This window comes from Amblyomma mixtum, chromosome 2 (genome assembly GCF_055824585.1).
Source record: "Amblyomma mixtum isolate Tamu chromosome 2, ASM5582458v1, whole genome shotgun sequence".
NCBI classification, from domain to species: domain Eukaryota; kingdom Metazoa; phylum Arthropoda; class Arachnida; order Ixodida; family Ixodidae; genus Amblyomma; species Amblyomma mixtum.
Genome location: NC_143013.1, coordinates 306866390 through 306976104, shown reverse-complemented (window position 1 = coordinate 306976104; position 109715 = coordinate 306866390). Strand labels below are relative to the sequence as shown.

The window sequence follows — 109715 nt, the reverse complement described above, 5'->3', positions numbered from 1 at the left end:
CTCGGTGGCTCAGTGGTTATGGCGCTCGGCTGTTGACCCGAAAGACGCGGGCTCGATCCCAGCCGCGGCGGTCAAATTTCGATGGAGGCGAAATTCTAGAGGCCCGTGCACTGTGCGATGCCAGTGCACGTTAAAGAACCCCAGATGATCGAAATTTCCTGAGCCGTTCACTACGGCATCCCCCATAGTCCGAGTCGCTTTGCGACGTTAACCACTGTAAGCAAAACTAAACTATAGAATAAAATAGTGCAAGTTCAAAATATTCCTAACGAATCAAATCGGTTCTCAAGTTTTTCATTCGTTTTCGAGTAATTGGCAGTCAGTTCGAATAAGTCCCATCGTAGTTTCTTCTCACGATCGTTTCGAAAACAGGGCCCACTCCGACTGCGGTCTGCGCGAGAAGGATGGCTCGGCGCCGCGACGCGGTTTAGGTGTCCACCAAGAAGAGATAGTTGGCTTGCCCTTACTTTTCTGATAATTCATAACCGAAGATGCAGGCTCGACAGAATTAGACCCACTTATTTTGCTGAAAGGCAAATTCACCTTCAATACGGGCATCTAAAACACCTCTGAAATGTGGGCTCTTTTTAAAGTCAAAAAGCATTCGTGCGGAGGTATACACAATTGATGCGTCGCCTTTGCAGCAAATGACAATAGGGACAAAATCCATAGTAGTGGAGCCCTTCGGAGCCCAAAGAAGCCTAAGGGGCCACATCTAAAAAGTTACGGTCACAGAGCCATCCTTCGCAAAAAACTGATGGCAAGTACTCATTAAAAACGTCTCCAAAGCTACAGGGAATCTTGTAGCAATTGCAACAAAGCGGTGGATACTCTCAAGGAACATTTTATGAATTTCAGTTTTTTCCCTCCTCATGTCTCTTGCTTCTTGTTGTCAATCGTGCAAGGTTAAAAATGAAAAAGCAAGCGCCCGTTGGAGCCAGGAGTATATACAAAATCTGCCGCTGCTCACCACCGATACTGTTAGAAGTTCTCTTATAAAAGACAGAAAGGAGAGAATATCTGGACTGATCGAATACATAAAATACTCTTCTCGAATTTAGAAACCCGCCTCCGCAAGCTTACGTACAGCGATTGGCGCGACTTGTCTACATTTCGGTCGATTCGCGTAATTATACCGCAACTGCTGTCAGCTTTTCCTTCCTTGGTGAAATCAGGCACCATTCGAACGCCTTTAAATAATGGCGTGCGACATTAGTGTGCACATTACTACGACAAACGCGATTATATATGCAAGGGGAATGCTTTCTCAGCGCGGTACACTCTATCTGGTGGAAGAAGATATCAAGTTGCAATGTTTCCATGCTCGCTTGCTGGCGATGCTTACAGAGTGCAAATCCTGGTGGGACTTCTTTTTTGCGCACGAGCACTCCAGAGCGTGGAGAAGAAGGGATGGAAATCGTTCTAATGAAAGCTTTCGGCGTGCCAGTCAAAGCAGTCATTCAAAAATGATGGCCCGTGGCGGCTGGAACATGGTCTGGAATATACGAAAGAAGCGTATGAAAAATGGCGGGGAGTTTGCGATTGCATGAGCATTTACTCCTGATTCGAGAGGTGGCGCTAGACGTTCAACGCAAAGCATCGACGTTTTTGAGTTTAATTCATCCCGAAGCACGACAGGAGGCGCTGGCTACCCGTGAACCAATAGTCGGTCAGCGTCAGGTGTTGGTGCAAAGGTTTGAATAGAGGAAGGTACGTCCGATGCGCTCGCTCAAACCTGCAAAAATTCGGTGCTTGCTTGACAGACGAAGGTATGTCGAGAAAGTCGTTCAGTGAAAGAGCGCGCCGATATGAGAGGAAACCGAAGTGTTCGTGAGATTTATACCACTCCGTATTTTAAATGGACTATTAGAGGATCATTTAAGGTCCCTCCCCACAAAAATTGAAATAGCAACCGATGCCTCTCAGTGCAACGAAAAGGCAGGGGTGGGAATTTACTGTTCGAGTTTAGACTGGTCCTTTTCGCTGCGCCTTCCGGATTTCACCCCTATTTTTTCAAGCTGAGTTTCTGGCAGTAGTTCTTGCTCTGCGCAAGCTTGATCCTTCGATTTCTTCAGTAGCAGTTATTACCGATTCTTTATCTTTGTGTTCATCCCTCGCGTCGCATGTTGACTGTCCCACTTTAAGCACTTTTTTATCGCTTCTTCCTTCGCATTTGAGCCTTGTTCACTTGATATGGGTACCCGGCCACAGCAGCGTGACTGTCAATGAGATCGCGGATAACCTTGCAAAGGCTTCCATAGGCGGCCCTGTGTTGCCCATCATCCCGGCTACAGCGTATATCACAGCATCTAGGTTCCGGCGACGAGCGTTATTAAGCGTGCAAGACACAACACTTTTAACATCGGTGGAATATCAGCATCTGAAATATTCCTGGAGCAGGAAAATTTGTCCATCTCGGCAGCTAGAAGTATCTCTGACGAGGTTGCGCTGCCGCATCCCCCCTCTAAATTTCTATCTGCACAGATCTGGTTTGGCGTTATCTCCCCTCTGTGCATTTTGCCGTGAGCCTGAATCTATCGATCATTTTTGGCTCCATTGTCGTCGTTTCACCTCTTTGAGAAGAAGACTGCTGGAGTTGCCCTTACAGCAACTTGGCCTTAGTTTGAGCAGCCCACACTTGCTATCATTTGGTGCCACCACACTTGGGTTCAGCCACAGGTCTGTTTGTGACGCTGTTCAAAATTTCTTGCTGGAATCTCATCGAATACCTTGCTAAAGCTTTCAGTATTTTCTTTTTATGCTTAATTATTTTTCGAATTATTCTCTTTTCTCTCTTTCACTCTCTCTCCAATCCAAACTCCTTTATATATATATATATATATATATATATATATATATATATATATATATATATATATATATATATATATATATATATATATATATATATATTATTAATAATTATAATAATAATAATTATTATTATTTGTTTTTTGTTTTGTTTCTTTTTTTTTCATCCTCTCCGTGCCCTTCTTGTGGTAGACTGCCCCGGTGTTGCTCTCCCGTGTGCTTTCCTTTTGCCTTTACTACGTACAGGTGAATGCCAACCTTTACCACCCGATTCTTGGCCGATCCCCCAGTGTGGGTGTGTGCCATTCTGTCGTAGGCTACAACAACAACAGCATTTATGCTCAAAGAACGCAGTAAGACGCCGAGAGGAAACAAAATGTCACAACGGGGTGTTGGTAGTCTGCAGTCGTCCACACAGTTGTCTAGTGGGCTTGAACGGCGCACCGGGCAGTGCGCTTCTGTCATTTACGAGTGATTTAGGACTCGAAGCAAGACCTTATAGAGCATGCACATTCCCGTGGATCGGTTTTAATTCCTCATGTCTTTAAAAGCTGCGTCGGACTCATCAGGCAGCGATGATTCAAATAAATGCATAAAACAGCGCGTCGTTCGAGCACTCTAAGCAGGTCTGTGGACTACTGGGCGTGTTTCTTGCGATGTAGTAATTAATTACTCAGATGGCAGTGAACATTAGAATAATGCTAAAAAATGGTGGTGTAGCGAGGAATAACGTTACATTGGGGCGCTACGCTAATGTTAGAAATCAAGAAATAACATTATATCTTGTATCCTAAAATGTTTGTATACTGTTCAAACCAAATAGACACTAATGCTGCGTTATAAACGATATTTTAGTGTTCACGTCAGAACTATAAATAAGCATTCAAATTCTAAATATCTTAATATTCACGTCATATATATACTTAAAACATTGCCAATATATCTCAAGTACCGTGTCTCAAATTTTTTCCATAGTTCGTACCGTAATGATGTGTTTCAGCTAGCAAAAATCTTCAGTTAACTATCAGATATTGTTCATATCTTAGATTGAATGAACAGCCCCAAAATTTAATTGCAAAATTTTGCATATTGCCCAATTACCTCTGTCACTTCCCAGGTGGCACCAAAACTTTAGAAATATGTTGCTTTTTGTCAAGCTACATCGTTATTTTCCTCTGGTAAAGCGGTAAAGGAACACAGCGAGACACCCGCGAATTGAGATCCGCCACAACTTAATTCAGCACTTTCAAGTAACAAGCTGCCACACAAGGATAACACACACTACAATACAGCACCGCCAATACATGCAACTAATATATTCACCTTCTCACACTCCCCATCACGACTTTAATTGCCAGCAGTTAAGGGTGCCAGAAGTGGTAATCGTAGATCGGCAACATGCAAAATTTTCTAATCAAATTTCGAGGTTTTGCATGCGATTTATGGCAGGCACTGCCTGCACCACTGAGTTACTTAACTGTGAATTTCTGCGAGGTGAAAAATATCATCACTCGAAAAACAATTGGTAAAATTCTGACACACATTGCTCGCAAATATTGATAATGTTATTTGGTGGGTATGACTTCAAGATTACGATTACACTTTAATTTATAAGGTTCAGCTATAGTTCTGATTTTAACATTAATATACCATTTGAACATGGCATTAGAAAAAATGCTTAGATTGAAGGTTAAAATAATGTTTACCTCGCAACCTAAACCATAGTTTCTTAATTTTAGCATCAACATAACGTTCCAATGTACAGTGCAACGTTACTTCAACTCACGTAGCAATATTGTTACAGTATCCTAATGTTCTGTGCTGCCTGTGCTCCTGTGCTGGGGCTAAACGTACAAGCTTGAGCCATAGTATTTATTTGTGAGAAGGCGAGTGCATTAGTGGCATTCATTTCTTTTGCTGTGTTGTATTACTCAAGTGCCGCTCTCGCGGCTCCTAGCAGAGTGTTTATTGAAGTTGTGTACGGTCACAATAGGCAGACATCAGGATAGCTTTACTGTTTTAGCGCAAGTTATGCACAAGGTGTTTCACCTAAGATTTTACACATTTTTTTAAATAGGCTTTTTGAGCTAGAAGAGCGCTTTTTTAGACACAGCTTTGTCAGCGACGCAGCGCATCAGATTACAGCTAATACGTGCTGACTAGCAGGCTGGTTAACTAATATAGGTAATATAGGCCGGTTAACTTTAACGTGCGCTGAGATCGCACAGTACACGGGCCTCTAGAATTTCGCCTCCATCGAAATTCGACCGCCGCAGCCGGGATCGAACCCGCGTCTTTCTGGTCAGCAGCAAAGCGCCATAACCACTGAGCGCCGAAGCGTCTCGAAGCATTAACAGAGAAAATGAAAAGTGGCATGGGTTTGAGTATTGCACTTTTATTTTTCGTGACTAAAATGCTGGAGCGAAGACTGAAATTATACAACTGCCGTCAGAAAATCGCTATCGGAATTCTGTAGCCTGTTTACGCGTTGTTGCTAGTCGTTGGTGGCTTATACATTCGTCACATCGAGCGCTGGGCTACAGTGATCGCCGAAGTCATGTAGTCGTTAGAAACCGTTTTAATGCCCAGCTTTCAGAATTCGGCGGCATTTTTGCTAACCGCATACCCGTTGCTCGCGCGACGAAGCTACAATACGGCGGGAAAGAATACAGTGAAAGTACAGAACGGATTCCTTCCGTGCAAAGAGATCTTCTTGAATGAACTTGACGGAATTAACAAGTTCAGCGCATGCGATCAATCGAGGCGCTGCCCAATTAGCGGCTGCAAACCGTTTTCGTCCGCATCTGTTGCTACGCTCCTAAATCTCGTTATGCGGCGGATCAGGCCTCGAACGGACAATGGCCGGCGCCACGATCTTTATGGCGCAGTAGCAGCGGTGAATATATCTGATGAAAGCTAGAACGTATTACCGATTGTTACTGCGACGGAAAGCAGACGAGCCACTCGCCAGCCCACTGCTGCTTAGGTCGTTCTGCGAGATAGCGTCGCCGCTGCGCCGCGATTTCAAGTTCCTGCTACGTGCCACTACAGTCGAAAAAAGTACCTCCGTCGACATTTTACGTTGCCGTCATGCCACGAAAGCAGTGCGGCTCTCTGAAACGCAAGCAGAAGAAAATCAACATGAAGAAGAACTCGGAGCAATTACCTTTGTCGCCTGCGCAGGAGAAGGAGATCAGTGCTTCCGAGGCATGGGATGAGATTCTGGATGGTTCAACGACTTCGCTTTCAGAAGCATCGGCGCCAGATTCGTCAGCTTGCTCACAGCCGGTCGGCGAAACGAGCCTACTACCAAAGCAGCAGCTAAGTACGTCAGTGGCCATTCAAGCTTCACCTCACGACGGTTTTAACTCGGCTCTAGAAAACATGGACGACGCATACAGCACCGCCGACGAAGACGACGGCTTCCAAGTGTACTACTCGAAGAAGCGGCGAGCTTACTTCTATAACGGTGGCCATAGTAAGATGGGTCCCGTCGGTAAAGTGGCCATCATCTCACCCAGAGACGGTGTGACGCAGGTCAAGCTGTTGGACGCGCTCAAGGTGTCCAAAGAGCTGCAGACGCTCGTCCCCGAAGGCATCAGGAAGGTTCGCCTCAACCTGCGCCTCAACCTACTCGCCGTAGACACGAACACCATCGAGGCCACGGGCAGGCTGCTCACCCTCAAGAGACTCTGTGGCGTACCCGTGCAGGTGCGCGAGCCTCACGGCTCCTACGGCACCGTGGGGGTCATCCACGGCATTCCGCCCGGCGCCACCGAGAGCCAAATCGAAGCTTCCATCCGTTCCAAGGCACCCGTGCTAGCGGTGCGCATTCCTCGGCCTCCGAGTCCGGCAGTCGTAACGTTTGCGTCGCCCCAGCTTCCCGACCACGTGCTCATAGGCCTCATACAGCACAAGGTCCACCCGTACATCGATCGGCCGCCCCGGTGCCACCGCTGCGGTCGCATCGGCCACATCGACGTGGTCTGTTCCAGCCCCCCGTCCTGCAGGCGTTGCGGGGGCGCGCATACCGTGGCCGCCTGCTTGTCGCCCCGGCAGACCTGCGTCAACTGCGGCCAGGGGCACGACTCGTGCTCCAACGCATGTCCCAAGTGGAAGGAGGCCCTCCGGATATGCAGGTACAAATATGCGCACAAGGTGGACTACTCCACAGCGAAGGCCGCGGTGGCGGGCGGGAGGAAGGCGAACATGGGCGGAGGCGGTGGAGGGAGGATGCTAGGCAAGAGGAAGGACCCCGATCACGGACGATCGCAGCTGCCTCTTGCAAGAAACGCTGATCGCGCGCTAAAGCACACCGATATCGACATTTTCCCACGACTCGTGGCGTTTACACGCGCTCACGTCGGGCGCGACCAGCACTGCCAGTCGCCATTGCCAACGGTAATCCACGAAAATTACAGCGACGTCTACATCCCCGAGGAAGGCACAGCCGTTCCAGAACTGGCGGCGGAACCAGCGTGTGAGCTGAGTAAGGAGAGTGAACCAAAACTACCGGTGTCGCCTTTCAGCCGCATCATCGGGAAGGCCATTCAAGGACTGCTGTTTTTGTGCCAGAAATTGTTTTGAAAGTTCGCATGGGCTTTCCTTAGCAAGGCAAAGCCCAAGGGTTCATTTCCTCAAAGGCAAGAAAGCCATTCAGATTTAAATAAAATCTTAATTGGGAAAGCGTGAGGGCGAGTATCATTGAAAAAAAAAAGTGTTCTCATTATGCCTCCTTATTTCTCATGCTGGTCTCCACCTGAGAACATTGTTAGAATGAGACACTGAAGCCTCAGCAAGTTTACAGTTTTACCGATATTATACAGAGTATTTTACGAATAATGACTATAGCGTGCCTCACCAGGTTTGAGAGTTGAGTTTTGAAAATTAAAATGCGAATCGTGTAAATCGAACAGTTATGGTCCTCTAACTTTGCCGAAGATGTGAGTAAAGTACGCGTTATTGACTGTAAAAATTCCAGTCCTAGCCTGCTCCTGCTCCTCTCAGCGTAGTCAATGCCCTTGTAACCTTCATCTTGTATATTTTTTTTTTTTTGCCGTGGATGAAACACTAACATCGCAGCGTGAACGAGGTTCATGTGTTTTAGCCCATGTTATTCTCTTTCAGTGGTTACGTCATACATATCCGGCATCGACACGTTGAGATGCCTTTTTTAACAGTGTCTCGTATTCGTGCAGAGCCAACCGCTTCATCTTCCTGTGTTTTTCAATCTCTGCGTATCCCGTGTTTTAAAGCATCGTTTCATTGCGCTTTTTTTTCTGTTTCCATTACAGATTTGTTGCGCGCTTTCTGCCGCACTATCAGTGCAGTCGGATGAAACATAGGAACCCACTGCACTCCCTTGCTAAGTAATAATCTGTAGTTGTGTCGTCGCTTTAGTTGTGTTTCAGCTTAGCACGATTCACGATGCGCTTTCGTTACCGTTTTTTGCCGTCGATGCCACCAACACGCCTCACCACACTCTAGCGTTGTGCATTGGGGAGCGTCGTCTTCATCAACTTACGTATGATGATGATGATGACGTCCTCGGGCTTAATGGCACATACATCTGCTCCGTCCTGTGGCACTGCCTGCTCACCGTCGTCTTCTACGTAGCACAAATACGTGCTTTCGCTCCGATTCGACTGTAGTAAACATTATCTGTAGTTTTTTTTTTTTTTTGAACTACTAGTTCATACAGCTTCCACAGACAGGAAGTAAGGGAGGAAGTGAGTGTTAGAGAAATGTAAATAAAAATAAATGCGAAGCACAGTGGCACCTGCTACTTCCCCTTTTCAAAGAGGGCGCGCTAATAACATTCACCGTCCCACAACTTACATTGACACATAGAATCAATATACTGCACTGACACAATTGAAGCGCGAACTGTTGGTGGCAAATGTTACTAGACTGGAAATAAAATTTTCGTTAGTAAAAAAACTCTTATCTTTTTCTAGGCATTTCTGTGAAAACCGTATCGTGTTGTTCTCTGCACTCCTTTCGAACGATTGAATTTTTACTTTTCCTGTTACTTTTGGATGACAATATGTTGGGAGAGTTGGTTTTTGACTTCCATAAATACAGCGCATTTGACAGAACAGAGAAGAAGACACACAACAGAGCACTGGAATACCTTGTATAGCGTTTGTATCCGCTATGCACCGTGGCCAATCCTCTACCGTGGGTATGTGCCATTAAGCCTGAGGACATCATAATTACCTCGTATATATGTTGTGTGTTGTGCCTATCATTTAAGAGTTGTGAGTCGCGCACTTGTTTGTCGTCTTTCTATACACCCTATCCTCATGCGCTAAATTTGTGAACATAGCAGTAAATTAACATCTATATTGGCTGCTAACGCTTCTGACGGAACAGGCGATGTGTGCAGGGGCGTGCGAATCTCCTGTGTTGTGTCTGCCTTTCGATATCTATTATTTCCGGACTGTTTACGCTCTCTGCGGCGCCAGAAGTTTATTTGCTGGCGGGCGAACACCGGAGAAAACGACGGGTATGTACACAGCGAGTGGCAGAGAGAATATCCAGATCCCACATGGACCCTGAGCCGAAAGGTTAAAGCTTTTCCTGGGGAAAGTCGCGGAAATAGCGGAAGGCTAAATACGGCCACGATTCATCCTTTATCGGTGCTTAAGCGGTATTTTGTAGAACGAAAACACAATTTTAGTTGAGGAAAAAAATTAAAATAATATTATTTGTGACTGGTCACTACTGCAAAGCGAAAGCTCTGTGAAGAAAAAGGCCTCAGAAATACAGCGAGCGTGTCCATTTGAAACATTTACAGCGCACAAATTTTCTGCTGTACTCTATGCAAGGTAGTTCAATGGCGTTCCTTTTGCTACATCAGTACTGAGAAACCGCCGCCCTTGTCACCGCCTCCCGGGCAGGTTTAACAAATTCGCGGGTTAATGGTATGGCATGTTTGGTATTATGGTAAGTAGTTTTTAACGCCCAAATGCTCCTCATGGGCTATAAGTGACGCCATATACGAGCGTCCGCATTAAGTTCGTCCACATGGAGTTTAATAACACGCAGTGGTGATGATAATGGGACGACACGGAGAAAGAAAAAGTCATGGTGCCAATCTTTTATGGGAAAATGTCAACAATGTCGAAAGGTGTCGTAAGTAACTGTTTTGCCTTCATATATCCGATTCAGCCCGTCAGTATGCGCGCAAATTGGCTTTAAGAGCCACAGGGGCCAACTCCATCAAATTCTTGTTCCTATCAAAAATTTATTTGATGGCTTTCTCTGGCTGTGTTTATTTATGTCCAGCAGCAAGAGACGAATTTATTAGTGAGAAAATTTAGCTAAATAAATTTTCCCGCCTCACGTTTCGAACTCGTGACGTCTACACAGAAAATGACTCAGTGATCACCGCACTGAAGTGAACGGCTTTATACCCTAGCCTCTGAGATGAGCGTAAGAAGAAAGGAGTCGACGCACCACAGATTACTTGCGAAATGGACTGGCGATGGAGACCCCCACAATTCGTGTTATGGGCCTTGTCTAGCTTATAAGGTCTCCATGCTCAGTGAAAGTAGACTCTTCGTCGTTAGAATGCAGCAGTCTGTCGAATCAGAACAATTTTTCTTTGCCTTCACGTAAATAAATTGGTAAATTGGTTTTTGAGGAAAGGAAATGGCCAGTATCTGTCTCGTATATCTTAGTGGAGACCTGAACCGCGCCATAAGGGAAGGGGGAAGGTGGGAGTGAATGAAGAAAGAGAGAAAGAGTTGCCGTAGTGGAGGCCTCCGGAGTAGTAGTAGAAAACTTTTATTGAGATCTTTTAAGAGATTCGCAGATTCGAAGCCTCCGTCGTCTTTCGTGGCGCCGGCGACTTGAGGCTTCTCTTCAGCAAGGTTGGGCCCCTAGTCCAGGGCTCCACTGAGTCGCGCTGCATCAGTAGCGTGCCGCACTAAGGCCCTTTGGGCCGCGAGCTCGCTGCTGGTGAGCCGGCTCTCCCATTGCTCCGCACTCGGGAATTCGTGTTGGTGGAATGCTTTATTTCGTTCGCACTCCCATGTGATGTGGTATAGTGTGGGTGTGTCGCCGCACCAGGGGCAGTTTGCTCTGTATTGTGTTGGTGACATCTTGTTATAGATGTACAAGTTGGGGAAGGAGTTTGTTTGTAGCCTACGCCAGCCGACTGCTTCCTCCCTCGTGAGGGCTTTGTGTGGTGGTGGGTACTTGAATCTAGTCCCCCTGTATAGTTGTAATGTCTCTGTGTATCCCCCCTCGCATGCTAGTAGCTGAAGCTCCAGAACATCTGACATGCCTGCTCGGTATGTAAGCCCTCGAGCTAGGCTGTCTGCTCTTTCGTTCCCCGCTACGCCTGGGACCCAGATTATGTGTTGTATGGGTGTCTTCTCAGCAGAGGCTGCTGCCCCACTGATTATCCTGAGGGCCATGCCGCTAATTCTGCCCTTCGTATAGTTTTTACACGTGTCTTTCGAGTCTGTTAAGATGTTTAGGGATCGGCCTTTCCTATAGCCTTCTGCTACCGCCAGCGCGACGGCAATTTCCTCGGCCTCCGTTATGCCCACGACCTCCGCTGAGGCGCATGTGGCCATGTCTCCTGTGCTATTAACTACCACCGTAGCGGCTAAGCGCTTCCCTGCATGTACGTACATGGAGGCGTCCGTATAGACTGTGTTCTCTGATCGGCCTAGCCTCCTTTCTATCTGCTCGGCCCTTGCTTTCCGTCTGTCCTCGTGTAGGTTAGGATCCATGTTTTTAGGCAGGGGTCCTACATTAAAGGTCTTTCTAAGGTCGTCCGGTACGTCCGCGTATCTGTCTACCAGTCCCCACCTGTTCCGACCCAACCTTCTCAGTAGCGCCCTTCCCGTAGAGGAGCCTCTGAGTCTGATGAGTTGTGCCCCCAATTGAGCCTCGGCAAGCTCATCGAAGGTATTGCTGATTCCGAGTTGGAGTAGCTTCTCGTTTGATGTGTTTCTGGGCAGGTGTAGAGCAATCTTGTATGCCTTCCTGAGAATACAGTCGGCTTGCTCTCGCTCCGCCTTTGTTGTTGCGTGGTAGGGCAAGGAGTACATAACTCTGCTAACGATTAGGCTGTTGACGAGTTTGAGGGTATCTTCTTCTTTCATCCCGTACCTTCTCTGAGAGACTCTACTGATCATTCTGCCAACCTGCTCCGCGACTCTTCTCAGCAGGCTGATGGTATGGCTGCATTTTCGGCTGCTCTGCAGCCACATGCCTAGGATTCGTACCATGTTCTGTTCTTGGATCAGTTGCCCCTCTAGAACTATTTCCAGCGAGGCTTTGGTAGGATTTCTTCCGATCCTGATGATTTCCGACTTCTCCGTCGAACATCTCAGGCCTCTCTCCCTGACGTAGGTCTCTACGCAGGTCGCAGCTTCTTGTAGTCTGTCTTGCTTCTCCCCTAACGATCCTTGGGTGACCCACACCGTGATGTCGTCGGCATATATCGCGTGTTGGATGCCCGGGATTTCCTTGAGTCGTCTTGCTAGCCCGATCATCGCCATATTGAACAGGACGGGCGATATCACGGAGCCTTGGGGTGTTCCTTTGCAAGGCGTGGTGAAGACGTCGCTTCTCAGCTCGCCTAGTCCCACGGTCGCTGTTCTGTCGCTCAGGAAGGCCCTGATGTAGTCGTGGGTTCTTCCCCCGCAGTTGGTGTTGTTGATGCCTTCCATGATGGCGGCGTGGCTCACGTTGTCGGAATAATTTCGACAACCTGGGGATCTTTAACGTGCACTGACATCGCACAGCACACGGGCGCCAGTTGCGTTTCGCCTCCATAGAAACGCGGCCGCCGCGGTCAGGTTCGAACCCGGGTACTTCTGCTCAGTAGACGAGCGCCTTAACCACTGAGCCACCGCGGCGGGTAACATGTCCTTTTAAAAATTTGGGGGGACGCTTAATCTCCGTCTTAATGGTACGACGCGATGCGTTAATGGGTCCCTTCAGCGGCCTGGGTCCTCTTTCCGTATGACTTCGCAGATACGGACGCTGTTCTTTCTTCTGTCGCCCATGTCCTGCCTACGTGCCCGCATATATGTAGAATTGGCCATTCTCTGCTTTACATCCATAGATCCCTGGAAGTCCCCACACCATTCCTGACGCAATAGTGCAGCGCTTAAGCAATGTTCCACTGTCCCAGCAAGTTTTCATTCTTTTAGGTCGCCCCAACCTACTGAATGTCCCAGCTGGTTGCGAGCTGGACAATTTAGGTTTATGGGGTTTAACGTCCCAAAGCAACTCAGGCTATGAGGGACGCCTGCTGAAAAATTTAATTTTTGTTTCTTTTTTTTTTCATGCCATTTCTTCTCTTTGTCCCCAGAGGTGGCTGTTTGAAACACAGCCATCAGTGTAATTTATGAGATTCAGGTTGCGCCTCCTGAGCAACCTCTAGCGACAAATCCCTAATGTAACTGCCATCTGGCACTTTAGGCAGTTTCCTGAAAATCCGGTGGGCAGGTTGTGATTACATCACATGGTCACGTGACCTAGGGGCAGGTGGGCCAGCTGCATTTCCGCTAACAACGCCGCCGACGTCGCCGGATTTTCTTCAGAACTGGAGCCTTAACGCTTTCGCGTTAACACAGGGCGCGAAAATACCAAGATCCAGGGAGAGAACTCTCCTTTCGGCATGGCGCCAACGTAAGGAGCAGCAGGCCTACGTACGAGTGATTCATTCGGGGCCAGCCGACGGCCCGTAAATCAGCTGGCGGCGCAGCGCTCGTCCATAGCAGCCGTACCTTCGATGAGAGCGATGCGTCAGAGTTCCGCAGACGAGGATGCCGAGGGGTGAAAACGGCATCCCGAGGGCAAATGTACGAACCTGGCCGACGCTCGCCAGCTACACTGAGAGGAAAGGAAAAAAAATAAAAGACAATAGTCTCGATGAGGCAGCACAGAAGAATGCACACCTCCATGTCAGGGCGGGGCGATAGAAGAAGCTGCGGAGGGGCGACGCTGCGGCCTTGGCAACGAAGAGGCACGAGCAGACGCTGCGTAGCTGCGAGTATGGTCTCCGGGCCCAGCATCATCTCGTAGTCCACAGTGAAGCACCAAGTGCAGAACAGGCTGACAGAGTGCAGAAAATTGATGCCTACACAATTTTTATTTAAACATCTAGCAATATAAAAGTAAACAATTATTTCAGCATAGCCGTAGAACGAGACTGCAGGAGTACCAATAGAGGGCGTGAACTTTATGGAAGGAATCCGGTAAATGTAAATGAAAATAAAACTGCGACCGGGCATGATGCACACACACAAAAAAATTCAGTGTACTTGAGTCCCTTTGCTAATAGCACACCGTGTTTATTTCTTCGTCATGTGGCATGGTTATAATGTTAGAGCCGTGCTCACCGCTCATCGTCCACCAATATTGTGTGCTTGTATAATAGATAAAAAGTTGTTCGAGCTCAATTCATAAATGCTTTCATTGTGTTTCACGTCATTCCTTAGACCAGTTCACATTTTCATTATCTCTGAACGTCCGCCGCGGTGGCTCAGTGGTTATAGTGCTCGTCTGCTGACCTGAAAGACACGGGTTCGATCGCCGCGGCAGTCGAATTTCGATGGAGGCGAAATTCTAGAGGCCCGTGTACTGTGCGATGTCAGTGCACGTTAAAGAGCCCCAGGTGGTCGGAATTTCCGGAGCCCTTCACTGCGGCGTCTCTCATAGCCTGAGTCGCTTTGGGACGTTAAACCCCCTAAACCAACCAAACCAACCATTATCTCTGAACGGCATGTTTTAAGCACTTCAGAGTTGTCACCAGATTGGCGCCTGTCCACGCCGTAACGCTTCTTCCTATTCATCTCTTAATCTTGTCGGACTCGCTCAGCGCCCTTTGGCCTTCCAAAGCGGAAAGGCAGACATTGTATTTGATTAACGATTTTTTTTTTTCGAACGAAATCAACCCTACGGGCTATGTGGCATCCAATATGGAAGCCTCCTGATTAATTTCTAGCGCCCGACGTACTTCAATGCGCAAGGAAGTAACAGCACACACGCTTTTGCATTTCGCCTCCATCGAAACACTGGTGGCGGGGTCGGGATTAATCTCGTGACCTCGAGCACAGCAGCCGAGCTTTCCACATTTACGTCAAGAACTTCTGCGCGTGTCTATTTTTTTTTCTCTCAACCTTTTTGCGTTCGGTAATTTTTTAAATAATAAAACTGTACCAGTGTTGTGTTGGTTATGCGCGATACATTGTACGCAAATTACGATACGTACTATGGGCAGCAAAAGTTTACGAGATGCGGCTGTGCAGAACTGAACTTACTTTGGCGCAGTCATGCAAGCCAGTCGGTTGAAATGTCTAAAAGTATATGAAGCGATCTGCACGCTCCATCACCTAGCAACAATGCTAGGCGACTGGGTCGTGGGCCAGTGATGTAATCATTATTTTCAGTGAACACGCAACCCGCAAAGTTATGCTTCCGTTAGTATGCGCTGCATCAACACCATAGCCACAGAGCCAGCTCCAAGGGTAAGTGGTGGGGTCATAACACTGCATGCAAAAAGAAAAAATCACGGCGTCACATTGCAAAACTCAGGACTTACAAGGAATTAGCGTACTCGTGACTAGGAGTAGTTTCCTTTATAATATCTTGGGCCTACAGTGCGCATTTTAATGCAAGTACCCGTGCACAAAATTCCAAAACAGCACAGCACAAGCAGAGCAATACAAAGACGACTTTTCAACAGGTGCACAACCCCATTTCTTCAACCTTTGCGCCGAAAAAAAAAAAAAGGCTGCTAATGCCATTTTTTTATTAGACAATGTCTCGCTTGTGAGGAGGAGCGAGGGTACGGAGACTTTCAGATCTGTCTCTTAAAAATGCTTCGCTCATCTGGATATCAATGCCGCTTTTGTTGCCTACCTTCTACACCAACCAGCGCGTCCCTTATCCATACTGGAAGGAGCATGCAACTTCAGTATGAATCATATGGCTGCGGCGAAAGCAGGGAAAGAAGTTAGGGAAAGTTTCTTGCAGTCATGCTGTTGCAACGGGTGGAGAGTAACTATACACTCCAAACAAAAAGGAGTAAAAAGGGTGTAAAGCTGTCTTCCAGTGCACTCCCTTTTATGAAAGGAAGTGCGCTTAGGACATTATACTCCCTTTTTACTCCCATATGGGCGTATTCGTACTTACAGTGTAGGTTCTAGGAGCACACGCTGGGGCTAGAGACACGTCGGGGCGAATCTGGCACTAAAAGGCAGTAATTTACAGGTCTACCGAGAATATGGGGGACGCTCCCTTGAACAGATACGTTTTTAGGGGGTGAATTAAGTCTCATGATTCCGGTACAAACGCCTCATTTTTCGATCCTGGAGCTGGGTGCTCAATGACGACATGCTGAAAGCAAGTCTTGATATGCTGACAATATTTGCTGTTGGTGTACGCATGCAGGACGGGAGATTTGTGGATCAAAAGAATGCACTGTAAAGCCAATCAGCTATTTTAGATTCAAAACTTGAGGCAGGCCTGGCGAAGCAACAAACAGTGCCACGAAATACAACGAACTGTATTGCTTAGGGCCATTAGCACGAGCAAATCCTAAGAAACCGTGAAGAATGAAGACCTCCAAGCGAAAGAGATAGAATTAGCGGTGAAATTGGCAGACAATGTCGTTTACCGTCTTTTCTCTTGCTACAGTTAATGTGATACAGTTTTCAGACAATACATTCTGATTAGTAACAATTCTGGAAGTAACAACCGCGTGGTACTTCCCGCAATTCCTGTCCATCCTGTAATTACCAGGATGCATCAGTGAACCACGCAACCCTTCCGATCAGACGAGTACTGCATTCCCAGAAAAGCTCGACTGCGCAAAGTTCTCGAATCGCTTATCTTGGTTTCGTGACCTACATATATGTTTTCTTTCACACAGCGCCTTTAGCGCGGCCCGATCGCGATGCTTCCGCCCTTATGCCGGCGGGTCATCCAAATGAGGAGGCATACAAGCGCGGGGTTTTCCTCGTTGCCGCCCGGTAGTGAGATAGGCGAGCCGGCGCAGACGGAAGCCCTTGATACTAGCCCCAAAGCAGGAAGCAATTATGCGTAGGCGCAGCACAGTTTTGTTTTGTTTTATAGCGAGCATGAATTCCTCTCAACTAGCGTTGACTTTCGACTTTGACTTGAGAAAAAACTTCGTCACTGTGCGGTGATGCACCTCCTCAGAGATTGTCCGGACAAGTAGAGTGCATTCTTTCACGAAAGAAGGGCGCGGAACTATGATAAAGCAAACAACTCTGGCGTAAGTTGTAAATGATATTCTGGAAAAAAAAAATATAGCCAATCTTTCACCTGGGATACGGACATTCTGTGAACAGACTCTTACTATAGCAGCAGTGAGCAACGCTAGGTGATTAGTGCACTGTTTGGGTGTATGTCATTAAAACCTTGCAGTTCTTTACCATGGGACGCAAATGGAGCGAAAGAAAGACCAAGCATGCCACCGCGGTAGCTCAGTGGTTATGGCGCTCGGCTGCTCTACCCGAAATACGCGGGTTCGATCCCGACCGCGGTGGTTTCATTTCGATGGAGGCGAAATGCTAGAGGACCGTGTACTGTGCGATGTCAGTGCATGTTAAACAAGTCCAGGCGGTCGAACTTTCCAGAGCCCTTCACTGCGGCGTCCCTGACTCGCTTTGGGACGTTAAACCCGCATGAACCAAACAAAATACCACGCAAGTGGCTATGTTCTTTCCTGCGTGCAGGACGACATGCTGTGTCGTACCCTCTATATGAAAGTGAGGGTCAAGGATTAGCTGCTATTCGCGTACAGCAATCCGAAAATTCTTACAGTATTTACAGCCACTGTGAAGGAGTGAGTACATACCTCCGCCCAATCTCCCTGACATCATGTGTTGGTAAGACCCTTGAGCGAATGGCCCTGACTCGCCTCTCTAATTTTCTCGAGACGAGGGAGTTCTTCCCTCATTCCCTCATCGGCTTCCGACGCCACGTCTGTGCACAGGACATGTTTCTGGTTCTCCAGCACACGTTTCTGTCACCTACCCCCACTCAAATTCACGCACTTGTGACCGTCGATGTTCGCAAGGCCTTCGACGGTGTTTGCCACGACCACATCCTTTCCCAACTCGCCTCCCTAGACTGTGGCTCCCGCGTGTACTGTTATATCCGCTCATTCCTCTCTAAACGTGTCGCTCGCTTTCGAGTCGACACCTATCTGTCCGACCCCCACAACCTCACCCGAGGCACTCCTCAAGGTGCTGTTCTCTCTCCTACCCTTTTCAATCTTGCTATGGCCCCTCTCGCCTCCCAGCTAGCTGAAATTCCCGACCTGCATCATATATTTTACGCCGATGACATCACTCTCTGGTGTTCATCTGGCTCTCCCGGTCACGTACAGGACACCCTGCAACGTGGCCTAGATCTCATCGACTCCTTTCTCACCACCGCTGGCCTCTCTCCTGCTCCTGAGAAATCCGAGCTTCTCCTTCTCAACCATTCCTCCTACCAGCGCTCACACAACCACTTCGTCTCTCTCCACCTTTCTGGCTCTCCCATTCCTGTCGTCACACAGTGCAAAGTTCTTGGCTTCCCTTTGCATGCGGCTAAGAATGTGCAATCCCTTCACCGCGCTGTCACCACCTGCCACTCTGTAACTCACCTCCTGCGGCCGCGTGGTCACTCGACGCTCAGGTCTCCACGAGGCTCACGCGTGCCGAGTTGCCCACGCGCTGGCCCTCAACAAGGTCTTGTACTTTGCACCCTACGCTTCCTTCACTCAGACTCAACTTAACGCTCTCGAGACTGCCCTTGTGGGCCTCTACAAGGCAGCTCTCAACCTCCCTATCACTACCTCTACCACTAAGCTCTTTGCCACAGGCCTCTTCCATCCTCTTCGTTCTCTTCTCAGTCTCCATCGTGACTCGCAGCTTGCCCGGCTTTCCCTTACCCGTCAGGGTCAGTGGTTATTGACTCAAGCGGGTATCTCGCCCATTCCAATCTCCCCGTTTACCTCTCCTATTCCCACCCCCGCCCCCAATCTTCGTATCCTTCCCCTCCCGACCAACATGTCCCCCGTCCTGCACGCCGGACGTCGTCATGCGGCCGCACAGCACCATTCCCCTCTCTTTGATACCCAGGGTGTAGCTTACACGGATGCCTCCTTCGTGGCTCCTCGAGGTTCCTGCGGCTACGCCCTGTACCATCCACACCTCCCTGCTCCTGAAACCCACACCAGCGGGCCGTATCTACACCCTCCAGACGCATTGTCCCTCGAGGTCCTCGCCATTGCGCATGCCCTCCAGTCATTTTCCCTCCTTCCCTCTCTCCAAGAGTACACAGTCTATTCGGACTCACAAGCCGCTATACACCACATACAGAAACGCACCCTGACCCCTTCTCTCCAACAGGAGGTCGAACGAGCGGTCTCCGCACTGCAGCCTTCCATCGTTTTCCTCCGCTGGGTCCCTGGGCATTCAGGGATTGACGGCAATGAGCTGGCCCATCAGCTCGCCCGCGACACACTTTTCCGGGCACCGTTGATCCCCTGGCCCAAGCCCTCGGAGGACGGTGGGAGACTCACCCTTCGGCGCACCATAAAAGAGGTCTACCTTGAGCTCCGCCTCGACAAACGCCTTTACCCTCCCCCTCATCCATCACTCACGGTGCCGGAGTCTCGCCTTCTTCGGCACATTCAGATGAATGCAGTTATCACCCCGTCCCGCCTCTTCCTCTATCGCTATCGATCGGACCCTTCCTGTCCCAACTGCCCCTGTATCTATGCGGACCTGGCCCATTGCCTATTCTATTGCCCGGCTGCTCAGCAGTCGGGTTCCTTCCCCCCACCCTCTCTATCCATCACCACCTGGCTCGACTGGCTTGGCGCTGAAGGGGAAGAAGAACAGCGGCTTCTGGTCGCCCAGGCGGTCGAAATGCTCGGCCTGTAAATTATGGTCGATTAAAAGTCTTTTACTACTACTACTACGGTATTTGCGGGATTCTAATGCGTCCCCAGTTATAACGCGCAGCCATATTTTGCGCCTGAAAATCGTAAATATACCTTGGTGCCTATTCTACACCGCACATGGAATAATGAGTAGTGAGCAGATGCCTAAATCGCGAATAATTTTATGAAATGCTCATCTGCGCGCACACATCCACTATTCGCCGTCAGAGTCAGCTCTTCCTTGCTGTCCACTGACCACAGCAAATCGTCCTCAGCATAGTGCACACACCAAGGATGGCTCTAGGCCTCTTCTTACACCAAGTAGTTCGAGTTTATCCCGATATCAGCCTCCATTCTCCCCTTTGGGCGTACGCGGACGAAAGCATTGTCGGGGAACTTTAGCATGTCCGCTGGCACTACTTTCCCTTAAAATCAAACACGGACTCAAATTGTAGCCGTCTACTTGAGAGCAGAGCATGGCAGGCACCCCCCCCCCCCCCTTTTTTTTTCATCTTCTGACGTGGGTGTCACACCTGCTTGGTGCCTGTCGACATCATCGTATGGTTCGACAGCATGTCGAAAAAATATTGGTCTTCGATCGGCGTTCACGGTGTTACTCAGCGTGCAGTCACGCAAATGACGAAGCTGGGTCACGAACCACTGAAACGCGATCAATTTCTCTCCATAGGCTTCCCGAAGTTTTTGGCGAAATGCTCGTTCTTCGTCTGAGTCGCTCCTTTCCTTTTCCTAAACATGGTGATCCAGTCCTGCTGGCCTTGAGGCTCGGTTCCATGCTTTCTGTGCCACAAGCATCACACTGCGAAGCCTTTAATGGTATCGTCATTTCCGCACAATCTTAACCCTGTAGATGAGTCCAGATTACCTAGAGGGAAAGGGGGTGGCACTTTCTATGAGAGTTTCATACGGATCACTTCATCCACCACGGGAATTCCGGGAAGACGAGGTTCTGTATTTGGCTCAGCTAGTTTTGGTCCGAAAACGAGGATTCTGTCTCAGAACGGTAGCTGCCCCGCCATGCTGTCCTCTGTTGCGCAGATTGAATTATTTCAGTAGCGCGTCATTCACTTCTAAAAAAGTATAACGCAAGTATTAGGCCGGTATGGAAACTTTCACAGAATTTTGTCGAGGTTTACCGCGTGAAGTGTACTGCTACGGCCGAACCCACGTTTTATGCCGTACAACAGTAAAGCCAAATAGGAACCATTCATCTATGATGGATAAAATACAACGCCGTCAGGTGGCTGAAATTAATGGTTGATCCCGAGAGGTTGCTCGGGAAGAGCAACCTGGGTCTCCCAAGCCCCACCGGTGACTGTGTTTGAACCAGCCGTGGAGCATCGCTTAACTGTTGGAACACTGCGCCAACTAGTAGTGCTATCAGGACATCCATCGATCTATGAATGTAGAGAGTGACCAATTTTGCATATATGGGCATTGACCCATTAACGCGATAGCGTCACGCCCTTAAAGCGGAGCTTAAGTGTCCGCTCAAATTTAACTGCAATCAACTTTTAGCGAAGTTTCGTTCAGTTCTTTAATCCGATTCTAACACGCATGCCCATTTGAACGCCCATTGAACTGAGAAATGGCGTGCGGGTTAAAATCGCGCAAATACGGTACATATAGCCAACTGTGCATGCGGTATTTTACGTGCTGTGATCATCCGCTAGTGCTGGTGGTCTATGGTTTCTGGACTTCCGATACTGCTTGTAATCGACGTCACACGTGTTGGTGTCGAAGGTTATGCAAATTTGCTTTGTTCCCCGATTTCTTCCGTCGATCTATGGATCACTACCTTATAATTTCATATTCGTACCGACACGCTACCTTTCCCAGGACCCTGCGCGTGCTAGTCGTCCGCCACCCCCTATGTACATTGATTTTTGTTTTCGTCTAAGGCATTCCCGAGGTCTTCACCTTGCAAGCCTCGTTACAGGGTAAGCGCAATATTTATTTTCATTTTTTTCATGGACTCAAAAAAGCCTTTGATGCTCGCTATGTGTATATACAGTCTTAAAAAAAAACACGACAAAATTAATCTCGTCGGCTCTACAAAGACAGTACATTTAAATCACCCGCAAGATGCAAAAACCGAGCGCACATGTAGTGGAGGAGCACATGCGATGTTTCTAGCCGTTTGGTGTTCTTTCCTACTGGCGAACTTTTCATGCGTTGTGAGAGCACAGATTCAGTTTTCTAGCTATATTTTACGTATACACGCATTGCAACTGGCACCGCCAGGTAACATTCGCAGTGTTTATTTATAAATGCGTTACGAGCGAACGTTTTGGTTTTACACTTTTGTCTTGCTTAGCCGTTTCAAGTCCAGCTTTCTCGGAGAAAAATTTTGAATATTGAAGCATTATAAGGTATGGTTATAGAAATATTGAAGGTAGTGTTCCAATCATCTGATATCTAGTGAAATCGTTATTTTAAAGTGTTTCCAACGATAGCATCACACAGTTAATACATCCACAGAAAATCAACGGGGAACGCTTTTCACAATAGCAAATCCGTTAATGAAAAAAAAAATACAGGACTGCCGTTGAGTGATCTGCAGATGTATTGATTGTTAAAGTGAAATCATACATTATATGAAAGAATTGCGTTCATAAACGGTTTCTCGTTAGAAAATGCTTTTGCCCAGAATTGCTGGGCATGTATCAGCTATACTCACTGAAATTCCAGCCGACACTTGTCTCTCAACATCCCCAAGTATTTTATAAATGATAATGAAATTTAAGCGCACACGAAAAACGCACACAAGAGGAGGATACACACAGGACAGGCGCCTGTCCTGTGTGTATCCTCCTCTTGTGTGCGTTCTTCGTGTGCGCTTAAATTGCATTTCATTTATAAGCTATGCACTATCTAGCCCAAAAAGAAGTTTTGTTAAATTATCTACCCAAGTATTTAATACAAAAATCTGTCCTTATAAATGCTTATCCGTCACAGAAAATTCTTAGGTCACTCAGACATTCAAATTGCAGCGGGAACATTCTTACAGTATTTACAATGTTTTGCAAGACGTCCTCGTTAGCTAACTGCGTACCGTTCAACTTCCTCTTCGTGCCCAAGCGGCCTCTGCGCTTCCGATATAGCACACGTATCCGGCATCGTCTGCTGCTGGTACGCTGCGCAAGTTTGCGTCGCCCGTTCACGCTCCTTCTTTAAAACTATGGTCGTCATTTTCCTGGCTTCCACTCTGCCTCGGCTTGGAGGGCCGTAAATTTTTCCGCAGTCACATACGTGACGGCGCGGAAAGTGGTTTAAAATTTAAGCTACCCCGCACACACGTGTGTGTGTGCAAGTGATGCGTCGCGAGGAGCGCACCGCGGCCCGGCTGCTTCTGAGTTCGTGAATTTAGAGCCGCAAAGTCTTAAAGCGCGTCACAACTCGACTGTCGGGCGAGACGCCAGCAGCCGTGGGCCACTTCTTTGTCGCGCCCGGTTAATTTGCGAGGCGAGGAGACACGCGCGAGTTATTTAAGACGACAAAAACCAAAAGCGAGTTTTGCGATCGTAGTTGAAGCAGCTGCGACTCTTTGCCGAAAGTTTGTTCTTCTCTCTCTCCTTTTTTTTTAACTGCGTTCAAAGCTTGCCATGCTTCGGCTGCAGCGCGCTGGTGTTGGCGGCGCGGCGGACATTGGTCGCCGACCACTCTGAGCTGGGACGGAGACAAAAAGAACACCTTTGTTGTCGCAAAGTCGCATTCGGAGTTAGCGAAATCAACCAGTCTCTCTCGCTCTCAAAAAAAAAAAATCTGCTGGCTTTGTGTATATGCAAATAAATAGATGCGTATATATGTACAATCGGGAAAAAAGTAGCTGCCCCTCTCCCCACCTCTCCCTCCTCCAAGTTTTGAGCCGAAGTGCATCGTCAGGTGGCAACCGCATGAAGTGCAGGATGGTTCGGACCTAGGAGAGGGGGGGGGTCAGTAACTTTTGTCACCTATAGTACATGGTTTAATAATATTCAGTGTGTCCAAACTAAAGGGAGTTTTGACTGCTTGAGAAAGTAGTAAAACTAAAAGGTCCCGCTCGCTATTAGAAAGTTACTACGTCGGGGGCTCTCGAACAAAGATCACCACGTTCGCGGTGCTAAGCTTCAAAACATATAAAGAAAAAAATGCCACGAGACCGTCAACAGTGCTGCTAATTTTCACGCTGCAGCTGGGCACCATGATGTTACTGTTGATCGCGGTGACTAAGCCTACAGCTATCATTAAACTGCGCACCATCTCTGAGAGTGTCGCGAAATCAGACGTCTGACATACCGGACAGGGATAGAGCAACAAAGAAAGGATACCTATAGCTGAATAAGGACAGAGGGGTAAGTGAAAAGAGGGATGCATGCGATGCGGTTTCACTCGTACCCCAACCGTGGGAGCTATTAGCAGTCTGCACGACTTTCCTGCCCACAGGACTACGAAGAGCCATCGTCTGGAAAACTTTCCTTCTTCCACTTTCTCTTCTTCCCGGAAGCGAGCTCTCGGCTCAGCGTACAGAAGCATTGTTTTTAGTGTGCGCTGTCTTCTGAATGAAGGGACACGACCGGCTCTGGCACGTCAGCCGGCGAGAGCAGCGGGTCCGGAGAAGAGCAGCACTTCGACACAATAAACGCCCTTTCCCACAGCTTCAAGAGTGTAGCAATTCGCTCGCTGTCCCCCGAAGAACGGAGCTGCAGCAGCAAAAATAGACGGACGAGTTGGTAAGCGACGGATCTATGGGTGACTCCTGGAGGAAACGGCTGGGCCATGGAAGGGGGGTGGGGGGGGGGGGGGGGGGGGGGGTAATATTTGAGCAATGAATTCCTGGGACTTTCAGCGTCGAAAAAATTAGGCCCCGCACTGCTTTCGCATCGAAAATTTCTTTGTTGGAGCGGCAGCGTGCGTTGTTCTCCCTTTTCCTTTCTTCACTCTGTGTCAGCATCCCGGAAGAAGAGCGCGCTGGTGTTCGAGGAACCCAAACTCCAGGGCCTCTTCGTAGACACGCGAGGTGCCTCCCGTGACATGGACTGAGGGACTGATATTGGTTTTGAATGGTTTGTTTCTTCCTGACACAATGAAGTCTCAGAGAGGAGAAGCAATGAGAAAATTTGTTAGTAAAAGCTTCATACATTGTGCCTATTCCCGCTATACCTTCCTTTTCCTCTAGGGTGTCATTTCGCGACTTTCCTTTTTGTTGAAATGAAACTCAAGCAGCTTTGCTGACGGTCGCCTAGCGCAACTAGAAGTATAGGGTACGTGGTTAACAACATCATTTAGTGGTTATTATCTCGACATCCCGTTTCAACCTGTGGACATATGAATAAAGATTCAAATACAAATACGCGCTAATACAGCAAGGCTTTCTAGAAACAAATAAGTCGAAAATTTGACGCAGACCACTACCAGCACGCGCTGTGCGGCTGCATTTATTTATTTTATTTACTTATTTAGAAACACTGCCAATCCCAATCGGGCAAAGAAATTACATAATATAAAATGCATGCAAATAAAATATTCTAATGACCTTGAAAGCTCTGTCATTTCGAATTTTTTGTCATACCCTTCAATTTTCAGTTTGCTTTCACAAATGTCCAGAAGTTGGAAATGTAATCAGTTTTAACTACCAATTATATAATTAAAAATCTACCAAGAAAGTCAACCTGGTTCCGCTATCTAATCACTAAGAAACTGTGCTTTGCTACCAAGCAAGTGCTGTATTGCACTTTACCATGGTTGATGCATGCACCAAACTCAACCCTGTAATATGTGACAAACATTGCTATCAGTTTTGTCGTCCTTTCCCCCCCCCCCCCCCCCCTTTTTTTAGCCAGTTCCCGCGCGGCTGCAAGACTGCACACTGCGGCTGCACACTGGCTGTGAATTGTGTCAGAGAACATTGTGTATGTTTTATTTATTGTTTAAAGCGAGGCCTGAGGGATAATTTGTGTTGTATGTGATAGCATAAATCTGCGATCGAAATGTGTTTCATACTAACCATATAGATAACACCACAACGTGATCTAAAAAACAGGCGCCAGCAATCCAAGACCCATTTGCTTTTTTCTGCCACCCCGCGTATTTAATGGCGCAACCGAAAATTGGACTGTAAAAATTCTCCTTTATATCGTAATGTTGCGATTGCGGTTGCACTTCACACAATTCCGCACGGCAAAGTTCTTGCTTTTTAAGTGTATACCTTGTCTTTGCATGGCAACCGTAAAAAGCAAGCACTTCACGTTATGGTCACAGTAAACTACACCTACGCGAAACTCAAGGCAAGCGCTTTTATTCGTTTTTTTTTTTTTTTTCAGAAAAGAACCCCGAAAAAATATTTTTACGCTCTGTATTTAGCCATATACATGTATATCTCACAAGCTTGCTTTTTAAGCTGCGGACTGTGCTCTGTACGATTTCCGTACAGCTGCCGTCTTTTGAAATTTTGTCGCTATTAACTCAATTTACTGTGGCAGATGCAGTGCCACATCAAAACACTGCAGTGCCACATCAAATCCTTTCCAAGCGCCAGAAACCTGCAATCCTCGCAGGGTTTCCAAAACTTAGAACAAATCAAAGACAAACCAACAAATAAACTAAGCCAAACCGTGCTTTCGAACGTGAAATACGGTTCAGCCATAGTTCAAACCCTGCTTCTTTTTCTTTTTCTTGGGACTGGAAAGGTATGTTTGCTTCTTCGGACGTTCATTTATTAGTGCATCATGAAAAAGTAAAAATATCCGACTTTCTGGCGCACGTCTTCACTCCTCTGGGCACTCGTTGCGGCCGCACACGCCGCGGAGGCCGATCCCCGGCTGTCCCGCTGCTTCAAAAAGAGATCGCCTGGCGCCACCACCGTCGCTAGGAAGTGTAACTTCATGATCGACACCGTGTTTATTATAATGCATAGCAATCTCCTCTAACCTTTCTAAAGAACAGGCCCCTGCTTTGTAGCTTCAGTGCTGTCGAAAATTACTGAGTACTAACTGTGCTCCCGAGCAGCCTTCCATCATGGTCGCAATGCGTAAATAAGCCTTCTGCGATTGGTGGTCAAATAAATGCCGACTCTCTGACGCTTCGACACGAAGTTACTTGTAATTTTATATTAAATACATGTCCTTACGCCTACGCATTTAAATAAATATGCTCCTTAGGTTGCTGCTGCAAGTTTCTGATTACCGCAGAGGTCACAGGCACAGTTTGCCAGCGGTCAGGGAACGCCGCAACTTGATGCATATGTTTGAATTTATGCTGGTAAACGAAGAGAATGGGAACATGTGGTACTGGCTCGTGCTGAAGGGCTATGAAGCTAGAAGGGTGTGCGACACGCTGATGGCGCTGGACTGCCGTGCTAACTGATAAAGCTAAGGTCGGTGACAAGCTTCCCAGGCTTTCTGAAGTCGCGGCAGCGCTGTTGAGAGGAGCATTGGTTTACCTGCGCTCGCCATCCGTACGCGAAGATGGCCAGCGAGCCTGAAGGTTCACAACATTCCTCGGCGATCCTGGGCAGGATTTGACTCTAACTGAAACATGCGACACATGGTGCATCATCGCTGAATGCTGAGCATATCTGCTGTAAGCAACGTTTACTGACCTAATTGCTTGTCATGAGGGCTTCATGCAAACCGGCGGTAGAGGCTGTCACAAGGCTCTTCACCACTTCGCGGGAGCCTTCAAGCATGTACTCCAGCCACCCACATAAGAAAAGGAAAAATCAAAGAAACAACTTTTAAAACACCGTTCCTCTCTTTGTTTTTAGTTTTCCCCTAAATGCTTTTTGTCATTCTACATTGTTACATTCATCCTTGAAGGCGACCAATTTCAGACAAGCACTTCTCAGTACGACTAATTTCAGCGGTTTCACATTTCTCCATTTGCATCATCATCATCATCAGCCTGACTACGCCCCCTGCAGGGCAAAGGCCTCTCGCATGTCTCTCCAATGTCGCTGCAGGGCAAACCTGTTTCACCGGTGGAAAGGACGCGCATACCTATTTCTCAACTTAACGAACCTTAGTAAAGCTATTTGTTAATTACTGCTTAGTTTTGATTTAATGGGACCTTAATAGAGCAAAGACGCTTGCAGAGAAATGTAAAATGGCAAAAATGCAATAAGACAGGCCTGGCGTCCGTCTTTTCGTCCACAATCCACGGCCCCACAATCCACGGCTCCACAATCCACGGCTCAATGGTAAACAGCCGTGTCAAACAAGGGTTTTAAAGACAACGGCAGGGACAAGCACGTATAACAATATACTATCATTTATTAAATCAGGTAACTGCTTCCGTCTGATAACTTCTGGAACGGCGCGATAGTATTAAAGTACAGCTTATTGGCGCGCCACCATTCCCAAACTGCTACGCGGAATCTTTCGTTTCGTCTTGAGTTCGCTTCACCAGCGAATAAAAATTTCCTTAGTGCACTTAAGTTGCACGCCAGAAGGTGTACACGAAAATCAACGTTATCACATTCGCGAGTACAGCACAGTTTCGTTTTCGCAGCTTTGAAAGCAACATTGGACAAAGGTGCACTTGATTGAAGCGAGAGACGAGAACATGATGAGTATCTCGTCATAAGCATGGTGTCTTCCCTTCAGCTAGCAGGTCGCGCTCCAGTGCGCCTATAGAGCCGCGGGTTAGCCGCGTCCCACACCGGCGCGCCTGGCACCTACGCCCTGCGAGGTCACTCCGTCCCGCCAGCGTTTATGCGCGTGCTCTTCGGGTGTATCACAGGAATAGTCAAGTAGTCCCGACCGCAGGTCTACTTCTTGCAATGGCAGTACTTTTCCCAGCGCTTCCCGCGCACACACTTGGAATGCGAGCTGTACCAGTCCAGGCGGTCGGCCTGTTGAACAATGGTGAAGGTAGACGCCTTCCAATCAACAGAGTGCTTCACCGTCGCCTCAAACAGCGCGTTGTTAGGCGTGGCGGAAATCTTGACCCAGTAGTTGCTGTCTGTCGTGTTTCCCTTGGCACCAGAGGACGCGACAGTTCCGTTGGCGTACGGGTAGAACTGGATGCGGAGCACGGACTTCAGCGCCCACGGCTCGCACTTTCCCTTAAACTCTTTTTTCACCACATCGTTCACGCTGGCGATCACAAATTGCGCCACCTTCAGGGAGAGCGGGTGAGTCCCGGGAAACGCCTCGGTCTCAACGCACGCGCAAAACTGGCTCGGAACAGAGGCGTCGGCACAGGTCCTCGTCTCGGGCAGCTCGTAGAAGAGGCTCTGGCCGTGCTTGGTCACGGTCTTCGGCAGGCCCGAGTCGAGCAGCTGCAGAAGCGTGGCGTGCATGTCGAAGTGCGTCGACAGCCGCCTCTGGTTCACCTCGAGGGAGGCGGCGAAGTCCGGGTGCTGGTTCAAGAACCAGGGCGGGAACACAAGGAACGCGTAGGGAAGACTGTCTTCGAAGCGACCTATGTAGGTCTGGCGCAGCCCGCCGAACCTGAGGCCGTGGTCGCTCATGAAGGCCAGGACGGTGTTGTTCAGGATGCCGCTGTCGTGGAGCTTCACCAGGGCATCCTTGAACGGGGCATCGCAGTGGCCGGCCATGTTGAGGTAGTCGTGGGCCAGTTCGCTCATCCAGAAGTAGGCAAAGAAGGGCCGTGTGTCGAACGTCTTCAGCAGGCCCAGCATGTAGTCGAGGTACAGCTCCAGTGGAGGCCTGGGTCCCAGGCAGTAGGAGTTCTTCTTCAGCTTGGACTTGTCGATAGCCATGACAGCGTGACGCGTGTAGTAATCGGTCGGCGCGTGTTTCAGCCCGTCACCCACGTAGCTGTACAAGCCATACTTGGGCTGCTCCTCGTGAAAGACAGTGCGGTATCCTTTCTTCGCATACAACTTCCACAAAAAGTCGAGGCTGTCGAAAAATTTACCCCCAGTAAAGTTCCTGGCCTCGTCCCCACTCAGGCCGGTCAGGAGTGGTGTTTGATTCGGGTACGAGTTGAGGCCGACTTTGTTGTAACCCATCAGCTCGTAACCCTTGAGGAAATTGCGCACGTACTTGCCGGTCTCGTTGAAATGTCGGTGGAAGTTGAGTCGCGACACTGAGTCAAGACCCAGTACGAGGATGTTGAGGCCACTTCCTTTGTCTTTTGCTTCCTCTCGTGCCTTTTCACAGCGTTCCTCCACATCCCCCTTGAGGAGCGGCACGAGCAGGTACTCCTGGTGGAACATTTTCTTCCCGTGGTAGCACTGCACGTGAACATACTCCACAGTGAGCGGCTCGCCAAATTTAAGAGTTTTTTCAGGCTTGAAAAAGAAGCTGTCGTCGGGCACGCGAATTGACTCGTTGCGATATATTTCGATGTACGTGCAACGAACGGCCTTTGGTTTGTACTCGAACGTCTTTAGCAACGACGCCTCGTCGATCACCGGGGTGGTTCCGTTCACGAGCCTGATGAACGAAGGTTTGCCCTTGCAGTTGTACCGGCCCACCTTCTTGTAATACTTGCGGAGGCTCTCGTCGAACAGGTCAAAGTTCGGAATCTTACAACCGGAAGTGTGCACGATGTATCGCTCTCTCTCGGGCGCAGCCGTGGTGGCTGCCTCGAGAGAGGACGATGATGCGAGCGGCAGCCGCGTGCTGGTTTCATTGGTGAGGCTTTGGGTCACCGACTTCTGCTTAGCCTGCGTGGATACGTAGTAGGCTACCGGGACTTCCTTCGGCTCGACGACGACACCTTTGTGGATGCAGTAGTAGCTGCCCAGCACGAGGAATCCCAGGAGCAAGGCCCGGAAGGCAGGTCTTTCCGGCATTTAACTGCGGCAGCGCATGGGACCTGCAACAGGACATAAAAGGACGCTGTCATGTGACGCATTCATTCATCCAGTCATCCTTATGTCTACGTACGTGTCTTTGACCCTCTATCTGTAGCTTCATCCAAGATTTTGTCTGCCATTCACTAGTGCGTGAGCAATGGAAGATGCGTGTGGATTAACCATAATGACAAATGTGAGGTCATCACTAGCTCTATGACTACTGATGGACAAATTATTGCTTTCAAATATTTCCAAGCAGTAATCCTCCGCTGTTAGATTCACTAATTTTTTGTCTCAAATGTTTTATTTTTCTCCTTTCCCACATATGCGCAGGGAGGCGCCCTTTCAGCTGTCGAATGCCTGACAAGCTGAAGTGCATCTCACTACACTCTGGCGATTTCAGTACAGAGAAACATTCTATTACATCCCTACGCGTCGCATACTCACCGCGCAGTTGAAAAGCGAGATGCAACGAAACAGCGATAAAACACAGCAGCGATGCTCTGGCATTCAGACCCACCATTGGATAATACGCCTTTAGCTTCAAATGCTCTGCGCGCAGGCGACGTGCATCGAAACAGTCTAAACCACCGTGCACTCATCGGAGAGAGCACGCAGTGACCCGCTGTGACGGCACCTAAAGCCTATTTCGCTCCGGTCCCACCGAAGTCCGCTGCATGCAATGATCCGTTACGGTCCCAGAAGGGCTGGGACATATTGGTATTCCACAGCGCTTCGGCGAGCGTAGAGAACAGATGGCGCCAATGACGCTTAATTCTACCTCAGCCGAACGTGATGAAACACTGACCCCGGGCACGTTCCCAGCGCACGCTTGCGCACTAACCTGAAAATAACTAAGAGGAGAGAGTGTTTCGGCGCCACCCGGTCGCATTTCATTCTTCTCGGTCTGTCGTCGAAAATACGGAGCCCGTTCGTGTACGACGCAGGGATCATCGATCAACGAGGTTCGTGTAAAACAATGAAAAAAAAAAAAATGAAACGACCGCCGGCAGGGCGCGGACGTGGGCCACGGAATGGCCCCGGAGTACGTGCCCGCCGGGGAGCCTGGCCGTCTCTTGGGAGGAGGGGTCCGTCGCGGTTCGACTCGAACGCGCCGCCAGGTGGGGCGTCCACGAAGGGCTCTCTTTCTCTTGGCCGATACGTTACGTCCCCTCAAAAGTCTGCTTCTTTTCTTTTTCCTTCGAGGCAGATCTGCCTCAAGGGTGCTTTCTTTTAATAGCATGACCCGCTGTTTCTTGTCGCAGAAACGGACGGAAACATGCAAGTACTCGAATGCATTGATGTGGAGATGTGGGCTATTTTGCTCGTGCCCGAGGAGAGATAAAGGACAGCGCAGAAATTGCAGCTATGTAAGATATATCTTTCTAGGTTGTAAGATTTATTAAAGTAATCACCATCCAATATTTGTATTAGGTATCTTTTCAAGAGTTATAGAGCCCATATTATTTAATAGACTAACAATTTTTTGGACTTATAAATAATAGCTCCGCAGCAATAAGTCTGCGAAAGAATAAATTCACTGAGTTTGCGCTGATAGATAGTAAGGAAAAGCTTATAGATCATTTATAACAAAAACTAAACACGAATTGAATATGTCTTCACATCAGAAAAGCATTCGATTATGACAATTTTTGGTCTCCTTATAAATAATAGCCCGGCAGCAACTTGGTTTGCGAAAGAATAAATCCACTGAGTTAATGCTGATAGATCGTAATGAAAAGCTTATTGATTATTTATACAAAAACTACACGAATTGAATATTTCTCGACATCAGAAAAGCATTCGATTATGAGAAGCCTGCGATACTACTCGGTAAAACCATTAGTGGTATTAGAGGATACAATGACTCATAGTCATACAAAATTTCAGTAAGCGAAAACAGTGTGTTTTGCGATGAACTAATGCCTCTAATCAGAGAACAGTCGCTTTAGGGCTTCACTCTCGCAGCACTCTTATTTTAACGACTCATACAATGTTGGTTTTAGGAAACCGGTAAAAAAAAAAAAAAAAAAAAAAACGGGAACTGCGCAAGCTCAAAGCTCCCTCGCGTGGTACGCAGCACAGCTGCAAGAAAAGCGTACACAGTCTACTCACAGAAGCCTGCGGTAGCGTACTAGAAAGGCACCTTCGCTGGAACGTGCCCGCGCGCAGACAACACATTCAATAACAAGAGACGCGCCACACGATGGTGCCGCGAACGCCTTTTACGCAGCCCGTGTCAGTATTCACGCTCTCTGGGAAAGTAGGTTTGTTCAGCGGCCATTCTCTTGTGCTGTTGTATTGCCCAGCCCCTTTCATCCGCCGTCGCCTTCCTTTGCTCGAAAGCGCCCTGGTTGCCCAAGCGAAACGCGACGTTCTCCGTGCTCTCGTGATCGACTTCCGTCGCAGGTGGCCCGCTTGTGTGCCGCATCAGGCTGACCACACATTGGGGGGAGGGGGGGGGGGGGGGGTTGCCGCTCGTTTATTGCCAAGATTTCTCGCTTTCACACCACGTCTTTGAGTGTATTGTATTCGCGGCATTCTCTTTTGGTCGCTGTTCAGTCCATTTACCGCTGTAGCTCGCGCACAACAGCTGAATGGGCAGAAGGTACTCTATAGCTCTACCGCCTGTATACATGCAGTGCGCAGTACGAGTAAGTCATATTCATACCAGTTTTTAGAATTTCTAAAAAGCAGCTACCCTCCGTTCTGTGGCCCAACAAATTTTTTTTGGCCATTTCGACGAGTCGCATGCAACGTACCTTTTACTTTCCGCTACAAAATTCGTCTCAGTCCACATGCCTGTAGGCGAAACAGAGATCTAGACTGAAGCAGTCGTGCCAAGTCTAGATAACTTTATTTTACTTCTCAAAAGAGTGCCATTGAAGATTAAAACTTGTGAAGAGCGGCTTGACGACGTCCTGGCCCCTTTCCTACTCGGCGCACGCTCAAATCTGACGGTCAGCTTAACTTTGACGACATAAGAAACGCGAAAAGCACGGGCGCTGATTGCAAAACCAACTGATTACATTCTCTGTTGCCTAAGATATGCATATAGACCAGAATTTTGAGCCTCTCCTGGGCGCGGCCATTTTGCACCGACTGGCGCGCCGCGGTGCGGGCGTTTCTTTGGGGACTGCGGGGCTGCGGCAGTTCCGCGGGCGGCCGCGCCTGCATATAGCCGCGCTTCGGGCGCTAAAAAAACATTGTCGAGCATACTTCCGCTGCGTGGCTGTGTTGCAGGAAGTATTTACGTTATCAAAGCGATAACATTGACGCGTTTTAATGACATTTAGTTTGACATTCAAGTTAATTGTGCCGGCGCTTAGAACGCGCTCGTGCTTATATCGAATTCCGTCAGTGCTCCACCGCAAAGAAACTTTTTGTTCAATATCAAGCATTAGGTGTGCGGCTAGCATGCAGTTCCAATTCCCATGAACTCTTATTCCTTCCTGCCGGCCGGCCATAAAGCCCCCCCTCCACAAACAGGGCTTTCTTGTCGCCGCGCCAGTTTATCAACAAATTACCTCTGTGAGCTCAACTGAGTCGCAGCGCCAACAGAAAACAAATTTTGTCATGGTTTATGCAACCTGGTGCATAAAAACGTACTTTCGCTTAATTTATCAAAGCTTGATAGATATGAGCAGCTAATCCAGCTTTCACTAATTCTGACGTCCGAAGTCGCGTTATTTTATTCAGGAGCTCTCGCCGCGTGTGAGAGCGTTGCGTAGCCGTTTGGCTAAGTGTGGAAAATGTAATGAAATCGCGCATAGTATTTTCCTATGAATAAGGTAGATACCGCACCGCTGCGGTGGCTCAGTGGTTACGGCTCTCGGCTCTGGCCCAAAAGACGCGGGCTCGATCCCGGCCGCGGCGGCCGAATTTCGATGGAGGCGAAATTCTAGAGGCCCGTGTACTGTGCGATGTCAGTGCACGTTAAAGAACCCCAGGTGGTCGAAATTTCCGGAGCCCTTCACTACGGCGTCCCTCATAGCCTGAGTCGCTTTGGGACGTAAAACATTAATAAACCAAACCAAACTAGTGTAGGTATACCAACAGCAGAAAGATACTATAGATAAACCTTTTCCCCCCAGATCCCTCTGACATGCGTGCGGAAAAAGCAGCTGAAATCGGTAGCGGTCGTGCTTACAATCCTGTGCATGAAATGTGTTTAATGGGAACAAGAGCAAGCTCAGCGCAAGGATGCCGAACACGTACTGGTGATCGAAAACACGCGCTCCGTCGGGACAACCTTCAGTCTGCAGCTCGCCTATCCAGTTACTACTCCACTGAGTCAAATCAATAGATCTACAATCTGATGCATAAAAGTATCATAGAAGATATCGCACGTAAAAGGCGACAACAAACGACATGACAGCGCAGAAATCTGCTTAGAAGTGCCGGTTTCCAGTCCGTACACTACCTGGTCGGCTACCCTCGAATGTCACGTTAACGAGTAACTGCGCACAAGATAACGGCAGTACTGTCTGGAAGAGGGAAAATGTGAGTAGTGACGCACAGCACACACCCTCATACGTTAGCTGATGGAGCACAACAACGACCGAAGCGAACACGTAAACATGCGTTCTACGCGCGGCGCCGGCGCGACCCGCAGTCCCTCGGGCCGCTCGCGCTGACAGATGGCGACTGGTGTCGAGAGTAGGAGCGCGCCCGCAGCCTGCGTGCGAGGGTAAAAAAATCTGGTCTATAGATGCAAGAAAACCAATAAGAAGCAGCAAGAAACAAGAGACTAAAAGAGACACAAAATAAAATCTGCAATTTCAGGTGCACCGGCGACGCACGCCCGGGACGCCATCACGTGGCTGAGATGTTTCCCTGTTTCCCCTTGCAGGTATTTAATTTCCTTTACAGTCTGGGAGACTGATGGGGTGCGCACACATAACTTATTTTATGTCCCACGGCTATATGCATGGCCACAGTCGTAATTTGTCATGTACGCTTGTCAATCAAAACATCTGTACAAAATCGGAACATCCGGGAATTGAGCACTACTCACATTCTTTGCAATGATGTAGTAGATGCACTGAAATATTGGTGACTTGCCCCAGTTGTACCTGTACCTTCCGGTATTTATTTATATCGATCCCTGAATAACCCGATATACCACGAGATACACCTTGAACGAATTTTTCAGTTCCAAGAACTTTTGCGACATTCCCCTCCGAATCTGCACTGCATCCAATGCAAATGTGTTTATGTTAAACCAATTTAAGCAAACGTAACCTTCAGTTCAGCGAACATTTTATAAAGTAATAAAGGGGAATTGAGGACAACTTCATCCAATTATTAATTTTCTGGATTTTTTAGGGTATGTTGGCGTTCGTAAAGCGGGACAAGATAGTTAGGCTGAGAAAATTGAATACAAAAATTTAGCCACCCCTGGATTCATACTCGTCACGTCTACTACGAGAAGCACTTGTTGCTACCGTTTTGAGATAACTGGCCACATGAGTGGCACACAGCTGCTGGCAACTGTAGCGCTCTTGAACACGCGCCTTCGAGAGAAGGCGCTCCTGTCTTGTTTGTTCCTGCTGCAGCAGCGTCCTCTCTTGTTTGTTCATGCTGTAGTGTCTGCTTGTCATTTGTGCTGCGAATTTTTCTCCCTCTAAGGGAGGAAGCATAAAGACTTTAGACCAATGAAAGACCTCACTCCTCTGCTCCGATCCGAAGATTCAACTGAAGACCATCCGACTGACCGAAGCCGCCGCCAGTGTCAAAGAGCACCTGGCTGTCGTCTATAGGTGGGAAGGCTGAAACCTTCCCCAGATCTGTTGAACGAATAAATATAATCCAAAATCCCTTTTTCTACGATACGGTTGGTTGTTCGCCGAGAGTGATACGCTCGGGTTTTCACCGAGAGTGATACATTCACTGCGCCCTGTCCTTTCCATAAAAAAAAAAAATCATTTTTTTTTTTTTTTTCAGGGACCTGTTCCCGTCGGTCCGGCTTTTCGAAAAGTGCCGCGGTCCAAGGCACAGAGAACAGTGCGGCCGCATTCGTCGCTCTGAATTTGAACTCGCTTCCGGGCGAGCCGCATGCCGGTCGAATCGACTCGCTTAGGAGAGACCAGAATGGCTTTCAGAGTGAGCGGCTGGGGAGACAGAAATGGGCGAAAGGTGGGGCTACCCGTGAGAGCGGCAATAAGCGAAGCAAGATCGGTCGCCCTGCTTCGATCCGTGAAAGCACACTCTTTGGCAAAGAGAATAGCCGTATAACCATCCAAAAGCGGTACGCGTTCCTTGGGGGACGCATTCTTCTTCCTATTTGAGAGAACCATTATGCTCGCACGCGAATAGTAGAGATGGCCTTTGCACCCATCGATTGAGGCGTGCATATATAAGGCACCATTTCTCCCGTTAATATTTGCATCTTTCTGACTTTGCCACTGCCGTAGCCTACACTTGTTCCTGATTTTTCGAACTTTTCTTCTAACTTCCAGCCGAACTCCGCCTTTATCAAATGCACAAATTTCCAAGACGCATCCATCGACAGGTTGATCGATGCCGCTAAAATAAGAGACATCTGTGCTCAGTTCTGTCGACTATTGGAGAAGCGAAACGACACACACGCATAAAAAAAAGAATGCTGCGTGAAATTCGCTGTTCTATTGTTTATTTTTGCTATGTCAGATTAGCCGATGTTAAAATTCGGAGTAAGCCTCGTTGAATGAAATTCCCGTCATCGACATGAGAATTTTAGATACCTCAAGGCTAATGCTAAATACCTTACTGCGGCCTGTTGGTGTAGAAAAACTGCCGTCTTTAACTCTCTCTCCTTACGCGCACACATATCGGTGGTCACCTAGCGAACTTATGAGCAATTTCGTTTTGTTAACGAATTACGTAATCGCAAGGCATTAACGAATTACTATTTTAAAGCAAAATGTCCAAACTCAAAAGGTACAGAGTTCGGCAATAAGCTTTTGATGTCATTTTCCTCTGCTCTGCTCTGCTCAGATCGCGCAAATGATATTCGGTGCAGCGGGTGTGAAAGACACGATGTCTGCTGCATCTCGCCGTCCTGCATGGTGTGAAAATTGTGCCCTTGGTGGGGTCAACGCTCCATCCCATTTGTCCTTCCGAAGCTTTGGGTGAGCATCGCGCGGATGTTCCCCCTACACTCCGTTCTCACCCCCACCCTCCTAGACACACTTGCTGTAATATGTGATATGTTATTTTATATGTTTTGTTATTTGTTATATGTGTGGCGCATCGACCCGATACGCTGCTCTCCTGCGGATGCTTTGCTCAGGGCCACCAGAAGCGGTGCCCTGGTCTCAGTGACATTCATTTATATATTTGTTTGTTTGCTTGCTTGTTAATATTCAATTCGTCAGCGCCGCATAGCAGTCGTCATGTCACTGGAACGTTGTGCAGGCGTGAAATGAAAATGGCGCGACAAAGACAGTGCCGCGGAATTCCAGGTATACGCGAGCTAAGCTGCAGTTGTTGCGCTTACAGTTGCAGGCTTTTGCTTGAAATTCGTTTTTAGTCAGACAATTTTCTTTCAACCTCTCGCTTATTATTTATTTACACACGAGACAAATCATTAAGGAGGGGAAAGGGTAAGGAAAGAAAACAACATGTCTGATTGATATTTGCACTTATTAAGGCGGAAACTTGGGCTAGTTGGAAAACGTTTGGATTCATATTTGCTAGCGCTTAGTGAACACACGGGACAAGAACTCAAATACACAGGACAGACGTTAGTCTTCAACTGCTGTTTATTCGAAAAACAATCAATATATGACATCTCAAAATAGCTGAACTGACACATGCGCAGTAGCAACGCCACGCGGTAGCAGTGAAAACAACAGCGGTAGCAATGAAAAGTACATTATTAAAAAAAGTCGTAGGTTTTTAACGTAGTTAAACCGAGTAGACGTGCGAAAACATGTGTTAATGCCAGGTCAGTTCATTGTCTTTCTTTGCTGAGTCTTCGGCACATCTGGCGACGATATCAGACTCAGGTTAAGTTTTGATCGAGGTTAGGCTGATGTGATCTGTTCGCGCTGCAGGCGCAAGTTGATGAAGACGACGATGTGCAATGCACAGCGAGAGTGTGTGCTGCAGTAACCAAAATTTCCGCATTGCAAAATAATTCAGCAATTTTTCTTGTATTCAATTCTTTAATCTTTACGCCCGTTTATTTTTTCCAATTCATTTTTCATTATTACTTTTCATTATTTCTTTTAATCTGTAATACCATCTTTAATTCCTCTCAATTGTTCATCATCATCATCATCATCAGCTTGACTACACCCACTGCAGGGCAAAGGCCTCTCCCATGTCTCTCCAATTAACCCTGTCCTTTGTCAGTTGCCGCCACTGTATCCCCGCAAACTTCTTAATCTCATCCGCCCACCTAACTTTCTGCCGTCCCCTGCTACGTTTGCTTTCTCTTGGAATCCACTCCGTTACCCTTAAGGACCAGCGGTTATCTTTCCTTCGCATTACATGCCCTGCCCAAGCCCATTTCTTCCTCTTGATTTCAACTAAGATGTCATTAACCCGCGTTTGTTCCCTCACCCACTCCGCCCGCTTTCGATCTCTTAACGTTACACCTATCATTTTCCTTTCCATAGCTCGCTGCGTTGTTCTTAACTTAAGCTGAACCCTCTTTGTTAGCCTCCACGTTTCCGCCCTATATGTGAGTACCGGTAGGATACAGCTGTTGTATACTTTTCTCTTCAGGGATATTGGTAAGCTACCATTCATGACCTGAGAGAACCTGCCATATGTGCTCCACCCCATTCTTATTCTTCTAGTTATTTCCCTCTCATGATCCGGATCTGCGGTCACTACCTGCCCTAAGTAGACATATTCTCTTACTACTTCCAGCACCTCGCTACCAATGGCGAACTGCTTTTCCCTTGCTAGGCTGTTGAACATTACTTTGGTTTTCTGCATGTTAATTCTTAGCCCCACCGTTCTGCTCTGCCTGTCTAACTGATTGATCATGCTTTGCAGTTCTTGTCCTGAGTGGCTTAGCAAGACAATGTCATCAGCGAATCGCAAATTACTCAGGTATTCTCCATTAACTCTTATCCCCAACTGTTCCCATTCCAGACCCCGGAATACCTCCTGTAAGCAGGATTTAATTCATTAGATTGGCCCCAATTTGCCTTTTTTGGGCTCTCCTCACTGAACCGTGGCCAATCCTTCGTCGTGGGTATGTGCCATGCCACCAAGGCAACAACAACAACAACAACAACAACACGAGGCGTGAGGCTGCAAGACCGCAATGTGGAACCTGTTGTATCGCCCAGAATTCATTATAGCCGAATGTTGGTGCAGGTAACGGACATTTACAAAGAATTGGATTTTTTACCGGATTGGTTTCCCCTGCTGATGCGCTGTATATCCTTACCGGCCTTTCAGTTCTAATATGTTTACTATCATGTTTGTGCCATGTAGCGCCTTTTTTTTTTGTATGTGTGTATACACACACATATGTATAGCTATTCTTTCTGTATATATATATATATATATATATATATATATATATATATATATATATATATATATATATATATATATATATATATATATATATATATATATATATATATATATATATATATATATCCTTTCTGTACAAAACCATGTAAACAAATACCATGAAAGAAAAAAAATCATAGTGCTCTCGTGCAGTGGCCAGCGAATCTGAGCTGTTCGCGCCGCCGGGGGTTCGAATCCCAGTCGCGGTAGTGTTTTATTTATTTATTTATTTACTTATTTATCGTTGTTTCAAGATCACCCTCAAGGTCACCCTCACACAATCCAGTCAGCCGGTTTGATCGCGTGAAGCAGTCCTTTCGCATTAAAAATGTGGACGATCATAGAGAAATGAAAACTTGGCACTCCAATCAGTGCACAATAACAAAGCTACTGATAAGGGACAGGGGGTTTTAGTTCTTCCGCCTAATTTCAACCATAAAAACACTGAGCGGTAACAACACTGCGCGGAGAGAAAACACAATGTTTAAAAGCATTCGTTCGAGCAAACCTAGGGTCAAGAGAGCACTCACTGATGCGCAAAGCATTTCCAGCGCTAAAAAGTTTTACACAAATCAAAGGGCTGTCCTACTTCCCAGGTATACAGCTGCTCAAAAAATGCAAACCGATTAACTTTTCTGCGAGCTCACTGTGTACGAACATTAAGTATTTGCACAATCAATTTTAGACAGTCCTGCCCTTTGTAGTTTTAACAAACAAACCTCGTTCTCTTCTTCTGACAATTGCCTGGGTGCTTCTTCTGATAAGTCTGCTAAATTCCTGTTAAACTACGTCACACTAGGTTTCGTGAAGTTCCACTTAGCCAGCACTGCTTTTCATTGAGCATTTGCTATATGAATGAGAAGTGCTGCACAGTTCTCGTCATACTATGTTTGAAGCGAGCCTGAGGGCACCCGTCAGGCAAATGGAAATGTTCTGTGCAGTGAAAAAAAAATCCATTTAATTTAAGAGGACGGCTTTGCTAATCATACCGGGCGTTTACATGAGACCGACAAAAGTCGGGTCGAGTAGGCTGTCGGGCTGAAAACCGGCCGTCGGGCTCATGCATACGCTAGGGGGTCGAGCTAGGCAACCGTCGAGTCTGGTTGGGCCAGCCCGACTGCAGAAGGCGGGTTGACTCGCAGCCCCCTCCGCAAATTACACTTAATCCTCTTTCACGTCTGGGCAAAGTATTTTGGGAAAACAGAACAGAACAGAAGCGAGCGCCGCTTTACTACTCGTGCGGTCACGCCTCGCAGAGTGCGCCGCGAGAGTCGACTCGCTAGTATCGAGCTCGTGTAAACAGACATTCATCGAGCTGAGTTGACCTTGCTCAACTCGTGCCCCGACTCGACCCGCAACGTCGGGTCTATGTATACGAGGCTTAATTGCAGTTCACGGCGACGGTGCACCACCAACAGTGAACGCGTTTTCGCATGAAGGAAGACAAACGTAAGCGGGCAAACACGCAACTTCAACCAAGCTATGAAATGCCCATCGAAGGACACTCCCTACAAAATTTTCTATACACAGCACGCGGACTGTCATTAGACTGCCTAAGGGCTCTCCAAACAAATTCTAGAGAGTGTACGTATGCACCACTCCAGGCATCGTGGGAAAACAACCATGGCATCCCTATATGGAGGACCACCGAATGAAAGCGCGAGGTAAACTGCTGGCACGGAAAGCATCTCAACTGTCTCGAGTGCACAAAGCCCAGCACGAAGAACTTCAACATGAAAAAGAGAGCGCGATTGATGCCGCGATGAATCCGTGGCGGGGAAAAGGACCCGCGGTAGGACATTTCCAAGCAGTGTTTGGGGACGCTTGACCGCAATTCGCAGGGCTTCGTGCCTAGATTCACGACCGTAGACAAAGCACAGGTGCTTCCACCAGTGGGGCTTGTGCGACCTAGGTTGCTCTTCCCCAGCAACCTCTCGTGGCCAATCATTAACTGCCACCTGCTATGGTGGTCAGTTTGATCACAATTCGGTAAACAGGTTGTGATGACGTCACAAGGTCACGTGACCTAGGTGGCCCACTTAGGTTGCTTCTTTGGGGATTTTCCGCTCACAACGCCGTTAACGATGCCGGCGACGACGACGGATTTTCTGCAGAATGAGAGCTTTAACGCAGTCGCATTAAAGGGGCAACATCGACAATATCGAGCCGCATTCCACGCTAGGGTTAACACTTCATTGCATAAAGAACGGCCTAGTAGTCGCCTTGGTAGAAGACAGCGAAGGACGGAGGCCTGCCACACTGGAAAAAGTCGAAACGCGTGACGTCATGAGAACAGGTCGAAGCCACTGATTGGAGGGCCTCGATAAGTCATATTAGGCGCTTCGCTCTTGAGTTCTGGCTCCACGTTATGACGGCGCTGGAAGCGCTTTCAGGGTAGTGAGAGGCCGCCAGCGAAAACTCCAACTGCGGTTTGACGAGTGACGCTTGTCGCCTGCATACGAGGGGGCAAACTCCGACCCCCCCCCCCCCCCCCCCCACAAGATTTCGGGGGCCGTCACGGCACACCATCCGAGAAGGGGCTCAAATAATCGGCGGTCAAGCGTTGGTATAGGTAGATTTTTTTAACAGGGTATATAACTTCCTCACAGTTGAAAATCAGGAATATTGTCACGAACCAACAGAAGCGTCGACACAGTCCGAAATGTGGACCCTAGAATGTTCTCCTTAATTTTCCAGCCGGCACTAGACCGAGCGCTCTTTATGCACTCGTGGCCGTTTTGATTTATCCGGGGTTCAGAGCACGGACACAGGGACAGGGCGCGCGCCGGGGTTTTTTCGGGCCATCCAATTCGAATGCAAAGCGCGTAATTGGGGAAAGGGGCGCGGCCGCTTCTTTGGCCTCACCCCGGGGTGCGCCGCCGATACCACTCAAACTCCTTGCCCTTCGTGCTGCACAGTGCGCCGCATGACAATAAGCTTTAAAGTTTCGCTAGACAAAAAATAATGGCGGAAAGTTGTCGTAAACAACACAAAGGCACCAATGCCTCCTGCACATTTATGTGTAAACTTTTGTGTGTCGGCAGTGTGGTGACTTCACGCCGAAACCGAGAGCCAACATCCGGGCACTGAATTCCACTAATCCGGGCACTGAAACGAGAACATCCGGGCACCGTAAGAGTTTTTATCCCTGGAGTACTCACGACATTGGCTTCTTGCGTGCTCCTCCTGGGCTGTGTTTGCGGGTAGCGCCTCGGGAGCACTCTTCTTAACCCTATCTACAATTAGACCTCTACAATTAGTTGTTTTGTTCATGACGATTGCAACAGGCTTCGTCGACTCTGCGCTATTTATCGCGACTGCGTTTTTGGAGGTACCACGCACGTCATCATCATCATCAGCCGGACTACGCCCACTGCACGGCAAAGGCGTCTTCCACATCCCTCCAAGTTATCCTGTCCAGTTCGTGACATATGCATGGCATATATATATATATATATAAACTAGTAAACTGGGCCATTGGAACCCCTACTGAATATATATATATATATATATATATATATATATATATATATATATATATATATATATATATATATATATATATATTCAGTAGGGGTTCCAATGGCCCAGTTTACTAGTTTAGGTACAGTATAACGACAAACGCGACTGTTCTTTTAACGTTTATTTTGCCAACAGTTTCGGGAATGGTATTCCCTTCGTCAGGGCAGGGAATGGTATTCCCTGACGAAGGGAATACCATTCCCGAAACTGTTGGCAAAATAAACGTTAAAAGAACAGTCGCGTTTGTCGTTATACTGTACCTATATATATATATATATATATATATATATATATATATATATATATATATATATATATATATATATATATAATATGAGGGTTCTCACGCAGCTTCCACCCTCTCCGTTCGATGACGTTCTACGTCACACCTGCGGTAACTCAGGACGTTCTACGTCCGCCGCTTATGAACGTGGGTGGCGCTGATGAACACTCTCAAGGTTAGGTTACTTGTAAACATAAACACCCCCGAAAGCAGAAGAATTGACAGCCGTCGCCGTAGCTCAGAGGTAGAGCACCGGACGCGTAATTCGGAGGTCGTGGGTTCGGATCCCACCGGCGGCAGGTGGTTGTTTTTTCTTCTGCTTGCTTTTCTAATCAGTTATCTTTAAACGATAACATATTGAGTAATATTCTAAATTGATCAACACCACAAAAATAAATAACTGTAAAAAAAAAATCCCCTGTGCCCCTTGGTTTCTGTGGCTGTTGGCTTCTGTCATATATATATATATATATGAACACGTTTGTAGCTTAGAACAATTTAATGACGTTTCGGCCGCGGTACCGGCCTTCGTCGGATATGTTTTTACTATATTTCTAACCGAGCCAAAGCGTTTTCTCTCTCTCTCATATATATATATATATATATATATATATATAAAACTATTTCTTGGCAGCTGATTGATTAATATAAGATAAACTCACCAGAAACTGAAAAACATAAGATTTAATTCACGACGTTTCGGCTGAAGGACCAGCCTTTTTCAAGTGTCACGCCGAAACGTCGTGAATTAAATCTTATGTTTTTCAATTTCTGGTGACTTTATCTTTATATATATATATATATATATATATATATATATATATATATATATATATATATATATATATATATATCATATGTACTTACCCCAAGAATCTTCTATTTTTCCAGCCAGATCTATAGCATGAGCGCCCCTCACGCACCCATGGCGGTTTTGCGGCTCAGAGCGAATACCGCAAGGGGTCACGTATGCGGGCGGAAATATTGTCAAGCCTATATTTATGAACTTCTGCGCGACCCAACATGTGCGGCGGTGAGAGCTCCGCGCGAGCTTCAAGCACAAGGTTGCAAGTAAACTTACTAACTGAAATCATGTTAGGCTGGCAAGTGAAGCGGACTTGACCTGGAATCTGTTCCATGGGATACCGAGGGCATTTAGCGCCAGCGCAAGTAATACATCGGCACGCTGGGAGAGATCTTGCTCGCTGGTATCCTTGGCCAACTTCGTGTTGCCTTGCTAAGTTCAGACCTTGGCGCGGGCTCTGCACGCGGGCCGGATTCCCGTTTTTCTGCGATTGTCTGAGTAGAACTAACAGCAAGTTAGAGTTAGTTGAAATATTTTTAGGTCCCATTCTCGCAGACTTCGCCCGGGAGCCGATGCGAGAATAAGGTTGTACATAAAGCCGAACCTGGGGCCAAACCCGAGGCCAAACCTGGAGCCGAACAATTTCGGAAGAAAGCCCAAATTTTCTGTCGCAACGGTATACAGCAGAAAAAAACTTCAGCCCCGAGCGGGATTCGAACCAGTAAAACGGACTGGGTAAATGGAGTAGCTGACATCTGCGGGTGGCGAGAAAATTGTTTAGCGCAGGTGACACGCAACAGTGTATCGGCAGAGAGCAACAGAAGACTGCGGTTTTTTCATGAATACAACAAATGCCTCATGGTCGAAAGGTAGGAGGGTAGTCACAGCGTCAAGGTCGCGTTTTCTTTTCCTAAAAATCTCGAGAGTATTTGCCCAGAGGTGCAGAAAAAATCAAGCGCATATATCAGGGCACATTAAGGGTCTGGTCAACCATGTAGTGCAGTTATTCGGTCGAGGGTCGGCGTCATGCTCGACGTACCGTTTTCATGTCATGGCGTGTGGGCGGGGGGCATACAATGCTCTTCGTAAACGTGAGGCTCAAAAGAGAAAACAGTCCACACAAGAGCGACCCTTCCATTATTATCGCACGCACGGCTGGGTCCTTACGTTCCCTGGCAGGGTAATTGCATTTACACGCAAAGGCACGCGCGTGGCCAAGGAAGCTTTCCATCATCCATAACAAAGATGCCTGCATAAGTTACCTGCAACTTGTATTATCTGAGAAAGAGCTCGAGCTTTTAGGCAGGGCGTACCATTTCACTAATACAGTCGGGATTCAGAAGGACGTGTAGATATGCCTCCGGTACTTAATTGCCGAAATTTTCTCATAGATTTTTTTTTCGATGTCTCGCTTTTTAAACGCGTGCACGCACCGATGCTTCGCTCTTCCATTTACCTACTGGCTTTCGTTTTTTGTTTCCGGTTTTTGCCTATAAAGTAAGTGTTTCTGCTTCAATAAATCCTATACGAAGTCGGCGCTTCCCTCATCCGTACTTTTTTTCTTCGTTCGTATTCATTTTTCGCGGTGTTGTTTCTTGGCAAACCCTTTCCCCACACTGTTAACAAAAGAACGCCCAAGTGGTAGTAAATGGCTTGTCCTCTAGCGCACACCCAAAAGGAGGCTTTATTTACTCCATAGAAATGGAGTATTTTGGTTACTCCCGTATACAAGGGAGGTGTATAGGAGTACAAGACAGTAAATTTTTTACTACCCACAGAAATGGAGCCCAAAAATTGCGTCATGTTTATTTATCTTCATTCAGGCTCCTTCTTACAGCAGTGCCAGCGGCGGAAACGGGCAGTAGCTGCCGGGATCGCCGGCAACAAAACTTGGGAAACTGCGCTGCACTAATGTGACCCCGCGTCACGCGTTCTTTTCGCCGTCTGGCGGTAGGCGGTAGGCGGTAGGAGTCGTCTGCTTGTCGTCTGCTTTTACTTTACGAGCTCGTATGGTTGGCTATGTTCGTAAAGGGATGTAACTTCAGAAACAATAGTTCAAATTTGAAAAGGAGTCACTGGGTAGTTTTCACGGTCATGCACCCCGCTATATTTGACTAAAAACCAGAGCAGAATAAGTTGAAAACGAAAACACCCAAAAAGGTAGTTTGGTAAGGCAGTGTTTGCTTTCATCTTCACTTTAAGGATTGGCTTTTCAATATCACTGAGGAAAATTGTAGCCTCATCAGCTCAATCAAAGGCTCAGCGTTGAAACTATGTTCTATCACTGTTCAATGTTCATGCAACACATAATCTGCTGCAACACACCGCGAGAACCACACTGAAAAAGCTGTGAGAATTAGACCTAAGCGGCGGCTCTAACGGGGTGGCGACACTAACAAAGGAAGGTCAGGTATGGTTAAAGCACTGGAGGCTTCCAAAGAGCGTTCAGTTATGTAGCTTGCTGTAGCGGAAAACGGCGTCAAGCCGATATCTTTACCGCGGCAGGCGCCCGTGGAAGAGCAGAAGTGAGCAGGTCCATGCAGCGACGATGGTAACCAAGGGGTTGTCACTCACTGCCATTATCAGACGACTGACCACAAACAGTCCAGACGCTAAAAATTGTTTTTTTTTTACTCCATCGGAGACTTGGGACGCTTTGAGACTAGAAACTGTTTAAAAATGGGATTTATAAGGAGGAGAATCCTCCTTTATGCCTCATTGTTGAGTGCACGGAGTAAAATATGTCATTTAGCACATTTTTACTCTATATTGATGGAGTAAATGTCTCCGCATATGGAGTTTAAAGAGTGACGCCAACCATTTAAGCTCCTATTTGGGTTGATTCTTGTTTACAGTGCAGGGCAGAAGCTCCGCTGTGACCACGCTTCAACAGGAAACTGGAGTGCACATTTCCCGCCAGTGCACATTTCTCGCACTTTTCTCGATGAACGCAATCGACGTCACCCAGCGTTTTATGCTTGCTAGCTCGCTCATATTTCGCACTGTTCGCGGAAACCTTTCAGCACCATGGCCTACAATCTATCCTAAAAGGCCTGTAATCTGCCTTACAACCCTTTTAAACTATAGCAACAGCCTACATTAAAACTTACCCTAAATGGCCTAGAACTAGTCTTACGACTTTCATAAATGGCCCTCAACATGTCCCAAAACCTTCCTTAAATCATCTACAACCTGTACTACAAGCTTTCATTTAATATATCTACAACCTGCCCCAATACTTTCCATCCGCGGTGGCTCAGTGGTTACGGCGCTCGACTGCTGGCCCGAAAGACGCGGGTTCGTACCCGGCCGCAGCGGCCGAATTTCGATGAAGGCGAAATTCTGGAGGGCCGTGTACTGTGCGATATCAGTGCACGTTAAAGAACCCCAGGTGGTCGAAATTTCCGGAGAACTTCACTACGGCGTCCCTCATAGCCTAAGTTGCTTTGGGACGTTAAACCCCCATAAACCTAAACCTAAACCTTTCCATAAATGACCAACACCCTCTCTAAAAACCATCCTTAAATGGCTTACAGTCTGTACTAAAGCCCTTCTTTAATATATCTACAGCCTTTCCAAAAGAGTACGTTTAATAGCCTAAAGTATATCTTAAAATTTTTTGTCTACAACCTGACCCAAAACCTTCCATAAATGGCCTGTAACCTGCCTGAAAGCTTCTATTATATCTGCAACCTATCCCAAAACCTTTTCTAAATGGCCTACAACCTGTCTTAAAACCGTTAATATATCTACAACCTGTTCCGAAGCCTTACTCAGTACATGGCCTATAACATGTCTTAAAATCTCTTTAATGTCGTACAGCCTGTCATGAAACCTTTCTTGAGTGGCCTACAATCTGTCTTAAAACTTTCTTAAATTGCCTACAAACTTTCCCAAAACGTTGCAACCTGTCTTAAAAACCCGTCTTAAAAGAAGCCTTCCCGGACACTCACCAACCCGTCTGTATCCGTAGAGACCGCAGCCCGCGCTGTGTCGGAGAGGGTGCGCGCCGATCAACCGTTTGAAGACCGTGGCTGCGTGACAGAAAGGCGCGGATTCGGAGCGCGGCGCAAGTCACTGCGCGATGATTTCGGCATCCGGCGAATGGAGCTATTGCGCCACACAATGATTCGCGCTGCCGGGCGTAGCGGACGCGTCGTAGCGTAGTGGGTGTCCTTGCTCGTTTATTGCTCTTGCTGCCGCGCATCCGTTCGCGAGCGAGCTGCACTGCCTCGTATTGCGTTGAACATTGCGTTTACTCCACATTGCGCAGATCGGTGCGCTTTTAATGGGCGAATTGCCAGGATGAAAGGGTCGGTGCTTCCGTCTATAGAGCCCGATAGAAACAAGCACAGGTGGATTGTGCTGGGCAGCGAGGTTGGGTGGTGCTTTCTTACTTTATTTATTTGTAAATTGTTTATTACGAGTACCTACATCGACCATGAGGCATCACTGGAGGAGGGTTAAGTGCATACGATCTGACGTACAAACAAGCAGCGAGGTAACGAAGCATGCAAAATGAACGCGGTAAAAAAACAGGGGTGGCTTTTTATATTAATCACTGCTTTGCAATTCCATACCCGTATCGCGTCGCTCCAAGCAACTTCTTCGGTCCTTCCTTTCATAAAATAAATTGATTCATTCTTTTATAACAATATTGCGAGTAGGCAACTTCGCATAATGCAGCGCGTTTAACTCACTTAACTCAGTAGCTCCTAACTGATGCCTCAAAATCTCATGCAGCACACGCTCTTCGAATTTCGCAAAAAGTGGCCTAGCAAACTGGCTTCGAAATATGCATGAAAATTTGTTTACCGCACGCACAGCTAGAGTAACTACTGTTTTATGGCATAAAGGCGGAAGGCGGACACGCATAATCGCTGGGCGCCGGCTCGCTGTGCTTGGTTTACGAAGCGTGGAGGTAACGCATCATGGAAACGTGATGCACACTGCTTTGTACAAGCTCCTCGGCACAAAGGTGGCTCGCGATCAACGCAGAGGAGGTGGCCTTGCTGTCGAGGCGGGCACGACGCAGTGGCCGTTGACTAACTTTTCGCTCGCTCTCCAAATCCTACAGAGTTACTTCGAAGTCATCAAGCAACGACAATACTTAGCCACTCCGTACAGGCGCAGCGTAGCCTTTGGGCCACAAACTTTTCGCACAGACTCTGCTGCGCCCAACAAATCTAACGCGACTAGTGGCAGCGCGTAGCCTGAGCTACATACCGCGCCGTGGTCATAAGCGTGAACAGCACACTCATAAAGTATGCCAGTGGCCCGCGTGTAGTGTTATTATGCCTTCCATTCTGAACGATCCTTCTGTGATAAGTTTCCGAGCACATAATCTCATGGCGACAAATACGCCTACGGATCACGCCTTCCAAATGTGGCGACTCATTTGTTAACGATTAGGCAGGCAGCATCTGCCTTGCGAATTCTCATCCGAACCTGTTCGGCCACGTGATAAGCGTTTAAAACCATTCGTTCTTCTAAACCGCTAACCCGGTCGAAACGCAGGCTTACGTGAAAGCCCCGAAGCTGCTGTTGGCTCTTCGCTGCTGCAGCCCCGAAGCTTCCCGTCAAATCTGTGATAGCATGCCTCCTCCCCCGTACACGTTCCAACAGCGGTAAAAGATACTGAAATACACGTACACGCCGCGTAACATCGCAGGAAGCTAGACATTTGATCGGCACGCATGTTGCCTCCTTCCCCATCTAGTGAAGGACTGGCTGGGCGAGTACGCAGAACGAAACGCAACACCGCCTTTTTTCCTGGACGCGTCAAATCTACGTTCCGGGCTTGGCGGCACGAACCCTTGGGAGATAGCGTGCGCAGAGCCGGGCCTCGTGACGGCTCCTCGGCTTTCACTCGGCGCCAGACTAGGCGGGCTGTCATCGCCGACCGGTGCAGCCCAGCCAAGGACACGGAAAGGGGCGGGGCGTACGTGGCGCACGCACTTAACGCCGCGCGAGCGCCCATCTGCGAAGAACTACGTGAGGGGGGGGGGGATGCCCAGCGACAGACGCAACGTTGATCAGAACCTGCCGTTCCTCACGTTTTATGGCTCTGTCGCGTCAGCAAAGAGTGTCCGAAAATTCTGTCCGCACGGTTACGTCGTTCTCTGAAGATGAATGCGTGAAAGTGTGATTTTGACTCATGATGTGTGATAAAATTTTGCTGTGGGAAAAATTTGGTTGATGAGGTACAATTAGGTTATTAATTAAACACGAAAAAATACACTTGACGTCAAAATAGCAATGGACGTCGATACAGTACATGGACGTCAGAACAGCCACGGACGTCGATATAGTATACGGACGTTTCGCTTTCGCATTGCTCCAGTGCGGGTCGCCGCAGTGATCTCAAAGTTTTTTGAAAGGGCGACACAGACGAAAACTTCTCTATACTTGTTCTGAGCGCAATTGGAACATTCATGACTTCGTTGATGCTAGTTCGGCACCAAAGGACGCTCTCCTTTGTGAAAAAATTGGAGTTAATAATGTAGAAGTTTTTCCCGTTACTCAGATTCAAGCTGGTGACGAAGCTGATGACGTCGACTGTAGTGGGCTCTCTTCGATTAATTTTCCCGGCTAGTTTTGGTTTCCGCCTACCTGGAGCTCGATAAAACTGCACTAGCGTAGCGATGCGAAGTTTTACTCAGTGTTCGAGCATTTAACTTTTCCTGCTCATATTCACGAAAAGAATCTCACGTGACATCAGCGCAGCGTACTTTTGGAAACGGCAGGTAGTGCCGACACCTGGTCGCTTATTTTTTCGCTCTTATGCATCTTATAGGAGTTTCATTTTCTACGAAAATGGCCTACTTGCCAGTAGAAGGTGGTAAGCCAGCAATCTATAGGCCAAGTTTAATTTGTCGTCATTGTGTCCCGTTGAATGACATGAATAAACGCTTCGTAAAAGTCACCTAAACTGGAATGCTGTCACTCTTGGTGTCTGTCGTGCTGTCCTCGTATAGCAGCACAGGCACATATCCAAGCGCCCCTCTGAAATCAAGCTCATCCCCCACCCCCGCCTATCCTTTCCCGCCACCCCCACCGTGGCCCATCTGGCTTGCCTTCAGGGACCTGAACCTGCAACACGCCCTCGTCACCTTGGCCCAGGACCTATCGAACGCCTAACATAAAGGCTGTTAATAAAAAGTGTCACACCACCACCACCACCCACCTTTCCGTACTACACGAATTTACCTCGGGCCGCTCCCGAAAAAAAACGTGGCAGGGTTTTCACGGGGTTAAACCCAGCAGACAGGTGAAAGCATGTTCAACCCGGTTGGCTCATGGTTTTGCTTTGTGTTTAGCCTTAGTTTAACCGGAGGCGTGATCGGCTGCGGCGATAGCATGTTATTGTTAACATGCTATCAGTAACATGCTAGTAGAATAAATACCATGAAAGAAATAAAAAAGCTGCGGCGATAGCATAGTGCTCTAGTGCATTGCCCAGCGAAGCTGGTCTGTTCGCGCCTCAGTGGGTTCGAAACCAATACACGGCAATATTTATTTTATTTCTCTAGATTGACAAAGGTCCCTCTCAAGCTTAGGTTTCACAGAAGTTTTTTGGTTGGGGCCGTGCTAAGTAGTGCTTTCGCACCAAAATTCCGGCTACGTGCCTGTATACAGCTGCAAATGCCTATGGACACCTAAACTGCGCCGTGAAGGGAGGGAAGAAGGACAATGCGAAAGGAGGCAGAGGGAAAGAGGCTCCGCAGTGGAGGGCCCTGGGTTAATTTCGACTCTGTGATATCGTTTAGTGTGCGCTAGCATCGCATACCACACAAACCTTTTGTATCCCGATTACATCGAAATTCGGGATGTGATCCCGCGATCCTACAGGTCGGAATATCGGGAACGAGGCAGTCACTAAATTTCCGCCTGAAGTTTGTGCGTAAGCACTAAAACTTCTTAAATTCTCGTGCAGAAAGTGAGGAAAAGTATCAAATTTGGTTAAACTGCTTATAGTATGAGACCAATTCTTGATAATGGAGCAATATGATTACACTCCCTGGAAATTCTTAGCGCAACTTTTAGAAATATAAAACGCGTCATTAACCTCATTTTAAAATTTCCAGAAATAAAAGTGCAACGGCGTTCATGTAAAAAATTATTTCTTTCAAATGTCAGGCTTGACAAATTTATCACGAAGAAAAAGCTCACTTTCGGTATCTACAAGAGCATTGAATAATGAGAGAGGGGGGGGGGGGGGGAGCATCAGTAAATAACAGCAAATAATTCCATGACGCATGCCTGACTTAGTGCAAAAGGAAAATACGTGACAGTATACAAGTACAAAAAGGAAGAGACGCCAGACAGGGCAAAACAGCAAGTATACCTTCACGTTTCACGCTAATAGATATGCTCCTTCTAGCATACCCATGAGGTAACAGCTGTTAAAACGGTTTCGAGACGCGTCGGGCTGGCTGCCTCGGGAGTAAGTTTGTTCCATTCAGGAGAAGTGCAGGAAAGTAACTGTTTTGTAAGAGTTTTTTATGACGTAACAACTCGCGAAACATTTTGTCGAGACGCTTATACGTGTATACAGAGAGAGAAATAGAGAAAACACTTTATTCGGCAACGTGCAAGTTGGTTATCGCCGGTGCACTTAGAAAGCCCACTAACGACAAAGAGAAGTTGGCCTGTAGCGACACGATACCATGTTCAATCACAAAGGAACCACTGGTACAGAAGACGGAGCATTCACGAACTATACAGTTTGGTTTTGGTTTTATGGGGTTTAACGTCCCAAAGTGGTCCAGGCTATGAGGGACGCCATAGTGGAAAGCTCCGGATAATTTCGACCACCTGGGGTTCTTTAACGTGCACTGACATCGCACAGTACACGGGCCTCTAGAATTTCGCCTCCATCGAAATTCAGACGCCGCGGCCGGGATCAAACCATATTTTTCGGGCCAGCAGCCGAGTACCATAACCACTGAGCCACCGCGACGGCTTATGAAGTATAGAAAAGGCAACGAAACGAAATTAAATACAGTTGTCGCCATCACCGGCCGATGTCGCAAGTAAACTGCCTGCGTCGACTGATTTTTGGGCGCGGTCAGAGAGACTGCATCGCAAATCATTTATAAAATTGGTCTGTAGGCTTTCTATACGCTTCCTATATACTCTATTGCCATCCTGCAGATGCCTCCTTTTGTCTATTCATTTCCTACAGACTGTCTATAGTCAAAGGTCTACAAAAGCGTAAGGCCTTAGGGCATAGATTTGCATTGTCTATAGAAAGTCTGTGGACTTTATAGACCAAATTCAATGAACAGTGTATTAAATTTTTGAAGGGGTAATCATTCAAAACTGATGCCAAACAATCATCTTCAGTGTTGACGTCGCCAGTTTTAATCGAGAGGCGGGAAAACTTTTGAACACAATTTTTTTTTTCAGCCATAAATGCGTTTTTTAGCTGCCGGACAACCGTCAACATATACACGTAGAGACAGAGAATCAATTTTTACAGAGAAAAATAATTGGATAAAGTTCTCCTTGGTGTACCTTTAAGCTAGAAAAACGAAGTGCTACAGGGGTTCAGTTCAGTTAACGCTCACTTGAGTATTTCAACTGTCGTTGAAATCAACTGGATTCGCTTGCTGTTACACGAGCACTTTGAGTTCAGTTCAGTTAGCACACTAACCACGTGACGTTTCATCTAGAGCGAAGTGAAAATAAAGAAAAACAGCGTATACATTTTTTTGTGTGTAGTAAATGATCGTCTTGTAGATATTCTTTCCTACAGCGACAAATTTTGTGTATCTTCTTTTTCTTTTGGGCAAAAATTTGCGTGACGATATCGTTTCGTAGCCAAGACTATCCGATGTGGTCGGTTCGCTGGTCGTCGTCGTTTTTTTGTGTGTGTTTTCTCACTTCAACTGCTCGACGCACGGACTAACTGCGTTGTCGTGACAAATAGTCCCTAAAAGAGCAACTATTACTCTATTTGAAGGCTTTCCGCAAAAAGGACATCAGCCACTGTTAATCTCCGCATTAACTACCCGGTTCCAACCCAGGACTAAATAGCGGAGCTAGTCCCATTTTTCCCTTTTTCGGCTTAGAGCGCAGACAGGCCTCGTTTAATAACCTGCCAAAGCGAGCCGAGCAAGCTGCAGGTTACGCGCCCACGCGCGAAAAAGATTTAAGCGACACGCTCCAGGGAACCCCACTCCGATCTCTGCTCTACAGCATGTACGCAATATTGCTCTGACCGCGAGCAGGGTTGAAACAAGAGCGTAACAGGGAGACCCGCGCCGCAAAGTGTCCCCACCGCGGCATCAAACAGCTGCGCTCGTGACTCGACGGCAGTGGGTAATAATAACCGCGAGCGCCTCTTGTTTGCCGCGTCAGGCGAACAAGGCAGCGGCACCCGAGCCTCCCCGGCACGCTTCTTCTTCGGACGCTTTTCCTGCGGAGGTCCTCGCGAGAGCGCGCGGCACCGCCACGATGCGTGCGCAGATGCCCACTCGTTCGCGTGCGTATGCGTGGCTTCCGCTAGCCGAACATCGGTTTTGGGCCTCGGGGAAGTACGGGCTTTGGCAGATGGAGAATAAAAGAGGAACCAGCAGTGGCACAAATGTCCGACTGAAGCCGGAAGGAGAGGTAGTGATCAAGAAAGGTGGGAAATAATGAGATTACCATGTCTCGTGACAACCTGGAGATATGAGCTGGTTGGTGTTCCGTGGCATTCCGGGTCACGCTGGGTTAAGTGGGACGCAGAATTTGCAGGACCAATCGCGAACATAAAACTATCGCGTTCTACTGATGATTTCTTTTTTTTTTCTAACGCGATAGCATTGCAGTCGTGTTCCCAGAAAAACCCCGCTGATGTCCGAGACGACAATCGTTGATTGGTCAAGAGAGGTCACCTGACCCTGTGACGTCAATACGACCTGCCCTGACGGGCAGCCCTCGACCTGCTCTGATGGACCGAGGAAGGTCACGTGTTCTTGTAAGATCATTACAACCTTGCCACCGGACTGTGAGCAACCTGCCCACCGCGGCAGCTGACAATTAATGATAGCTCGAGACAGCTCACGTGAGCTTGTGACGTCATTACAACCTGTCGGCCGGGTTTTTGAGCAACCTAGTTTCTAGACAGCAATCTAGATAAGGAATCGTGATCAAAAATCAGAAAAAAGTGGGATATATGCAGGTGTCGGCAACGTCACAGCATAGCGGATACCTGCTATCTACAGATAGAAGTCTGAATATTGCAGCTGATGAACCGACCATTGAAGAAACTGGCGCAAACACATACGGAAGTTGCAACAGAAGCTGCGACGAATGTAAAATCTGATGCTATCGGATTCCATTCTTAATATAACTGAAGCGTCCCATTTTTTTTTTTCTTTTGCTTGGAGCTTATCTGTTTGTTCTTCGAGGTGCATCTTCTGCTTTTTTTCTCTCTCTTACATCACGATGGAAATTCTAGTTGTCATTGATGGCGATGGATGGCGTTCTTATACATTCAAGTTAATGACCTTGACAGAGTGTGCCTCTTGATATTTCTGCTAACCTTACCTTCCGCTATGCATGTGATCTGTGTGTGGGTGCGCCGCATCGCCGCACCCACACCCACAGTTCTTCGCCGCATCGGTGAACTTAACTACGAGGTGCTGCCGGAAGGAACACGACCGTCATCACGTCGTTCACCCCGCCCTGACATAGTGCACGTAGTGCGGCTTAAGCCGTATTACGCGCGATGATCGTCTGCCCCGAACTGATTTTCCCACCTCCTTCTACACTGGCCAGCAGGAGTTTTTGTGCGCGGGTGCGGCTTTCCGCCCTGTGCCCTTGTTTTCGTGTTAGCATCGGGACGATGCTTCTTTATAGGGGGAGGTAGTGTCGCGAGTGGAAGAAAAAGACGAGGAGTGTTTTGCCGCGCGCCGACGACGACGTTGCTGCTGGTGGACCTCCCTGTTTTTCTGTGCTCCCTGTCTTCACCCGTTCTCGCCGCCGGCCTGTACGTCAAGCCGTGACAATATATAGATGGCGCAGTGTGGCGTGAGGTTGCCGGGATGGGCGATGTTGTGGCAAGCATCTTCCCGCACGTGCTTGTTTGCCTAACGTCTCTTTGACAGGGGAAACATGTCAACGTTATTGAACGACCCACTTTTTTCCGCACAGTTGATATCGTCATGTCTACCAATCACGAGTACTGTATTTTCCTCATTCACGCTAAAATTCTGCTCAAAAAACGAACCTACAAATACAACGCCACAAAGTGGTTCCCGAACCTAGAACTAAAGGGATTTGAAAAAAATCAAAGCGCACCAACATAATACAGTTATAGGTGACTTGGATTTTTTTTTTTTTTTGCTGAAAATGGCAGAAGTGAGCGTCATGCGTATTGCGGCTAACCCCGTCGACGGTTGCTCAGCCAAAACAATCAACACTAACACTCAACAGTGCATAGTGAAGAGAGCTAAGTTAAACGTCTTGGCTCCAGTCTTCGCTTCTCTAACCACGACGTTGGGGCCATGTTCGATAAGAAGCCATTATCCATTCTCCATTTCGGATCCATTTGGTCTTCTGGCATTGCTCATTGTTGTTTGATGACGTAGCCCCGGCTTTCAGGCGTTCGTGGGAAGCGAACCATTGGCTCATTAGCGACCGGACCTTGTCATTGGCTGCATAACGCATCCAATAGTGCGCAATGGTAGCCTTCGGCCAGTGGCGAAGGCTATTTCGTCGACGTGGGGACCGGCTGCGTTGCGACTTCTATGATTGGCCGCTTGCTGCGTTCGTCCGATGCTGCCGCCTCGCTGATGTCATGACAAGTGTGATGTAAAATGGATAATGAATCATCATACAATACGGCGCCTGGTGCTTTGCCCCTTTCTGTCCTTCTTCCAGCCGTCTTTGTCAAGGATGCGTTCCAGCTGACCTCCAAAGCAGTCCGCCCTGCGAGCAGCCTGCAACAAAGGCGGGGTGGCCCTCAACCTGCTGTACTCCGAAGAACTCGCTTTCTGTGTCGCAGCATCCCGAAGGTTTGGCATTGGTTCCCTCGGAGGCCCTGTGTAGAACAGCGTCTAGCAATTAAGATTCGCTTGGGTACCTCCTGCGGAGCACAGTGACCCCAAACCGTGGCCACGGCCGAGAAGCAAAAGAGCGGCCCCAAGGGAGAGAAAGGCCGACCGACGTGCCCAGTGAAAACGCGCACTTCGAGAATTCGGCACATCACTTCTCCCTCTCACTCGAGGCCTTCGTGCCAGACACCGCAGCGCGTGCGTCCTCCCGACGCCGAAGAGAACCGCGCCGGCGTGTGCCAGACGCAATCCGGCGCTTTCACTGCGGCTTCACAAAGGCTGGCCGAGAGGAGGGAAGCGGACACGCGTCGCTATGAGGAAGCCGCCCCCTTTGCTGCCGGTTCCACTCATTCTCCGCGTGGCAGCCTGCTCCTAGAGGTGGCTTACGGGAAACGCGTGCCGGATTACGTCTCACGAGAAGGCAGCGAGGCATCGCGCGCGCGCTGAGTGTATTTTTACTGGTCTGCGGTGTTGTGTGGCCCTGGCGGCCTACATTTCAAGATGCGAGCCGCGGCGCCTCTCGCTTGTCATAGCGCCGCATACGCAGAGCCCGAGCCGGTTGAAAAGCGCCTCTGCGGAAGTCGGGCAGCAGCCACCGCCGCGAGATCGACGGTCGCGAACGCGCTGGCTTCATCGGAAACGCTGGCTCTGCAGAATTTTCGTCGACAGACAACACCAGGCAACGACGCCAAAGTCTTTACGATGCAGCAAGTTGCAGTGGACTGCTAGTATGCGAAGCTATAATATTTAGAGGTTCTCCGAACCGAATAAATAATCCCATTGTCATCACTCGGAATCGATTGTAGAGCAAATGTTCAGCAATTTCCGTTCGGAAATTTCGGCCTATGTGACCACAGGAGGGAGAAGTCATGTATTGATGCTTGTGGTGAGTTTGCATGCTGACTGGCCTTATTTAATAACAGTAATAACTTTGTTCCCATCAGCTGGAGGAGACTGCGGATAAAACCCGGATGAGAGCCAAACGACTTGACTCAAGGCCGCAAGCCTAGTTAACATTGAGAACGACCACCCAAACCTGATTTTTGTGTTTTAAACGCTGTTAATTATATTACTATTCGTCCCCGTGACTAAATTGATAATTTTAGATGCCATACAACTGATAAGTTACCGTTACAACCATTCTAGTGTTTTAAAAATCACGCAGTGAATTATTGGTTATAATGGAGCAAACAGATCGTGTGAATTTATACGCTCTGAGCATTAACACGCCTCAGAAGTCATCGGATTCTTTGGGGAAAGTACAGCTTTGAACCGCACTACAGACATATTTCACATGCTGGCACCTACTTGTGACTCCGCATTATATTTTCATGACAACCTTGGCCCTTTCACTGCAACACCAGAGAATGGCTTTTCGAAGCATGTGAGAGAAGCATGTGAAGCATGTGAGAGAAAAAACGGCTGACAACAGAAGATATACAGTTAGAGTTGCAGCCCAGTACTCCGATTTACATCAATGAACACTTATCTCCTCCCATGAAACGCTTGTTTGGAGCGGTCAACAGCAAAAAGAAAGAACTCGGCTGGAAGTATGCCTGGTATCGAAACGGCAAGATTTTCGCCCGGAAATCAGAAGGCAGTCTCATTGTCCCCATTTGCCATCTTGATGATTTGCAGAAAATGACTTAGGAACAACAAATGTGTTCATCTTTTCTGGTGGCTCCTTATTTAAAATATGGGTTATCTGCCGTCCGAGGTAAAAGATTTTATATCAGATAAAAAACCAGCAATGACATTTTTTCATCAAAATGTTCCATCGCTTGCACATAAGACAGATGAACTGACCATGTTAATACATAGCTTTAGTATACCGATTACAGTCATAATGTTAACCGAAACTTGGTTAACGCCTACATCACAATTGTTCCGGCTTTCTGGTTATCAGTCGTTCTTCTGTAGTCGACATGATAAGCGAGGGGGCGGTGTAGCGCTTTTGCTCAAAGATGATATTGTTGCTGAACCAGTCGACGATTTCACCGCTATAACTTCTGATTATGAGGTATTGACACTACAAAACCGCACAAACTTGTTCTCTGTTGTGTACAGACCACCATCAGGCGATGCCACCCGCTTTCTTGCTTTCGTTGAAAAGCTTTTTAGTTATGCAACAGAAGAAAAAATTAATCTAGTTTTAGTAGGTGACGTCAATATAAACATGCTGTCATCTTCTCCGCTGCAAAAGGATTTCCAGACTCTAATTACAACTTGCGGTTTTTCGAATACAATTTCCACAGCAACACGCGTGACTGTTGACAGTGCCTCCTTATTGGATGTATTCATATCAAATATTAATATTCATTCGTTAAAGGCCGACGTTCTGTACACTGATATCAGTGACCATCTAGGCATCATTTTACTAGTAAGTAAGATCAATCATTTGATTCAGAAAACTAAGGAACCAGTTTATGTTCAGTCAATCACGCCATCAAATCTGGAGGCTTTTCGCCACGCCATTGCTCAGCAAACTTGGGATAGCCTTTATTGCGCACAAGACAGTGACTCTGCATATTCCGCTTTTATTAATATTTTTAAACCATTATATGATACACACTTTCCACGCAAAAAAATTACAAGGCCATCAAAAGCGCGGAAACCTTGGCTGACCCCTGAGCTTCTTGACATGATTAAGCAAAAACATTTTTTATATGCCAAATTTGTAAAATCTAGGGATGAAGCCTTACTTAAGAAGTTTAAGAAATACAGAAACAGTTTAACAAAAAAACTTAGAGCAGCCAAAGATGCTTATTTATTAGCAATATTTAGTGACCCTGCTAACCAGCGAAGTGATGTACTTTGGCGCAAATTGAATGCTTTGTTACAGCCTAGCTCCTACTCAGCTATTCCTGATATATTGAAACATGATGGGCAGCAAATTTCTGGAGATGCAGTACCAGACGCATTTAATGACGTTTTTACTCAAGCACCGCAACAGGACTTAGAACACAGCCTCACTAACTACGCTCAGTTTCTTCCAGTAAACAGGAATGGAGCATCGCTTTTCCTTGCTCCCACTACCTCTCTTGAAGTTTTTTCATGTATCAGAGCTACAAGCAATAGCAAGTCACTAGATGCCGATGGTATCCAGATTCGCCCTGTAAAGTTTGTGCTCGATATTATAAGCCCTATTCTTGCCCATGTGTATAACATAATATTATCAACAGGTACCTTTCCTAAGAGGATGCAAATCACCCGCGTTGTTCCCGTCTTCAAGCGCGGTGATAAAACTGCACTGAATAATTATCGGCCTATATCAATAGTTCCAGTATTTTCTAAGGGCATTGAGAAGATAATGCATGAGCGATTACTCTCATTCTTCAACCGCCACCATTTGATTGCAGACTTTCAACATGGTTTTAGAAAGCATCGCTCTACGGAAACAGCCCTCCTGAGCCAAAAAGAAATAATTTTAGACACGTTCAGGTGTAAGCATATGGCGTTAGGGATATATATAGACTTCTCCAAGGCTTTTGATTTAATTAATCATTCCATTCTTCTTAACAAATTAGAAATGTATGGTGTGCGTGGAATCGCCCACTCGCTTTTGTCATCTTATCTGTCCCACAGGTCACAGTTTGTAGATGCCAATAACGCAATATCTTCACGGAAGGCAGTTACCACTGGTGTGCCGCAAGGAAGCATTTTGGGCCCACTTTTATTCTTAATTTACATAAATGACATTGCAAGCTGCACAGATAATGCTACATTCGTTTCGTATGCCGATGACACAACCATTTTTATTACAGGCAACGTGGAAACAGATCTAGAAATAAAGGCTAATAAGACGCTGTCTGACTTAGAACGCTGGTCCGCGATAAACTGTTTAAAAATCAACCCGAAGAAAACAAAAGTAATCTTGTACACGCCTAGAGGTAAGATGTTGACAACTAATATGAATTTGTGCCTGGGCAGTGAGCAGTTAGAGATAGTGGACTCCGTTAACATCCTTGGGGTGCATTTTTCAAAGCACCTTACCTGGAATGAGCATGTTGATCACCTACAATCAAAATTGTCATCTGCCATTGGTGTCATTGCTCGTCTGCGTCGCATTCTCCCGACCAAGGTAAAATTAATGTTGTACAATGCACTGGTGGTATCTGTCATGCAGTATTGCATTGTGGTGTGGGGCACAACTGGCGTGACAAACTTGCAGAAACTACATTTGCTACAAAAAAAGAGCTGTACGTTACATAGCTGATGTCCATTATACATACTCCACAAAACCACTTTTTCCAAAATATGAAATTCTTCCTGTGTTTTGTTTTTATAATTACAGGTTGATGTTGTGCTACAAAGGTTTTGTAAAGTTTGGCATTGATTACGTAACTCATCTGGCAAAACTCCAAGAAAACACAAATATTCGTCAGACCCGACATAAAGAAATGTGGTTTGTACACACCCCGAGAACCTCCTATGATGAACAATCTGTATCTTATACATTACCTTCGCTGTTAAACTTACTAGACCGACAAAATTTTGATCCCTCCAGAAACCGAAACTGTCGCATTAAACGTTTTTGTCAACTTCTTCATTCGCAAGACTAAACCATGCCTTCCTATTCGCCTAATTTTGTTCACTAATGTTGCTTATGTGTGTTGATTTATCTGTATTACCTTTTGTTGCTTCTCCGATTGATTGCCGTCTTGTTTCATTCTGTATTACCCGTTGCTTTGTGATATTTTTTCATTTTTGTGTAAGACTGGCCGTCATCCTGCTGTCATGCCAACTAACAAGGGGTCGGGACCTCGTCAAGCTGTTCGAGCTTTTAGTCCCGTACTCCTCCTTTTCTAAGGAAATAAAATGATTGATTGATTGATTGATTGATTGATTGATTGATTGATTGATTGATTGATTGATTGATTGATTGATTGATTGATTGATTGATTGATTGATTGATTGATTGATTGATTGATTGATTGATTGATTGATTGATTGATTGATTGATTGATTGATTGATTGATTGATTGATTGATTGATTGATTGATTGATTGATTGATTGATTGATTGAGAATAGGCTTTCGTCCCTTTTCACCGCCATTAAAGCTTGAGTCGCAAATTTCTAGAGCTTTATTTCTAACAACTGACGACAGGCGGTGGGGCTGAGCCGACGTGATCAACGAACGCAGCAAGATGGACAAATGCTGCACGAATACCAGCTGTAGGCGATATTTCGCCGAAGTAATGACATGTGGCGTCCCCTCCCGGAGTTATGGGCCGTCACGAGTCAAGGTAGCAGCCATAATAAATCTCCCGAGGACCGTCGACTCTAGTTAGGTAAGCTGCGCGACGGAGACATAAAGGAAGCCACGGACTAGACAGAACCTCACGCCGGTCGTCCCGAGCGTATTCCAAGAGGCCGTCTCATCTTCAGGATCGTATCCAGGAGGTGTGACCAATAGGATTGGAGCCCTCCCTGGATTGCGGCCACTCCCGCGCAAAGCAAGCGCTTTCCCTCAGCCCAAGTGAGCCCCCCCCCCCCCCTAAAAAAAAAACACTCATCCAGTAATAAAAAAAAATAAACAATATATTTCGGCTACGCCCCTGATCGACGTGGCACGGCTGTGATATATTATACGTCTTTCTTCAGCCTCACTGCACGCAATCTCAGGTAATTCATAAGAGTGCACCCCCCCCCCCCTCCTCATACTTTATATTCCCCACAAACTGTCGATGAAATCAGTTATCTAAAGCATATTAGTTGTCTGCGAGGCCCATATCTCATTTGGCTTACGAAGTGTCGCACAGTACCACTATTTTTTTTTTTTTCATTCCGAAACAAAGGCCTACTGCAGAAAGCATGCCAGGGCGTTCTCCATTCTCGATGACATAGCTGGTATAGCGAGAAACTCGTTATTTGCATTTCCTGCTGAACGTAAATTACCAATAGCGCGACGCGTGCTAAAACCACTCCCAAAAGTTACAAATGAGCAAACAGTGGCGAGAAAAAAATTTAGAGGTTACCGAAGGGAGACTATGAGGGCGAATTTATTCGGCCAGCTCGGATATCGAATCGTGTTTTTTAGGCGGACCGGGCTTTCAGTCGGAGTTCCGAAAACCGTGAGGCAGCGTCGCCGCCCGCACTCCAAACAGAAAGGAGTAAAACGGGAATACTCTGTCCTATAGCGCCCTATAGTTGTCCATTTTATAAAATTGAATGTGCTACGAGGACGAATTATTCCCTTTTTTACTCCCATACAAGCGAATTCGTGTTTATAAGGCTACGAGGGGGTACCCAAAAGAAACCGGACTAAATTTTTTGGTCTGCAAAGCTTCTGTGGTACCGCGTTTTGCCACTAGGAGCGCATAGAACGAACACTCCAGAGTCAGTAAGCCGAGTGCCGTCGTTGAAGGAGGTCAGACTAGTTTAGGCAGAGTTTTAGAGTAACGACTGTTTTGTGTGAATGTCGTTTTTGCAATGGCTGATTTTTGTGAACAGCGTGCGCCGGTGAAATTCTGATTTTTGCTCGGAAAAAGTTGAATGAAAACTCTTGAAATATTAAGAAAGACGTACAAGGACGATGCTACGGGGAAAACTCAAGTGTTCCTGAATCGAATCCTGAATCAAAGCAATAATCATGCCAATTGAAAACTTCAAATTCACCTCGTCTCAAGAAAACTCGTCAGGTGAAACCAAACCTTAAAACAATGCTGATTTGTTTTTTCGACGTGAGAGGAGTCGTCCATTGTGATTTTTTTCCACAGGGTCAGACAGCCAGGCTTTCTACTTGGATGTTTTGAAAAGATTGGACAACAGTGTGCGGTGGAAGCGGCCAGATTTGTGGCGGTCGGGTGACTGGTTTTTCCATCATGGCAATGTCCCTGCTCACACAGCCCTGTCTCTACGACAATTTTGGACCAAAAATGATGTGACCCCTATTCCTCAACCCTCATACTCTCCCGACCTTGCCCCGTGCTACTTTCTTTGTTTCCTAGAATGAAAAAATAGGTGAATGGAAAGCGTTTCGCTGATGTTGCTGAGGTGAAGAAAAAAACGACGGAGGCACTGTCAAGCATCACAAAAGATGAATTTAAACAATGTTTTGAAAAATGGAATGAAAGATTCGACAAGCGTATCATTGCAAGTGGGGAATACTTTGAAGGAGTTTGAAGGTCTGTGCTTAAAATGTGAACAAATAAGTTCAAACAAAAATAAGTCCGGTTTCTTTTGGGTACCCCCTCGTATCTCTTTTCTGACCGTTTCGGTGATTCGGTTGGCTAAGCAAACCGCGCAGCTTTCGAACCTGTTTGCGCATTACGACAAAGATTCTCACTTCTTTTTATTTTCTTTCGTGCCACGGCTCATTATGCAACGCCGTGCAAAGCAGCGCCTTAAGCTAGCTATAAACATATCCCATAAACACCGCCATAAACGTCGTCGGCTCGTCAAGGGGCCACACGCACGGCGAGTGACTGATGGCCGCGTGGTCACCGGAAGCGCACGCCAAGGCTCTGTCAACAGCTGTCCGTTGAAACACATTACAAACCATGCGTGCGGCACATGTTTTCTTCTGTTACATGCAGTGCAGGCAAGGGGGCAGAACAGTAGTACTACGTTACACCGCTGCGTTGCGCGCTTCGGAGTCAAGGGTATATATACGGTTGTCTGCTAGCGCGCCGCTGTGTACACGGCGCGCTATTTTTCTCTCTACAACTTCCTGTCCTACTTCTATGGTGTCTGCAGTAAAAATTATGACCTTCGCCTAGATAAACTGGCAGCTTTAACTACACTCGTATGAACATGTATAGCAGGCATATTCAGACGAATCCTTGTACTTGTATACACTGATCAAGTACGTACCTGTATGTCAAATATGATAAGTACGCATACTCCAACAAGGTGAGCGTTGCAACTGGTATATGTGCTCTCTTCATCTTCAGTACATCGAAGGCTGTTGAATTCATTCTTATGTTTGCATGTTGCATGTTGACTGTTGTATGTTGCATGTTGACCCATGCATCGTCACTTATGCAGTGTGAACGGGGTGGACGCTTTTGTGAAGCCACTCCGCCCATGAAGATACCAGGTGTTTCAGGGAAGCCCGCAACCAATTTTAAAAGTTAAGTTTTTTCGGATAAAGAGAATCTTTTTGAGGCACAGTAATAAGCTTTTAAGCTATGCGCCCCTACCTCAGCAAGTTGCTGTTTCAAACAAAGCCAACAGTAGCGCTTGTGAGACCCACTTTAGTATTTCCTGGCAACCTCTCTTTACCAGTCATTAATTTAAATACAAGCTGTCACACGGGGCTGTTTGATCATAATGCGTTGGGCAGGTTATGATGACGTCACATGGTCATGTGGCCTAGGTGGCAGGTGGGCCAGCTGCTGTGCTTCGATAGGGATTTTTCGCTCACGCCGCTGGCGACAGCGACGACGGGTTTTCCGTTGAACGCGACATTTAACGCTATCGCTTTAAAATCAGTCTACTTGGTTGCCACTGCAGGCCTGTTTGGATGGTTAGGCACACTATGCCACGCTACCCTCAGTGCGCGATCACAAAAGGAAAGAGCGCCTCAATGACTGAGAAGCAAGCGAATCGAGGACGCAGATGGCGTACGCCAGACGCGGTCGATCGGGTTAGTGCGCCCTACTTCGCTTCGACCGCGTTGTGGTTGTGTGAGCACGCGATGGGCTTCGTAGTAGTATGCCGGCTTTGTCGCCTCGCGTCCGAGGTCGTTGCCTGCGTCGCCTGTAATTCTCACAGCACTTGTAATTGGTCGTGGGTACGGGGGTCACGATCGGGAGCAGATAACGGGCCCGAATGAAGCCCACCCACAGATACGCTGTTAATCAGGATTACCTAATTACAATAAGGATGGTTAGCTAAAGTAGACTTTGGGAGCCAGCATAAACATTTACCTAAAAAAATACATAATCTCCTATAGTCTATGCAAGTATTTCCAGGTGAAAATGACTTGAGTTGACGAGCAGTCCAATGGCGCCTTGTGTCTAGCTTCCTCTACGTTTGTTGCCAAGGGCATATTTAAGCTCTCCTCTCAAGACATAAAGAGTAGAATGGGCAGAAGAAAGAACGAAAAGTTTCTCAGCTCCGACTACCCCCAAACACAATAAACCCCATACAAATGGCACTCATTTCCTGCCCGACCGACATCCCTCTCCCCCACCCTCTTCCCCAGAACAAAAGCGGAACTGCTGCTGATATCGGTGCGTTGGTTCTCGTAGGAATAATTTAGCATTTATGACCTCGTCGCAGGTGAAGGCGGAAGCAAGTCGCGCCATGTATATGGCGCGCTATTTACGACGTGACGGTAACGCGCATTCTGACCTTCACCATGTGGCGGAAGGGACCCCGTTCTAGATCCTGCTCTTTGCTTGCAGGCGTCGCAGCTCGCTACAGCCTCGAATAAGTAGCAGCTAGGGGCTCTCTGAAGCCGCGGCGCCGACCTGGCTAAGTGTAGTGGCATCCACGCCCAACGTTGCTAAAAACGGCCCCTGTATACTAATGTCGATATACTCATCCCCCTTATTCGGTTATGGCACGCTATGGTTAGGGCACACTACTACTACTACGAGGACGGAGACGCTGTCTATCTCTAAGGCAGTCACTTTTCGCAGCTTGTAAGGTCGTCGTGTGCACATGTGTGTATCGCTCACTTGTTTAGCACTTGTTTTCTTGGACTGACCTCGGAGAAACTTGGCTTAAGTGCTGTGCTAAGTGCTATTTGCTTAACTGTGTTTAAAATCTTCCCTGCGCTGTGCGATGTCAGTGCACGCTAAAGAACCCCAGCTGGTCGAAATCAACTCGGAGAGCTCTCCACTACAGCGTCCTTTATAGGCCCACGCACGGCTTCGCGATTTTAAACCCCGAATAAAACCAGGAAATGTTTGTTTACCGTCTCATGGCGGGTCCAGATGATTTCGGAGAGCCAGCGCTGAGCGCTCGTTATATGTCTTGTTTTGTTTTTTTGAATTAAACTCGGGGTAACTTCCCTTGAACCCTCTCTTGAGTTGGGGTCTGAAAATTCTTACGGGCCAGCCCTTACAGCAGTCTTTCTCTCTATCTAAACTCACATATCCAAACACGCACGCACGCACGCACGCACACGCACACGCACACACACACACACACACACACACACACACACACACACACACACACACACACACACACACACACACACACACACAGCGTTTCTCATAAACCATAAACCAAACACACACACACACACACACACACACACACACACACACACACACACACACACACACACACACACACACACACACACACACACACACACACACACACAGCGTTTCTCATAGCCTTAGTCGCTTTGGGACGTTAAACTCCATAAACCACAAACCAAACACACACACACAAAGATATATGTATATATCAAAAGTGATTTCTTGTTAGCTTAGTGATCAATATAAGATGAAGACACCACAAATTGCAAAACATAACAGGATTTAATTCACGATGTTTCGGCTGGAGGACTCGAAAATAGCTGCTCTACAAGTACGAAACGTCGTGAATTAAATCCTGTTGCTTTTCAATGATCCTTGAAGATAGCGCTGGCAACTACCAGCGGGCAGATGGAGGGCTGCTCGCGAGGCCTGGAACGTCCTCCCGCGCACTCGACGGGCTGTCCTAAATCTAGCGTTTAGCCTATATGGGGTTTCCTATTATTTGCCGATTTAGCACTTTTTTCTGTCAATAAGAGACGTGGTCCAATCAGTTTGTTTTCCCAGTATAATCCAGGACAATCGAATTTTCAATCACGATTCCTGAAAATAAGAAAAATAGTTTAATTCACCTATTGCTGATGAAAGGAAGAAATGAGGAACTAAGAGAGGTACGAGGTGCTACGCCTGGCTGGAATCAAAATAATGTGCTTATCCTGTAATGAACGTAGTTCGACGTCGATGTGTAACCGGTTATTGATCCCCTACTTCGAAAGAACCTTTTACGTAGTGTGAAGGTATGCGAAAGGTTATGCATCACAGGTGGAACGCACGTTTAATTCCAACCTTTAAAACTGCTTTTATCATGACTTGGAACGGGCACCCCTTATTCCCATTAACGCAAATTATATATCTCTAACAGATTTCTTCCTTTCGTTTTCCTTTTAAAATTTTTCTTTTCTTTTGTCATCATCATCAGCCTGACTACGCCCACTGTAGGACAGAGGCCTCTCTCATATCTGTCCAATTAACCCTGTCCTGTGCCAGTTGCGGCCACCGTATCACGGCAATCTTCCAATCTCATCCGCCCACCTAGCTTTCTGCCCCCCCTCCCTCTCTGCACTTCCCTTCCCTTGGAATCACCTTTTTTTTTTTTAAACGCCGTCCCCTATCGACGATTTTTACACACAGACAATAATACCTGCTCTCTCTCGATTCTCGCCTGAAAAAGCATGTACTAGGAAGAGCTGCTCGCTTAATGCAACCCAAAAGCCAGTCAAATGACGGAAGCTGAGACAGCAACGAAAATCGGAACAGTAGGCAGCACTTAGCACTGACGTGGTAACTAGCCCCAAAACACAAGGGACGAACAAAAGAGATTTTCACGTGACACAGACGTCAAACATACCGTAACGCGAAAACTGTAAACGACAAGTAAAAGCTTGCTTCACGGGAAACAACGTTAGACGTCAACTGAACTTTGACGTCTAGCGCTGTCTCCTGTGAAAACCCCTTCTCTTGGACGTTGTTTTCTCGCGTTAGCTACCACGCTGGAACCATTCACCAACACCAACTAAACAATCCCGACTCTCTTCTCTACTGCTCCGAGCGCGTCCGAGAGCGTACTTTCCGCAGTTTGAAATGTTGCGGAGCGCCCTTTGGGAGCGCTTACTTCCGGCCCACTTCCTGCAGGCTCGCGGGCGAAGCGCTGAAACGCGTGCGCGCCGACAGCGCATCGCCCTAGCGGCGGGAGGCAGGTGTTTCGCGTCGAAGCGGCGGGATCCCCGCGAGGAAGAAAGAGGGGGGGGGGGGGGGGGGGGCGGCTCTGCGGATTCGCTCCACGCTGTCTTCCGCTCACGAGGCGTCCGCTTTTGCGCGCGCCGCGGTTGCACTGTCAAAGCGGAACGCGTGCTACGTCATAGCTTCAACGAAATGTGACGCAAGATAATCCTCGTGTAACGGGAGAAAATCCCGTACGCGAATCGAACACACGCCCTCAGATTTTGTGGGGTTTATTTCTTTCAATTAATCGCACAGCACCTCTTCACATAAAGCGTACAGCCCCCGTCAAAAGTATACAGCCGAAGGGGTTTGCTTGTGAGGCCTGGAGCATGTCTCGTTATGCATCCTCAGCGACTGTACTTTATCCAAAGAGGAATGGCTTCGCGATCTCAATCCACCCAAGCTTTTGACTGTTGGATGTGCTAGGGAGCCCCGCTAAACAGCTTAGAAGCGAATCTCTTGGGCTGTATACTTTTGACGGGGGCTGTACATGAACATCATATTTCTTATTAACTCGACGCATCAGTGTGTAGCTAAGATGACTGGCAGGTAACCGCCCATTGATTCGATTCTTTTTTAGAGCGATACCAGTAACAATGGCACTTAGTGAAACATGCCGGCATTACCTGTGTCAGGCCTAGGAGACTGAAACATGCACCCTCCAGAATCTTCACAAATATCCCACCCACCTATACGTTCTACTGGCGAACTAGCCAATCCATGCGGCACATGGCGGCGAAGGCAAGAAACGCACTGTGGAGGTCCATTTATCAGACGCCCCCTCGGCAGCTAATGGAAACTTGTTAGCATAGCGATCATGGAGCCGCCAAAAAAAGAATAAAAGAAAACGAGCAGGAAACCAGTTCTGCAGAGTTCCGCAGTGCGTGCCAACACAGCGACACATCATTTCATAAATTTCGTTCGTGCTGTAAGGATCGGCGCCGGAGGGTTTGATGCATAACGAACCACCGCGGATCGGGGTAAAAGTGGTGCCGACGATACTGTTTTCGCCAGTTCTGGTGATTCTTCTTTCTTGGTACCAAATACATCTTACATTAACGAATGGAACTCCCGTGCAGCTTTTGTGGTCGTACTAGCATTTGTCTTCAAATGTCGTCCGTCACGCAAAGACAACTGTGAGAGCTGTGATCATAGCGCATTTCGAACTCGTGCTACCGGGTTAAAGCCAACGCTACATTCGTGTAGGGTAGCAAACTATGACTGTCGGCATTTTTAGGCGAATCTTTTCTTAACGGGCCAGCGGCATCGTGCTGAATCTTGGACTGTGCGCGTTACTGCGACAAGGGCCGTTGCGCGATCGTTCGTTAATGGGGCCGCTCGCCGGACTGCAAATTTATGCACTTGAAGCATGAACCCAGTATTTGCCTAGCGCAGACCGCGAGGAAGCGTCGGCCAGCCGGCCGACACGACAACCGTAACAAAAGCCCCTTTATTCCGAAAAAAATTGAGATCACTGCGGCGACCCGCATTGCAGCAATGCGAAAGCAAAACGTCCGCATACTATATCGACGTCCGTGGCTTGTTCCGACGCCCATGTACTATATCGCCCATAGTATATTTTGATGTCTAAGTATGTTTTTTCGCGTTTAGTTAATTAACTAATCAAACCTCATCACAGAATTTTTTACCACGGCATCATTTTATCACACACTGTATGTCACAATCACATTTTCACACTTTCAACTTCAGAGAACGACGTAATCGTGCCGACAAAATTTGCGGACACGTTGCTGGCACAAAATCTGCGGCCCTTTTTGCTGACGCGACATAGCCATATAATGCTCTCTCATTAATAACATCAGCTTGGGGAGCACGCCTGGGAGATACGCTCACTGCATGGAAGGTTTGCGTTGCTCGCTCGCAAGGAGGTGCCACGTTGGCATGGAGGAGCTTCTTTTAGATTTTATGTGCGTCAACATGCATCAGCTACAGTACTGATAGTTTTGTCGACGATCAGACAAGTGACGACAAGCGGCCAGCCGAGTGTCCGTCAGTTCATTTTTATTTATTATTATTCTAAGAAAAACTGTCAAATCGGTGGTTACAACGCCCGCTTGCAATGTGCTCATTTGGTCAAACTTTTACATACTGTTCCTACCTCATAACTACAGAAGCAGAAGTGAACACGTACACACGTCGTGTCCGGAATTAGCCCGAACTTTACTCAAACAGGGGTCATTTGTATGAGGGCCTTGAGCGCCCTTTATTCACCTTTCACCAGTCTTACACAGAGTTTGTGGTATATGCCCACTGCTACTGTCTGGCGGGCCGGATACAGCTTTCAGAGGTATGTGGAGGTAAGCACGATCCACGCGAATGTGCAAGCACGATAAGGCCAGGTTTCTAACCCTAGGCCACTCGTAAATGAGAGCAGTGTACCCTCCAGTGCACCGTTCGAGCGCTTTAGGCACGTGTGTGGAGGACTGTGCCTGTACAAAAACACTGTTCACGTGAATCCTGGCCGAACTACAGAGAAAAAACAGCAGCTGGTTTGAAAGCAACGAACTTCGTAATAAAACGAGACAAAAAATGTGGGTGGCAATAAAGTGAAATGGGCTTTTATGAAGCAGCATGAAGCCTTGGTACCAGAATATGTGAGTCATTCTGATGTTATAAAACCAAGCCAAAGTCCATCAGGTACAATGCGTGGTAGACATGGGGTTCTAGAATATGTTTAACTGATAGATGGGCATTCACTCTGGTGGCGTTTCGCTGCAACTCTTTAGGAGAGTGTGGCCCTAATGTACAATATATGTAGTATTTACCAAGGCGGATGCACACTACACTAAGCTGGGGGAGGGGGGAGGGCGATGTCACAGCTTATGAACTAAAGAATGCTCAACACCTTACTTTCTGAAGGAACTCTGTCCCAACTTGTGTCTCCCACAGTTCTTTAATCAAGTCTTTGAATTCCTGGATTGCAGTTGCATCATAGTGCACACTAGTAGAGCAAAAATAATCATAACTGCAAAGGCCAAAGTGGCCATTTTACTGGCGTCAAAGTGAATTGTGTCATCTGCCTGCCGTTCAAGTGCTTAATATTTTTTTTTTTAATTTTGTAGCATCAGTGGGCATATGGCCTCTCAGGCGTCTCTCGGCCCCCATAGCACTTGCATGAGAAATAGACAACGCCGTCATGACAGCACCCAATGGAATGGAACTGGTCTGGTCTGGAGTTAGTTCTCTTGCACATGTCAAGTACTTGGCTTAATCTCTTGACATTTTTGTGCGAAATAGATACTTTCTTTTTTCTTTCGTGCTTCAAGAAACCATGGCTAGGGTGCTGACAGGTTTAGTTCTCACGATTTGAGTAAGGAATGGATAAACCTGTGATGTGAATTCTGCATGAATAGTATTTGCACAGACTGGAGATGCATGTGCAATACTTGCAGGGAGGGGGCCCTTTTGATAATGTTGCGTGCCACAAACACGATTTCTCTGCTGCCGCTCTCTGTGTGCCATTTGTTTCCCACACACGCCACAGGATGTCTTCCAGCCTTCTGCGTGAGCTCATTAGCTTGGTGCTTAGGCAGCTGCAATGAGATAGGTGGGCATCGGTGGCAGGCCCTACATCTGCGTCACTGAGAATAACACGATCAGAACAGCCACAAATGTTAACTTTAAATAAAAGAGCCCCATGGGGTTCGCAGAATTTGCATTAAGAAAAAATTACGGGTGAAGAAAGCCTGACCAAAGATCACGTGTCTAACCTGTCTGCTTTCATGGTCAATAAAAATCAGTAGTGCATGCAAATCCAATAGTTGTACAAAGGAGTTGGTAAGTGAAACCGGTGGAAAAATCGTTTCTTTCATTTCTTGTAGAGCAACACACTATGTCCCCGCAAACACACGATGAAGACAATAGACATCTGCTTCTCTAAGCCTCTCTCTGTTGGCACGTGTTTCGACGTATGTCGTGGAGAGATAAAGACGGGTCAGACGGGTCGAGTCGCTTCTGAACACCTGTTTATTGGTCGGCTTCTTACTAGAACACCTGCATAAGCGAGAGCACCTGAGGGCCTCGCTCGGGAACTATATTGTGTCCAATAGCTGTGATGGAAACAAAAAACAAAAATGCAACTCAGCGCGCGGACTTGTGGTTAGTGCTACCTGTCACGCTCGCGTTGTTGCGGTAGATGAGCATGCAAATCAAAGAGCTGCATAATGGGGCTGGTAAGTGAAGTCGGTGAAAAAAAATCATTTTGGTGAAGTTTCAGAAATGTGGAACAGCACACTCTGTCCCCGCAAACACACGAAAACAATAGACTTCGACCGCTCTGAGCCTCTGTCGGCATATGTTTCGACGTATGTCGTGGAAAGATAAAGGCGAGTCAGATGGGCCGAGTCGCTCGTGAACACCTGTTTACTGGCGGGCTTCTTACCAGAATACCTGCGTAAGCGACAGCGCCCTAGGGCCTCGCTCGAGAGCGAGTATATTGTGTATAGCTGTGATGTAAACACAAAACAAAAAAAAGGCTACGCAGCACACGGACTTTTGGTTAATATCACCTGTCACGCTCGCATTGTTACGGTACGCACCCACATACACGATACAGACTGTTTAGCCTCCGCTTTCCCAGCTTTCCTCTGAAGGATGGCCACTGCGTTGTTAGCATTATCACGCGCAAAGTCACGACTCCGAGAGAGGCAACCAACACGATCGATGACGCAAAAAAATTTGTTGTACTTCTTTGGCGAAAATGCACTATGAATTAAAATGCTCCATCCATGCACAAGGCGGAATCTCTTCGAATTTATTTTTGTGTGATCGCATTACACACATTTTTATTTATTTATTTATTTATTTTACCCTCAGGGCTTACAAAAGCATTGTAGAGGGGAGGGGCAGAAATACAAGGGACACTATGCAATTTGGTTAATAAAAGGAAACAGAAAAAAATATAAAGGCAACAACAACAACGACGAAAAAAGAACAAAAACGGCACGTATTCAAAGCACACGGGTCGGTTACAAATTTGCAATAGTTTGGTGGAACAGAATGCAGCAGAGTACAGCATCAACGTAAAAAAAATAAATAAAATGAAGGAACAGTCATACAGATCATGATACGCGCCAGTGCAAGTTTTAAAAAGAAAATGAAAAAGGGCTTCAAAATATGTTAGTAAGGCAAGTACGAAATCGGTGGTTGTCGGTGATAGCGACCAGGTCAGCAGATAGATGGTTCCAGTCACGGGATGTTTTTGGTAGAAATGCATGTGCATATGTCATGGTGTTGTGGCGAGGTATGGCGACTTTGTAGCAGTGATCTACACGGGCAGAAACATGCGCAGCATCTGTGATCAGGCGCGTCCTGAGTTGATGGTTATGATGATAAATTTTATGGAAGAGGCAAATACGAGAAATCTTACGACGGACAGTGAGAGGGGGCAAATTTAGACTTAGTTTCATGTTAGTGACGCTTGCTGTGCGGTGGTAATTATTGAGAATAAAACGAGCAGAGCGATTCTGTACGCTCTCCAAGGTTTTATTCAGTGATACATGGCCAGGGTCCCATATGGATGAAGCGTACTCGAGATTGGGTCGTACATAGGTAGTATATAGCTGTTTTTTAAGTGAAGACGGAGCTAGTGAAAAGTTACGTTTCAAATACCCAAGCATGCGATTGGCTTTGGCTGTTGTGTAGTTAATATGAAACTTCCAGGAAAGGTTATTCGCAATGTGTACTCCAAGGTACTTATAAGTTGAAACGGAGTCGAGTGGAGAATCATTAATACAGTAGCTTGGACAGGATGATTGACTGCGGGAAATTCGCATTGTTTTGCATTTTGCAGCATTCAGTTTCATCTGCCAAAGGGAGCACCAAGAAGCGATATTGTTTAAGTCAGTCTGGAGTAAAGTCACATCAGAAGCGTTAGTTATTTTACGGTAGATTACACAGTCATCAGCGAAAAGACAAATAGAGCTAGATACGCAGTTGGGTAAGTCATTAATATAAATAAGAAAAAGCAATGGAGCCAAGACAGATCCCTGAGGCACTCCTGATTGGACGGGTACCTCAAGGGAGTCAGTCTCGTTAGCTGTGACATACTGGGTGCGGTAGTTCTCTATCCGGAGTTCTATTGCTGCCCCTTTTCACCACAGATAGCTACATATTTTCTACTGAGAACACAACAAGCCGACTACTCGAGAACTTCTGTTGCTGTTTGCTACCAGAAAGCTATCGGCAACAAACGCGCCCTTCACGCTGAGTAATGACAAAGTCGCCAAAGTCCTGACCTGCAGTAATGTATAAACACTATGTGAACATGGTCCCGTTCCTCATATGAGGGACATCGGCGAAGCAGGTACACTTCGCTTTCTCCACGGTAGATTCCGTAAAGACGTTCGTCATCTATAGAGCGTGAGGATCACCAGCCCCGTCGGCACCACAACTTCGGTCTGATAGCCTCTGGTGCCTTTTAGCGTATAAAAATTAATAGCTCAGCGTCAAAGACCCTATTACCACCCCACAAAGCAAAGGGAATGTCGGCACAAGCAAGGAACGACGGTACATTCAAAAGTGACGAGATACGAGTGGACCTCCACCCTTTCGCCATCTTGTCCAATGTTTGCAGCGCCCCCTGGAGTTCAGCTTGATCGCGAATAGGAGTCAGTCAAGGACGCAATGGGAAAGCCAGCTGGCCACCAGGAGCACTACCCACCAGCCTCCCCCCCCCCCCCCCCCGCCCCCTTCAAAGCATTAGTTAGCATCAAAGTAATCACCGAGGGTAAATCAAACTGTTAGGAAACTTTCTTGCTCCAGGTTTCACGATCATCCTGTAAACTTTTTTACCACTAACCTGCATAGGTTTCTTAGCTAATAAATGTGAATCATAGAAGGTGACTGCCCAGACAGCCGAAGGCACGGTGTAAACAATTAAGGGTCTTGTGTGACCGGGGCTCGGGCCATGTTTTTGCCGGTGGACGCCCAGGCGACCTTCGCATAGTCTGGCAATATATTCTAGCGAACAAACAAAAGGAAGGATAGAAAGAAGGGCGTGATTTGAATTCGTGTTAACGAGATATAGAATCGAAAATAACTTCGTCTGTAAGTATTTCGAGAAATAAATAACAAATTAATTAAAATAAAGAAGTGATTTCTTTTGAAACAGTAATTACGCCATCGATATGACGACATTGCAGTGTCAATTAGCAAAGTTAACGGAATGACGTTGCTCAGTTCACAGTGAAATTAACGTTAAAAAATTGCGAAGTGATCAATGAGGAAATTTGAAAGAATTCTTCCCTTCCTTCTCTTCCGTTGTGCTGTTGTGCTGCACCCTGGAGTATGAACTGTACCACTACGACCGCTACCGCTACTTGTAACTTCATTAAGCCGCTATAATCACTAGAACCTGATCACTATCACCAGTCACTGAAGTGTCCTTACCAAGTTGCTATCGCTGGTGCTGCATATTATAAGTGAGGGCGTCATTACAGTCGGTGTTTCGTTCTCGCCGATGTCACACATCCCACAAACGCTGGGGCCGGACAGCTGTCGACGTCATGGCCCTCCTAATGCTCTCGCATTAAAATAATAAGCGCGTGAAATCATAACGCCGACTAGCTCTCCCTTCACTGGCAACTCAGTCACAATAAATAATACTCAGGGTCTGTGAATGACTGCTCCGGTATGTCTTGGCACTTTCCTCGGATAAATTGGGGCTGTTCTCATCGGACACATCAATAACGAACTCCAAAAAAAAAAACTTCTTGTTCTAAACAAGCCCTTCTAGCTAGTTAAAAGTAATAGTAAACTGGTCGAATGTAACTCGCTAATTGGATCATGCTTAAAATGCGCTTCGGTTATATGGCGTCTTCACAAGGTCAACATTGGAAGTGGCCCACTTGAATCAGTTCAGAATAAAGCTCCTCATTTTACCCAGTCGTCACAACTAAGTCATCAAAGCGTGCCATCCGTGAAGAAAAAGCGAACAGGTCTCCACTTTCCACGCACTGAGCATTTAGCCGATAGTCATTTTTCGTGAATTTTATGACAGCAAGTCTCATTTCTCCCGCTGCAATATCCATTCGCCATCTCGCACCTCATCGTGCATTCACCACTCGCATAAGGTATAGTATACTGTTGAAGAAAATGAGACAGGACTTCTCTGTCTCAAGTCGCGGTTCCTTTTCTTCGTCAACATGTCAGACCAACTGGCCCAAAACTTCACCCTGTTCAAGCTATGTACTGTCCGTGCTGGAACAGGAGGATTTCACAGCTCGCCAACTGTATTGTCAATAACCGAGTTGAATAAATGATAAGGGCTCTGTTATGTTTTATGAGTTTCAGTTCGTTGATGACACAAAAGACGCACCTACTAACGAAATACGAAGACTGATGACTTCGTCACTGCGGGTACGCCGCTCAGTTCTCCGGCTACTTTCCGCATACGAGCCAGCAAAGGCTGGAGCACAACGTAGGGTACTGCGTCATTTCTCCACAAGTACAGCTGTGTACATGTACTCTGCAAGTAAGCGCTCGGCGACTGCAACTGCGCATCCTAGCGGAAAACGTCTTTTTTGGAGCGAAAGCTCCACTTCTCGAGTACAAACCCTGAAGGTCATGTTGCGGCGCAGATATGACCTTGAAGTGGCCTCAATTAATAAAAAAAAAACAGAAGAAAAACGTGGTGTAGGTGAGAATCGAAGCATGGCATCCAGCATGCGAGACGGGGACGCTTCCACACCACCACGGCTATTTCTTTTCAACACGGTATTTACTGCACGAGGTTATGTACGTACAGAAAGATGATATACGAGGTCTGTTAGAAAAGTATCCGACCTTTGGCCGAATAAAAAAAACTGGCATAACTGGAGCGTTACAAACCTAATAACCTTCAAAGTAGTCTCCTTGGGGCTCCATATGCATCTCCCAGCGGTGCTGCCATTGTTGGAAGTATTCCGAAAAGACCCTTTTCGGAATGGAATTTAGCTCTGCTGTCGTTGCAGCCATAATGTCCTTTCTTTTCTGAAATCGCATTCCTTTCAATGACGTCTTGATTTTAGGAAACAGCCAGAAGTCGTAGGGGGACATATCAGGAGAGTAAGTAGCCTGTTGAACTACAGGAGTCTGGTTTTTCGCCAGAAAAGTCTGAATCAAATGCGAGGAATGTGCAGGAGCAATGCCGCGAGGGATGCGCCAATTTCTTGTTGACCTTAATTCCAGTCTCTCGCGCCGCACAGCACCACGTAGGCGATGGAGGACATCCCTGTAGTACTGTTTAGTCATTCTTTGACCCTGTGGGGTGCGTACTCGTGGTGTACCACATAGAGGGAGTCAAAAAAGCAGTCAGCATCACTTTGACATTGCTGCGCACTTGTCGGGCCTTCTTTGGTCTTGGTGACGTGGAATGCGTCCTCTGTGACGACTGGGATTTGGTTTCCGGGTCGTACCCGTACACCCAAGACTCGTCACTAGTGATTACGGCGTCGGTGAAGTCAGGGTAACTGTTTGTGGAATCCAGCATCTCCTGTGAGACTTCAACACGAAGCTGCTTTTTCTCCACCGTCAGCAGCTTCGGCACGAATTTCGCCGCAACTCTCTCCATGGCCAAATCTTCGGTGATAATGGAATGTGCAGAAAAATTGCTGCTGTCCACCTCTTCCGCAATTTCTCGGATAGTCACACAACAGTCCCGCATCACCACAGCGTTCAATTCGGTAATTACCTGGTCATTTCGGCATGTTGATGGCCGGCCGGAGCGTGGCTCTCTCTCCACGGATGTGCGGCCGTCTTTAAACCAGTTGCACCACTGCTTAATCTTTGTGCTGCTCATAGCATCATCACCGAAAGCCGTCTGAACATTTCGAATAATTTCCACTTGGCTATCGCCAAGTCTCTGGCAAAATTTTAGGTAGTAGCGCTGCTCCTCTCGCTCCGCCATTTTCCTTGCAACAAAAAACCGACGAGAGCACTGCGCACTCCCTCACTCAAACGCTGCTTCCCAGCGACTGACGCTATCGGCAGGCGGGAAAAAATTCGTGCATGCGCACGAGGGTTCAAGGTCGGCTGCTGTAAGCGCGCTTGTTTCATATCCATCAGGTGTTCACAAAAAAAAATAAAGTCGGATACTTTTCTAACAGACCTCGTATACAGATTATTTACAAAGCACCCAGGTATTGACTGAACTGCACTAGCTTCACAGAAAACAGCACAACTGGAAAAGCGGCAAAGAGAGACACTACATCAACAGCGGAAACCAGTCCGGTAGAAAGTTCCTCTCATCATAAATGTCCCTTTGCTGGAGCATCAGTTGGCTGAAATTGCTTCTGGCTGAAACAAGAGGCTCAGCGTTGCGGTCCAGCATGCGCCATCATCGTACGACTCTAGGAAGTGAATCAAGGCGCGTCTAGTGAATGCACATATGCCTAAGAAACGTATCTTTGAGATATGAGCTGAGGCGCGCACGAACACTTGTAAAACCGCGCAAGCTACGAGGGAGAAGAATAAGAAGGACGCGGGACGAGCGCTGTACCATGCTTCTGTACCAACTCGCCTGCCTGAATGTTGTGCATGAAAAATTGAATTATGAGCATGTAAATTACAGATATCCCAATTAAGCGAGTAGCGAAGTACGATTTTCGGTGAATTTCCTTCATGCATGGCGTGCAGTCGCAGCGCCATCATGCGGCACCCACTGAAACCCCAGCCGGCAATGTGCAGCGATGGTCCAGCTGATGGCGCGCGTCTAGAGAATGCATAGATGTCTTAGAGACGTACCTTCGAGTTATATACTGAGCCGTTAATGAATAATTTAATTATGAGCGTGTAAATTGCAGATGTTCCAGTTAAACCAGAAGCGAAGTTGTCCGGAACGCACTCAACGTTACAGACGCCAAGCCGCGTCTAGTTGCCCTATACACCATACTATCGCTCTCTAAGCAGGTTCAACAGCAGTTAAACCGTAGCTGATTTTTTCGTCGCAACCATTCGTCGCGTGTTCTCTTCCACATTGCGCAGAAAAGTGACTGTCTTCAGTGATCCTGCAACACCACTTCCCAAGCGCCGCTGTGTTTCAAACCTCTCGAAAGAATTGCAGAAAATGTTTAAAAAGGAACGATTAGAAGTCGACAGTTAAAATTTCGTTTTGGTTAAGAACATATATCAAGGTAAAAAATGGCTGAGGCTTAACTTGGTTAAGCCTGGAGAATGCGAAGCATCATCGTGTCGCGTAATTTGGAGGCGCACAACCACAGCAACGGCGCGAGGTGGGCCCCCGTTTCTCTACTGTCGTGACGTCATCGTGTCACGTGGTGTGACGTCATGTATCACGTGATTTGGAGGCGCATAACCACGGTGAAGGGCTGAAGTGGTAGCTAAAGTAGTATGCTTCGCATAAAAAATAAAACCATTGTAGTTTCGCCTCTCACACGAAACTTTTGCCAAAACTTTCTCCCAAGGGAGCTCCGCGTTGCTGCAATTTTGCCGAAATTAACGAAAGGAACTGAGCCGGAGTACTCGGGTTCGAACCCCGAACCCGTCCATCGAACCGCGGCGGCCGCGTTTCGATGGAGGCGAAACGCAAAGGGCGCCCGTGTGCTGCGCGATGCCAGTGCACGTTAAGGATCCCCAGGTGGCTGAAATTATTCCGGAGACGACCACTTCGACGCATCTTTCTTCCTTTTTTATTTCGCTCCCTCCTTTACTCCTTTACTTATGGCGCGGTTCGGGTGTCCACCCAGATATGTGACAAGTTACTGCGTCACTTCCTTTCATCAAAAACCAATGTTCAATTTTTCTCAAAAGCGAGAAAGAAAAAAGGATGAAGAGAATTTTCCCCACTTGCAATCAGCCCTCTGTGCACTCACCAGCCGAGAGCAAAGCAGGCATGCCAGGTGTGCGCTCTTGTCGGGAGACCGCTCCGGGCCGCGGGTTGGGCTGGAGCCGCGGGTATCCTCGGGACGCGCGCGCGGCCGCCGGCTTGTTTGGGCGAGTGTACGGAGGCCGCCGGCTCGTGCGGCAGCGGCAAGGCGACTGCGGAACTGCATGCGCCGCTGTTCCGCCCCGCGCTTTCGCCCTCGCCTTGACCCTTCCTCACCCCTCCCCTACGCGCCGAGCGCGGATTTTTCTTGCCGAGTGACGCCCCCGTCCCGTCATCAGAAAAAAAAGAAGCTCAACTCGGCACTCACGACCAAAACGAGGTGCACGCGAACCACGCCGCTCTATATCGACGTGAGCCTGCGCGAGGACCGTGAGAAAAAAATACAAACGAAATACCACATCGCTCTCTGGTGCCAACCCTTCCTATTTTCTGTTGTTGCGCTTACAATACCCGTACCTCTACACCTGAGCAACATGCGTCATAAGTTTCATTTTCTCGCGTGTTTCCGGCATGTGGTGGTGGTGGTGGTGAAAAGCATTTATTTGGCATTTTACAGAAAGGTGCTCGGGGAGAGGCCCCTAGTGGGTCTCACCCCTTACAGTGCTAGGCGGAGTCCCTCATTCCGGGATCCCGTTGGTCATGACCGCTGCGCAGATCCGCCGAACCAGGGCCTGTTGGGCAGCCTTCCTCCATTACCAGCGCGGCAAGCTTATGCGGCTGTGAGTACTACTGAATGTAAACGTAAATGTGGCAGTGCGCGTAAAAGAACCCCACGTTGTCGAAATTAAACAGCAGACCTCATGCCCATTTCACAAAGAACATCCAGGTGTATACATCTCAAAGTGTGGACTGGTGACCTAAACAAAAGAATTCCGGCAGTACCAAACCAAACACATGAGCAGCAGAAGGAGGCGCAGACCAGGTCAAACCTCGGCGACCATAGGAACCTGGTCGTCAGGGCTCGCAGCAGCCTCTAATGAAGTCGGACGTAGGACCCCACACACGCTCCACCATCCGAATGATTGTTAGTATAAATAAAGTTAATTATAAACAACGCCATCTCCACTACAGCGACTCTCTCTGTCTTCCTTCTTTCAGTCCCTCCTTTATTCTGTCACTCTCGACGCAGTTGAGGTGTCCATCGAAATCTGAAACAGTTACTGTACCGTTTCCTTTCCTCAAAACAAATTTTCATTTCTCGACTGAAATGGCCACCGAGATTGAGACAATTAATGCGCCATACCTTTTCTCAAAATAAATAATTTAGAGAAAAAAGGAAAGATCCAACAGGTGTCTGTCACGCTTGGGATGGACACCATAACAGCCCCTTGAGGGATGAGGTGTAAATGAGGGATGAAATAACGAACAGAAAAAGAGGCACTGAAGTGGAGGCGCACTCTGGATTAATTTCACTGACTGGGATGGTTCAACGTGCACTTGCATCGCGCAACGCACGAGCACGTTCACATATGCGACCACCGCGGCCAAGATTCGAACCTCTGACCTCGTGCCTACCAACCGAATGCCATGACGCGTGATCTTCACGGCTGATGGGCCTTGGGGGTAAACACGCATATAACAACACAAGCAGGTACAATGAGGCCTCCCCTTTCGTGGACTCTCTTCTTCCCCACCGTCTCCGCATGAATCAGGAAGCTCTCATTAAGCACTACACAGTTATCCTTTCTTCGCCGGGCTCGCTGCCGGATTAAGGACGTTTCCTCTCCGGGTATACTGTTTCCGCGCAGCATCGCAGTGGGCAGCGGGGCGGACGCCGGCAACCGCGGACGTCGCCGTGCGTCGCTTATTACACGGACACGCCGGCGGACGACGCTGACCTCGACGGAGGCCGCTAGTCGGCGCTTTTCATTGAAGCCTTCCCCGGCTGTCTTCTTGTCCGCGTGTACGCCGCAGGCGCGCTTCAAAAGAACACGAGCGCAAACGTCGAGGCGATGAGGAAAGCGAAAACAGGCCCGGCGCTCCCATGGGCGGTGATGTCACCGTCGCGCGGGGTCGCGCGTATCCTCCGCACGGAGCCTCGATTGCCGAGGAAAACGCGCCTTCGGCGAATAGGTGGTCATTTGGTTCCGTGGCGAGGGCCTGTGCACACTGGCGTTTGCAGAGATCCGGGATGTTGGTCGCACGATGCGGAGGTACGATCGAGCCTCGATGACACTGGTTACGTATACGTACTTACCGAAAGACAAATCGGCGGGAATGAGCTAATGGAGGGAAAAGTAACGAGACGCTGGGTAGTGTTAAAGATATGCCACATCGGTTGGATTTCCAGACTGGCTCAACACGGAACAGTAAATGAGCTTGATCGACAGCATTCGGCTGACATACAAGCCACCCATACTCATAACTAGCTATTAGGAGAAGAAAAGGGCAGATTTCCCACGAGGTGTGAAAATTGGTTTAGGAAAGAGAAGGCGCAGTAACTGTCTCTATTCTCGGTGAACACCTCAACTGCGCTCCTGGGGGAAGCAGCAGAGTCACTACTAGAAGAAGAGGGAAAGAGGAGCCGTAGTGGAGGGCTCAGAGTAAATATTTACCACCTGGGGTTATTTAACGTGCACTGCAGTCTCACAAATGGGCCTCGGGTGTATCACGCATAAGCCTCCAATACGCTGCTGTCTTGTCAGCTTCTCTGTAAATAATATTAAATGTTTTTCATCATCATCCAATACGGTTGAAACAATAATAAAGCCCCGCGCGTCCGTGCGCAAACACAGCAATTGGTTTTTTTAGGAAAGGAAAGACGCAGTAACTGTCTCACATCGGTGGACACCTCAACCGTGTGGTGAGCCAATGGGGTACTCCAACCACATCGTGAGGCATTGGGGTAGGAGGGAGTAAAAATTCAGGGGGCACTCTGACTGTGCGTAGAAGCGAAAACGTTTTCCGCACCACTTTGCCTAAGTGACACTGGTGACGTCACCACTGGATGACGTAACACATAATTGATGACGACGTAATGACGAATTACCAGTTAATTACTAATTACTGATTAATGACTAAATACTAATTAACTGCTAATTAATGAACGTTAAGCTTCGCCTTTAGGAGTGGAACGCAACAGCGTGTTGTAGCGCTGCCAGGGAGTCCATGGAACGCCACCATCCGTTCGGCGCGATGCCTGGCCCTTTGAACACAACGCTTTTTGAGGTAAGGAAATGGCGCTGTAATTAATTCTCAGCCATCTCGGCGGACACCTTAACCGCACCGTACAGGAAGGGAGGAAGTGGCAGTGAAAGAAGAAAGAGGGGCCGTAATGAAGAAACTGAAAATTGTATTTGAGGAAAGGAAATTACGCAGTAACTGTCTCGCATATCTCGGTGGACACCCGTCAAAACGCAAACACATCTGTCGACACGGCTGCCGACACGGTTGTTGACACGGCTGCGGACACGGACGCAGACACGGCTGCCGACACGGATTGCTAACGACAGCATGAGGCATTAAAGGCTTTCGCCTTAAAAGAAGGTACAGAGAAAGAGGTGCCGTAGTGTCACTGAATAAGTGACTCTAGTGGAGGTCTCCGGAGTAATGTGGACCCCTTGAGAATCTTTAGCATTAACGTGCACTGACATCGCACAACACAGGGCGCATCTTGCGTTTCGCCCCCATCGAAACGCGGCCGCGTGCAATACGACGCGCATAGCGGTCCGACGAAAGGGTGAGCTGCAGTGGTGAGCTGCAGGCAAATCACGACGACTTTCGGAGATTGCGCGACAATACAAGCAAGCAGGTACAGACGGCACTACCGCGAGGCTTAACATGCACACGCCAGGGAAGCGCTTGTACGGTCAATGGAGCGTAATACCAATCGTCCAGGGCTTACACCGATGCGCGCTGTATTGCGCGCTGTATTGCGCGTGCGCTTATTCGTAAGAGAGCGCTCACGGCTTCATTTCCGCTACTAATCCTCCGTACTCGAAAATGGTGTGAAATGCGACCGCAGCTGAAGAGGGCTAGCTTCCTCCATTTCGCACGAAGTCATGCCTTGTCGGGGGAAAAAAAAAAGTAGAGGGGATGCCCGAGGTAAAGTGAACTTTACCTGAGGCGTCTCCTCTGACCGAGCATCGCCCCGTGCGCACCGCAGGGACAGAGGCACGCATACGCATCGGTGCTTGCGAACGCAGAAGCGAGGTTTCCGTCGACCCAGTTCTGTCATCCCTGGACAACAAAAAGTTTGAAACGTTGCAGGAACAGTCGAACTACAGCTCAGCTAAGACGAGTATAGGGTACGTGCCGTGAAAGCTTATCCTCCTCACGGAGTGGTCTGTACGGTTGGAGCGAATGAGCATTCCGAACACCTGTGATCAAGGAATCAGGGTACCGAGCCGGAACTAGCGACGGAACTAGCTGCCGGGTCAAAAGAGAGAGAAAGAATGGGAGACAACGGTAGAATAAAAACTTCGAGGTGACTGCGGCGACCCGCACTGAAGTAATGCGAAAGCAAAACGTCCACATACTATATCGACGTCCGTGGCTGTTCGGACGTCCATGTACTATATCGACGGCCCTGCCTATTTTGACATCTAAATATTTTTCGTTTTTTCGCGTTTAATTAATTAACTAATTACACCTCATCAACCAAATTTTTCCCACGACAATATTTTATCACATATCTGTCACAATCACACTTTCACACATTTATCTCCAGAGAACGACGCAATCGTGCGGACAAAATTGCGGACACTTTTTGCTGACGCGACAGAACCATATAATGATCTCGCATTAATAAAGTCGGTGGAGTGCAGCTAGAGGAAATGAAAACGTGGGGTGCAGAGGTGTAGCGGTGTGCAAATACCCGACATTTTCGAATAGCGAATCGAATACCTCCCTATTCCATTCGCTGATTAAATCAAATAGGTCGCATTCAAAATTATTCAAAACGAATAACATATGTGTTCACGCTATCGAATAGTTTTCGAGTGATTGGAACGAAGTTCTCATAAGTTTCAAGAGTAGGGGCCCACCCCGACGCCGAAATGTACGCTGCCGCTCTACCTCAGCGCCACATGGAGGATTCAGCGCCGTGACGCGATATGTTTGTGCAGAACCGTTCATACATAAGACCTGCCATATTGAGGGAAGCGGCAGGCCTCAGGCAGGTTTAGCGAACGCTTCTGACGCTGCCGTCAAGCCCGGTATCGAAGGACATCGTCAATCTCATCTACTGAAGTATCCCTCTAGTCTATTGTGTGACATCATTAACAAAAGGTAATTTTCCTTGAGTTATGACATGATGGTTATGGAGTCGATGCACTGACTTAGTGCCGCAAACCCCATATAGGGAAAATTAGTGTTGCGCCTTCTGACAGGTATAGATAAGACTCCATGAGGTCCTCGTGGTCTGATTGGGCGTCCGTCTCGGCTTCGGGAGGTGGTTGGTTCGACTCCAGCTGCTGGCCGATTAACACTAGGTTTTCTCAAATGGGTACAAGCTATCGCCCAGCCTCAGGGTTGCCGCTGGGTGCGTTTTAAAAGGAGCCAAAACAGGGGCTAAAAGTATACGAAAGTAGGCATGCCATTCAATCCGAATTTGTAGCCAAATAGAACAGAAGTGATGTTATGAATACATCGGTTGTTAAAGAACAATAAATTATAGAATTTTCAATCAACGCAAGAAACAAATATAAGGAGGACACTGAGTGCGTGCACAGACAGCACAATGTTTATGGAACGCTGTAATAACGAAAACAATCTTAATTTTATCGCAGTCATTGCACACAGCCTAGAGTAGATGTATGCCGCGCAGCCTAATTATGAGCGTACGAATCATGCCATTAAATCTCCCGCAATGCGCGCCACGGGCGCCAAGACATGAAGTTTCTTCGTCCAAGTCGCGTTCAGTAAACGTATGACGGCGGGCGTCCGGGAGACTGCACTGTTTGCAGTACGTGTGCAGGCATAGAGCGAGTTACGACACTACAACCTAAGCCCACGTAGAACAGAGCCACCCCCCCCCCCCCCCCCCCCCCCCCCCCACAGCATAAATTGGACGCGGTACCAAGTACTACACGGCGCAAGTTCATATATTAGCCACCTTCGTCTCTCTCTTTTCTAACGGTGTGTTTCAGATGCCTAACCACAGTGCAACAGTCACAGCGCCTCCCCTTCCGCATAGCTTCCTCTTGCCTCTGCAGATGCGCAATTCAGTTACTCTGGGGAAGCACACAAAATGAGACCAAAAGGAGCCCCTATCCAGAGAAAATAGTAGGCCGGCACGTGCAGTGGTATACCTACCGTGCGGCTTCGCTCCCTTCCGCGTGTCGATGCTGACGACCGCGTGCGGCGAATTCTGTGTAGTACGGCTTCGACAATAAGACCGTCACGCATAGGCGGCACCATTGCACCGATGCCTTTATCTCGGCGGCGCGTCGGATGTGGGCGATAGAGAAAGTGGGCCCGACCACGCATACTCCTCAAGACATCAAGAGCGGAAGAGCGGATAAGAAGCTCGCGGCGTCGAGAGGTTTGCGGAGTCGGTAGAGTCCAAAGCATGCACGCGTTTCTCCGCACGCGATGCCAGAAGACGCACGCAAGGCCAACCGCCCCATCGCTGAAGCAACGCGGGAGCTTGCGAATTTGATTGATTGATTGATTGATTGATTGATTGATTGATTGATTGATTGATTGATTGATTGATTGATTGATTGATTGATTGATTGATTGATTGATTGATTGATTGATTGATTGATTGATTGATTGATTGATTGATTGATTGATTGATTGATTGATTGAAGGGACTAAAAGGACTGGATCCCACCACTTGGTTTATAACCCTCGATAGAAGGGAAAGTCAAGAATCGAGAATCCAAGAAAGAATCCAGAGAAGTATTATGGCAGTCTATTCTATAGGTAATTCAGCTCCGCGGTAAAAGTATTGGCTGCCACTCGTGAAAACGACGGCCGCGACAGTTCAAAATATTTAATTTGTATGCAACATCAGTCCAGCTAATCTCGTTGCTTACTTTGGCGCCTTGTTTGTTGCCCGACAGGAGATTTAGGCTAGCTCAATTCGATAGGGTCCCTGCATTAAATTCTGCCAGGTTCAGCTTCCAATGGCGGCCTGCCGGACATAAATAGCACTCTCCGTTCAGTCACTGGGCTGACCGCCGCCTTGATCAGCGCAAGAACGACACCCAAAACCCCGCGCCGCTGAATACATCATAAATCCCCGGAGAAGAAGCGTATATATACAGCCAATCCTGTCCTTGCAGAGTAACGAAAACAGAGCACTCGCCAAAACAAACCTGATATAGAATGCTCATACTTCCTAAATGGCGGCCTCCTCCACACTGCAAGCCAAGGTCTGCCGACAATTCAGGGCAGTCGCAGACTACGTGCAAATAATGCGCAAGTGTGGCAAGGCGGCAGTGACGTCCGCTGCGCATCACTGCCACCTGCCACTTCTTTCTCTGCCCGACGCCTGAAGACACACCGGAAACACGTCAGATAAATAGAAGGGCTGTACAAGAACCCCTTAGAGGTTAATCGTATTTTATTGCCGCTGCCATCATTTGATAGATCTTTCGTTCATTCCTTGTCGTATTCTCACTTCTGAGCCCCGCCCCTCTTTTCTTTCTTTGACACGCCGCACTGAGCGGGCGCGAAAGTTACGTCTCTCTCATCTTTTCTTGTTTCCTTGCAACATTTAAAGAAGGAAAAAAAAAACAGCGTAAAAGTGGAAAGGAAGAGCCAGGGTTCCAGCCCGGCTGGCGGGAACGTGAGCTATAGCTCACGCCCCGGTCTGCGCCGGACCAGACATCCGAAGGAATACAACAGCTGTTGGACCGCAATCTGCGTGGACCGCCGAAGGGCCCTCATTTTCTTCTATCGGGGTCCGCCCACCTTCCTTCCACTAGAGTCGGCCTATGCGGCACAGCACACTTCGCTTGCATGCATTCTGCCCCTTGCTTGAGATATCAAATTACCATGGGGTTTCGTGCACAGGAACCACGCTGTTGCGCACGCTCTCTAAGACCCTCAATCACATCGAGGCAACGAGGACCCAGACCTTGACGCGCCCGCGCCATACATCCTTGTCTGCTACCGGCAACGTCCCCCATTCTTTTCGTCCGTTTCCTAGGGGACTCCGCGCTTTCGCACAGAGGCGTCGCAGTCGCCTGAACTGCCGCGGGCCGCTGCTTTATGCGGTCTCCCGCAGGCTTAAAATTTGCTGCTGGGGAAAAAAAAAAAAAAATTAACCGGTCTCGAAACCTCGAAGTTCTCTCCTAGCCTAGGCAAGGATGAAATACTGGCGCATTTGCGACTGGAGTAGCCTGGTTTCAGGGCAAAAAAAAATTCGTCTCCTGGCTGCGCAGTGCTTAGTATTAGGCATCACTGGAAGCAATTAGCTGTACTTTACTCGATGCTGCTATTTTACGCATTCGAGTGCACAGATGCAGCGCACAAAAGCAGTGGCCTTAGTTTTTTGAACAGTTAACCGTGGGTGAAAACTGCGTTTACAAGCCATGCGAAGAACAAAGTGGCAGCGTGGAAAAGCTGCTGGGTGTGCGCTTCATTAACGGTAAGCACAGCGCTTTTGCCACGCCAATTAGTGTTCGGGAGCTTTTTTAGTGTGAAGCCCTACTTCAGGAGGTCAAAGCGGCTTACTGGTTTGTGTGAAGCTTGACCTCGAGCGTGACCTTAGGCAAACAATAAATAAATAAATAAATAAATAAATAAATAAATAAATAAATAAATAAATAAATAAATAAATGAATAAATAAATAAATAAATAAATAAATAAATAAATAAATAAATAAATAAATAAATAAATAAATAAATAAATAAATAAATAATGGCATTGCTAAGCACGAAATACTGTGCGAAAATTTTGCAGGTGGACACCACTGCCACGTACTATACCTAAAAGCGCGAGTGAGGTGCCCACTGACCACGGTGTGGGCGCTCCGGCCCTGCCCACTGTTTGTGCATTTTTACTCTAATTATTTAACTAATTAACCCACCTCAACCCCCTGAATTCCCGTACGAGATTTTATTATGCTCTATATCTGATGGTACCATTCTTTTTCGCATAAACCCATTCGTTCAGACGTAATCATGCGGACGAGCTCATGATGACACGAAACCGCCACTTTTTGGAGATTTTTGGCTCTAATTAAGTAACTAATTAACTCATTTCAACCCCCCCTCTCCCCCCCCCCCCTCCCGATTTCCCGAACGAGATTTTTTGATGCTTTATCCGATGATACCGTTCTTTTTCATATAAACACATTCGTTCAGACGTAATCGTGAGGAAAAGCCCATGATGACATCATCATCATCAGCCTGACTACGCCCACTGCAGGGCAAAGGCCTCTCCCATGTCTCTCCAATTAACCCTGTCCTTCGCCAGCCGCGACCACCATATTCCCGCAAATTTCTTAATCTCATTTGCCCACCTAATTTTCTGCCGCCCCCTGCTACGCTTGCCTTCTCTTGGAATCCACTCCGTTACCCTTAAGGACCAGCGGTTATCTTGCCTTCGCATTACATGCCCTGCCCAAGCCCACTTCTTCCTCTTGATTTCAACTAGGATATCATTAACGCGCGTTTGTTCTCTCACTCACTCCGCCCGCTTCCGATCTCTTAACTTTACACCTATCATTTTTCTTTCCATAGCTCGCTGCGTTGTCCTTAACTTAAGCTGAACCCTCTTTGTTAGCCTCCAAGTTTCTGCCCCATAGGTGAGTACCGGTAAGATACACCTGTTGTATAGTTTTCTCTTGAGGGATATTGGTAAACCGCCATTCATGATCTGAGATAACCTGCCATATGCACTCCACCCCATTCTTATTCCTCTAGTTATTTCCCTCTCATGATCTGGATCAGCTGTCACTACCTGCCCTAAATAGACATATTCTCTTTCTACTTCCAGCACCTGGCTACCAATTGCGAACTGCAGTTTCCTTGTTAGGCTGTTGAACATTACTTTGGTTTTCTGCATGTTAATTTTAATGTTAATGATGACACGAAACCGCAAACATAGCTATACGATGCTTACGCATTTAAAAAAGGACAAAGCTTCGCGGCATTACTCACCTCTCATCGAGGAGCCGCCGCGTTGGCTCAGTGGTTATGGCCCTCGGCTGCTGACCCGAAAGGTGCGAGTTCAATCCCGGCCGAGGCGGTCGAATTTCGATGGAAGCGAAATTCTAGAGACCCGTGTGCTGTGCGATGTCAGTGCACGTTAAAAAGACCCAGGTGGTCGAAATTTCCAAAACTCTTCACTACGGCGTCCCTCATAGTCCGAGTCACTTAAGTGACTCTCAGCAAATTAATTAAACCCCATAAACTTAACTCCCCTCTTATTGAAGCATCGGCCCTATGCTTTACAACAAAAATGGTGCGCAAAAATAAACACTGCGAATGCAAACACAAAGTGTTCATTAGCGTCCGTAATGAAGCTTCAGGCGCACAACATGCACAACTTTTGGGCGTGAATGGCGCCACTGAGATTGTTGAGACTCATGTAGCGTGGTCGGGCCGGAGAAGATCCAAGACGTGGTTACGAGGAAGACACTGAAAAATACTGGGGATCCAGGCAATTGAACTGCAAACAGAACTGCTCGTCTAGCATTATCAAGACGAGCGCTCTACTGCGATGGAGCAAGCAAGGCAGTGAAAGACGAATAGTCTCCTCCAAGGGAGGAAATTGCCAAGCAAAGGGAGGATAGAAGAAGGCTGCCCGTTCCGGATAGTAAGGAGCTAAGCTACAGAGAGTGCAAGATACTAAGAAGAGTACCGCCGGGAAACGAACCCTCCCCAAGATGTAGGGCACGGACCAAACCCAAAAAGAAAGAAGAAAAGGCACTAAGCCAAGAAGAAAAATGCATCTTTTGCGTGGGAGTTGCCGACATGAATCGCATCATCAGAAAATGCGAAGAAGCTCAAGGAGGAAGCAATTATGAGGATAATAGAGCACGGAATGAGGCATTAAGAAGCCCAGATTCTAGGGTGCAAAAGGAACTGACCCAATTGGCAGTAAATACCCCCTCCTCCTCTCCCGAAGGCCTGCTTGCCGTGCCGGAGAGGGTAAGCAGAGGGACCGGTTGAAACAATAAAGTCATTCTGAACTGAACTGTTTTCGTTACCTAAAAGCGAAGAACAGCTGAGAGTGTCTTTCAGCAAACCGGAACGTCTTAGTAGAAGTGAGTCTCGGTGAGAAGGAGGTTCTCGTTCGTACTCGATACCGAGCTTTACAGGTTTTTTCTGCCCTGAAATCCCTGGATCAAGGCCGGGCCTGCTTTAGCCGAGCCGTGGTGTAACATTGCTAAGCACGAAACGAAATAGTGTGCGAAAGCCCGGTGGGCCACCCAAATTTTAGAGGTGGACCATATCCATTCTGGGGTTATCCCAAGTTGGTTCTGAACGGTTCAACTCAATTTTAAAATTTTCGGGAGTGGCCCAGCCAGATTTCGGGAGTGAATCAAGCCCATTTTGGGGGTGTCCCAGGTCGGTTCCGAACATGTTCAACACAATTTTAAAATTTTCGGGAGTGAGCTACCAAAATTGCGGGGGTAGGCCAAGCTCATTTTGGAGCTGCCCCAGGGCGGCTTTGAATGTAGGTCAATTCAATTTTAAAATTTTCGGGGGTGGGCCACCCAAATTTTGGGGGTCGATCACGCCCATTTTGTGGGTGTTGGGACCCAGGTCGGTTCCACACCCAGGTCAACTCAATTTTCAAATTTTCGGGACTGGTACAGCCAAATTTCGGGGGTGGATTAAGCCCATTTCGGGGGTGTCACAGGTTGGTTCCACGTGTGGGTCAACTCAATTTTCAAATTTTTGGGAGTGGTCCAGCCAATTTTCGGAGGTGGATCAATTCAATTTTAAAATTTTCGTCGCTGGGCCACCCAAATTTTGGGCATGGACCAACCCCGTTTTGGGGGTGCCAGGTCAATTCTTAATGTGTTAAACTCAATTTTCAAATTTTGGGCAGTGGCCCAGCCAAATTTCGGGGGTGGATCAAGCCCATTTTGGAGATGTCTGAGGTCGGTTCCAAATGTGGGTCAACTGAATTTTCAGATTTTCTGGCGTGGGCCACCATTATTTCTGAGGTGGGCCAAACCCATTTCGGAGCATTCCCAGGCCGGCTTCGAACGTGTGTAAATTCAATTTTAATCTTTTCAGGGGTGGACCACCCAAATTTTTGGGGTGGACCAACCCTGTTTTGGGGGTGTCCCAGATCAGTTTCGAACATGGGTCAACTCACTTTTCAAATTTCCGGTGGTCAAGCCTATGGGGCAAGCCTTTCCCCACCCGTGAATACCCAGATTCATCAGCAGTCATATTCAGCCAAGGTCGTTCCAAGGGCAAACTTCCGGTGTCCAAATTATGTTTGGGACATGCCTCATGTGCTATCAAGGCGTTGCCATTCTTACTCTGCAGGGTAATCCCCAAATTGAGCTTTGCTTGGTGTCTCACACGTCTTTAAATAGGCCAAGGTCATTCCAAGGTTGAAGTTCGGGTGATCCTAACAATGTTTGGGACAAGCCTTATGTGTCATACAATGTGTTTCAATCCTTATCCTGCAGGGCCATCCCCAAAATTAAACTTTGCTTGGTCCATTGCCTTGAAAACCCATTCCCTTACTAAGTCTGGCTGAGGCTTCGTTTTCTTCGCGTGTTACATCGTCGAATTCGCTGGGGTTAGTCTAGAAGCGCTTTCGCAATGAAGTAATATTCGCCCACCCCGACACGTTAAAGATCCCCACGTGGGCGAAATTTTCCAGAACCCTCTACTACGGCACCTCTTTCTCTCCTTCTTTGACTCCCGCCTTCCTTCCTTCCCTCACGATGCGGTTGAGGTGTACACCGAGAAGTGAGACAGTTTGGATCTCACAGGTCTGAAGCTCATTGTACTCATATTCGGGACGCCCTGCTCCCGCTGATCGAGTTGAGTGGTTTTTCGCGGCATTGCGTAAACATTGCGTAATTTCCCACCTTTTCAACTATGCTCTTCTTTTTTCTAAGCAAGAACACCCGTCATCGCTATTTCCGGTACCTCACTTCTGTTTACCGGCCGCGTTTCGATGAGGGCGAAATGCAGAAGGCGCCCACCTGCTTTGCGAGGTAGGACAGCGCATGTCCCGTCGTCCCTACTTCTGTGTGCCGTCCTCTAAATGCGAAAGCATTATACGTCATAGTCATTCTGCAACGTATCATGATTCCGCAATTTACAAGTAACGCAATGTAAAGTGTATAGAATTTGTACATAACATGCGTAATCATAGTCATGACCCATGACTCCAAATCATTCTGCAAAGTAGAATGGCTTAGCAATTTAATACTTTCGCATTCTCACACGAAAGCAATCTTTTGTCTGTCCAGAATTTTTTGCGCTTCACCTTTTCAATTAATCCGGATCTCTTTAATATATGGCGTCCCTCATTGAAATTTACGTCACCTAAACAATGCGTGCGCCACAGTGAAGCTACCGCCGTGCCGTACTCCGCTCGCCGCCCCGCCTCCGTGGCGCAATCGGCTAGCGCGTTCGGCTGTTAACCGAAAGGTTGGAGGTTCGAGCCCTCCCGGGGGCGAGCGATCTTTTTTTGCCTACATTTGTTTTTTTTTACTGACTGCGTTGATTTATACGTCATAATGTTTTCAGCCTCTGTTCTTCCTCATTTCGATGTGCAATACGCTCATGTTTTGTGCACTTTTTTTTATGTCAGTGCACGTTAAAGGCCCTAGAGTATCTGGAAAAAATTCAGGCGCGGTCACTTCGACCGTTGCGGAGAAAATGTGAAAGAATTCGCCTTTTCAACTCTGCTTCGTTTCTGTTCCTACGATTTTGTAATCACCTCAGCATGAGTTTGTATATAATCACTCGTACGATTCTGTAATGTAGCTGCTAGACGCCTTTAATCTTATCTATTAAAACTTAGTCATCTTTAATGTTTCGAGTTATCGTTAGTCATAATTTCGTTAACCCTTCATGACTTTAGTTATTATCAGTATACGTATCTAAATCACCTTCATTTCTGTATTGAGTCGTTCCTTTTCATCTTTAATTTGCAGTCATGGTTAGTCATAATGTCAGGAACAATTGTTGTCTTAGCCATCATTAGTAAATTTGTCTACTATTAGTCATCTATTGTTGCTCATATCAGATCCCTTATCTACGCAAATTACCTATAGAGGAATTCAGACGGACATCGGACAGTTTCACAAACATGACATTGCTTTCGCATCAAAAAAATTCTAGTGACTGTACGAATAACCCCAGGTGGTAGAAATTTACCCGGATCCCCCTCACACGGCCCCTATTTCTATCCCGCTTTCCTCCCTTCCCACACAGCGCGGTTGAGGTGTCCACCGAGAAGTGAGATCGTTACTGCGCATTTCACTTCCTCAAAACCAATTTTCAAAATAAATGTGGTGCTCGCCACGCGCTGTACAAACACTCATACCCACGCTACCGGCGAGGTTGTGCATATTCACAGCGCAATAACGCTATAGCCAGGATCTGTCTGCACGTGGCAGCGATTGTGGCCTGGTGCCAGTGGGCAGGCCCGTGCACTTTCATTTTCATCCTTCCTTCAGTCGCAACAACAAAAACAATATAGCCAGATTGAGGCGATGTGCGCCGAATAGTCCTGTAAAATCGTCGTTGCCGGGTGTCTTTTACGATGACAAGCGTGTCAAGTCACGTAAAGTCACACACGACGTCGCGTCACTAAACCGAAATGTTCCCTCAACGACGGACTCCTTGTGCTATCGCAGCGCCGGCTGGGCATTGCCAAAGCGTGTGATAATTTTTAGAGCGCATCTCATACGCGCCCGTTCCTAGCTTGCGAGTCGCCGTCGCTGTCGGCATAACCGGCAGAGCTATAGCAAAGCGAAGAGCATGGCGAAGTTTGAAAGTAGGGCGATATGAAGGGTTGGCGAAAATGAAAAAGCGGAGGAGGGTGTAATGGTGCAAGAGAGGAAGGCGTAAGCGTAAGGTGCAAAGTCAGGAAGCTCGGCCCCAATTGGGTTCCCCGCAAACGTCGGGACCGGTGGAGGAGCGCCGACCTTCGAGTGCGCAAAAAAAAAAAAATGACGAGAAAAGAGGAAAAGGCGCGAAGACGCTGAAATTCAGATTTTGACTACAGATAACTTATAAAACGCATTAAAATCATTCTTCATGTTGGATATTTGTGAAGCGGCGACCTTTAACATCGCAGGGATACCGCATTTTTATTGAGAGCCGCTTTCAAAGCCTCTTTAAGGAACTTTTTTTTTTTAAAGATGGGTATACGTTCGCTGCGCCACACAGTGACTATAGCGCAAGTGATTGCCACGACACAATGCTGTAGGCATATGGACCTTAGATGAACACAGGATCTCGTGTTGGCGTGAATATCTTGAATGTCTGCACACTATTTAATACGGAAAATAACCGCCGCATTGCCGCCAACGGCTGCCACTGCAGAAACTCTATTTGAAGCAATGCCGTTTCACTGACTGTTTTCCTTTATGTGGGTTGCTTCAGCCCAAGAACGGGTCAATAGGTCATGAGCCCTCCTGAGGAGGGAGGAATGCACGGCGAAATGTGCCTGTATAATCAGACAGAATTATCTGCATGTCTGCTGAGAAACCTGGGCCCGCCTAATCGCGGTACCACGCAACAATCAAAACTGTCGATGGCCTAAGTAGAGATCATTACAAGCCCCACCGCCCGGAGCACCCGAGTTAACTGTCATTAAACATATCCTATCAGCAATTAATAACTCACAAGCACTACAAAGGTACAAAGACTACCATGCAAGAGTGCAACAGCATTTAAAATTACCACTGGTGTTCAAAACACCGTTCATACCTGCAATTCCCAGATGAACTCATCTTGCTTGCATGCAGTTTGTCCGGATAGAAGAAACATAAAGAAAATGGCGGTCCCTATAGCTTCTGCAGTCTTGAGAATAAGGATGCACGGATTAGTAACTTTCATCAAGCTAATGATCACAATAGCACGTAAAAGAGACGCTGCACAGAAACTGCATCCAACTTTTGTTCATAGTAAAAATCTATTCTGCGGCTCTCTCTAGCTATGTTGACATTGTCTGGCAACAGACGCATTAATTGCACAGAAAATTGGATTTAAATATTTTACTTCATGGATTCATACTCATGTAGGCTACACTAAAGGACTCCGTGATCCCCATTTTGAAGTGAATGGCAGAGAAGGCCAGCCTCAATTTTTAGCTCCATTTTTAGTGAAAGTAGCGTCTTCGTTGTTAGAATGCAGTATCTACCGATACAGGCCAACTTCAATTTGTCCTGCACCTTAGGGCGTCTCAGTCACATACCAAAAGCGCATGACTGCTTTGGGTCGCAAACCCCATACAGGAAGGCAACGACAGCCCTTTTTTTTTTTTAACGGAATAGCGTTAAAGGCCTCATTACCCAGCATCGGCGTTGTCGGCGCTTTACGTGAAAAATAACAAGCATGACTCTGGCAGGTGGTGCCAAGACAGCAACCTAGGAGGCAGGTGGGCCACCTAGGTCACGTGACCTTGCGTCGTCGTCACAACCTGCCCACCGTGACAGGTGACAGTTAAGTTAATAATTGGTCGCTCGGGATGAGCAACCTGGGCCGCACAAGGCCAGCCGCTGGGAGCACCTGCCATCGCAGGGCAGTGGCGCATCGCTTGATCGCTGCACCACCACTCCAGGAGGGGTATGAGGACTCCCAAAGATCTAGGAATGTAAAGTAGAGAATGACCTTCTGCATATATTAGAATTAACTCATTTCTCATATATCAGAAGCGGGCGAAATGGGTGAGGGAATAAACGTGGGTTAATGACATCCTAGTCAAAATCGAGGAAGAAATGGGCTTGGGCAGGGCATGTAATGCGAAGTCAAGATAAACCGCTGGTCCTTAAAGGGCAACTGCAGCACTTTTTTGAAAATTTCGCGATGTTCAAGGGTTCAAATCTAGATAGTCTGTAGGTAAAGCATGCCAAGTGTTTTTGCACTAGCGTTTTAAATAGTGACATAATCGACGATTGAATTTTGCGCTTCTCCTCAATGCACCGGAGGAGTGCAAGGAAATTCAGCGTGACGTCACCGAAGGTATGATTTCAAATTACCACTGTCGTCAGCCACACCCTGCCCTGACTCGTTAGACACTACCAAACAGCTCTCGGCAAGGTTTGCCTTCGGTGGCGTTGGTTTTATTCCTTCAAAGCTGGAGTTTGTGCGCTGGAAATGTACCGATACCTTCGGTGACGTCATCATGCGCCCTCCACTTGGCATTGTGCGCTGCAGAGAAGCTTGAAGGGCGTCCGGATTTTAATCGGCGACTACTTCGCTATTTCAAGTGCTAGCACAAAAAGACTTCGCATGCTTTACCGCTTGTCCTTAACGGTAACGGTGTGCATTGGTCGAAATTTCCGGAGCCCTCCACTACGGCGTCTCTCATAGCCTTAGTCGCTTTGGGACGTTAAACCTCATAAACCAAACCAAACCATCCAAGAGAAGGCAAGCGTAGCAGGGGGCGGCGGAAAGTTAGGTGGGCGGGTAAGATTAAGAAGTTTACGGCGATACGGTGGCCGCAACTGGCAAAGGACAGGGTTAATTGGAGAGACATAGGAGAGGTTTTTGCCCTGCAGTGGACGTAGTCAGGCTGATGATGATGATATATGCCTGTCATTTCTCATATATGCCTGCCATTTTGCCCAAGCGATAACGAAGGAACCCCAGAAAGCAGGCTCTCCGAAGGGCCGCCGAGAGATTGACTCCGTTATCCGCTACGCCAGAAGTAACATGCGGGTCCGGACGGCGGCGGCAGCCGGGGATGGAGTGTCGTCGACAGCCACCTGATTGCGGCCAGCTGCGCGCGATAAATAATGCCTAGCGCTGACCGCAGCGCACGTCCGCTGTTTACAGTGCCTCGCTCAGTGTTCTGGGAATCATCAGCAGTTGTCCCTAATGACGCGCCCTCTGCTGGTGATAGGTAATTAACGCATCTGCAGAACCGCATGAAGAAACCGGAAAAGATTAAGCTGCGCTCCGCAGCGTGCATCGCGTTCTCCCATTGAGCACGTTTATCGGACGCTGTAGAAGGAACGACTGAGAAAGGAATGGTGATCCTTACGTTTATCATGAATTATGATTTCAGAGTTATTGGTTCCCTCCCCAACTTACCGCGAGTTGTCGCATCTATAGCTTTAACACGTTATCTGCAGACTTTTCCAAGCTGTGTGCGAATATATGTGCATATATGCTCCTATATATATGACTTAAATTTGGTGTGCAGCTAGTAAACGTTTGCTTTTAAGAGCACGCAGTCCAGCAGCCAAATCCTCGGAAGCTTGACCAGTGCGGTGCCTCAACACGTTGATCAGGCCTCCTCTTCCTCGCCACGCTTACACTGTCGATGCGACTGAAACAACGAGACGATGCAGTGTACCAGGGTGATGATGATGATGGTGATAACGTTTATGGCGAAATAGCAGCTATGCCCAAAGAGTGCCATGACACAAGGTATTTTCGTTAAGCAACGGCGGGGTTGAAGACCCACCTCCATGCATTTCACCTCGCAGAACCGAGCACCAGGGCAGGGGATAACTTGAACCCACTCTATCTGGTGGGCACTCGATAGCAATGGGTATCGTACCCATGCATCTCGTGCATCCAAAGCGGGTGCTCAAACCACTAGGCCACCGCTGTGGTCACCATGCGTGGTGATGATCTGGGGCGACTGCTACATCTTCCAAGTCAGCGAACTCCGTTTTTATCCCTGTATGTTGCAGCAGGGGCATCTCACTCGCTGGGGCATAGACACTATGCCAAAAGCTCTTTTTTTTTATGCGAAGCATACTACTTTAGCTACCACTTCAGTCCTTCACCGTGGTTATGCGCCTCCAAATCACGTGATACATGACGTCACACCACGTGACACGATGACGTCACGACAGTGGATAAACGGGGGCCCACCTCGCACCGTCGCTGTGGTTGTGCGCCTCCAAATCACGTGACACGACGTCACACCACGTGACACGATGACGTCACGACAGTGGAGAAACGGGGGCCCACCTCGCGCCGTCGCTGTGGTTGTGCGCCTCCAAATCACGTGATACATGACGTCGCACCACGTGACTTGATGACGTCACGACAGTGGAGAAACGGGGGCCCACCTCGCGCCGTCGCTGTGGTTGTGCGCCTCCAAATTACGCGACACGATGATGCTTCGCATTCTCCAGGCTTAACCAAGTTAAGCCTCAGCCATTTTTATTTTTTTTGCACGTGTCTGGAAGCTAGCCTTCACCAGCATCGCTCCACAGCCACTTCATTCCTTCGCTCATTACTTTTCAAAGCCCCGACAACGAAGCAAACGTTCTTCAGTAAAACGGTCTGCAACCTCTCCATCATTCCAAAGCGGTCTCGCAGTCTGGAGAGCATTGAGGGGCCACATAACGTGCGGTATCGGCAACCTTCGCCCGAGCTTGCATCCATTTCTTTTTGGTCAGATCCAGTTTATATAAACGCCCGTCGCAATGCATCATCATCGCCTTCTTTTGCCAGCTACACTTACCTCAGAATAACTGGAAAAGATGAATTCAAGAATTTACTAAGCGGCTTCACCCCTAGATCATAGCTGGGCGTAGTGCTCCGTACAGCGCAGTCTGGAGCTATTTCCAGAGTTCGAAATGCCTGCGCGCTCCTGTTTCGGCTGAGGGAGGATATGAGACTGGGTCGTGATGGTGCAGCCAATTCTGATCCCTGTCGAGCGCCATTGTGAAGCACGCTTAAGCTTGAATAAACGATGCCGCATATCGGCTACAAGGACAGGCGGCGATTTTACGTTAATTGCGGCCACTATTACGCTACCTCGATGCGGCGCTCGCCCATCGAGAAGCCCTAGCCAATATGGCGCTTTTAAGAAGGACATGCTGCTGCGGTGAGCATATTCAGAATAACGCGCGTTTAGGTAGCGCGATTCACACGCGATTGTTATCCGTTGGCGGCAACCTCCTATGTGAGCCGTCTTTTCTCTTTGACAGTATAGAAAAATAAAACAGGCACGAAATAGCTTGCTATTGTTTTAAAACGTCTGAGGTATACACGGTCGACACACGCTTTCTAGAAAATTTAAAATAGAGTCGACGATGAAGACAGGTGCAGCGGGTGAATGTCAAAGATAGAAGCGGACAGGAGCAAGGAAGTTGAGAGGGCAGGTATAATATTCACGAAGAAACTGTTTTTTCCAATAAAAAAAAACAAAAGTACAATAGGGATGAAATTTTATGCGCTTAGGATTGCAGCTGGGTAAGACTAACCAATTTCCAGGCTCCTTATTAAGAAAACAAGAGGATGAGAATGTTCGGCACTTACGCTAAAGTTTTAACTTCTGCTGTTAACATTTTTAGTTACACCCATGAATTTTATTCTAATGTAGAAAATGTTTGCCAAGCAAAACTCATTTTTATTCAGGGTAAAAAAATAACTATACAAAATGCGAAATCATTATATCCTCGAAAATAAAGCTCGGAGGAATTATTTCTAGTCATTTTTTTTATGACTCTAGCCTGAACAGTGCAGTGTTCAAGGTCGCTATTCGAGTGCATTTGTGGCGAAACGCAGCAATTACGTGGCTCGCGAAGCTAACAGCGGAACCATTACGTCTGCTCTTGTTGGCAACTCCAGGTGAGAAGCGCCGGCATTGCAATGCGGCAAACAACGCGGTGTACACGACGGACGGTTGCCCGCAGACCGGGCGTCACGTGACGTCTCACTTCCGGTCCCTTTGGTTCAGGTCTGGCCAACAATGTCGGTAAATTAGCATGGCGAATGACCGTGCGAACGCCACATGCAAAGGTGAAGACTGGAGCAGCGGTGATAAGCGTATTAGACATGGGCGCGGCCTGTCCTGCTAAACAGAAGGGAGTAAAAAGAGAGTACACTGTCCTCTTGCGGAGAACGCTACAGGACAGCTTACTCCCGTTTTACTCCCATTTAGGCGTATTCGCGTTTAGAGCGCAGGCTCAAGCGTCACGGAGCGGAAGTGAAAAGTCACGTGATGCCGGGTCCACGGTCGAACGATCCTTCGTGCGCGTGGAAGGAAAACTCAGGAGGCCCTCGCTATCCGAGCTGCAGGCCAAAAAGTGTGCCGGAAGTGACGCGCTTTCGCAAGGACTACTGGGAATCTTTGGCCGACAGCGCAGCCAATAGTAACGCTGGGCGCAGCGGCGTCGTCTGCTGCAATGTCTACTACGCATGCGCCAGCGCACCAAAACGGCGGCCAAATTGGGGGGAGGGAGCACGCCAAGAAGTGTGCCGGAAGTGACGCGCTTTCGCAAGGACTACTGGGAATCTTTGGCCGACAGCGCAGCCAATAGTAACGCTGGGCGCAGCGGCGTCGTCTGCTGCAATGTCTACTAAGCATGCGCCAGCGCACCAAAACGGCGGCCAAATTGGGGGGAGGGAGCACGCCAAAAAGTGTGCCGGAAGTGACGCGCTTTCGCAAGGACTACTGGGAATCTTTGGCCGACAGCGCAGCCAATAGTAACGCTGGGCGCAGCGGCGTCGTCTGCTGCAATGTCTACTACGCATGCGCCAGCGCACCAAAACGGCGGCCAAATTGGGGGGAGGGAGCACGCCAGAAAGTGTGCCGGAAGTGACGCGCTTTCGCAAGGACTACTGGGAATCTTTGGCCGACAGCGCAGCCAATAGTAACGCTGGGCGCAGCGGCGTCGTCTGCTGCAATGTCTACTACGCATGCGCCAGCGCACCAAAACGGCGGCCAAATTGGGGGGAGGGAGCACGCCAAAAAGTGTGCCGGAAGTGACGCGCTTTCGCAAGGACTACTGGGAATCTTTGGCCGACAGCGCAGCCAATAGTAACGCTGGGCGCAGCGGCGTCGTCTGCTGCAATGTCTACTACGCATGCGCCAGCGCACCAAAACGGCGGCCAAATTGGGGGGAGGGAGCACGCCAAAAAGTGTGCCGGAAGTGACGCGCTTTCGCAAGGACTACTGGGAATCTTTGGCCGACAGCGCAGCCAATAGTAACGCTGGGCGCAGCGGCGTCGTCTGCTGCAATGTCTACTACGCATGCGCCAGCGCACCAAAACGGCGGCCAAATTGGGGGGAGGGAGCACGCCAAAAAGTGTGCCGGAAGTGACGCGCTTTCGCAAGGACTACTGGGAATCTTTGGCCGACAGCGCAGCCAATAGTAACGCTGGGCGCAGCGGCGTCGTCTGCTGCAATGTCTACTAGGCATGCGCCAGCGCACCAAAACGGCGGCCAAATTGGGGGGAGGGAGCACGCCAAAAAGTGTGCCGGAAGTGACGCGCTTTCGCAAGGACTACTGGGAATCTTTGGCCGACAGCGCAGCCAATAGTAACGCTGGGCGCAGCGGCGTCGTCTGCTGCAATGTCTACTACGCATGCGCCAGCGCACCAAAACGGCGGCCAAATTGGGGGGAGGGAGCACGCCAAAAAGTGTGCCGGAAGTGACGCGCTTTCGCAAGGACTACTGGGAATCTTTGGCAGACAGCGCAGCCAATAGTAACGCGCATGTCTACTGCGCATGCGCCAGCGCACCAAAACGGCGGCCAAAGTTGGGGGAGGGAGCACGCCAAAAAAGTGTGCCGAAAGTACCGAAAGTGGCGCGCTTTCGCAAGGACTACTGGGGAATCTTTGGCCGACAGCGCAGCCAATAGTAACGCTGGGCGCAGCGGCGTCGTCTGCTGCAATGTCTACTGCGCATGCGCCAGCGCACCAAAACGGCGGCCAAATTGGGGGGAGGGAGCAGGGGGGAGCCGGCTTCAAAAAATGTGACGTAACCGTCTCTCTCGAGTTCTTTCCTTCCTCCACGGTCGTGCGAATCGGCTGATCCATTGGACTTTCAACGGCAGTTTGTGCAGTCACTTCTGAAAGCAGTTTTTCCCATTCCACCAGCAACGCTTCTGTGGTTTGAGCCTCTAGCTTTAATAGTTAAAATTCCGCATTCAATACGTTTTGTCCTGTTTTAAATGGGTTACAAGTGCGGAGGTCGTATTCGATGGCAAGTGAGCGCGCCTTCAAAACAGCGCAAGACAGATTCAGCTCAAGAAACTTCCTGGAAATTTTCCCAATGACGCCGCGCGTCCATTTTGTTGCCGCTGCATGATGCAGCCCCGTTCCCGAGCTCACGTGAGCGCACAGAACCGAAGGCATCCGAGATGCGGAAACGAAGCCACGCTGCAAGACAGCGCGCGGGCAGCGTTGTACGATAGTGAATGAGTGAGTGGGAACATGAATGCAGTTGCCCGGGCTAGCTCTGAGGCATTTGTACCCGTTCGTGCGCTTTATCTAGTTCGATATCGCTAAAAATACGCACTTTCCAGATTCTGACAGACGGAAATTGTGCAGGGTGAAAGTGGTCACCGCGAAAATACAGCCGCAGCGCACGCGTACCACAGCTTCGACCGCTACGCATACTCCCGTATCAATGCACTCCGCGATAGAGGTCTAATCGCAGTGACCGAAGCCGGCTACACCAACTTCAATAAGCTGCTCTAGAATGCACTATGCCTTTCCTACATTGCATTTCATGCTTTCACCTACTGTCGACGAAGAAATAGACTGTTATCTCTTAATGCTGCAAAACAGCCTTTCATTTCTTGAGGGTGTAAAAGAAGAAACAAGAGATATGCAGAAGAAATGGCTGGCTAGTGTTCGAAGACGTCTGAAGTGAAAGCGAAGCAACAGACGGTCAACCCATGCTTTAAAGAGAACTTTAAAACAATGACGTCGACAAAGATTGTTCTGGTACTAGTGAATGACAAAACTAGGAGTGCAGTTTTGCGTGTTTCAGTCTAAAGCTAAGCAAGGCCAAGAAATTGTCACGCTGCTTGCCACAAGCCAAAAAAAGTTTGCTAGTAATTGTCACGTGAATTTTAAAGTAGTATGACGCCAAATGTTGGTAGAGTGTTTTCTGCTTTGTAATGATGCGTGAGACGCTAGTGTGTATGGATCACCACATGTCATTTGCTTATGACAGCCAAATAGTTTGTAACTGAAATTTTCCTCTCAGGCTGTTTCAGTTTCAACATCTGGGCGATGGTCATGTGAGGCATGAAAAAAAAAATGTAGTTTACGACAACACTCCCGCAGCTCCCGGTGGAAGTGGGCCTAATGGCATAATGCATTTCTTTTTTTCGTCATAATAACGTGAACCAATGCAGTTTCTCCACAGAAGTTTTTTGCTTGGGGGAAGACTGCCATCCCTTCCCATTAAAATTGCCCCTGTATTCTGATACAGAGCAGATGCCCCTCATTTCTTGTGTCGCATATGCAGGAGATCCACTGTGCTCGAACATTTATGTGACCCAGGAACATGCACGCCCGCTTGCAGACAGCTCTGAATCTGATGTATGTTATCTACTCTAACAACAAAAATTATGGGGAAAGCCCAATTGTAGGGTCTAATACGTAAACCCAAGACAGCGTAAATAAAGACTGCATAAAAGTTTAAATCAATAAAAAATTATTGATGTCCATTACATAAATAACCACATTAAACAATTTCGCCACTGATTACAAATGCTGAGTTGTGGGATTAAAAATGACAGCTGCTACTTTCCGAAAATGGAAAGCAGCAGCTGTCACAGCAGAATGGAGTGCAAAGTCCACATGAAAAGAACATAACTGCAACTTTAATTTAAAAGACAAACAAAAGGCCCACGGCCTGTTTTCCTCACCAGCATTAGCCACCAACAATAGTAACATGCTAGTAGGAAAAATAAAACTGGAAAAGAGAAATATCTGTAGCCAACTGCCTCAGTTTCCATTGTTCCCCCAGTCAAAACCCCCCGGTCTGTCTTCGGGCAGTGGGTTGTAGTTGGGGTCAGGTGGTGGCGATTCAAACAGGTACTTGCTGCAAAGAAACATGCAAATACAGGCTTAATGAGTGACCTATTCCAGTAATGTTATATCTTAGTTAACTATGATACTGTGATAAAACTGTACCACGAACGTTAATCTCCCACTGCACGGGGCATAGCATTCCACTCAATCATAGTTTGTTCATACAAATATTTAGGCAATTCCTCTGAGAAAATTGTCTTCATGGCCACACTCATGGTCTCTTTGAGTGGTTGCAACTACGCAAGCTTTCCAAATGCAGTCAGTTAACGCTGTGGAGTCAATAAATTGAAAAAAAAGGTGACCAAACTTGAAGTTGACGAGAAAAGGCCAGAGGGATAACCCAGGGAGATGTGGCAAGACAATGTAGAGGAATATCTACACATGAAGAAGCTCAAGAAGGGAATGGGTTAATGATAGGTTGAAGTGGAAAGGGCTCATCAAAAACAAAAACATCGTATAAAAATAGAACAAAGCTGCAAAGAAGAAGAATCAGGACAAGTTTGTTCTACATAATTAGACAAGTCTTTGCCACATCTGGAACAAAGGACAAGGGACGTTAACAGGGGCAAGCCTGCAGGACATGCAGGCAGTCGCTGGCAACTATATACTACTATTACACCTAGACCGCATTTCACATATCCTGGAGACTTTTGTTCCAACAAGTACGATAACTTCTCCTTCTGGAGCAAAGGGTGATGAAACAGGGATTCATAGAAGTAAAAATAGATGCTTTCTAGCAACACAAACACAGCCCACAGCAATTGGAAGATCACTCCAGCACTATACAAATCAAATTTGATATCCAACATTAAATGCTGATAAGCAAACAAGGGAAGGGGAATGAGGGGCTCGTTATAAATATGAAAGAAGCCAACAGCCACAGAAACCAAGGGGCACAGGGGATTTTTTTTTAATTAATTTATTTATTTTGTGGTGTTGATCAATTTAGAATTTTTACTGAACATGTTATCGCTTAAAGCTAATTGATTAGAAAAGCAGAAGAAAAAACAACCACTGCCGCCGGTGGGATCCGAACCCACGACCTCCGAATTACGCGTCCGGTGCTCTACCTCTGAGCTACGGCGACGGCTGTCAAATCTTCTGCTTTCGGGGGTATTTATGTTTACAAATAACCTAACCTTGAGAGTGTTCATCAGCGCCACCCACGTTCATAAGCGGCGGACGTAGAACGTCCGTCGCCGTAGCTCAGAGGTAGAGCACCGGACGCGTAATTCGGAGGTCGTGGGTTCGAACCCATGACCTCCGAATTACGCGTCCGGTGCTCTACCTCTGAGCTACGGCGACGGACGTTCTACGTCCGCCGCTTATGAACGTGGGTGGCGCTGATGAACACTCTCAAGGTTAGGTTACTTGTAAACATAAATACCCCCGAAAGCAGAAGATTTGACAGCCGTCGCCGTAGCTCAGAGGTAGAGCACCGGACGCGTAATTCGGAGGTCGTGGGTTCGGATCCCACCGGCGGCAGTGGTTGTTTTTTCTTCTGCTTTTCTAATCAATTAGCTTTAAGCGATAACATGTTCAGTAAAAATTCTAAATTGATCAACACCACAAAATAAATAAATTAATTTAAAAAAAAATCCCCTGTGCCCCTTGGTTTCTGTGGCTGTTGGCTTCTTTCATATTAAATGCTGATGTAAGATACTCAGATCTTCCAAAGTACTGCCACCTCTGTCATGAGCCTGTATGGCAATTAAACTGGAATATAGAAAAACAGTGAAGGAAAATTAGGTCAAAGGAAGAAAACAGCCAAAAAACCTTGGAGAGAAAGCTACAATACCATTTTGCCCATGCCTGCCTGTGTCTATTCCTCTGACCCATTTTAGTGCAGTAACACTGCTACACGCATACTCGCAAAAACTCGATGTCTGAAGTCATTCTAGGAGTGAAATGACGGCTCCCAAGGATCTATAAATATAAAGTAGAGGATGACCAATTCCACACATATGGGCATAAACCCATTATTTCTATTTGAACAACTTCCATCTGTGAAGAATGGATCCAAACACCGCACCGGACTTGAAATTAAAATCAAAGTGCTAGTGTACCTAATTGACATTTTCCCTAACTACACAAATCGACCATCATTTTCTCTACAATCTTTGCCCATTCTAGTTCGGTACACATCTACTAGCCCAAGTCAACACTCCTTTAACATTTGTGCCCATTAGACAGGTGAAGTGCCAAAGCTGAAAAGACCTATAAAAGACCTGCTAGAAAGGAGCTACACTGAACTCAGCTGGTAATAGAAAACCTTGCACGAAGTGCTGGAAGAGCAGAACCGCTCCCCAGATTTTCAAAGCCATGAGAATACCACATGATACAAGGGTTACAGTCAACCATTTAAATTAACAAGATGTCATGGATAACTGAAGCAGGCTTTGAATCAGACGTGTCAGAGCAACAAATTCCCTTTATGACACTGGATCGACTTGGTTAGGGGAACAGTACTGTACTAAACAACAGTTCCCTCCACAAAGTGGCCAAATGGTGGTCAGCAGTGCGCAGATCAGATGAGCAACTCACATGAATTTGGGTGTAGCCAGCAAGCGGAATCCGCCTCTTTGGTTTGGAAAGACATCCTCCAGGAAATAATAAATATGGCCCACAATCACGCCTGCAATCAATTGAAGGGAAAGGGATTTGATCACACTTCGACGAGGGCCAACCATGCCATAGGCACTTCCCTCTGCACTAAAACCTTTTCTCTGGCACTGCAGCTAACGTACAAAATGCATTGAGTGCTTTCCTTGTCACGTTCGCTACGAGTGAACAGTGGTCATCTGCAGCTGCTAGGACATGCTAAATGATGAGTGTTGATGATAGCTTAAACACTGAAGCTTTTTATCGTTTTCCAAGTATGAAATTAAAAGTCAGATAAAGAAATTGTGCAGAGTATGCAGAATTACTATGACAAGCTTGGGCAAAAGAGTGCACACATTGTAGCTCGAAGCGCAATGAGATGTCTGTTCTTAAAGTGCGAAACAAGTATAAGCTGTGCCTTCCCAAGCTCATACAAAGCTTTGTTTGGGAAACCGGAACTGAAAACCATGCATAAAAGAAAAAAAAAATGCCCCAAAATAAAAAAATTTACAGCATGTTGGGGCACTTGATGTAATATGCTATTACTGCAATGTCTGTATATCCAACCACAAGGAAAAGAATGAAAACACTGAAATTTGATCTTGGCAGCCTGGCATTGCATTTCCAATTCAGGCTGGAGCAGAGGTGGCACACAGTCTCACCTACGATGTCAACAATCACTGAGTTGCCCAGGATGAGCGAGAAGCCCAGCAGCACCCAAGGCAGGTACGGTGCCTGGAAGTTGATGAGACCGAAGAAGTTGAGCCGGAAGTACGGGTTC

At 47.6% G+C, this 109715-nt stretch overlaps 3 protein-coding genes and 1 non-coding gene across 6 annotated transcripts in view; 2 read left to right on the top strand and 2 right to left on the bottom strand.

Annotated features, from left to right (window-relative positions):
- Positions 1-6086: 6086 nt before the first annotated feature.
- Positions 6087-8629, top strand: LOC149364842 (uncharacterized). Its single transcript, XM_089570211.1, has one exon. It carries the CDS (start codon positions 6196-6198, stop codon positions 7396-7398), a length of 1203 nt encoding a protein of 400 aa, XP_089426337.1. The 5' UTR covers positions 6087-6195; the 3' UTR covers positions 7399-8629.
- Positions 8630-27994: 19365 nt separating this feature from the next.
- LOC149364841 (uncharacterized) lies at positions 27995-87836 on the bottom strand. 3 transcript variants are annotated; one of them, XM_089574771.1, is made up of 2 exons: positions 87734-87836; positions 27995-30532 (listed from the first exon to the last, which is right to left on the bottom strand). In XM_089574771.1, exon 2 carries the CDS (start codon positions 30507-30509, stop codon positions 28512-28514), a length of 1998 nt encoding a protein of 665 aa, XP_089430897.1. In that variant the 5' UTR covers positions 30510-30532; positions 87734-87836; the 3' UTR covers positions 27995-28511. The 3 variants fall into 3 exon arrangements, with proteins under 3 accessions (XP_089430897.1, XP_089430896.1, XP_089430898.1); XM_089574770.1 differs by lacking the exon at positions 87734-87836 and adding an exon at positions 81465-81645; XM_089574772.1 differs by lacking the exon at positions 87734-87836 and adding an exon at positions 50168-50361.
- A 7126-nt stretch (positions 87837-94962) lies between these two features.
- TRNAN-GUU (transfer RNA asparagine (anticodon GUU)) lies at positions 94963-95036 on the top strand. Its single transcript has one exon. It is a non-coding gene; the product is annotated as a tRNA-Asn (tRNA).
- Positions 95037-106100: 11064 nt separating this feature from the next.
- Positions 106101-109715, bottom strand: part of Der-2 (Derlin 2) — an 11526-nt gene continuing 7911 nt past the window's right edge. The window contains exons 4-6 of the mRNA XM_089574769.1: positions 109597-109715; positions 108878-108968; positions 106101-106343 (exon numbers count right to left, since the gene is read on the bottom strand). The exon at positions 109597-109715 is cut by the window's right edge and continues 77 nt beyond it. Of these exons, the coding sequence (XP_089430895.1) occupies positions 106247-106343; positions 108878-108968; positions 109597-109715 (307 nt within the window). The 3' untranslated portion in view covers positions 106101-106246. The remainder of the gene's footprint in view (positions 106344-108877; positions 108969-109596) is intronic.

What these genes read in the sequence shown, in the direction of transcription:
- LOC149364842 (XM_089570211.1), top strand. Translation starts at nt 6,196, where the DNA reads ATGGACGACGCATACAGCACCGCCGACGAAGACGACGGCTTCCAAGTG.
- LOC149364841 (XM_089574771.1), bottom strand. Translation starts at nt 30,509, where the DNA reads ATGCCGGAAAGACCTGCCTTCCGGGCCTTGCTCCTGGGATTCCTCGTG.